We start from the raw sequence: 144,179 nt of genomic DNA, 5'->3' as shown, positions 1-144,179 counted from the left end.
TAGATATTTGTTGAAAATGTAAATTAAAATATGAAGTCCATATTTTAATTAATTTTCAGTACCTTTCCTTCTAATAAAATAATCCCAATTCTTGTACAAGTCTACAATACCATATCTGCAATTAAGAAATTCCAAAATCTTTTACAACAGAAATTTAAAAAATAACATATTTGGTAGCAAATCTTAACCTCACATAAACTCACTTTTTTGGTGGCATACTTTGATCTAAACTAACACGAGAGTATTTATAGCCTTTATTGCCCTTGTTATGCATAGTCATATAATTTTGTTGTAAAAATATTAATATAATGTTGCCCCTTACCATCCTGTGGTGTTACATAACATAAGGTATATGTACTTTTTCTCCCCCACATACCTCTCTGAAGTTCTATACATAATCACATCCAGCCTCAAAGGCTTTGAGTAAGACATTGTGGAACTAAATTACTATTATCTCATCTTTTCAGTTATTTTAGACATCTGTTTGTAAGTTTCCTATATAACTCTCTACCAAGATATCCATCATTTGTCACATATCAACATTAACATCTTTTGTTTTCCTAATAATAAAAGTTCATTCCAAACTTTTTCTAAGGTCTCCACATCTCTGCTCTTCAACCCAGAGGAACCACTTAGAAGAAAGGGCAATTCAGCTTCTATTAACCTCCAGTTTTGACCTCTCTTTCGAGAGTGCTAACAAGGATGCCAATTAGTGTCAGTTGTGATAGCAAAGTTTTATGATTTTGATAGGGTCTTATTTTTAAGAAATAGAGTGTCCTACCTACTCACTTCACATATAATTGTGATGAGGAAGCTGTAAGGTAATGATTTTGTATGTACCTCCTATCTAGACAAACCAAACTAATGATCTTAAACTCAAAAATCTCTAAGTTCTGTATCTGATGTTTTGATTTATTGTTATTGGTCACTAAATACTTTTTAAATGTAGATACACCTCTCTAATAAGTACTTATTATTATAATACTTGGGAAAACAAATAGCATATTTATAAAATTAAAATTGCTTTAATTCCAAATAGGATGGTAAGACCAGAGGCTATGTAGAAAATATATACAAAATTAGAGTAGAAAAGCAATTTACGCAACTGTAAATTCAGTGAAAGTTTCTATATATATATTTGAATTGAGCAGCCTTACATGTAGACAAAATAGTTTATTTTTTAAAAATGGCTACTTCTCTAAAAAATACACATATTTTACACACAAACACACACATACACACAGAAATAATTTTAAAATATAGAGTTCTCCACTTACTAACTGTATAAACTTGCATGAGTCAGCTGAAATCTTTGGCTTCCTTATTTGTAAAATGAAGATGATAACAGTACCTGCAGTTGCAGCAACATTTAATGTTTAGTAGGAACATAATAAACATTAAATGATGGGAAATAAAATAATAATGATAATAATAGTTACCTGGACTTCCATTATACTGAAATTATTACAAAGTAAAATTTTCTATGAGGGCAATTTTAGACTATTAAGTTATTTACTCCTCAGTCTGTATCTCTGATTCCTCAGATATTTTTTTTTTAATTTTTATTTTATACTGGAGTTTAGTTGATTAGCAATGTTGTGTTAGTTTCAGGTATATAGCAAAGTGATTCAGTTATACATGTACATATATCAATCCTCTTTTCAAATCGTTTTCCCATTTAGGTTAGTACAAAATATTGAGCAGAGTTCCCTGTGCTATACAGCATGTCCTTGTTGGTTATCTATTTTAAATGTAGCAGTGTGATATGGGTATGAATAGACCAGTTGAATTGAAGAACACTGGGTGTCTGAGGAGAAAATTAGAGGGCTAGAATACTGCAGGTGGGAGAAAGGAGAAACCATGGAGCAGGTGGGTGCACTAAAGAAAAACTTACCCACTAAATGTTATCAACTTTAGTTATGCTATTATTGCCACATAATAAGGATATTATTAAAATTACTATTATTTTCTTATTTTTATTACTAATTAATTTTCATAAATGATATTTGCTAACATTTGAATGTCCACAGTCTTAAGGGCATAATTGAAATCCTTTTCAAAAATTTCTTTGACTCATAAAACCTGTTTGGTTCAAATGTTAATAATGGTCTGCTCAATAGTGTATTAGAATAAAATAATGCAAACATTTGTCTAAATATAATTTTTTCCTCATAAACAGAAATTCTCATTGTATTAATTTTACCCAAATCAGAGACTGCTACATATCAGCTTCTTTTTAGCCCACACTGTCCTATGATTTTTGTACACAGCCCTTTTAAAAAAACCAACATCTACACAACACATAACATAAATGCCATGAAATATATTTTAAGATATAAAGAGTAATTCATTTAGAAAAGCTCTGAAAATTGAAATTAGGTGTTAAAATTAATATTGAAAATATTGCAAAGGGGATGAACTTTTCATTACATTCTATCACTCTTTGGAAACACTGATTTTGGTTGAGATGGTTCTCCAATTTTAAACACACACCAACACACACACACACACAAGTACACACATACCCACATACACATACATCTCTAGCTGCTTTGTTTCTCTGACCATGTAAGAATGGTACATTCTTCCTTTTGGGCAAAGCTATCAAACAGCTGAGAGACATCCTCTCTTGAACAAATAAAGCAGATGGAATTGTATGCACAACAGTCAAAACAGGCTTTAGTGTAATATAGACTTGATTATGAGCCGTGGCTCATTTCTTACTAATCTAGGCACATCACTTAACTGTGTTAAGACTGAGTGGCCTTACCTCTAAAATGGGGAAGCTAATTTTGCATCAGAGAGTTGTTATGAAAATTACACCCATCAATACTATCATATCTAAAGTTCTTAGTACAAATTAAGAAATACATATATTTTACCTTGTCTTGAATAGTCAGATGGCCACTAGACATAGAATAAAAATCATAAGAGGGTACACTAAGAAACGCTCAGAACCCAGGCTGAGATATGAGATAAGGAAGTTAATGGACAGAGCACCGTGAAAGGGGATTTTAAGGAATATCAAACTCCTGAGTACTTCAGAGCAGCCCCTAGTGGGCAATGATGGTATATCTGGCCATGTTGAGAAGCACACAAATCAAGGACAATTGGCCACAGTCCTCAGCATCTTAGCCCCAGGTCCACAGTCTTTCTATCTTTCCTGAACCACATTAGCAGCCCAAGTGATTTCAGTCTCCACACCGAGGATATTAGGATGAAGATTTCTACATCACCACTCCCATCTCCATTCCCTCAACCCCATGCTCAACTAACTATTAGTAACACCTCATTATTATCTTAATTTGTTCCACCTCCACATAGATTCTGAAAAGTGTTTCGCTCAATGCAGAAAAAACCTTTACAAAAGAAAGAGATTCAAGTTGATTTCTGATAAAGTGGGACTTAAATATGCAGAAATTTCCAGGTGAAAGGAGAGAGGTTTTCTTCTTTTGGGAGTCCTGGAGTGTTATACTGAAAATGTTCTGTAAATATGTACACATGGTTGCTCTTCCTCAGGAGAGGAAACAATGAAGCTAGGCTACAGCCCTAATTCTAAATGGCTAAGCAGCCACTTACAGTAATGCTGACCATTCTGACCCAGGGCTTCAGTTCCAGCTACCAGTGAGAAGCAATGGGTAACTGTTTTGATCTTTGTTCTTGAACATGGTTTATGGCCCCAGGAGGAGTGCTTCCCGGGGTGTCACATTAACAAAAATGATATTGAGCAGAGTCATTAACGTGTTATTCTGCTTTGGGAAAGGAATACACTGGACATTTTCATTCGTATAAAGTACAGCATTATGGTTAACCTTATTTCCCTCAATACTTAGGATAGTCCTTTGGCACATTTTGTATTTCCATTCCAATTATTGATTTCTCCTTTGTTTTTTGTTTGTCTCTGGTGCATAAATCATCATGCATTCACACTATTAAGCTGATGAGTACTCTTGTCACCATGGATCCAAAGTTATGTTCTTTGGAATTGTTTTTATAAACTGAAACTTTGCCCCAGTGACTAGGAAAAGATGTTAGTGATTTAGGGAGGTATGTGTAAATATAAAATTCACAGACTTTCTTTCTGAGCAGAACTGTGTGACAGTCAATGGTAAACAAAGTTTCTCTTCACTAAGCTTCTCATTACAGAAGACTGATAACAGTCCCATGTGACAAGAATGTGAAGACACTGAAAGTAACAATGACAATTTGGTCCTTTAAAGTCATATAATATGCAGTTAACAGCAGACTATTTCTGCTTAAGTGTGAGTCAGAATAACAAACAACTCAAACAACTTCCAAAATGAGATTGCCACAACTCCAGGATTATTCTTTATGCCAGGGTAAATTGAATTAATAATATATAGAAAAGGCATAAGAATTATTAGTGGGTTGGGGGACTTCCCTGGTGATGGAGTGGTTAGGAATCTGCCTGCCAATGCAGAGGACATGGGTTCCAGCACTGGTCCAGGAGGATCCCACATGCCGCGGCACAACTAAGCCCATGTGCCACAACTACTGAGCCTGCGCTCTAGAGCCCGCGAACCACAACTGCTGAGCCCACGTGCCACAACTACTGATGCCTGCGCGCCTAGAGCCCATGCTCCGCAAGAAGAGAAGTCACCACAAGGAGAAGTCTGCACACCGCAACCAAGAGTAACCCCTGCTCGCGGCAACTGGAGAAAGCCTGTGCGCAGCAACGAAGACTCAATGAAGCCAAAAATAAATAAATAAATAGATTTAAAGGCACTTCCACAATGTTAAAAAAATAAATAAATATTTTTTAAAAAGAAAAAGAATTATTAGTCAATTGGAATTCCTCTGAAGTACACTGAATCCTGTTTTGGAAGGCTTTGAAAGGACTTAATTATTTTTACAAATTACACAATACTCTCAATCTCTTGACATAAATATAAATTATTTTTACTTCTTATTTCATATTATTATTCACATAAGTTATCTTATTGGCATGTAGACTGTTAGTGAATTTATTTTTACTCTAAGAGATCTTTAAAATTCATTTTTAAAATAGTAGTATTTTCTCCATACTAATTTATACAAATCTTTAAAAATTCCCCAAATTAAACAAATACTTTGTAGGTCAGCTTGAGTATGAATTGTGGGAATACTGATTAAAATACCTTTTGGCTAACAAACCCTTATTCAAAATGACACAAATCCTTAGTGGGATACCTAAAAATAGACAAAGAGAACAAGATGAGAATATACTCTAATACTAAATTCTATGAAACACAGTCAATTTACTTTTAGGCTCTGGGAGGAATACTCACTAATACAAAATCCATGGAACAACATTTAGAAAAGTAAAAGTAAAAAGGGTACATATCAATAATTTTTTTTCACATAGAGCAGAAAAACATGGCCCATCTGACAACAGATTTTCAGATGCTTCATTGGTTTAGATGAGGAAATAGTTCATCTCAGACCAGCAGAGTATTGATACATAAAAATCTAATAAACACTAGAAATCAGATTAAAATTCATATACATCGATCCACTGGCTGTAGATTTAAGATGGCGTTTTAACTAGTCCCTAAATAGACAAATATGTAGGGAAAGAGCCAGCCTTGCCTACTGTATTTTGTCAACTTTCAGATTTTACTAGATATCTCATGAGGCCTTTGGGGAAATTACCATAGTTGAAAGGAGAGGAAATTATTCTGAAGACTCAGAGGAAATACATATAAATCTCTAAAATGATTTATTATAACTGGAAAAATATTTTAGAAAAAGGATATGCCCTTTATGATACAGGAGAGAGACCAGGCCATCTGACAATATAACTAGGTAAGTTTCAAGGACTATTTGTTGATATTAAAAGTGATCTTATTAAGACTTAGAAAGTAATATTAGGATATTTAATTTTCAATTATAGAGTTAAAGTGTGTCCTGGTTTAAACAAAGAGCAAAAACAATGTCAAAATTTAATTAGTAATGGGGGAGATGAACTTTCCTTGAATGTAAAATATAAGAACTAAAGAGACAAGATGCTGATAAATATGGAGGAAAGAGAATGAAGAGATAACCTAGCATGGATAAGTGATACTAAGAGAGGAAACACCTTGGAGCCAGTTTCTATCCATTCTTTTCTAAAGTTTTCAGTTCATTCTGATCAACCCACCATTCTCTGCTTAACCATCTGTGCATAGGCCTCCCTCATTATTATTCTACTGAATCTACTGGAACTAAGGCCATAGCTATTTCTTTAGGCTAAAGTTAGTGGTCACTTTGTAGACTTTATTTAAGTCTACTTATCAGTACCTTCCTTCTTGAAAGTCTTCCTTCTCTTTACTTCCATAACACAACACTTCTGAATATTCTACTTTTCTAGCTGCTTTTTCTCAGTCTTCTTTGATGTCTCCTCCTTTGTTCAATTATCAAATACTGAAATGTGCAGTGCAGTCAGGATGACCTCCTTTCTCTACTATTACATGACCATCTCCCTAGTGATCTCACTAATTTCAATTGAAAAATTTAGATCTCTGATTCATAATTTTTTTTGATATGATTCTTTGACTAGGAAATCAAATAAACTCTCAAATTTGACATGAAACACACACCTCCAAATTCTGTATTCCTCTGTACACACTTCCCCCCAAATTGTTCTCATTTTAATAAATTTTCCCACATGCCTTGCAATTACTCAATTTAGGGAACCTAGAACCTTGTCTTTCTTTTACTGGCCTCCTCCCCCTGCCCAGGCAAAACATTACTCCCATCCTGGTCTAAGTCACTATCTTCTTTTTTTGCCTTTTCAAACATTTCTCTGCTTCCTATTGTTCGTCACTGATAACCCATTTGCTAACTAAGAGCCAGAGTAATTTTCTAACAAAGATAAATCAGATCATGTCACTCCATTGCTAAAAACTTTCAATTCTTTTTCATTGCACTAAGAATAATATCCAATTATAATGACACAGAAAGATTAGTAATAAAGGGCAAATGAAACAAAAGGGCCCAGAGTAAAACTATTAATTTCAAGCAAAGTGAAAATCAAGACAATCAAATCAGTGACTAAAGGTTAATTTTAAATTGATAAAATGAAACATAAAATGAAAGTTATAAAATTCATAAACCTTTACATGCAAAGTATAATGAAAATATATAATGGCAATAGCTATAATTCAAATGTTTAACATATGTCAGGCATTATGGAAACTTCATTATTTCATTTCATTTTCAGAAAACATTGATTATCAAGGTCTTTTCACCGAGTAAAAAACTGAGGACTCTAGTTATACAGATCACAAGGGATGGAGCAATAGTACGAAGAGAGTTCTGAGTGTTTCCACAGACTATGCCTATTATAGCAAACAAGACAATGACACTGAAAAATATAGAACAAATTGAACACAATTTGGTGGAAAACTTCAACTCTGCTTTGACAACTTTGACAGATCAAGTAGATAAAAACAAGTAAAGGTACAGAAAAATCTGCATTTTGTAATTGTTATGGGAGAACCTCAGGACAATCTCCCAAATTGGACCTGATTTTGTTTCCTTTTTATAGGGAGAAAATACATGTAATTGGTTGAAGGTTTTAATTTTAAACAAAATATGTTAAGGCCTATGTATCCATTCCAAGAAATAAGTTGTATATTTTAGTGAAAGTAGTCTCCTTTAGAGAAAGGAGACAAGCATTTTTTGGAAGTCTTTTCTTGAGAAATTTTGTTTGTTTTATAATCATGTTTCTAAAAGTTCGTTGTTAAGTGTACTTCAATGGAGAATTATGTCAACTCATTGTGTGTATATATATATATATATATGTATATACATGTAAGATTGTATGTATGTATACACATATATACGATTATGTATATATACACAATATGTATAAAACATATATACCTATATATATAAATAAAACACATATTATATATCACATGTTTTATATATATATCTATAGGATGTTAGGATGTTTATTTCATGGTATTGGCTGCTGTATGCTGATAACACCCTCAAATTTTTACCCTCTTTTTTGAATCTTCTAATTTGCACTAGTTCAGTGCATACTTTTATATGGTTGAGGATGAAGATTTTGATACATTTGAGGATGAACTTCAGTGTAGATGTTATCTACTATTGTAATTTACAAGGTAAAATGTAAAGACTGGCTCTCTTTAACAACTTAAATTTCTCAATGTCTTATAGTTTAGGGCTTCTTTCTTTTTAATGGCTATACCTACTTCACAGGAAAACTTGAAACATGAAGACAATAAATAGTGAGTTGGACCCAGATGTGTAAAGACGTTACAGGTACAGTCAGTAGGAAGACTTAGGTTGAAAGGTAGGCAGCAGATGTAAGCAAGCCCAGGAGCCATAGCCCTTTTGGTAGACATGAGAATATCACAGTTTGAGAGTTCATAGTGGATAAAGATGGGCTCAGCCCTAACTTACAGCAGGCAGGTTTATAAAGGTTTTCTTTGCCTTTGACTTGGCTAAGCCTTTGTTCTTGATCTAAAGTCTAGCTTTTCAAGGGTTGTTTCCTTTCAAGACAAAAAGATATTAATCCTTTGGGAAAGAGAGGGTGCCTTCCCAGATTTGTGATTAAAATCTTACTAATCTATGGGCAAAGTGACACACACATTTAGATATGTGACAATTTGTGGTGGGGTGTTGGAAGACCTTGGTCAGAGCCTTTGAGCACCAGTCATGGTTCCAATTGGGACCTCCTGTTACTGTTCTCATTTTAATAACATGTGCTGTTGAAGCAGGTGCACTGTCCTTGCTTCAGCCTGTAGCAACCTATCTTGGATTTTTACATAAAAAGGTTGGAGGGGTAAATGTATGAATAAAAAAGTGAGAGCTATGCAAAATTTATGGATTAGAAATAAACAAACTTTGGCTTTCTTTATGCTGGGCTCATCCAACTTGAAATAAGTTAAACTGCTAAAATTGAAACAAATATTAATAATCAATTTAGCATATGTTTTCTTTACTCTGTAGCCCATCACATTTGGACCAGAATAAGGACTTTAACTTTGTCTGTTGTAAATTAGACACTTCAATGATATAAATGATTAACCCCATTTCTCTCACTACCCTAAGTAAGTAATAAAGGAAAATATCTAGATATATGTTTATCTGAACTTGGGACAGGTTTGTAATTCTTATTGATTAATGGATTAATTAACTAATTGCTACTTTTAATCTCGACCTGTCCTTATTCCAAGTAGCAGTTTGAGTAAAAAAAAAAATTATTAGCTAATATTGATATCCAATATTCCATGGCTTTTTCCTGCTTACCGATTCCTGGGGCTGGATTTGTCTAATAGTAGTTTCTTACCAGGTGGGTGAACTTGTTCTATGGACTCTCTTCAGTTCAGAGAAATCGATCTCTATGTAAAACAAGTGAACGTTGCCACGATTGATCTCAAAAAAGTTAAACCAACCACAGATGGGTGTTTTGCTTTGTATCTTGCTTAGAAAGAAAGAACAACCACATGAAGACCACAGATTCTAAGTAGCAATTTTACTACAAAGAATACGAATAGTTTGTTTTATGGGCTTCCCTGGTGGCGCAGTGGTTGAGAATCCGCCTGCCGATGCAGGGTACACGGGTTCGTGCCCTGTTCCGCGAAGACCCCACATGCCGCGGAGCAGCTGGGCCCGTGAGCCACGGCCGCTGAGCCTGCGCATCCGGAGCCTGTGCTCCGCAACGGGAGAGGCCACAACAGTGAGAGGCCCGCCTAGCACACACACACAAAAAAGTTTGTTTTTCTTATTACTGCAAATTAACAATATGAAGTGAGAGAATACATGTGGATTTCAGAAATAAACTGATTCTTCTTTTTCCTACATTTTTTCCCATATAATTGTTTGAGCTATAAACAACTGTAGAAACTGTGTATTTTCCTGCTCTTTAAAAAAATATTGAAAAAACTGAATCCCAGTCTTGTTTTCTAATTTAGAAATTCTTGACAATTTTTAAAGATGTGACATTTTTCTTTTCTACCTATTCCTTACATTAGATTCTTGTCTATATTAATGTATACATTTATATAGTCATCCATCAATTAATTAATTATCTGTAGTAGAAGATCTCTTAATAAACCTCTTTTTAATCATTTTAACAGATGGATTAAATTTTCCATAGAACATATTCTATCTAATGCCCTTGGCATGCTGAAAATTTATTGCTCATAGGATATACTCTATTTTGCCATGGAATATTTATTTCTACCTTGGATTGAAGACTTGCTGCAATCACAAAAGTTTAAATAACTATAATATAAAGTGATGAAATATCTAAGGAAAAAGCTATTGCAATGAAATAGAAAATGAATGCTTTGGAAAGACTTGATATATGTAAATGACTAAAAATTATGTGATGATTTTAAAAGACTGAAGAAACATAGTAAAAATTGGAAAGATCTGACACTCATATTGCTTTAAAAATGTGTCTAAGTTCTACTTTTACTTTAAAGACATTGACACTGGATATTGGAGATGATGCATTAGAGATGGTTTATGCAATCAACCAAGATGGTCAATATTCCAGTTTATCTCTGGCCAATATCAAACTGGTGAATGGGTGTTTATGTTTTAAGTCAAAATAGAATATACAGTGTTTTTCATCTATTTATTTCCTTTATGTATCCACATCCTATATTTTTAAGATTTGCTACTGAAATGAACTCTTTTTTTTTTTGCCTTCTCATCCTTTTATTTCCTTTTGATCTTCTTTTTAAAATTAAAGTATAGTTGATTTACAATGTTTCAGGTGTACAGCAGAGTGATTCAGTTATACATATGTATATATGTATGTGTGTATATATAAATATTCTTTTTCATACTGTTTTAATTCAACCTGTAATGAAACGAACTCTTTTGACTTACCTACACACTATGACGGCAACTCTTGTGCAATAAAATGACTTATAATATATCTGTGTATCTATTGTAGCCTTTTTCCATAAAGAATTAAAGATGTGTGATCAAAGTCATTATCACAATATTATCTATAATTAAACCAGACATTATAATAACACATCTTTATTATTTAATTCTTTTAATTACACAAGTAACCAACTCCAAATAATATTCACTGAGTTTTAATTCTAGAATTTCTATTCTTTATCATCAAAGAAATGGAAATACTCATAAAATATGAGTAATAAATGAATAAAAAGTTTGTCCTTTCTCTTTGTAGTCAAGTTCTAGGTGTCCATTTCTGTGTCTCTTGCTACGTTAGATCACTGGGCTGACTGGAGACCATTTTTGTACCAACATTATTATAACAGTAAAAGAAGCTTCCTTGTTTGTAACTACTTACAATTTAGATTTTAAATTTTAAATTAGATTTTAAATTTAAATCTAAATCAACAGCATTTTGATAGCATTTTGCTTCTTCCTGAAATTGTGAAGAATACCTATTCATTATCACATGGCTTCTCTACCTTTGTCTTGGGGCTATAACTTTTCTCCATCTCTTGATTATAGTCTGATCTGTATTTCTGCATCTGGGCAAAAGCCTATTATAGCTCTGTCTTACATTGACTTCTTTTAATCTGTCTGTGCATTATTTGATCAATTGGTTCTATTGTCCTAGTCAGGAGTTTTCATTTATTCATTTGTGGGTAGAGAATGACTTCCAATTTGAATCAGAGTATAAAATAATCCTATTAGACAGAATCATAGAAAGGTATGTCCTTCATTATAGAATTAAACATGCCCTCTGGCTGTAGCATCTTGAAGTTTTACTATTTATTCTTTTCATGCTCACTGTTGTATAGACCATAAGAACATCTCCATACTTTCACTTTCAGTGTCTGGTAAGCTTAGATAGTTAAAAATTGAAATTAAATATTTATCTACCTTATCTATTTTTTTATTTGTATCTATATATTTATAAGTATTATTATTTTACAAATATATGTATGTATGTGTGTATATGTATGTCTGTATATATATTTCCTATATGTAGCATGGAAGGGATATGACTGGCCACTTCTCACAGAAAACAAAACAGGTGGTTTGATAAATAAAGGATAACAATATGTATCTTTCCTCTAAACATGATCTGAATTTGCTATTTATTTTATAGAGACATCAAAATGAGCAACAACTCCTGAATATACTATGAAATGCTCATTATGATCCTACAAAAAAAGTTCTGTGTATGTTCAAATAATAGGTTGTCATAATAGAGTGATATTTATGTAGTTCATCAGTCTGTGGTAGCAGTTTTCAGCCTATCTTCCTTTGCTACTGATATTATTTTTATTTTTTCTGAAGATAGAAGTAAATACATAAGTCCTCAGGATGAAAAATATCTCTTTTCTATCAAGCTCAAACAATATCACACAATTGTGAATCCCACAACTATCCCATATTAAACCTAGGGATTTACTACAAAGAGTATTACTTTAAAAAGAATTCTGACAAAATTCTAGGAAAAACCTATGTGAGAAAGATAAAGCTATTTTCTATTGCTTAAAAATTTTTTTTCTACTTCTATTTAATTTTTAAAAAGGCCTTATAACTTCTTCATATCAGATAAAATTCTGCATTATCTTCTTTATATGTGGTACAATTCTTGGTGTACAGCTGGCCCTCCTGAAACTTTAAGGTGTGACACAAACTCAGAGGTTTTTGATTTTTACCTTTAGAGGATCTGTTCTTGAAAGAGCAATGCAAAGTTTTTGTTAAGGAAAATATACTCTATGTATCATAATTATTATTAGGAGAAATGTATAGTTAGCTATTTCTGAAAGGGAAATGGGAAGGTTTTGAATCATCTTCCAGCTGCTTCTTGTTTCTGGAACCATGGATGCTTCTGCATCATGGTTTTAGAATGAGCTATGCAAAATTAATATTGCTCTTTATTTTAGCAACAGCTTCAGGTCCAAATTCCTACCAAAATCCATCCCTTGCCCCATAATCTTAAAGCCTGTCAAGCTAAGGCTTTTTTTTTCACCCTGGGCCCCATTCTCGTCCTGCTTGCATTACAAGGGCAAGGGTGTTTTCCAAAACTGGTGTGGAAAGAATGACACTTCTTGAAGAGCAAGGTCCTTGGCCCTGTTTGGCTGTATTTCAATGTGTACCTGATAGACTGACTTTCCTTTCTCAGTGTTTTATGCTGCATTCTATTTTATTTGACTATTGCATTTTAGAATGCTACCCTTTGTCATTGAAACCTTTTTATACACTCTCTCTAGATGACTCCATTGAGTTTCATGGGTATAAATGATATGTGTGTTGATAATTCTCAAATATATAGCTATATCCCTGATCTTCCCAGGAACTCCAGATTCACATACTCTGCCTACTACTTGATATATCCACATGGATAACCACTAGGCATATCAAACTTATTATGATCCAAATAGAACTCTTGATTTTTATTCCAAGTCTGCTTTTCCCTTACTCTTGCTCATTTCAGTAAATGGCACTACCATTCACTCATTTGTTCCAGCGAAGCTTCTAGAGTTGTGCTGTCCAGTATAGTAGTCACCGCTGGCATGTGGTTATTTAAATTCAAATTCATTAAAATTAAACAAAACAAAAAATTACATGTCTCAGTTGCAGTAGTCACATTTTGAGTGCTCAATAGCCACATATGGCTAGTGGCTACCATATTAGACAATACAGATATAGAACATTTCCATCATTGCAGAAAATTTTATTGAATAGTGCTGGTCTAAAGTCATGATTTATATGTCTCTCTCTCACCATACATATCAGGTCCTATCTGCTTTATCAAAAGTATGTGGTTTATTTAATGGAAAGTATATGCTAAATTTGTTTATATGGATCCTAAATTAGTCCAAAGCCAATGATGGCTTTGACTATGGTGGTAATTCCAAGATTAAATGAAATGGACTAGTTTCATTTAACGGACTAATTACATTTAATGAAATGGACTAATTTCATACATCAAGTAGTAGGCATAGTATGTGAATCTGGATAGACTTTCTTTAGTAGTCCCCTAATTTGTCTTTCAGGTTGTCCTCTTATCAACTGCTTCTTTGAGGAGCAGCTAGCAGAATTTATTTAAAATGTAAATTAGGTCATGCCACTCTTTTGCTTTAAACCCAAATTCTCAATGACTTCCATTGGTCATAGAACAAAGTTCAAACTTCTTATCCTGTTTTACAAGTTCTATATAACTTGGCTTCTACTTATCTCCTGACCTTGTTTCACATATTTCTCCTCATCCACTATGTTTAATCACTCTAACTCCTTTTATTTTTCTAACAGAACAGAACAATCTTACTCTGAGTATTTTTTCAGGCTATCCTCTCTAAGGTGCTCTGCTTTTGGTCACACCATGGTTGACTCTACCTGGACGTTGATATCTCAGCACAGAACTACCTCTCTTCACCAGCCAAATCAAGAGTAATGTCCGGACTCCCTTTGGATCTCAGCTATATGTTTCTTAATTATCTGCATAGCTTTCACTGTCAATTCCCTTCTTGCTTACCTAGAATTTATTTAGTTCTCTATTTCTCTAGTGAGAATTTAATTTCTTTGAGAACCAAAATATTATTTATCTTCTCTGTCACTTTCTCTCCAGTTCCAAAGACATGCCTAGCACATAGTGGAGCATTGATAAGAATTTTCTCTATGAATTGATGTGAAATGAAAGAACTATAAAAAGAAAGATAATTTTGACTTTCAAGATATTCCCATCTTTCTTGTTTTTACCCATGATCCATGAAATTGAAGTAAGATATGGGCAAGAGTGGGAGTTTTAATCTCTGCACTTAAGATTAGAGAATGTAACAATAGTTGATACAATTGAAAGGAGACTTTTGGAAAAATTCATTTGTTCATTCATTCACTCAAAATTTCCTGAGTCATAGGGCACTACGCTAGTTTTTCCCTTTGAATTAAAACAAAAATGCCTCTAAGATTCACCATAGCATCGCTGAAAACTATGCTGACTGAGTTCTTCAAATATATAATTTGACATCACATAAAAGGAAAAACAAAATTAATAAGAAATCCCTAGTGATGAAATTCAATATTATTTCCCTTTTCATTTTGAAAAACATAATTTACATTTACTAGACATATAAATAAGTGAATTTAAAATTTATGCTTATGCCTTTATTGCAATGTATATTCTTAATAACTTTATATGTTTTACTCTTAATTATAAAATTTGTATAAAATGTGGGTAAATGCATACTTTTAAATTTCATTGTTTTCATCCTTAAAATTTCAGCTGCTCTTTTCTATCCTTTCTGCATCAAAATTTTACAGCACATTATATTCACATTTTATGGAATGGGATGAACTAAAAAATAAAGTCAGTGAAGAACATAAAAATGTGTTAATCACTGTTCTTGGGCAATAAATTTTAATGTCAAGGGCATCATCTTTAGGTCATCTAAAGCAGCATTTCTCCCTGGATAATCCTCTGACTACCAGTATCAGACTCAACTGGGTCTTTGTGAAAACTGAGATTCCTGAAACTCATACCTGTAAAATTAAGTCTCTGGGGATGGGGCATAGAAATCTGTATTTAAAAAACTAAGGGTGGGCAGGGGAGCGAGAAGATGGCAGAAGAGTAAGACGCGGGGATCACCTTCCTCCTCACAGATACATCGGAAATACATCTACACGTGGAACTTCTCCTACAGAACACCCACCGAACGCTGGCAGAAGACCTCAGACCTCCCAAAACGCAAGAAACTCCCCACGTACCTGGGTAGGGCAAAAGAAAAAAGAATAAACAGAGACAAAAGAATAGGGACGGGACCTGCACCAGTGGGAGGGAGCCGTGAAGGAGGAAAGGTTCCTACACACGAGGAGCCCCTTCGCGGGCGGAGACTGCGGGTGGCGGAGGGGGAAGCTTCGGAGCCGCGGAGGAGAGCGCAGCAACAGGGTGCGGAGGGCAAAGTGGAGAGATTCCCGCACGGAGGATCGGTGCCGATCAGCACTCACCAGCCCGAGAGGCTTGTCTGCTCAACCGCCGCGGCGGGCGGGGCTGGGAACTAAGCCTCGGGCAGATCCCAGGGAAAGGTCTGGAGTTGACAGAGTGAAAACGGCCTGAAGGGGTTAGTGCACGACGGCTGGCGGGGAGGGAGTCCAGTTGAAGTCTGGAGCTGCCAAAGAGGCAAGAGACCTTATCTTCCCTCTTTGCCTCCTGGTGCACGAGGAGAGGGGTTTAAGCGCGCCGCTTAAAGGAGCTCCAGAAACGGGTGCGGAGCTACCTAAGAGACAAGAGACTTTTTCTTACCTCTTTGCTTCCTGGGGCGCGAGGAGAGGGGATTAAGGGCACCTCGTAAAGGAGCTCCAGAAACGGGCGCGAGCCGCGGCTATCGGCACGGACAACAGAGACGGGTGTGGGACGCTAGGGTTGCTACTGCCGCCACCAAGAGGCCTGTGTGCGAGCACAGGTCACTCTCCACACCGCCCCTCCCGGGAACATGTGCAGCCCGCCACTGCCGGGATCCCGGGATCCACGGACAGCTTCCCCGGGAAAACGCACGGTGCGCCTCGGGCTGGTGCAGCGTCACGCCGGCCTCTGACGTCACAGGCTCGCCCCGCATCCGTGCCCCTCCCTCCCCCTGGCCTGAGTGAGCCAGAGCCCACCAATCAGCTGCTGCTCCTTTAACCCCGTCCTGTCTGAGCGAAGGGCAGACGTCCTCGGACGACCTACGCGTAGAGGCAGGGCCAAGTCCAAAGCTGAACCCCAGGAGCTGTGCGAACAAAGAGGCAGGGGGGGGTCTCTCCCAGCAGCCTCAGAAGCAGCGGATTAAAGCTCCACAGTCAACTTGAAGTGCCCTGCATCTGTGGAAAACCTGAATAGACAGCGAAATATCCTAAGTTGAGGAGGTGGACTTTGGGAGCAAGATATACTATTATTTTCCCCTTTTTTCTTTTTGTGAGTGTGTATGTGGGTGCTGCTGTGTGAGATTTTGTCTGTATAGCTTTGTTTTCACCATTTGTCCTAGGGTTAGACCGACCCATTTTGGGTTTTTTTTTTTTTTTTTTTTCTTTAATAGAAATTTTTCTCCTTAATAATTTTTTTATTTTAATAACTATATTTTATCCTACTTTATTTTGTCTTCTCCCTTTCTTTCTTCCTTTCTTCCCTCCTTTCTTTCCCACTTCCCCCCTTCCTTCCTTCCTTCCTCCCTTCCTTCCTTTCTTCCTTCCTCCTTTCCTTTCTTGCTCCCTCCCTTCCTTTCTTCCTTCCTTCCCTCCCTTCCTCCTTCCTTCCTTCCTTCCTATTTTTTTCTCCCTTTTATTTTGAGCCGTGTGGATTAAAGGCTCTTGCCACTCCAGCCAGGTGTCAAGGCTGTGTGTCTGAGGTGCGAGAACCAACCTCAGGACACTGGTCCACAAGAGACCTCCCAGCTCCATGTAATATCAAACGGCGAAAATCTCCCAGAGACCTCCATCTCAACAACAAGACACAACATCACTCAAGGACCAGCAACGAACAGTGCAGGACACCCTATGCCCAACAAAGAGCAAGACAGGTCTACAGCACCTTACATTAGCAGAGAGGCTGCCTAAAATCATAATAAGGCTACCAACATCCCCATACACACCACCAGACGTGGACCTGCCCACCAGAAAGACAAGATCCAGCCTCATCCACCAGAACAGAGGCACTAGTCCCCCCAACCAGGAAACCTGCTCAACCCACTGAACCAACCTCAGCCACTGGGGACAGCCACCAGAAACAGAGGGAACTACGAACCTGCACCCTGCAAAAAGGAGATCCCAAACACAGTAAGATAAGCAAAATGAGAAGACAGAAAAACACACAGCAGATGAAGGAACAAGACAAAAACACACCAGACCTAACAAATGAAGAGGTAATAGCCAGTCTACCTGAAAAAGAAGTCAGAATAATGATAGTAAAGATGATTCAAAATCTTGGAAATAGAATAGACAAATTGCAAGAAACAGTTAACAAGGACCTAGAAGAAATAAAGAGGAAGCAAGCAATGATGAGCAATACAATAAATGAAATGAAAAATACTCTAGATGGGATCACTAGCAGAATAACTGAGGCAGAAGGACGGATAAGTCACCTGGAAGATAAAATAGTGGAAATAACTACTGCAGAGCAGAAGAAAGAAAAAAGAATGAAAAGAACTGAGGACAGTCTCAGAGACCTCTGGGACAACATTAAACGCACCAACATTCGAATTATAGGGGTCCCAGAAGAAGAAGAGAAAAAGAAAGGGATTGAGAAAATATTTGAAGAGATTATAGTTGAAAACGTCCCTAATGTAGGAAAGGAAATAGTCAATCAAGTCCAGGAAGCACAGAGAGTCCCATACAGGATAAATCCAAGGATAAACACGCCAAGACATATAATAATCAAACTGTCAAAAATTAAATACAAAGAAAACATATTAAAAGCAGCAAGGGAAAAACAACAAATAACACACAAGGGAATCCCCATAAGGTTAACATCTGATCTTTCAGCAGAAACTCTACAAGCCAGAAGGGAGTGGCAGGACATATTTAAAGTGATGAAGGAAAAAAGCCTACAACCAAGATTACTCTACCCAGCAAGGATCTCATTCAGATTTGATGGAGAAATTAAAACCTTTACAGACAAGCAAACTAGAGTTCAGCACCACCAAACCAGCTTTACAACAAATGCTAAAGGAACTTCTCTAGGCATGAAACACAAGAGAAGGAAAAGACCTACAAGAACAACCCGAAACAATTAAGTAAATGGTAATAGGAACATACATATCAATAATTACCTTAAATGTAAATGGATTAAATGCTCCCACCAAAAGACACAGACTGGCTGAATGGATACAAAAACAGGACCCATATATATGCTGTCTACAAGAGACCCACTTCAGACCTAGGGACACTTACAGACTGAAAGTGAGGGGATGGAAAAAGATATTCCATGCAAATGGAAATCAGAAGAAAGCTGGAGTAGCAATTCTCATATCAGACAAAATAGACTTTAAAATAAAAACTATTATAAGAGACAAAGAAGGACACTACAAAATGATCAAGGGATCGATCCATGAAGAAGTTATAACAATTGTAAATATTTATGCACCCAACATAGGAGCACCTCAATACATAAGGCAAATGCAGCCATAAAAGGGGAAATCAACAGTAACACAATCATAGTAGGGGACTTTAACACCCCACTGTCACTGATGGACAGATCATCCAAAATGAAAATAAATAAGGAAACACAAGCTTTAAATGATACATTGCAAAACATGGATTTACTTGATATTTATAGGACATTCCATCCAAAAACAACAGAATACACATTTTTCTCAAGTGCTCATGGAACATTCTCCAGGATAGATCATATCTTGGGTCAGAAATCTAGCCTTGGCAAATTTAAGAAAATTGAAATCGTATCAAGTATGTTTTCTGACCACAATGCTATGAGACTAGATATCAATTACAGGAAAAGATCTGTAAAAAATACAAACACATGGAGGCTAAACAATACACTACTTAATAACGAAGTGATCACTGAAGAAATTAAAGAGGAAATCAAAAAGTACTTAGAAATAAATGACAATGCAGACACGATGACTCAAAACCTATGGGATACAGCAAAAGCAGTTCTAAGAAACATACCTTAAGAAACAGGAAACACCTCGAATAAACAACCTAACTTTACACCTAAAGCAATTAGAGAAGGAAGAACAAAAAAACCCCCCAAATTTAGCAGAAGGAAAGAAATCATAAAGATCAGATCAGAAATAAATGAAAAAGAAATGAAGGAAACAATAGCAAAGATCAATAAAAGTAAAAGCTGGTTCTTTGAGAAGATAAATAAAATTGATAAACCATTAGCCAGACTCATCAAGAAAAAAAGGGAGAAGACTCAAATCAATAGAATAAGAAATGAAAAAGGAGATGTAACAACTGACACTGCAGAAATACAAAAGATTATTAGAGATTACTACAAGCAACTCTATGCCAATAAAATGGACAACCTGGAAGAAATGGACAAATTCTTAGAAATGCCCAAGCTGCCAAAACTGAACCAGGAAGACATAGAAAATATGAACAGACCAATCACAAACACTGAAATTGAAACTGTGATTAAAAATCTTCCAACAAACAAAAGCCCAGGACCAGATGGCTTCACAGGTGAATTTTATCAAACATTTAGAGAAGAGCTAACACCTATCCTTCTCAAACTCTTCCAAAAGATAGCAGAGGGAGGAACACTCTCAAACTCATTCTATGAGGCCACCATCACCCTGATACCAAAAACAGCCAAAGATGTCACAAAGAAAGAAAACTACAGGCCAATATCACTGATGAACATAGATGCAAAAATCCTCAACAAAATACTAGCAAAAAGAAACGAATAGCACATTAAAAGGCTCATACACCATGATCAAGTGGGGTTTATTCCAGGAATGCAAGGATTCCTCAATATACGCAAATCAATCAATGTGATACACCATATCAACAAACTGAAGGAGAAAAACCATATGATCATCTCAATAGATGCAGAGAAAGCTTTTGACAAAATTCAACACCCATTTATGATAAAAACCCTGCAGAAAGTAGGCATAGAGGGAACTTTCCTCAACATAATAAAGGCCATATATGACAAACCCACAGTCAACATTGTTCCCAATGGTGAAAAACTGAAACCATTTCCACTAAGATCAGGAACAAGACAAGGTTGCCCACTCTCACCACTCTTATTCAACCTAGTTTTGGAAGTTCTAGCCACAGCAATCAGAGAAAATAAAGAAATAAAAGGAATCCACATAGGAAAAGAAGAAGTAAAGCTGGCACTGTTTGCCGATGACATGATAGTATACATAGATAAGGATGCTACCAGAAAAGTACTAGAACTAATCAATGAATTTGGTAAAGTAGCAGGATACAAAATCAATGCACAGAAATCTCTGGCATTCTTATACACTAATGATGAAAAATCTGAGAGTGAAATTAAGAAAACACTCCCATTTACCATTGCAACAACAAGAATAAAATATCTAGGAATAAACCTACCTAAGGAGACAAAAGACTTGTATGCAGAAAACTATAAGACACTGATGAAAGAAATTAAAGATGATACAAATAGGTGGAGAGATATACCATGTTCTTGGATTGGGAGAATCAACATCATGAAAATGACTCTATTACCCAAAGCAATCTACAGATTCAATGCAATCCCTATCAAATTACCACTGGCATTTTTTCAGAACTAGAACAAAAAATTTCACAATTTATATGGAAACACAAAAGACCCCGAAGAGCCAAAGCAATCTTGAGAACGAAAAATGGAGCTTTAGGAATCAGGCTCCCTGACTTCAGACTATACTACAAGGCCACAGTAATCAAGACAGTATGGTACTGGCACAGAAACAGAAATATAGATCAATGGAACAGGATAGAAAGCCCAGAGATAAATCCACACACATATGGTCAACTTATCTTTGATAAAGCAGGGAAGGATATACAGTGGAGAAAAGACAGCCTCTTCAATAGGTGGTGCTGGGAAAACTGGACAGCTACCTGTAAAAGTATGAAATTAGAACACTCCCTAACACCACACACAAAAATAAACTCAAAATGGGTTAAAGACCTAAGTGTAAGGCCAGAGACTATCAAAGTCTTAGAGGAAAACATAGGCAGAACGTTCTATGACATAAATCACAGCAAGATCCTTTTTGACCCATCTCCTAGAGAAATAGAAATAAAAACAAAAATAAACAAATGGGATCTAATGAAACTTAAAAGCTTTTGCACAGCAAAGGATACCATAAACAAGACCAAAAGACAACCCTCAGAATGGGAGAAAGTATTTGCAAATGAAGCAACTGACAAAGGATTAATATCCAAAATTTATAAGCAACTCATGCAGCTCAATAACAAAAAAACAAACAACCCAATCCAAAAATGGGCAGAAGAACTAAATAGACATTTCTCCAAAGAAGATATGCAGATTGCCAACAAACACATGAAAGAATGCTCAACATCACTAATCATTAGAGAAATGCAATTCAAAACTGCAATGAGATATCATCTCACACCGGTCAGATTGGCCATCATCAAAAACTCTAGAAACAATAAATGCTGAAGAGGGTGTGGAGAAAAGGGAACACTCTTGCAATGCTGGTGGGAATGTAAATTGATACAGCCACTATGAAGAACAGTATGGAGGTTCCTTAAAAAACTACAAATACAACTACCATATGACCGTGCAATCCCACTACTAGGCATATACCCCGAGAAAACCATAATTCAAAAAGAGTCGTGTACCAAAATGTTTATTGCAGCTCTATTAACGATAGCCAGGACATGGAAGCAACCTAAATGTCCATCAACAGATGAATGGATAAAGAAGATATGACACATATATACAATGGAATATTACTCAGCCATAAAAAGAAATGAAACTGAGTTATTTGTAATGAGGTGGATAGACCTGGAGTCTGTCATACAGAGTGAAGTAAGTCAGAAGGAGAAAAACAAATACCGTATGCTAACACACATATATGGAATCTAAGAAAATAAATGTCATGAAGAGATTAGTGGTAGGGTGGGAATAAAACACAGACCTACTAGAGTATGGACTTGAGGATATGGGGAGGGGGAAGGGTAAGCGGTGACGATGTGAGAGAGTGGCAGGGACATATACACACTACCAAATGTAAATTAGATAGCTAGTGGGAAGCTACCGCATAGCACAGGGAGTTCACCTCTGTGCTTTGTGACCACCTAGAGGGGTGGGATAGGGAGGGTGGGAGGGAGGGTGATGCAAGAGGGAAGAGATATGGGAACATATGTATATATATAACTGATTCACTTTGTTGTAAAGGAGAAACTAACACACTATTGTAAAACAGTTATACTCAAATAAAGATGTTAAAAAAAAAACTATGGGTGATTTTTTTTTTATATATGCTAAAGTTTGAAAATCATTAATTAATGTTTGTAATGAAATTTAATGGGCTCATCTAAAGCAGACTTTAATAGTCTTTGTGTAAATAATCGTACAGTATTTAAAGTATAGTTTTATTTAAAATAAATAGTAGCAGCTTTACCTGAAGGAAAGTAAGCAACATTATGAGATAGGGTGTCATTTTTATTTATTTATTTATTTATTTATTTATTTATTTATTTATTTTGCGGTATGCGGGCCTCTCGCTGTTGTGGCCTCTCCCGCTGCGGAGCGCAGGCTCCGGACGCACAGGCTCAGCGGCCATGGCTCACGGGCTTAGCCGCTCCGCGGCATGTGGGATCTTCCCGGACCAGGGCACGAACCCGTGTCTCCTGCATCGGCAGGCGGACTCTCAACCACTGCGCCACCAGGGAAGCCCAGGGTGTCATTTTTAATGCCAATGTCTCTCCCATTGACCCTATTTTTGGACTTGGATATCCTTTTCTTTCAATATTTTAGGCTTAGTAAAATCAAGATTGAATTAAAATGAAAATGCCTATTTAAGAAAGGAAAAATTTATAGCTATTCACACTTTGTCATGAATTATTTTATTAGACTAATTTCTGTAACATAGCAGGACCCGAATGATTGAATCAGAAATAGTTGAGTGTTACCTGTGGAGAGAGTTCAGAGCACAAGGAATCTCACTTAAGCACAGATTGAGTAATCCATCCGTTCAATTCACAAAGGATTCTTGAAATTGTAATAGATGTTATGGGAAAGCACAGAGATAAACTTTGTCTCCCACATGGGATTTAAAATATATAAAAGAGGTAAGCCATGTACCAATATATTCCATCATATTAGGTGTACATTGCCACAGAAATGTATGAAGAGTACAGAAGAGGCAGAGATTCCTCAGCTGAAACAACTCATAAGGTTCCTTGGAGGACCTAACATTTAATCCTGACCTTTAAAGTGGAAAGAATTTGGATATATGGAAACTCCAGAGGAGAATCTGGTACCACTGGATATGGGTGTTAGAGGAGCTGAGAGTCCCCTGAGGGAGAACAAAAGCCTAGAATAGGGAACTAAATGAACACTGATAACAAAATATACATTTCTTTCTTCATACCAAGGTTTAAAAAAAATCAAATACATGGTTCTGTTTATGATGTGAGAAATGAAATGAGAAATTGAAATCCATGGTTTTAATCTAGTCAAAAGCTCCGCTATAAAGTAACTTAACTAAGGCAGCCATTACTGTAGTAGGCAGGCATATGTTCTGGGAGCATATGTTAAAAGTTGTTATTATCTCTTCCTTGTTTTACATCCTAAAATATTATTATTTTTGCTTCTTTACCAAAACATTGCCTTTCCTAGAGCCAGACCTCTATAGATATGAGAGAAAATTAGAACCTGACCCTTATGCCAGAAAGGATATTCAAATTGCCCATGATTATATTCCAAGCAGAGGGACATTTCCGAAGAAGTTCCAACTTGTTCACCAATGCCAATGACAAAATAGAAGATAAAAAACTACAGCTGTTATATATCTATCCTTCATGAAATGGCAGCATGCTGAGGCTTTGAGAATAATAACACTCCAAAACCAGCATCAAGCACAGTTTTGAAAAATTTTCTTCAGTATTAGAAAATTCAGTAAAATCTGAGAAAATGAGATCGTAATATAATCTAAACTTTAAAATTTTGGGGTTTTATTTTATTACCTAAAGATGATCAAAGTTGATTTTTCAAGGAGTTAGGATTGGAAATATACAAGGTTTATGGATAGAATTCAGAAAATATTTAAAAGTAACAAAACAGAAAAAACAGTGATTAATACAGTATTTTGACCTTCCTTGAAGAATTACGGATTTAGCGATTTTAATTTAAAATTTATTACTTATGCAGAATGTTTATGTTTGAAAATTTTATTCATATAGCTATTATATGAAAAATCAGATAAACAGGCATTGTGAATGAAAACTCATCAACCAAAATTAGATATATGAACACATTTAGAAGACTGACTTTGTAGGCAATAAAATCTAAAGGAGGAAATAGAAAATCTATGTCATGACCTGCAAAAAATGAAAGAGATAGTAGATTATGATATCAGAAATGCAAAAAGAAAGAAAAAAGAAAAAGTAAACAGCGTCAACACTGAAATAAACACACTAATTTTGAGGTATAGGGAGAGGGTAACAAAATGGCCCCACAATGTGGAACATCTGGTCATTGAATTAGAAATGGACTTTAATTGAAAACAGACAGATGGCATAAACACTATTAGCACAGAGAAAGATGCTGCACAGACATAGAGATCTGGGATATTGACTTTGGCAGTACTGTCTTTATTTTGCATTGCCAATGATATTCAAGTTAAATGGAATATCAGGGAAGGTTGGCCTCTTTGCCTAACGTTCCTTCAGGCCCATTCTTGCTCTTTTAAATAGGTAGACAAGTACATGCTCTCAGGTAATTTAACAAATAGGTAGCACATCTCTACTTCTGATATTATGCACACACACATACATACATACATTGCAAGAAAGAATATTGTCACATTGACATTTTGCTTTATTTTGGCAATATTAGTTTAAAATCAGAATTTTTCTAGCTATATTTTTATTACTAGGAGGCTAAAAAGACATCATTCTTAGAACTGAAAATAAGGATTTAGGAATAATTATCTAAATCTTTTTATAGTGCATACCAAAACAAGATAAGAAAGTCAAACATGATGAGATAACCAGGTGACAGAAATATTTTCATCTATCTTGGTTTATCAGATATGATTTTAAAAGTTGTTAGATATTTAATCACTACATTCACTTGGTCATTTTTCAAATCTAATCTACAAATTCATTTTAAATAGGCTTTGTCACAAAGCATTTAGTTAAAAAATGCCTGCAGATAAATGTTTTTAAATAAAACCCTTTAAAGAAGTATCTTATTTCATACACTGGCTTTATCTTCTAGCTTTTTGTGCATCAAAGAAAGTATTATTTAAATCAGTGATTCAGACTCCAGTATTGATTTGTTTGAGAATCTGATGAAAATGAAGGATATTCTTCCCTGGAAAAATGCACATGCACACAATTTTTAAAAAAATATAATTTCAAGGTTTATCCTTTGAAGCCCTATACTTGGTGTCCATAGATCTCAGGTAGAGAACCTCTGATTTCAAGTAAATTTATACATAATGTTAGCAATCCTTTTTTTTAACATGAATAAATATGGTAGAATCTGGATGTGATGATAGAACTCACTTTTCCAATTCCTACTTTAACCACTGCTCATGTATTTAAAGATCCCTAATACTTGATTATCTAGCTCTACTTTCTGTTTTAGTTATCTGAAATTTCTACTTTAAAAATAATAAAATTTGCCCCCCTCTAACTTCCATGAATTACTTCTGATTTTGTTCTCTGGAATAGTCTAGAACAACTCTTTTCCCTATTTTAGATCATAGACATTTAAGTTTTTCTGAGACTCTTAGAACTTTAGAGAGGAAGAAGAGATCTTATTAATCATTTTAGGTTAAAACTTTCCATTTACAGATGACAAAATTGAGGCTCAAAATAATTAATGACATGTATTACTTCTATCAACAGTCTTTTATCAGCATGCCCTATGTGCTGTTAACCTTCCTTCAAAACATGTTCTCCAGTGGTTTCTTATCCATCCTTCCTCCCCATTGCTTTTCTCAAGGCTCTTCATTAGTGTGGCACCAGGAATCTGTCACAGGATTTATTTGGGGCTTGAGCAGTAGGTAGTAGAATTTGTGCTAGCTTTACAATGGTCAGTTTTATTTAACAAAGTGGTTTTTTAAAAAATATTTTAAGCAGCTGTATTTTTAGGATTTTTATAAGAACACCTGTCAATTGATCAGTTTGCAATTTAATTTTCCCTTTAATGGAATTTGTAAAATGTCAGACTTAAAAAAGATAAGAAAAATTAGAAAAATTAAAGCACTCAGTAATAGTTGGTCACATTTATTGATCACTTACCATATGTCAGCAACAGGACTGAGTGCATTAAATGGACTATTTCCTGCAGTCTTCCCAGAGACCTCATGCAATAGACACTATATGGTACTATTATTAATCTGCATTTTATTGATGAGGAAAGCGAAGTTCACACATATGACAGCCACATAGTATGAAGGATAAGAACTAAGCTTTAGGCTCAGAAATCTCCCCAGGGCTCAAGAGTTTAACCATTATATTGCAATACCTCATTCAACTGATGATAATATCACAGATACGTACGTCAGTTCTAAAATATTCTATTATAAAATTAAAACAAGAAATTTTATTTATTTATTATTTATTGAATTTTATTTTATTTATTTTTTTGTACAGCAGGTTCTTACTAGTTATCCATTTTATACATATTAATGTATACATGTCAATACCAATCTCACAATTCATCCCAACCCCACCCCCGCAGCCGCTTTCCCTCTTGGTGTCCATATGTTTGTTGAAGGTGGCTACACTAAACAACAGATTTTCAATATCGACAAAACAGCCTTCTATTGGAAGAAAATGTCACCTTCTTTGATACCTAGAAAGGAGAAATCAATGCCTGGCTTCAAATCTTCAGAGACAGGCTGACTCTCTTGTTAGGAGTTAATGCAGCTGGTGCCTTTAAGTTGAATATATTCCCTTTACTGCGGTGGTCTAGAACTGAGCCCACTTTGTCTCCGGTATGTCTGTGGTCATATGTATACATTCTAACCCCACAGCTACTCTTCCCACCACCAAGGTCTGAATCTGACTCTTCCACTATTAGAGTTTTATTATTACAATCGTCTCTTCTCTTCCTGTCTCTGCAGCCACACACCAGGATTGAGATCTGTTTTCCCTTCTACACAATCTTCCCCCACCTAAGAAGTAAATAAAAGGTAATTTTAAAAAATGGTTATGGGTTAAGGCAAATATGGCTTTGAGTTTAATCTGATTACTTTCTAATTGGGTGAAATTGAGCAGTATATGTAAGCCCCTGAACCTGTTTCTTTAAAATGTGATAAAGCTGAGAACTACTTGGAAGTGGTGGTGTGTGAATTACATAGCTAACAAATGTAAAGAATATGGCCCAGGCTCTGACACATAGTTATTGCTCAATAATTTGTAACTGATGGTATTATCCTTGCCTCAGTCTACTTCCTTTATCTTTAGCTATCCCAGGTCTGGAGAGCTAGAGTCTCTGTGGATCTGATGCTTGGATAGCCAGCTTTCCTGGCTGTGCAGAGCCAGGATTGTGGCAATCCAGAGATTCTGACTGTGGTCTGGGTACTGGACCCAGTTTGCACAAAATTATGGGAGAACAAAGATAACGTTTTACACCAGGGAAAAGAAGGCTGGTGAAGGAAAGTTGAGGGTTCTAAAGAATGATGTCACCAATGAAATGGAAATGTTGGTGATTAGAGTAGATCTAGTTATAGGGGTTCAGAAACAGTAGACATGCATGTGGGTGACTGTATATGCATTTTCCACCTCGCAACAATTTCTAGAAATAATATCATGGTAGCTGCAGCTAGGTCATTTCCAGAATCATTACTTTTACTATCAAAATGCTCCTCTAAAATAAATAAATTAGGGTTAAACTTCAAACAAGTCATAGAAGTGGTCATAATATTTCAAGGACAACAAGGAAAAATTACTACCTACTTGGTTCTCTGAAGGAGAGAAAGTGTTCATCTTGTAGTACTTTTATGCCTAGGCATACCATGCAGATAACTAGGATTGATAATACAACGAAGCCCATTCACACTTAAGTATATTTAATAAATCAGCAGGCATAATGAGTAAACTCAAACCATTTCTCACTTTTGCTAGTGGTAAAGGATTAGAAAGCACAACGGCTCTGTAGGTGTTCTAACCTGGGTCCTTAGGGAGGTGTATATTATCAAAGAAAGGGGAACAGGTGCAAAAAACAGAATACTGGCCCTCCGATGACTGACTTTGAAGGTCTCTAAATTTTTCCCAGGCTGTGCTTCTTATCTTAAAAAAAAAATTAAGAGTTATGTTTTCCTGTCTATGGTGTAGTTTAGGAAAACATTGCTCATAATTATGCTGTAGTGGAGGAATGATATATAGAGAGCTAGAGGTGGTAATGAGAGTGATAATACTTATTTGGATTTTACAGTGCTTTAGGTACAGGGAAACTGACTCATGATTAGCTGAAATAAATAAGCAGACAATTCAAGAAGCTTTTATAACTTTACTTGTTTTACCATAAGTCAGTAAGGAATAATCAACCAAAGTGCATTTTAATTATCAAGGCATGATAGACTGTAACTAAGTAAATTCTGTATTAAAAAGTTGCTGGTGATAAATCAATATAATTGAAGCCATACGTGTGCTAATTCCTAATTGATGATTGCATGCATTTGTTGTCAGAGCAGCACAAGAAGAATAATTACATACCGTCACTCTAGCTCTTAGGAAATTGAGGGCCCAGGTCAAAAGAGAGAGCTCTAATTCAGGGATTTGCTAAGTCTTATGATCAAATTTCCAAGAGAACTATTGGGAACACATTCTAGCTTCATAGGAATTTTCTTATTTATTTGAACTGGAAAGTAAAAACCTATATTTAATCAACTGGAGCTAGATCATTTCACTGAAAATATAGCCTTCGTTATGTTATCAAACTATTCTGGCTTGGATGGTCTTGAAAAGTTAGACCTCTTTTATTTGATAGGATAACATTAACTGAATATAAATAAGTTATTTTAGGGATTTTTTAATCAAATCTATAGTAATAGAAAAATATGGCTCCAACTTTCAGTGCACTAAATGCCATTTATATGATAGCAATCTTTAGCTACAGTTTTGGTATGAAGAATAGGCTTGTCTAGAAAAACACTGGACCAGAAAATTTAACTAAACTTATTACTAAAATAATATATAGTTCTACACATGCATGAATTCATTACTTCATTTCAAAAGCAATTGTTGGCTGTATTCCAGACTTATTTTAGGTAGAAGTGGTACATAAAATGTGGAATCCATTTTTAAGGAGCTCACAGTCTAGAGGGTAAAATGGATGTGAAAATACTTGCTATGAAATATGATAAACACATCATAATATGTATGTGTAAGTAATAATAATGGATAAGAAGAGCTAGTAATGAACTATTCAAAAGAGAGTTTGGGTAGGTGAGGGAAGCTTCAGTAGATTGACAAGAACATTTCAGGCATACAAAGCACTGAATAGAGAATACATCACATACATTTAGTTCATCTTAGTGAAATAGAACAGCAACAACAATAAGTAACAGCAACAAAATGAGAGGGTAGAGTGGAAGGGGAAATACTGAGGGTGATGCATGTAGAGAAGTAAGCAGTGTGTATAGTACAGTATGTCAGAAAATACAATACTAATGTGTTTGAAATAATTTAAGCAGGCAAGTAACATAATTATATTTAAGAAATGTATTAATTTTAGAATTATTTTAAAAAGACTGCTATGGAAGTAGATGTTGACATTCTCCTTTCCTGAGGGATTGGACAGGCTGGCAATAATTGGTTAGTGTTCAATTAGGTAAGAGTTAGGTCAGGTTGATGTTATCACAGATAAAGTTGGTGAGCTTGTGATTATGTTTCGCAAAGAAAGTACTTGAGGAAGCACCATTTTATTAAACTTGTAAACTTTCCAACCTTTTAAGAATATGTGCAAATAGAGGTATGAATACCTCTATTCAAATTTTGACCCCAATAGCTGCAGGTCTATTGCCTCTTCACAACCCCAATTCTCAAAGTCCTGGCTGAAAACACTCAGATTTCACCCTCTATTTACTACTTAATATTTATCAATCTAACAAACCATTTTCACTATTGATGCCATTCTTCGTGAAAGCATCTTACTCTATGTAACTGGTGATTTTTTCATCCGTTTCTCACTAGGGCACTCTGTGACATTTGAAAACCCAAAATTCTACCTTGGCACTGGTGCCATTATCTATCTAACCTTGTTCCCCTCCTGTTATTCTAGATCTCGTTCTCCTCACAAAATCATCTTCTTCCACCCATTTCTTAAATACTGGTTTTCTTTGAAATAGCTTCTTTGCCCTCTCTCCTATGGTCCACACTCATAGTCAATACTTTGCTAGATGTCAAACTTCTGAAACCTTTCTATAGAACTGATCATATATTTTAGTGTGTTAACATGAATTTATCATAGCAGTTGTAACACAAAAGTGATAGAAACAGAACACCATATGAAGACAAAAACAGAGATCAGGGTGATGCCTTAGAATACAAGAAATGCCAAAGATTGCTAGCAAACCACCAGATCTAGGAGAGACTTGGAACAGATCCTTTCTCACAGCCTTCAAAAGAGACCACTTTTGCAGACACATTGATCTTGGACTTCCAGACTCTAGAACTTGAGACAATAAATTTCTGTTGTTTAAGCCATTTGGTTGTAGTATTTTGTTATGGAAGTCCTAATGAACTAATACATTGTGTCTGACTACCTGGTAGACACAAAACTATACAGGAGTTGAATGTATTCCTGACCAACAATTACTGGTTATGTATATTAATAATTGTCATTAGTGTTTAATAGGTATTTCTATACTTTTTTTTTCTGGTTTCCTAACTAGTTTGTTGTTCTTCTAGGAATATAAATTATGTTTTATACTACATTTGTAATATTCTGTAATTTTTAATATATTTTAATGTTTAAATAGTCTTAAAGAGTCAGTTGCTTTATCATATGCAACAATTATGCCACCATTAGGTAAAAATAAATTTTCCAATCAGGTATCAATAAGTCCTATTTACTGTTTACTTATTTCATATACTGTGGAAGAAATACATTACTGAAGATATCTATTGACAAATGGGATAGCTATGAAGGATTGATTCCACTCAATGATAATGTGAATAAGTTCAGAGACAAAGATGTCAAATAATCCATATTCTCTCAGGCTTTATTTCCTACTGTCCAATCAGTAATTTTGGTGTCTACTACTAAAATCATCTCCGGGCTTCCCTGGTGGCGTAGTGGTTAAGAATCCACCTGCCAATGCAGGGGACACGGGTTCGAGCCCTGGTCTGGGAAGTTCCCAGATGCCACGGGGCAACTGGGCCCGTGAACCACAGCTACTGAGCCTGCCCGTCTGGAGCCTGTGCTCGGCAACAAGAGAGGCCGCGACAGTGAGAGGCCCGCGCACCGCGATGAAGAGTGGCCCTGGCTCGCCGCAGCTAGAGAAAGCCCTCGCACAGAAACGAAGACCCAACACAGCCAAAAATAAACAAATAAAAATAAATAAATTAATTAAAAAATTATCTCCATAGTCAAAATGATTCTTTTCAAAAGCTCTTACTAATTGCAAGTATGTTTTTTTGAAGACTAACATATTGATGTTCTAGCATAGATGAGGTATGATAACCAGACAGAGCTGTGAAACTGGAAACAGCAAAGCACAAGCCAAATCAGCTATGGGAACACTGACGAAGAGATTCAGGTCCCAGGACCCTGTCACAGGTGCTGTATTATGGTGATGCTCCAGCCTGTTGAGTCACCGCCCTCAGTGACTCTAAGGACCATAATTTAAATAAAAATGAGGGGAATATACAAAAGACAATATAGCATACTTCACAGTTTAGTTTGGGGTTCACTGTAAATCTACAAGTCCCAAATGATGCCCATAAGAACAATACATGAAGTTAAAAAATAAACGTTTTTTGTTGTTGTTTGTAAGGAAAGGAGGATAAAGTATTAAAGCAGACAGATAAATTCTTATTTTATAGTGCATTATAAAGAGGTGATGATTTCCACATTGTCTAGGTCAAGATTATTCCACCATTATCCTGAGATTTATTTTTTGTAGCTTCCTTCAATATAAAACATTTTCTAGTTCACATTATGAGACACTTTCATTATTCCTGAGCATGTTCTAGTTTTCTAATGCATTAAAATGTATTATACATTTAGTGGCTTAAACAAGTAATTATTTATTGTGTCAGAAATCCAGGCATGCTGTGGCTAACATCTCTACTTAGATTGAAATCAAGGTTTTGGCTGTGCTCCTTTCTAGAGACTGGGTGAAAATCAATTTCCAAGCTCATTCAATTCAGTTCCTTGTGACTGTAGAACTGTAGTTGTAGGACTTTTCTTCTGGCTATAGGTCTTACAGCCATCCACATTCATTGCTACATGGCTCTCTCAATCTTCAGACCCAGCAATGGTGAATCTCTGTAGAATCAAATCTCTCATATTTGAATCTTTCTTCAAGAATAGCACAGTCTCTTTCAAGGGTTCAAGACCTTAAAAGAGCACCTGGAGGTCAGCTCCACCAAAGATAATCTCTCATTTTTACAGTCAGCTGTGCCATATTATTATCTAATCACAGGAGTGACTATCCCATCCTATGCTCAAGCCCTGGGGACTATATAGAGCTTGTACACCAGAGGGCAGGAATCTTGGGGGCCATATTCTAGTTCTGCCTACTAAAGGGTGCTAATAGACAATTAATTTTTTTTATTGATAGTGACACATAGTGAGAGGTACATTCTCTTCAGTTTTCACATGTCACTTTCCTAACTCAAGCCCTCATTTTCTCTCCTTCAAACTCTTATAATAGCTTCTCAATAGAAGTCTCTATTTCTTGTATTTCTGCCTCCTAACTGTGACATTACCTTCAAGTACAATTATGATCACTTGGACTCTATTACTCAAAATCGTTTACTGTCTCCCTAGTGCCTCTTAAATAAGATGAAATTTACTTGTATAAAATGTCCATCATAATCTGCATTAAAGCCATCTTTCTCGAATTACGTTTTGCCACACTCTCTCATTAACTATAGGCTCCAGCAAAATTAACCTCTTGATCTTTCTCACATTTTTCTGCTTATGCACCCTTGTAAATAATTGTATTTCTATCTGGAGGTCCTTTTCCCTCATTTTTCCACAACTAAATTCTATCCATGTTTCCAGGGCTTTTTCAAGAGCAACTTCTTCATGAAGCATTTTGTGACTGCTCTCAGAACTCCTATAGCTGTACCAAATTTTGGCACTATTCACCTAAGTAGAAAGTTATAAACAGCATTCATTTTCAAATTTTATAGCCTTTGCTACGACTTTAAGTCCCTTGAGGATAGGTAGTGTTTTATCAATATTTGTATTCTCCACAGTACCATGCATATAGTTAGTAATGAATAAATAGTTGTTGAATAATTACTTAAAAGTGGTCACTCTTTACATTCCTGACCTCCTAATAAGTTTTCTTTCCCAACCCAATTTATTATGAGAAATTAATACTGTCAATTGGTTGGTTTTATTACCAATAATTATGATTGAAGTAAATTAAGAAGACTATTTCCAGTTAATCACTTTCTTTGTTACCTAATTTACCCTCTGACCCTGCTTGAAAATAATGTCTTAATCCTGAAGTCTTAATGAAGTTATTCACACTGAATACCCAGTTAGATTGTGTTTTATGAGATAAATTTTCTATTCTGTGTTCAACCTAATGATGCAGATTCCTGGGATGCTAAAAATTAAACTTTTACCTAAGAATGTTCCTTACTGCTGGACATACTTCATATATCTAGATTTTTATTATGTTAATACCAGAACTCTCTATATTACTGTAACTTATTATAGGTAGATGAATCTTAGAAAGAGTAACACATTAAAGATTACAACATTAAAAGACTGTAAAGAAATAATGCTGATTGAAAAATTCAGTTGTTTTCCATGCTAATGGAAAATACTTTAGAATATGTAAATAAAGTTAACAAATAATCAGAAACACTATTTGGCTTTAAAGATTGCAATTGCTTTCAGGATTAAATCCCTTTTTATTAACAATGTTTTCCATACTTGAGAAAGTATTACTATTTAGGATGGCAAATATGGTTATAAAAATGAAGAAGAAAAAATCTAGATATAAAAGAACTCAGAAACTCAACAATAAACTAGGAAATTAAAAAAAAATTGACTCCTTGGATTAAGATAGATAGGGTTTAAAAATAATTTTTAATCAGAATGGATAAATATTGCTCAGAGATCAGAATATATAGAGTACTGACATTAATTTCTCACCCATATACCTGACAGACATTACTAATCAATCATGCTATTCTTTCACTCTATGTGGAACATAGGCTCAGATTCACTCTTGAAATAGCATTGCTATTACTTATCAATGTAAACTAGAATAAAAGGTGAAGCCTAGTTACTCTCTGTAAAATAGATCTCTGTCTTTTCAAATGATACCAGCAAACCTTAAAAATCAAGGAGGCTGGCAAAATTCTGTTACACTCAAAGTATCTAGACATAACTCATTCTCAACAAAATCTTTCATATACATATCATGTTTCATCTTTTCTTTCTTTTTATCTGACTAATTCTTTACTGTACACCTTTCCCAGGTGTGGTGATATAAGCTGAGCTGGTAAACACAGTTTATTAAAAAAATTGATGGTGCTGAGTATACCTGCATAAATCATGCTGTCCTGGGCTACTAAGATGGCAAGAGAGTGAGACAGTTTTTATCTGTTTGTTTGAATTTCTTATATAACAGGAAGAATCTTTGAGATGATTTATCCTGAAAACTCATTTTACCAAATGGTGAAACTGGGGCTACAAGTGCCAGCTTTGTGAAATTGAGAGTAAATGGCAGAGATGAAAATAAGATACACATATTTAGGCCCAAGGAATTAACTTGGTTTAGATCTGCTTATGGTTTTGTCCCAAAGAATCATTATTGGGTTCATTGGCCCAAAAATTAGGGAAGAGGAAAAAGTCTTTGTTCTCTTTACAAAGACCTATTCCATTAGTCAGGCTTGAAGTTCTGTTCTTTCTCAACAACTCAATAAAATCTTATTTTTCTTAATTTACTTGTTTGCCATCCAAACCACACTAGCACAAAACAAAGCTTTTTCTTGACCCTGCTGGCTTTGGTATCTAATCGTATTTTATTGTTTCCTCAGTTGTCCAGGTTTTTATATAATTTCCCTTGCATAGTGGTGTAAATATTCTGATTAGTCTCTGCACCTTGTCTTTTCTTATTCTTTTCACCCACAAACCTTCATTAGACTAATTTTAAACACAAATGTCATTGAAGCCGTTTCCCATTTTTTATAGAAAAAAGTCAAATTTTCTTTGTACAGCTTTCCTAGACTTCCATAATCTGACTTTATCTTCTTCTCTTCCTACTCCTTAACTTTAAAAATTTCCTACTCTGGACTAATCTCGCTCTCTCCAGAAGTGCCATGCTCATTATCAAGTTCTTACTGTTTACTCAGAATGTTTTTCTGGGTTCCCCAATCCCACTCTTTGCTCAGGTATCAGTTTAAAACTCCATGGATTCTCCATCCAAGGACAATACTCCTCATTCTCTGAAATCCAGGAAAAGGTGTGTATGTGTTTCTTTTTATTATGGAGTAAAGCACAATGTTAGAGTGTAGGCTTTGGAAATATGCAGATGTGGATTTGAACCCTGTCTCCAATACTAAACCACGGGTGTGAATTTGTACTCTGAGGCAGTTTCCTCACTTGTAAATTGGGGATTACAGCATTTACCTCTAGTCTTTGTTTTCAGGATTAAATGAGGTTAGTGTCAAGTATCTAACACAGTGTCAGCCTGAGGAAGCCTGCCTAAATGGTAGCTGCCAATTCTCTCCCATTTATATTATTGCCCAGTTGAATTCTGTAGTGTATCTTATTTCTCACACTGGTATGTTATTACCCCCAGGATAGGGATCCTATCTTTTGTGTCCCTGCTCAGGTCTATGATTTTTTTATAGTGGAAAGAATATTAAAACTGTTATCAGATAATAAGGTATTGTCTCTTATGCGTTCATGTAAACAGCTGATCTTTTCAGCCTGTTTCTTCATCTGTAAAATGGAAACAAAAAGACCTCTTGGGCTATTAAAAGAATTAAGAAATGCAGCATTTACAAACAGGCTTCAAAATTATATATTTGTATACAATTTAAAGTCTCATTTTGGTAGTTAATTATATTTTACTAGTTAATAATAACAGAAAATAAATGTTTAAAGAATTCCAAAAAGAAGATGGAACCCAATGTTCAAGATTATATTGCTATTTTTGGGAGTCAAACAAATGACACTCAAGGAAAATATGAGGGCCTAAGTGTTAGCTAGGTGATTCTCACATAACATGGTAGCTCCTTGTAAATATTTCATAATTGTAGTAATCCTAAAGAATGCTAAGTTAATTACAATTTGAACTCATAAGGCAATGCACACAGATATCAAGTATTTACATAGAGTACATAGTGGAGCAATTCTCTACAAAACGTCTTCCTTTAACTCCAGTGTAATGATTGATGCTCTTCTTTTAGGATAATCCTCTACTGCTATAAGTCTGTGTTAAGAAATTTTTCAGAAATGATAAATGCTTCACTTTTGACATTCTGTATTGAGCTTTTCTGATTCATCTTGAACCCAGTGTTGACTGTTATATAGCATGTACAGAATAACCATAAAGAATATAACATATGGTCTGGGCCAATGATCTGATTTTTGCTGTGATGCTTTTTCAAGCTAAAACTTTCATATTTTTGAATAAGACAATAACACTTAAGACTATCAAAGAGCAGATTATATGGACATTCTGCTTTTTCCCAAATATTTTATGAGTTTTTACTAGGTGCTGGAAATTAAGTGATGAGCACCACAGAGTTCTTAGCCACATGGCACTATTCTAGTTAGGGGGATTCAAAATAAACAATTGAGCTAATAAATATAAAATTCTAAGTCAAATGTTCTGAAAAAAAAAAAATAAGGCAAGGGAAAGAGTCCAAAAGTGCTGAGAGCAAGAGTTTGGGTGCTCTTTTAGGCTGGGCTCTCAGGCAAGGCCTCCCAGAAAAGGTGACATTTGAAAACCATTCACAGTGAAGTGAGGGAAACCAGCCATGCACCACCTGGGAAGAGAGCACTGAAAGTAAAAGGGGTCAGAAATTTCAAAGTCCCCAAATGAGATTTTGGCATTTTTTGAAGAACATGTTATACTCATTAAATTCTTTCTTCTTGGAAACCAGAGTATATCTGTCTCCTACACTGAACCTGACTGCTTGCTTCACTGAGAGTGTGGTGATAAAAGATTTGATTCAGGATATATTTTGAGAGTTAGGCCAAAAGTCAGATGAGCTGTATCTGGGATGTGAGGGAAAGAGAGAAGCTAAGGATTACTTGTGGGTTTTCAGTCCTAGCAACTGGGTGAATGGCAGCATCATTTACTGGATGTTGAAACTAAGTAAGGAGGTTCCTTTTAAGTTTAAGCTTCTTTAATCCAAATGGAGATGTGGAGTATGCAGCAAAGCATATGAGTCTGGGGTTCACTAATGATTTTTGGAGCCTCTTAACTCTCTAATCTTTTAAGAATAAATAAACTTAATACAGAAAATTTCACCTGATTTTTTAGTAAGATTTTATGGGTTATGCCCTATGCCAACTTAGCAACAAGAAGAAACAAAATTAGAGGAGTGAATTATTGAAGGCAGCTGGATTTAAAGAACTGTGCCCGAAAGAGCATGGCTGGAAATATATTCAAAGCTTCTAGCAAACATTTTTTTAGAAATAATTTACTCTGATGTGGATCCAATCCTGCATTTACGTTGTACCTGCCTTTATAAGTAAATTGCAGAATATCCTTTCAGCTTGTAAATTGCCTCACATTCTCTAATTTCTTGAATTTTTGTAATTCAATAACTAGTTCTCAAGAGGAAATAGAATGGCCAGTGTATCAGTCAAGGTTCAGCTGAAGACAATAAAAAGTACTTTATCCAGTTTAAGCAAAAAGAGATTTAATACAGGGAATCAAATGCTTATGCAACTGTTGAAAGGGCTGGAGGTACAGGCTCTAGGCTGAGTTTATAAAATTATTCCCAGAAGAGCACTGCAATAAAAAACAGACGTATACTATATTCCATGGTGCAGAGATCATTCTACATTTTCTCATATATTAACTAGTTTAATCCTCACTAAATATTTTTACCTAGTGACTTATCCAACAACTAGTAAATGGCAGACCTTGTATTTGAATCCAGGCATTGTAGTTGCTAAATCTGTGCTCCTAACCATTGTGTTCTATTGCCTCTCTAGGTACTGACCTAGCATAAGTAAGTGGATATTTCTGCCAGGATCAAGAACTTAATGGAATTAGGAAGTAGCTGCCCAAATTGCTGGGTCCAGGGCCATACTGTTTCAACCCCATCCATGCCAGCAAAATGAAAAGCCCCATGACTCATAAAACCAGGGTACAGACATTGGGACTTCTGATACTGAAGCCAGTAGAAAACCAGTGAGTTTGAACCTCATGTCAATTGTTGTAGGAGAGAGTCTGCTTGGTGGAAGTTTGATGACTTGTAGATGTAGCCTTCAGGTTTGCAACCTCTGGATTTCAATAAAATTACAAAAAACATGAGTATTTTATCTACAGTGCATGCTACAGTCAGGCATAATACTGTGTGGATAAGGTGAGCCTAAAACTGAGGCCAGTAGATAGCACTGTTTAGAAGCAAAGCGTAAACTTTGCATTTACAAATGTACCACACTTACAAATGGTTCTACATTTTCTTTGATGCCAGAACAATTGATGACACTTGGGAAGGTCACACCTTCAAGTTATCATGATGCAATATGCAGAAACTTATTATTCTCTGAGTATTTCAATAGCCAGTGCTCTAAGAGTCTACTTCTATGCCTTGGTTCCTGTCTCCATTATCAGGGCAAAGGGAATTAGACAGTGTTACATGATGGAAACCTACTGATTAAAGGATAGAACTGTAGCGATACTTACAGGTTTTTTGATTCTTCTTTTCCTGGTTGCATTATGTATAAAATAAATCACTATCCTCATAGGCTACCCTTTCCTTCTCCTGGGATAATTGTGGCTTCTTCTGGTTTACAATAAAGGAACACAGGTATGGATGTGGGAAAGCGTCCATGTAAATCAGGATCTGCTTCATCTTCCATATTAAAATTCTAAAAAACATCTCAAGAAACTATAATTATGGAAAATCAAGTAAAATTGAAACAAACAATTTTAACGTTGCAAGTATAGTCCCTTCTGCAATTTTAATCCTAAATGACATGAGCTCCATGTCTTTCAAGCTAAACTTGAAAGTTTAGATATGGCTCTTGCACTTACCTGGCTTGCAATTTTAAATGTTACTTCTTTTATTTTTCTTAGCCTAAGTATCCTCAATCATGGAAGGAAAATAGCACCAGTCACCCCACAAGCTTATGAGATCCATAATATGTGCTGGATAGATGATTTTAGAAAATAGGGATTAGTGAGTTAGAATGGGACAGCTTGTATTTCAGACCCCTGCTCCAACACTTGTGAGCTCTATGACCTTAAGCAAGTCATTAAAGCTCTCTAAACCTATGTTTTCTCATTTGTCAAATGGCAAAACTATAAATAGGAATTTCAGTGGGTTCTTGTAAGATTAAATGAAACAATGTGAGTGATGTGCTGGATCTTATGACTTCTATGTATAAAGTACTAATTAAATATTAATTATTAATAGACACTAGTAAAGATACGCAGACTTTTGTTTCTTCACTGGAGTTCCAAAGTTTATAACCATGCATTATCTGAATAAAGTGCTTGTTTGAATGCCCTAACCTCATGACCTGCTTCCTGTTTGAGCACTGGGCTCCTCCTGATTTATGGCTCTATGTAGTTCGTGTTTTTTCCCCTGGTAATTTTTTTTTTTTTTTTGCGGTACGCGGGCCTCTCCCGTTGCAGAGGGCGGGCTCCGGACGCCCAGGCTCAGCGGCCTTGGCTCACGGGCCCAGCCGCTCCGCGGCATGTGGGATCTTCCTGAACCGGGAAACGAACCCGTGTCCCCTGCATCAGCAGGCGGACTCTCAACCACTGCGCCACCAGGGAAGCCCCCCTGGTAATCTTGAATTGGATCTAAATCCAGTTTATTTGTTTGGGTGGTTATTTGGTAATAACTATCAGAAAAAAATTGAAACACTGACATTTGTAGAATTATTTATATTGAAGAGACTTAACTATGAAGATAGAAAGAAAATGCAATTCTTTAGGTAGGAGAGAGAAGAGAAATACAATAATGAGGAAATGTCACTTTATGAAAAAAATTCTTTGGTGTTTGGTTTCTAACAGCAGAAATCATAAGGGAAAATCTTTTTTGAAATTATTTTGCTAATTAGGCCAGCATAGTCTCAAAAGCTTGACTTCAGCCTGCCTGATGCAGTGTGTATTTGGAATGCTGAACAGAATTTTCTTGGTTTACCCGTCTCATTGCAGCAAAGATGTGCCCTCAAGAGCATTAGATAATTTTCCAGTCTCTTTTTAAAAATAGAATTATATTACCCTTCTTTTTTATTTATTTTTTTTATATTTAAATTTTAATTTTTGGCTGCGTTGGGTCTTCGTTGCTGCATGCAGGCTTTCTCTAGTTGTGGTGCACGTGCTTCTCACTGCGGTGGCCTCTCTGTGTTGCGGAGCACAGGCTCTAGGTGCGCGGGCTCCAGTAGTTGCAGCACATGGGCTCTAGAGCGCAGGCTCAGTAGTTGTGGTGCACAAGCTTAGTTGCGCCACAGCATGTGGGATCTTCCTGGACCAGTAATCGAACCTGTGTCCCCTGCATTAGCAGGCGTATTCTTAACCACTGCGTCACCAGGGAAGTCCGATAATTCTCCAGTCTTAGTAATACCTAATTCAAAACTAGGACTAAATAATTTTTATATTTCCCCTGCTGGGAAGAAGGCAAATCAGTACAAGTATTGATAAGTTTGTTAGGTCTCAAATATCTCTAATTTTTTAGCATTACTCAGACTCTGGAACTGTTAACCTAACACACACACACACACACACACACACACACACAGACACACCCCGACATTTGATAAATGAAGCTAATATTCATGGAACCAAATTTTGACGCATCACTACAGATAAGGTGTTAGTGTTACATGGAGGTTGGCTTTCTGCTATTTATATTCATTTAAAAATAAAAATAAAGCATAGCAGATGTGTTAGAGATTAAAATAGATAATAGTATGCATCAAACTATAGGGAATATTATCAATATAGTATTAATCTCATTTAGTTATTTGTACCAGTAGATCCTGTCATCAGTTGAAAGATTCTTAATCAATCTATTAATATTGTCTTCATGATTTCATTTTCATATAGGTACTTGGAAGCTCTGAAAGCCTGGACTAAAAAATCTGAATAATTTCAAAGTATTGGGGCAGCTAATTCAATTTCAGAAGTCCTTAAGTTGTTCATTAATGCTGTAGCCAGAGACTAGAACATTTAATGTGTCACTTTTAATGGAAAATAAATTTCCCTCTCTATGGAACTGTATCATGGATACTACTGATGTACTACTGATGAAATATTTTAAAGGACAAAAAAGATATCCTGGATAAGTTATGGTGAGCAAAATTCTCTCTCTTCCTTTTTTCACTTAAGGGACAAAGGATAATAAGCTCAAAATGAGTGAACTGACATTCAGTCTCCCGGGAAAAAAATCAGTAATTTAATTTCCATTCCCTTGTTCTAGACTAGAAATGAACCTGCCATTTTGTGGTTTTTTTTTTTTTTTTTTTTTTTTGTGGTTCGCTGGCCTCTCACTGTTGTGGCCTCTCCCGCTGCGGAGCACAGGCTCCAGATGCGCAGGCTCAGCGGCCATGGCTCACGGGCCCAGCCGCTCCGCAGCATGTGGGTTCTTCCCGGACCGGGGCATGAACCCGTGTCCCCTGCATCGGCAGGTGGACTCTCAACCACTGCGCCACCAGGGAAGCCCCTTGTGGGATTTTTGAACATTTCTCATGTTAATGTATGAGAGGGATTTATAGTTTAAGACAAACTTCCTGACCGCACAAGGATAATAGAGAAACCATTTACCATCTATGTATGTTTCTACTGTAATTTAAGTGAGATCTGTAGAGTGAAGTCAATTAACACAGGGTGGTGTTTTCTATCTTAAAGGAGTTAATAAGCCATTGTGAACTCTTTTTGTTCAAAGTTTAACCTATTACTTTATGACTTTAATCCCATTTTAAGATTGTAATTAAATAGTCCCTAAACTATCTTCTTTTGCTGAAGACAATGGCATAATTTCAGGGCAAGTGTTTATCAGTTTAAGGCTGTGAATTGATTTGCTATAAATGAATATACCCTCTATCTTCCTTTAACACTCTTCCAACATCATAACGCAATGAATCAAACTAGAATGAGTGTTAAATATCTGAAAATGGCATCCCTGAAGAAGGCATCCCTGCCTTCTTCTCTTGTCCCTCTAGAAATTATTTGCCATAGAGCAGAACAAGTGATCTTTTTCACTTTTTAAATTAAAACCCTTCAAATATGTCTCATTGCATTTAGAATAAAATTCAATTTCCTTACTAAGTACTGAAAGTAAGTAGTACCTTTATGATATATCTCAGCTTTTCTATCTTAGCTTTTCTGTTTTGTCATCAGTGTCCCATTTGCTCAATATCTCTAGCAACACTATCTTCCTTCTATCCTTGGAACATGTGACTCTCTGTCCCTGACCCAGGATCTTTGCACATGCTATCCCATCTACGTTTTCCCACTCCTCACATGCTTAGGTCCTTCTTATCCTTCAGGCCTCAGTTGAAATATCACCTCCATTGATGAGATCCACCTGTCTTAGACTTCTTTTTGGTTTACTTTATGGCTTTAATCACAATTTATAAATATTTTATTTAATTGTCTGATGATTTCTTTATTGTCTGCTTCTACTCTTCCATGAAGTAGAAGTGCCAAGAATTCAGGAAGAAAATTGCCAATCTTTTTGCAGAGAACAGTGTCTACTTAGTACACAATCACCACCAAATCAAACCAGGTTTGTCCTCCTCAGTCCTAAACTTTTATGCTCCTTTCCATCATAAGTAATTCTTTCTGCAGGCATCCACTTTGGAGACTTTGGTTGTGCTATCATTGCCTGGGTATCGTACCTGAAATGACAAAATATTTGAGTGGTTCCAAACACGGGTTTATAACAAGCTTCACAGGGATCAGATAGTAGAACTCATTTAACTGCAGAGGGCAGTGCTGTCTCATGTGCCGAACAGCAATCCCCTGATTCACAAACAACACTTTATTTCATATTCGATGTCCTTTGATGGATGCTCTAAAATTCTTTCATTACAGTTTTAGCAATGTACTATGCAATTACACTTTAGAAATGACACATAAGAAATATCAGAGTTTTAGCTACGGATGCATCAGAGTGTTTCTTAAATTAACTGAATGACCCTTAAGAAATGATTTTTTGAAAAATTGCATATACTTGCATTTGGTCCTAACTTCTGACTTCACTTCCTTTAATCTCTCCTTTAAAAAATACTTTTGGAAAAAAAAATAAAAAATAAAAAAAAATAAAAAATGCTTTTGGGATTTAATCAGATTTAGTAGTAAGTTATGCAACTGCCAAGCAGCCTCATTAATTTTTAGAGAGTTAAAATAGATTTAGAATCTAAAATCGTTTTCTCTCATGCTCTCGCCTACAAATTTTCTGGCCTCTTGTCTTCCTCATCCTATCTACCTTCTACACACTGACAGATTAATCTCTAAAGCATATCTCTGATGGGTCACTCTTTTCTGAACAATCTTTACAGGTGCCTGATTGCTTAGTTAGCATTACTTAGTTTTCAAGACCCTCCAAATGTTACTTGATATCTGCTTTCCAATCTTATTTCCAATCTTATTCCAATAGCTACTCTAGCTATTTGAAAAAGCTCCAGACTTACCTAAAACTGCCCTTCTCATGTCTTTGCTTGTGCTCTTAGCAGCTAGCCAAACCTGCCTCAGGGAGAGATCCTCTAAAAACCTGGTAGAAAACTGAAAAGCCTGGATATCTGCCATTTTCTTGGCCTTAGTTTTACTTTATGAATATTGGGAAAGTCTGCTTTTACTTTCATGAACTATGCTATGAATAAATTCCCTGATATGAGGAAGAGGCTTCCTTTTCAGAGTGGTGATCAGACAAAGGTTTAAGATGCCGAGTGTGAGGGAAGGAAGGGACTAGCTATTAGGAAAGTGTTTTGTCTTTGGAACTATTTTCAGTACTTGACCTTCTTTATTTTACTCATTATTTTCTTTTCTAGCCCTCCCCTCCCCTTTAAAAGTATATAATGTGTCATGAACCTGTGTATGTTACATGTCATCTTCATATGAGATGTTTAGAAGATATTATGTTATCTCCTCAGGGTGTATTTATATTACATCTCCAGTGAAATTGGGAAAAACAAATATTTTCTTTACCAATAAGAGGCATAAAGTATTAATGACAAATTAAAAAGTTTTTTTTTCTTTCTGTCATTCTTTTCTTTTCTTCTTCCTTTATACAAGAAATATTTTTTCCCTATTGATGAATCACACCATTAAGCAGTCACAAATATGAAAGGAAGCCCAGAGTAGTAAAGGAGAAATTTAAATATATTATCTATCTAGCTATCTATCTTCATCATCACCATTATCTGTCATCTATCTATATATTAGAAAAGCAATGCATTTGTAAGACTAAAAATTATTAAATATATATAGCATAATCTCCTTTCTATCTGTGAATTTCAGCTACCCACTTTTTTCTCCTCCCCACTACAATTAGGTAACCATAGTTATTGCTTTCTTCTATATTCTCCCAAAGGATTTTATGCATACATTTAAAAATGTAAATATATTTAAAATTTTTTCTCTTCTTTATACACATGGTATTGTACTTGCATTTTTCATTTAATGGTATATCTTGGATATTTTTTCATAGTGGTATGAAAAGCTTTCTCATTCTTCTTCATAGCTGAGTAGTATTCCATAATATGGACATAGCACAGTTTATTTAAATATCTAGTTACAGCCATTTATATGCTTTTCTCTTTTACTGGAAGAGTAATAAGCAAGGCTTCAATGAAAAGCAATTTGCAAAAATTATTTAATATGTTTACAACTATATCTGTAGGTTAAATTTTCATTCTTAAATACTAGATAGCTGTATTAGTTTTCTATCACTTCTGTAGCAAGCTACCACAAGCTTAGCAGCTTAAAATAACACCACTAGATCTGCAAATTCCCTTTGACATGTAACATAGCATATTTATAGATTCTGGAGATCAGGGCATGGACTTCTCTGGAATGGGGAGCCATTCCAACTACCATACTAGCTTAGCACTTAATATGTGCAGTATTGAAAAGATTTTTAGTTTTGTCTTTCAATGTTTCTTATAGAATTATTTTAATAGCCAAACTTATTACTCTTTACTTTTAGGTTGGTAGATTTTTGGGTCACCATTAGAGTCAACTCTTCATTTGCAGGAAATGGAATTTTCTACCATGTTTTATTCCAGAATATTAAATGTCTCATTTTTATATTTAAAATTTTAATCCTCCAGGAATTTACTTTACTATAAGATGTAATATAGGTCCATTTTTTCTTTGTCCAGATGGCTAGTTAATTGTCCCTATACAGGGTTTCCTAATTTAGAGACTTACATGGCATCCATGCGTGTTTAGTGAACACCTAAAATTTCAGCAAACTTTTGCATGTATGTGCATTTTTCTCACTGGGACAGGAGACTAACAAAATCATTTCCTTATTGCAGAAAGAATACCAGGACCAGGTTTAGGGACCTGGCCTTCTGACTTTTGCTTAATGTAAGCTGAATCTCTGAGTCTGAGAAATTTCACTTCTAAAATGAAGAGGTGTGATTACCTGATTCTAAAATTCTTTCCAGTTTCAGAAATATGAACTAATTGATTTTAGTGTCAATTATTTAGAGCTTTAGAATAGATATTATCTTAAGCCAAATGAATATATGGAGAAATGGCATAAAAGATCATGCACATTGGAAAAGAATAAAGGACTCTCTAATTACAAACCAAGTTTTTTATAGTATTACATTTCGATAATTAAAACATTCAGTTTCAGCCAAAATATCTACAACTAGAAAAATGCATTCTTATAGTTGTTATTGAATTAACAAAATACACACAAAAATCCAACCAAAAACCTGCCATGGTTTTACTTCTTTATTTGTGATTATGAAGCAGTTTTAATATGATGATGATGTAGTATTATAAAGTTATCATGGAAAGCACTTTCATTTGTTTAAACTGTATCTGGCTATTTCCAAAGGAAAAGAAGTGTACTGAGCGTAGCTGGAAGCTTGACAAGAGCAGGTCACTTTAACAGTTGAACCCATTTCAGATTATCCTCATGGTGGCAAAATAGATTAAATTCAAGCCATTTGAATTAAAAAAAACCTGAGATGTATTCTATATTCTCAGGATTCTAGCTGTTTAATTTGAAGCTTGTGGGAGGTGGCTTTAGAATCTTTTTAGATTTCATATGGTGCTGGATTGAAAGCCAAACTTAAAAAATAATAAAAGTCAATGAAGTTTCTGATTTTTCAATACAGTAGTATACCTAGCACATTATTCGAACAGACAGTGCATTCAAAATGTGCCAGGTCATATTGCTCAGAAACCACATAAATATTTATTTAAGCCATGAATTTTAAAAAAGTCCATGTTATAAGCTAAGAGAAACAGTAAGATAATTGAAAATCTATATATACTTTTTGTAGCAACTTTTTTTTTATGTTTTGTAATTTTACATTAGTGTATTGTGTCATTGTCATGAATGAATTGTTTGTGGTGCTCATAAATTTGTGGAAACCTATAATAGAAAAGGAAAATTGTAATTAAAAAATTTACTTTCATCAGTTATTTGAATATGATTAACTAATGAAGGGAAAGTAGAATAACATAATGAAGACATAAAGAATGCACTCTGGAGGGTTTTTATTCTGGATAAGACAGAGTAAGTATAACCTATTGGGTCTCTCCCACTGACCAAAACATTCAGTCCCTAACAATAGCATTACCCAATCTGAACAATAGAGAGAAAAATTATTGAAAAAGTTAACAAAATTAACATGTGAGACAATAAAAGTCAAACACTTATGTCATTAAATGGAGACATAAGAAAAAAAAGTGTGCAGTGCTGAGTAAATATTTGAAGGAATAATTCCTGAAAACATTCCAAGTTTGGTAAAGGACACAAACCTACATATTCAAGAAGTTTAGCAAACTGCAAACAGAATAAATCCAAAGAAATTCATGTCCAGGAACCTCATAATCAAACTTAAATTTTAGCTTAAAACTAAAGAAAAGAAAATTGAAAGCAACAAGAGAAAACCAATGCATCACCTGTAGGGAGACAATGCTTGAATGAGGATTTCCTATCAGAAACCATGGAGACTGGGAAGAACTGCCACAACATTTCAAAGTGCTGAAAGAAAACAACTGTCAACCAGAATTCTATATCCAGTGAAAATATTAGGAATGAAGGCGACAAAGACATTCTCAGATAAAACAAAACTAAGAGAATTTATTTTTAGCTGACATGTTCTAAAAGATTTGTGAAAGGAAGTTCTTAAGCCAAAAGGAACTGATATCAGAAGGAAAGTTGGGACATCGGGAAAGAATTACAATGGAAATGATAACTATCTCAGCAAACATAATAAACTTCTCATCCTTTGAGTTCTTTAAAATATATTTGGAGGTTTTAAGTAAAAATTATAATATCATCTGATTTTCAATATAAGTAGATATAATATATAAGATAACTAAAATATAAGAAGGGGATATATAAGTACATATAAAATATAGAATATATGTTAATATAATATTAATATATATGTATAAGAGGGGGGCATCTGTAGTGGTAAGATTTGTACATTGTACTTGGAATAGTAAAATGTTGATACTCAGTAGACTATAAGATAAAGAAGTCAGGGGAGGGACAATAGAGATCCATAAAACAGTAGGGGCAAACTGAAAAACATATACTAAAGTAATAAAGGTAAATGTAAATATATCAACAATTACATAAAATGACATCAATTAAAAGACAGAGATAATCAGATTGGATAAAAATGACTCAGTTATATGTTGTCTAGAAGAAACTAACTTCAAATATAATGATGTAGATAGGTTAAAACTATAGTGAAAGATACACCATGCAAACAGTAATAAAAAAAAATTGTATGACTGTATTAATATCAGAAAAGTAGACTACAGAGCAAAGAAAATTAAGAGATAATAATAGACATTACATAATAAACAATGAACAGTTCACAAAGAATAAAATATTCCACCGTCTAACTAACATCAGATGTTCAAAATACGTGAAGTAAAACTGATATAGCCAAAAGGAGAAATAGACAAACATACAATTATGTTTGGAGACTTCAATGCTGCTCTGTCAGGAATATATGGGACTAGTATTCAAAATATCAGAAAGGATATAAAAGAAGTAAGCAACACCATCAATCAACTGAATCTACTGAATATTTATAGAAAACTCCACCCCCAGACAGCAGAATACATATTCTTTTCAAGTGTACATAGAACATTCACCAAGATAGACCATATCCTTGGTCATAAAATAAGCCTTTAAAAGAACTAAAATCATTTAAAATATATTCTCTGATTTATAATGGAATTCAACTAGAGGTCATTTTTTTTTAAAAGGTAACAGAAAAATACCCAAAACTTGGACTAACAATGCACTTCTTAGTGATTCATGGCTTAAAGAAGAAGTCTTAGAGAAATTAGAATATATTTTAAAATGAACAAAAATAAGAATATCAGATATCAAAACTAGTGAGATGTAGCTAAAATTGTGCCTAGAGAGAAATTTATAGCATTAAATACTTGGGATAGAAAGGTCTCATATCAATAACCTAAGCATCTATCTTAAGAAACTAGAAAAGGAAGAGCAAAATAAGACTAATGCAAACAGAAGTAAAATAATAATTAAAATTAAGAGCAGAAATCAGAAGCTGAAAACAGAAAAAATAGAGAAAATCAATGAAACCAAATACTGTTCCTTTGAAAACACTAATAACATTGATAAACCTCTAGCAAGTCTGACAAAGTAAAAGAGAATAGTGAAGACAAAAGTTATTAGAGAGCTTCCCTGGTGGCGCAGTGGTTGAGAATCCGCCTGCCGATGCAGGAGACACGGGTTCGTGCCCTGGTCCGGGAAGATCCCACATGCCGCGGAGCAACTAAGCCCGTGAGCCATGGCCGCTGGGCCTGTGCGTCCGGAGCCTGTGCTCCGCAACGGGAGAGGCCACAACAGTGAGAGGCCCGCATACCGCAAAAAAAAAAAAAAAAAAAAAAAAAAAGTTATTAGAAATAAAAGAACTACAGACCCTCTTGATGTTAAAAGGATTTATGTGCAAAGTATTGTTTGTAGTATAGCTATATATAGTATAACCATCAACAACACTTTGCAGATACATTCAGTAACTTTGATTAAATGAGTTAATTACTTGACAATCACACACTACCAAAACTCATCCAAGGTGATATAAATAACTTGAAAAGCCACACGACTATTAAATAAATGGAATCTATATTTTAAAATTTTCCCCCCAAAGAAATCTTCAGGCCTAGCTGGTTTTACTGCTGAATTCTACCAAATATTATAGAAGAAATACCATTAATTTTATGGATAACAGAAGAGACAGCCTTTCCCAACTAATTTTATGTGCAAAAATCTGATGTCAAAACTAGACAAATAGAATAATAAAGAAGAGTATTCCTCATGAACACAGATGTAAAAATCCTCCACACAATATTACCAAACTAAACCCAGCAATATATAAAAGAAATAATAGACCAAATCAAATGAGTTGTTTATTCCCCCAAAATCAAAGCTGGGTAAATATTCAATAATCAATTAATATAATCTACCAATTAACAATCTAAAGAGGAAAAACCACATGATATCAATTTGTGCAGAAAGTTTTTGACAAAATTCAACATTCATTCATGACAAAAACTTTCTATAATCTGGGAAGAAAGAAGACTTTTTCACCCATTGCAGGGTGGCTACAAAAATTTACAGATGACCTCATATGTAATGCTGCAAACCTGAATGCTTTTGGCCTAAGAATAAGAATAAGGTAAGTATGTGTGCTCCTAGTATTACTAATCAAGATTCTACTGGAAATTCTAACCAGTGCATTAAGGCATAAAAAGAACTAAAGTTCATAGAGATTGGAAAGAAAGAAACAAAATTATCCTTATTTACAGATGACATGATTGTCTATATAGAAAGTACAAGAGAACTCCCAGCTCCATGTAATATCAAACGGCAAAAGCTCTTGCAGAGATCTCCATCTTAATGCTAAGACACAGCTCCACTAAATGACCAGCAAGCTAGAGTGCTGGACATCCTATGCCAAACAACTAGAAAGACAGGAATACAATGCCACCCATTAGCAGAGAGGCCACCTGAAATCATAATAAGTTCACAGACACCCCAAAACACACCACTGGACACAGTCCTGCCCACCAGAAAGACAAGATCCAGCCTCATCTACCAGAACACAGGCACTAGTCCCCTCCACCAGGAAGCCTACACAACCCACTGAACCAACCTTAGCCACTGGAGGCAGACACCAAAAACAATGGGAACAATGAACTTGCAGCCTGCAAAAAGGAGACCCCAAACAGTAAGTTAAGTAAAATAAGAACACAGAAAAATACACAGCAGATGAAGGAGCAAGGTAAAAACCCACTAGACCAAACAAATGAAGAGGAAATAGGCAATCTACTTGAAAAAGAAATCAGAGTAATGATAGTAATCATGATCCTAAAACTTGGAAATAGAATCAAAAAAATACAAGAAATGTTTAACAGGACCTAGAAGAATGAAAGAGCAAACCAACAGTGATGAAAAACACAATAGATGAAATTAAAGTTCTCTAGAAGAAATCAATAGCAGAATAACTAAGGGGGAAGAATGGATAAGTGACCTGCTGGAAGATAAAATAGTGGAACTAACTACCGCAGACAGAGTAAAAAAAAAAAAGAATGAAAAGAATTGAGGACAGTCTCAGAGATCTCTGGGACAACATTAAATGCACCAACATGCGAATTGTAGGGGTCCCAGAAGAAGAAGAGAAAAAAAATGGACTGAGAAAATATTTGAAGAGATTATAGTTGAAAACTTCCTTAATATGGGAAAGGAAATAGTCAATCAAGTCCAAGAGTCCCATGCAGGATAAATCCAAGGAGAAACATGCCAAAACACATATTAATCAAACTATCAAAAATTAAATACAAAGAAAAAATATTAAAAGCATCAAGGGAAAAACAACAAATAACATAAAAGGGAATCCCCATAAGGTTAACAGCTGATCTTTTAGCAGAAACTCTACAAGCCAGAAGGGAGTGGCAGGACATATTTAAAGTGATGAAAGGGAAAAACCTACAACCAAGATTGCTCTACCCAGAAAGGATCTCATTCAGATTCGATGGAGAAATTAAAACCTTTACAGACAAGCAAAAGCTAAGAGAATTCAGTACCACCAAACCAGCTTTACAAGAAATGCTAAAGGAACTTCTCTAGGCAGGAAAAACAAGGGAAGAAAAAGACCTACAATAACAAACCCAGAACAATTAAGAAAATGGTAATAGGAACATACACATTGATAATTACCTTTATTGTAAATGGATTACATGCTCCAACCTAAAGACATAGCCTGGCTGAATGGATACAAAAACAAGGCCCGTGTATATGTTGTCTACAAGAGACCCACTTCAGACCTAGGGAAACATACAGACTGAAAGGCAGGGGATGGAAAAAGATATTCCATGCAAATGTAAATCAAAAGAAACCTGCAGTAACAATTCTCATATCAGACAAAATGGACTTTAACATAAAGACTATGACAAGAGATAAAGAAGGACATTACATAACTATCAATCCAAGAAGAAGATATAACAATTGTAGATATTTATGCACCCAACATAGGAACACCTCAATACATAAGGCAAGTGCTAACAGCCATAAAAGGGGAAATTGACAGTAACACAATCATAGTATAGGACTTTAACATCCCACTCTCACCAGTGGACATGTCATCCAAAATGAAAATAAAGAAACACAAGCTTTAAATGATACATTAAACAAGATGGACTTAATTGATATTTATAGGGCAATCCATCCAAAAACAACAGAATACAATTTATTCTGAAGTGCTCATGGAACATTCTCAAGGATAGATCATATCTTGGGTCACAAATCAAGCCCTGGTAAATTTAAGAAAATTGAAATAGCATCTAGTATCTTCTCTGACCACAATTCTATGAGACTAGATATCAATTATCAGAAAAAAAACTGTAAAAAATACAAGCACATAGAGGCTAAACAATACACTACTTAATAACCAAGAGATCACTGAAGAAATCAAAGAGGAAATTTAAAAAATACCTAGAAACAAATGACAATGAAAACACGACGACCCAAAACCAATGAGACTCAGCAAAAGTGGTTCTAAGAGGGAAGTTTATAGCAATATAATCCTACCTCAAGAAACAAAAAACATCTCAAATTAACAACCTAATCTTACACCTAAAGCAATTAGAGAAAGAAGAACAAAAAAACCCCAAATATAGCAGAAGGAAAGAAATCATAAAGATCAGAGAGAAATAAATGAATAAGAAGTGAAGGAAACAATAGCAAAGATCAATAAAACTAAAAGCTGGTTCTTTGAGAAGATAAACAAAATTGATAATCAATTAACCAGACTCATCAAGGAAAAAAGGGAGAAGACTCAAATCAATAGAGTTTGAAATGAAAAAGAAGTAACAACTGACACTGAAGAAATACAAAGGATCATGAGAGATTACTACAAGAAACTCTATGCCAATAAAATGAACAACCTGGAAGAAATTGAAAAACTCTTAGAAAAGCACAACCTTCTGTGACTGAACCAGTAAGAAATAGAAAATATAAACAGATAAATCACAAGCACTGAAATTGAGACTATGATTAAAAATCTTCCAACAAACAAAAGCCCAGGAATGGGTGGTTTCACAGGTAAATTCTGTCAAACATTTAGAGAAGAGCTTACACCTAACCTTCTCAAACTCTTCCAAAATATAGCTGAGGGAGGAACACTCTCAAACTCATTCTACGAAGCCTACATCACCCTGATACCAAAACCAGATAAAGATGTCACAAAGAAAGACAACTACAGGCTAATATCACTAATGAACATAGATGCAAAAATCCTCAACAAAATACTAGCAGACAGAATCCAACAGCACATTAAAAGGATCATACACCATGATCAAGTGGAGTTTACCCCAGGAATGCAAGGATTCTTCAATATAGGCAAATCATCAGTGTGATAAACCATATTCACAAGTTTAAGGAGAAAAAACACATGATCATGTCAATAGATGCAGAAAAAGCTTTCAACAAAAATCAACACTTATTTATCATAAAAACTCTCCAGAAGGTAGGCGTAGAGGGAACTTACCTCAGCATAATAAAAGCCATATATGACAAACCCACAGCCAACACCGTTCTCAATGGTGAAAAACTGAAATCATTTCCTCTAAGTTCAGGAACAAGATAAGGTTGTCCACTCTCACGACTATTATTCAACATAGTTTTGGAAGTTTTAGCCACAGCAATCAGAGAAGCAAAAGAAATAAAAGGAATCCAAATCAGAAAAGAAGAAGTAAAGCTGGCACTGTTTGCAAATGACATGATACTATACATAGAGAATCCTAAAGATGCTACCAGAAAGCTACTAGAGCTAATCCATGAATTTGGTAATGTAGCAGGATACAAAATTAATACACAGAAATATCTTATATTCCTATAAACTAATGAAGAGAAATCTGAAAGAGAAATTAAGAAACACTTCCATTTACCATTGCAACAAAAAAATTAAAATATGTAGGAACAAACCTACTTAAGGAGACAAAAGACCTGTGTGCAGAAAACTATAAGATACTGATGAAAGAAATTAAATGTGATACAAACAGATGGAGAAATATACCATGTTCTTGGATTGGAAGAATCAACATTGTGAAAATGACTATATTACCCAAAGCAATCTACGGATTCAGTGCAATCCCTCTCAAACTACCAATGGTATTTTTCACAGAACTAGAAAAAAAAAAATTCACAATTTGTATGGAAACACAAAAGATCCTGAATAGCCAAAGCAATCTTGAGAAAGAAAAATGGAGCTGGAGTAATCAGGCTCCCTGACTTCAGACTATACTACATAGATACAGTAATCAAGACAGTATGGTACTGGCACAAAAACAGAAACATAGATCAATGGAACAGGATAGGAAGCCCAGAGTTAAACCCACCCACATATGGTCACCTTATTTTTGATAAAGGAGGCAAGAATATACAATGTAGAAAAGACAACCTCTTCAATAAGTGGTGCTGGGAAAACTGGATGGCTACATGTAAAAGAATGAAATTAGAACACTCGCTAACACCATACACGAAAATAAACTCAAAATGGATTAAAGAGCTAAATGTAAGATGAGACACTATAAAACTCTTAGAGGAAAAGATAGGCAGAACACTCTGTGACATAAATCACAGCAAGATCCTTTTTGACCCACCTCCTAGAGAAATGGAAATAAAAACAAAAATAAACAAATGGGACCTAATGAAACTTAAAAGCTTTTGCACAGCAAAGGAAAACATAAACAGGAGAAAAAAACCAACCCCCAGAATGGGAGAAAATATTTGAAAATGAAGCTACTGACAGAGGATTAACCTCAACATTTACAACCAGCTCGTGTAGCTCACAAAAAAACCAAACAGCCCAATCCAAAACTGGGCAGAAGACCTAAATAGACATTTCTCCAAAGAAGATATACAGATTGCCAACAAACACATGAAAGGATGCTCAACATCACTAATTATTATAGAAATGTAAATCAAAACTACAATGAGGTATCACCTCACACCAGTCAGAATGGCTGTCATAAAAAAATCTACAAACAATAAATGCTGGAAAGGATGTGGAGAAAAGGGAACCCTCGTGCACTGTTGGTGAGAATGTAAATAGAAACAGCCACTATGTAGAACAGTATAGAGGTTCCTTAAAAAACTAAAAATAGAAACACCGTATGACCCAGCATTCCCATTAATGGGCATGTGCCCTGAATTAACCTTTATTCAAAAAGAGTCATGTACCACAATGTTTAGTGCAGCTGTATTTACAATAGCTAGGCCATGAAAGCAACCTAAGTGTCTATTGACAGAGGAATGTCTAAAGAAGATGTGGCATATATATACAATGCAATATCGCTCAGCCATAAGAAGAAACGAAATTGAGTTATTTGTAGGGAGGTGGATGGACCTAGAGTCTGTCATACAGAGTGAAGTAAGTCAGAAGGAGAAAAACAAATATCGTATGCTAAAACATAAATATGGAACCTAAAAAAAAAAGTTCTGAAGAACCTAGGGGCAGGATAAGAATAAAGATGCAGATGTCAGGAATGGACTTGAGGACATGAGGAGGGGGAAGGGCAAGTTAGGACGAAGTGAGAGAGTGGCATGGGCATATATACACTACCAAACATAAAATAGATAGCTAGTGGGAAGCAGCCACATAGCACAGGGAGATCAGCTCTTTGCTTTGTAACACCCTAGAGGGGTGGGATATGGAGGGTGGGAGGGAGATGCAAGAGAGAGGAGATTTGGGGATATATGTATATGTAGAGTTGATTCACTTTGTTATAAAGCAGAGACTAACACCATTTTAAAGCAATTATACTCCAATAAAGATGTTAAAAAAAACTAAGAATAATTTTTTTTAGTAGTAGCTAAACTTAGAATGAGATAATTTGCTTCTTTTGAAAATTGAGGTTACACTGAATATGAACAGTTTAAAAAAATTTTTTTTTGGCCTTTAAATCCTAAACCAAGGCTGAAATCTTAATTTGATACTTCAGTGAGGCTTTGGCAGGCTTTTTTCTTTAACAAGTAGAGAACTACACTCTCCAGCAGGCATCGCGAAAATATCACAAATTTGCTGGAAATTTCTCAGACTTCTTAAAGAATATTGCCTCTGAGGAAAAGGTCTCTGTTATTTGAATGTGCTTTGTGAATTCAGTCATCAGTTCCATCAACTTGAGGCTAATAAAGCTTTTCAGATGGAGGCCCTGACAAAAGCTGGTAAGACTTTAATTCAGTTTTGATTTTTTCACCTAAAGTTAAATATTTGCTGTCCACTGATCAATGAACAACTCTGCAATTTCTTGGTATTATTGTGCCAAGTCTTAAGGCAGACTGTAATTTACTGTGAAATATAGTTGTCTTGAGTTGGAACTACATATAATAAACCCAATATGAACACGGGAATAGAGGAGTGACTACAGGGTTTTTTCCTTTGTATTTTCCCCTTGCCAATACTCCTTCCCATTCCCAATAAAAATCATTTCTGTGCCTTTAAAGGACTTTTCTCTTCCAGTGCTTGTTATGCATTATTTTTATTTTATGGGTATAGATCAAAATCATGCTGTGGGGTAGCAAAGAGCAGAGAGCTGTTGCACTTGAATCATTTAAAATGTTACTGCCAGCACATTGGTGGAGTAAAGAAATGAAGAGATGTAAACCCAGCGGACAAATGAGAGTCCAGAAGTGCTTATGAAAAGAACAGTGGTATGTGTGACTAGAAAGCAAGTAGGAGAGGGAGGAAAAAAGTACCTATTATTAGCAAAATATTTAGATATTTGGCAATTAAAATTAATTCAATAAACACACACAGGAAAAAAAGATTAGGCAATGTATGTAAAGATGCCACCTAATACTGAGAATTTAATCATCACAGTTCTCCCCTCAAGATCAGGGCCTGTGCAGCATTTAAGTACATTTGGAATGGGAAACACATTAAATAGCTGTTTATCCATTTACCTAATAAAATCAATCTCTGCATATCCATCCAGTAGTGAAATTCTTCTAATAGCAGAAACATATAGTAGAGTAATCCTTCATGAAGTCCTATTATTATTAAGAGGGGTGAGAGAATATGAGCTAGTTTCTGTTTGATAATTTGGGTTTTTTTTTTTTTTGCTTTGTTTGCCCCACATAAGATCTCATATTACACACACACACACACACACACTAGGGAACTTCTCAATATGTGTAGTCTTAGTAGAGTTTTCTCCAATATCAAAAGCCAGAGAGTCAGATGCTCCATTCCTTGCTCCTAGGGAGAAAGAGTATTGGCATGTCATTTAAGTCCTGCCAATCATTTTCTCCAACTCAGGACCTGGAATGTTAATGGTCAGAATTCAGTTGTTTCAGTTTCCACCATAATAATGACTTGCAGCAGCAGTGTCCAGAACAGACTGCTTCTGCTAAAGATGGTAGTCTCATTTCCTGCTCCTTCATCCTTCAGAATTGTCTTGATGCCTCCTTGTTTTCCAAACCTGGCCCAATGGGCTTTATAGAATAAATTCCTTACAATCCATCCAACAAATTCCTTTTTTTGACCTGAGATCCAGAGTCAAATACTATTACTTGCTATCAAGAACCCTATCTGATTCAGCAGAATAAATCTTTCCTAGGAAGGGTGAGCCTTCCTAGCCATTAAAAATCTATTATATCAGTTAAGCTGTTCTTATTAAGAAAAATGTATCTACTTAAGTACAGAAAGAGGGAACTAATAAGAGATTGCTCCTCTAATAATGATTTCTTGTTGGTACAAGTCTTCTGTTTATCATATAAGTGATTTGTGTCTGTTTCAATTTCTATCATAAGGTGTGTTTATTTTCTTTGGATTAAAAATGAAGGAGGAAAATGGTATTTTCTAGGTTTTAGAGAGAAAGTTTTTGTATCGGCAATTCGTTTCTGAGAAATTTTTTAAAAAGAATTTAATTTGAACTTACATGCCTATGCTTTAAATTTGAGATACTTATACAAGTTAAAATATATGGATATTGTAAACAATTTTATGTTGAAATATTTATTTATATGCAGTTAATATATATAAACATGCAGAACAAAGTAGAAATTAAACCACCATTTTAAGTGACTCACTCTCTTTAATCCCCCTTTAAAGGAATTTAGAGTTTCTATCAGAGATATGATACTACTTTCCAGGGATTTGGAAAGCTGCAAAGTGTCTAAATTTCATGTGAGGAGTAGATACGTGTCCTCAGGTCTCTCCTTTTCAAGATAGGAAATTGAATTTAGTGCTAAAGGGCTACAGAACTTTCCTTTAGAAGATCAGGAAATACCACTGTACAAAGGATAAACTGTTCCCTTTTAATGTTATTAATCCAAGTTAATTCATTTTATCTTCTAGGTCAGTTCAATATAACAGTCTATTTTCAGCTCTCTAGCAAAATCATCTAAATGTGGGATATTCAGCTTAGGAAACATGACTTCAGATATATATATGTATATACACATACATACATATATACATATATATGTATATATATATATAATTATTAATTTTTTGGTATATCTGTGTCTGTGTGTATGTGTGTGTGTCTGTGTACATGTGATTTGTAACTTCTTAGTATTTATGCTGTGTATCACGTGACCTCATAATTCCAAAAACATACATCTTTAACACATATACCCATTTTACAGTTCTATACACATATTTTCTAGAGATATGTAACTGCTTTAAAAACACACTACTACCACCATAAAAGAGGAAATTAAAAATAACTATAATAATTTTGTTTACCAAATTAAACTCTTTGGATTCTTTATTGGTTAATTTTCTTGTGTATAGGTTAATAGTAAATTATGAATTTATGCAAAGATATACTGCCAAAAGAATGCCACAGTGTCATGTGTATTTTAGGCATCATAAAAGAGCTTAATCTCATTTTAATTCTTGTCAACAGAAATTATTTATGATTTAAAAATTATAATCCTCTTCTCTATGGTATCAATTTCCTTCATATTTTTATTTTCTAAGTTAAAAAATACTTCTCATGCATTAGTTACCAATTGTTACATAATAAATTACCCTCCAAATTTAGCAGCTTAAAACAACCAACAAATAAACCATCAGAAGTACTACACAATCCCTGATTAGTTAAACCCAAGAACGTGAAACCCTGGATACAGAGAACCAACTGTAAAGTTATACATTGATTTTCCACTGTGCGTAAGTTGGCGCCTCAAACCCTTGTGTTGTTCAAGGGTCAACTATATAGTGTAACCTTCCTTGTGTTGATTCTAGCTGTATGACTTAATACAAGCTACTTGTATTAAGTACTTGTATGAAGTACTCTCTCTGTGTTTCAATTTCCTAATTCATAAATGGGAATCAAATAGTACTCAATTCAGAGCACTGTTATGAAGATTAAATTAGTTAAATCTTTGAAGTGGCTAAATGACTAAGTGACTAAATTTTTAATGAGCCAAATCTTTAAAGTCAAGAAGAGTCCTCAACTCTTAATAGATACTTAATACTTTAGCTGTTTTTTTTGTTGTTGTTGTTTTTGTTGTTTTTAGCTGTTTTATTTCTTTTAAATAGCATCAACTTCCATTCAGTTGCCCAACCCCAACCTACTGTAGCATTTTTGGTATCTTCCTTTTTTCTCATGAGCTCAATCTCCATCAAATTCTATGGCTCTGTCTATAAACATATCCTGAATCTATCTTTCCATGTCTTCCCATCTCCACTTTCTCTCATTTGGTACATTCCAGACTATTCTCCTAGTTTCTGTTTTTGGCTTTTTATTAATTGACTCTCAATGGTAATCAAAATAAGTATAAAAAACTATATATATATTTATGTTATGTTATTCTCTGCATTCAAAACAAAGTGAAACAAAACAAACAAAAGAACAAAAATTTACCTTGGTTTCCCTTCATAGCTTCTCATTGTCTCTAAGTCTTCATCATGTGGTCTTTCTTTGGCTCTGACCTCATGTTGAGTTGAGTGTATATCCTGAGAATAGTGGAAATCAGCGTACAAGTCCCTCTATAATAGCGAAAACATCTCCCATTGAGAGCACATAGTGAAAGTGTACGGTTACATAGTAGGTATCATGAAGGACAATGTCTAATGACGAATTAGCTAGGACAATACCTGTCAGTCCGCTGAATGTGAAAAGGAAGATGAAACCTAAGGCTCACATCAGGGCTGGCAATCATTTAATATTGCCTCCGTGAAGTGTTGCCAGTTAGTTAAATACTTTTACTCCTGTAGGGATAGCAATAATTATAGTGGCTGATGTAAAGTATGCTCGCGTGTCAACGACCATACCCTCTGTGAATATATGGTGAGCTCATATGATAAAACCTAAGAACCCGATTGATACCATAGCTCATACTATACCTATATATCCAAAAGGTTCTTTTTTTCCCAAGTAATAAGTTACAATGTGTGAAATCACACATTGGGGACTACATTTTAGTGAACAGAAATACAGTGTACCATATCTCTTTCATTGACTGCTGTATCCCAAGGGATGAAAACACTTACTGGTGCATAGAAGATCCTGAATAAATATAGGTAGTAATTATTACCATCATCATTTTATGGACAAGGAAACTGAGGCACATGGAGGATAGAAAACTTGCCAAATTCTAGGAAGAGCAGAACTTGAACTGGACAGTATGACTTTAGAAAACAGATTCTTAACTACTTTTTTTTATTTTGCGGTACGCTGGCCTCTCACTGTTGTGGCCTCTTCCGTTGCGGAGTACAGGCTCCTGACGCGCAGGCTCAGCGGCCATGGCTCACAGGTCCAGCCGCTCCGCGGCATGTGGGATCTTCCCAGACCGGGGCACAAACCCGTTTCCCCTGCATCAACAGGCGGACTCTCAACCACTGCGCCACCAGGGAAGCCCTTAACTACTATACTGATAAGTTGGTAAAAGAGGTGTCATTGTCAATACTGAACTTATATTTCCTCTCTCAGTGTGAAGTATGCTCTAAATTTTCATCAAGGAATAGTAGCATAAACTCAGACGGAATTTGTACTTCATCTGGCATACCCCCACCACAGCTTTTGAAGTTTGACAACTTGAAGAAGATTAAGGAAGACACTTTGTCTAGATGCTAAGATGGATGTATAGGTTGTTATGTTGCCAAAGGTACCGAAGATTTATTCTGCCTAAATTAATTATTCACAAGACATGTATTTTTCATCAAATGTATGTTTGTATTGTGGAAATCTCAGGATGCAGGAGAATATGCTTTTAATAATTTAGAAAACTGGGAAATATAAGGCTTTCCTACATACCCTACATCTAAAAAAAAAAAACAGTCATAGGTAACATGCTAATGTTTTGTATTTTGTTGAGAAAATTCTTGAAAGAAAATATTTGAAGTAATAGATCAAAAAGTTTGGCTGTTAGGATGGAAAACAGAACTCCCATATATTTATAAGCCAAAAATATAAAAGGGTCTCAATGTTGAATAAGAAAGTTCTTGTTTGAGAGCAAAAGTGTTAGTTTCATAGTAGAAGCTGAGTGCACACTGAAGAAACTAATATTTAATTTTCATGTGTATTTTACCCAGAGGAAAGCAAATTATACGAAAATATTGTAGAGCATACTGGTTTCCAATTTAAAAGTACAAATATGATACCTAACATGGAACAAGTTTGCTAAAATCATTCATTTATCAAGCAAATATCCCTTAGGCATATACTGTATAGAAGAAGGGTAAGTGAAGGTATCATAGCAACCTATAATATCAACTGGGTATATTTTAAGCTCATCTTACTCTTTCTGATGTTTTTAAAAAATGATTTGGATTTTCCTAAGGAATTAGATTTGGACAATATGTATTTTGCTGAATTTCATTTGGCAATATGTACATATAGAGCAATACCTAAAATAAGGCATTATTATGAATCTTTGTAAATATTTTTAAGGATGGTTTGTCTTTGTTTATTTTGTTTGTTTATTACACCATTGCAAATTTAAATGGGGATCCTCTCTATTTCACTTTATCATGTAATCTTATTTTCTCTTTGAATATAAACTGACCATTTGCCTGTAGATATCTATCTATATGTAATTGCCAGTATTGTACTTATACTCTCATACATATAATCTCTTATAATATGCTATCTGAAAATTATATTTATATTATATTTTACATATTATATACAAAAATTTTATATCAACTATACTTTCCAGGAATTGAACAATTACAAAAACAATAGTCTACCTTTCTACCTTTTCTTGATGGGCATTCAATTTCATTAGAACAAGCCCAGCCTTTCAAAATTATTTCAATTGCTTTTACAAATTACCTAAGGCAATAAGATACGTAAGAAACATTCAGTAGCAGATAACAAATAGGAATCTTTCTTTCTCTTAATACATATGTCTAGAATTTTTTCCTATTTTAACATATTTTAAAGTCATTTAATTTTACCAAGTTATAAAATATAAATAAAATAAATCTAATATTACTAGGTAAGAATGTAATGATTTCAAGCAATTAATGTCTCCAAATTTTTTCTTGCTTTAGATTATGAGTGAATAAATAACAGCAGTTTGCTCATTTCCCTCCTTTAAACCTTGAGAAAGAGAGGGAATAATAGTAAGCACTAACATTTATTGAACATGTCCAATGTGCCAGGAATTTTGCTCAGTGTTGTTAAAAGACAAACTGAAGTATGTTAAAAATTTTAAGAGTTTATCTGAGCAAAAATCCATTTGAATGAGGCACTGGCAAACCAGAAGTGGGAAGTGGTTAGGAGCATTCCACGGACAGAAGTAGGGGGGTGGGTGGGGCCTTCTATAAACAAGAGGGAGGAGTAAAGAAATGATTTGATTGGCTATCGCTTAAGTGGTTGCATTATTTGGAAAAGATAAGTTGGTTCTTTGAGATTAGTTGTCCTTAGATTTTGATCCTTAAACTTGAGGCATTTATAGCCTTAGGATTTGCTTATTTTGGATGATAAGGTGTTAGAAACACCTCACTCTAATGGCCTCCTTGTTTAATTCAACAATGCTTTATATATATTATTTCATTTAAACATCACAACATCTACCACAAGGCATGCAGTATTATTACCCTTATTTTAAAAATGAGAAAACTCAGGCTGAGGGAGTTTGTTGCTTTCCCAAGGTCACTGAGCCAGGAAATGTAGAAATAGATCTATAAACTTAGGCAGCATGATGTCAGATTGAAATTTAACCTATTCACAATATTGCCTAACTCCCTCTGAGGGTGCAAGGGCACCTGCTAGGAACTGGGCAGTGTCAGGAGCACTTGATCTTACTTATTGTCCACACTAACTTTGCCTAGGGAGGTATTAATCCCCTTTTACGGATGAAAACTCACCATAAAAATAGATGAAATTACTCAGGCTCTCGGGGATAGATAAGTGTTGGGACCAGGATTCCAACCCTGGTTTGTCTGGGACCGACCATATTAGAATTGGTAATGCAGTGCCCCAAGCTGTAAATATGTTTTTCCTGAATGATTTTTTTTTTGGGGGGGTGGTATGCGGGCCTCTCACTGTCGTGGCCTCTCCCGCTGCGGAGCACAGGCTCCAGACGCGCAGGCTCAGCGGCCATGGGTCACAGGCCCAGCCGCTCCGCGGCATGTGGGATCTTCCCGGACCAGGGCACGAACCCGTCTCCCCTGAATCGGCAGGCGGATTCTCAACCACTGCGCCACCGGGGAAGCCCTTCCTGAATGATTTTTGAATGGCAAAACAAACATCAGTTTTTAATTTTCTTCCAAATGAATTGTACCTAATTAATCAAAGAGTAGAAAAAATGTAGAGCAAGCTCATTTAACATCTTCCCAACATCTATACATTTGTTAATTTGCTGTAAGAGATGGTGGCTGTGTGAGAAAAGCTTAACCCTGCTGCTCTTTTTCTAAGATGTTAGACTTATTTTGATTTTCAAGCTGCATATATACTAAAGCAAAGTATTAGGTAGTTATCATCTTGACGGAAATCTTCACACAACTTTCCGCCTTCATAAGACTTAATTCTAGACTCCTGTGGTTTTGACAATTATCAACAATAAAGAAATTGTTTACATACATATAATTTTGTGAAACAATTTACTGCCCAGTACAGAACCTCCAATATAATTTTAACTAAAGTTCACAAAATCTTTCTTTAATTGGGGGTTTAATTTACAGGGAACTATTTTAAGTAAGGCAAGGGCTGAATAGTATTAAATAAGGCAAAATCCTCAACCATAAAATAAACATACTTTCTGTTTAGTGAAATGAGAAAAGGATTTGGAAACAAGAAATATAAAATCAGAAGCACCTGGGAGATATCTGAAAGATGAACTTGTTGACTTTTTTCTACACAGTAATATTTTTTCTCAATGGGTAACTTCTTCAATTTGAGTAAGTATGAACTACCAAGGCATTAGTGTAAATAAACAGCTAATAGATCATGAATTTTATAGAATGATATGTAAACAAAAAGCAGCAATTAGGGTAAATTTAGTCATTATGTGCATATATTTTAGTTTAGCTGTGAAATCGTGCTTATAATTTTTGAATATTTTGCATCTTTTACTTTAAAAATGTTAAATTATTTTTAATCATTTTTTTCCATCCTTTCTTTCACTTTTCTTCTCTCCCTTCCTGCCAGCTATGTTTACATTATACTATGCCTAGTTGTGTCCCAGGCATTAAGCTAATTACAATGTTCTTTGCAGAGCTGGCTCACCACCTATGAGCTGTGCAGTCTTGAGAGTTTTACATAACATTTTTCTTCTTTTTAAAACTGAAGAAATTAAAAATGCTTCATAACATTACTGTGAGATGTAAATGTGTTATTAAACATGAAACTATTTCAGCGCCTGATATAAATGAATTCTCAACAAAAGTTTCTTGAATGAATGAACGTATGAATGTGTGTATGGTAGCCATGGCAGTGAGGATTTTAAATGTTTTTGTAATATACAATCTTTAAGAAGGTATGAAAGGGGCAAAGTATATTGCAAAAAAGACCATTTATAGGTTGATCTCTCTCATTAGTATGCATGCAGAAAGTTTTAAAAATCAAATCTCAAACAGAATCAAATCAAATTCTGTGAAATAGGAACAGGATAATACATCATACACAAGGAGATTTCTTTCAGAAATGTTTTGTTTTCCAGCTTTACTGAAATACGTTAATATATAATGTATTAGTTTAAGGGGCACAATGTGACAATTTGATATACATCGTGGAGTGATTACCACAATAATGTTAGTTAACACATGTGTCACCTCACATCATTACTGTTTCCTGTGTGTACGTGTGATAAGAACTATTAAGATTTACTGTCTTTGCAACTTTCAATACAATACAGTATTGTACAGAAACTATACAATGCAGTATTGATAACTATAGTCACCATGCTGTACATTAGATCACCAGAACTCATTCATATTATAACTGTATGTTTGTACCCATGGACCACATTCACACATTTTCCCCACTCTTTTGCCTCTGACAACCACCAATACTCATTATTTTTATGTGTTCAATTTCTTTTGGATTCCACATATAAGTGAGATCATACAGTATTTGCCTTTCTCTGTCTTATTTCCCTTAGTATAATACCCTAAAGTTTCATCTGTGTTGTTGCAAATGGAAGGATTTCTTTCTGTTTATGGTTTATAACATTCCTTTGTGTATGTGTATGTAGCACATTTTCTTTATCTATTCATCTCTAGGTATATCTTGGCTACTGTAAATAATGCTACAGTGAACATGAGAATATGGTAAGTCCTCAAGATAGTAATTTCATTTCCTTTGGATATATACCCAACAGTGGGATTGCTGGGTCATATGGTAATTCTGTTTTTAGTTTTTTTGAGGAGCCTCCATACTGTTTTCCATAGTCACTGAACCAATTTACATTCCCACCAACAGTGTACACGTTTTTGCTTTTCTCCATATCCTCTCCAATATTCATTATGTCTTGTCTTTTTGATAATAGCTACCCTAACAGGTATGAAATGATATCACATTGTGGTTTTGATTTGCATTTCCCTGATGATCGGTGATGTTGAGCATCTCTTCATATATCTGATGGCCATTTGCATATCATCTTTGCAAAATTATCTATTCAGGTCTTTGCCCATTTAAAAAAATTGGATTGTTTGGTTTTTTTTTTTTTTATTGAGTTGTATGAGTTCTTTATGTATTTTGGATATTAACTCCTTATCAGATAAATGGTTTGCAAGTATTTTCTCCCATTCTAAGTGTTGTCTTTTCATTTTTCTTGAATCACCTCTGGTTGGTGGGGTTGCAGACTGTGTTTTGTGGCGATGTAATGCCACTGGTTGGATTCTGTGATTGGATAATCTCTCCTGGTGGAGTGAGAACTGAGGCTGTGCTTCCCAGCCAGATGGTGCTGCTGGCTGGACTCTGTGTTCAGTTATGGCCACAGGCTGTGCCCTGAAGTTGGGCAGGGACATAGACTGGTTTTGTGATCAAGTAGGCCATTGACTGTGCTCTGCTTTGGGGTGAGGTCACAGCCAGTACACTCTGGTTTAATGGGGGCTTCAGCTGTGCTCACAGTTTGGTGGCTGGATTGCACTCAGTGGTTGGGCAGAGTCACTGTTCAACTTCCTGGCTAGGTAGGGCCATAGGATAGAATCTGCAATTGGCCTGGGTCATTGACTGGGCTCCTAACTGGGCAAGGCTGCAGGCTGTGTTCACCAAATGGGCTGGCTCTTGTTCTGGGCTCCTCTGTTAGGTGAGGCTGTAGGCTAGGCTCTGTGGCTGAGTGCTACCACAAACTGGGCTTCAAGTCTGCTCAGGGTCAATGTTCAAGCTCCCTGGTTATGTGGGTCCAGAGGCTAGGCTCAACAGTTGGTTAGAAATGCTGGTTTGCCTCCTTGTTCAGGCAGGCCATAGGTGTGTCCTGCAGCTGCAGGGTGTCTATGGCCTTGCTTCCTGGAGCAGTGGGACTGGAGGACTACACTGAGAAGTTGGGTAGGACTGTGCTTGCTTCCTGCATAGGTAGTGCCATGGAATGGTCTTCCTGGTGGCTAATATGGTCCACTGGTTGGGGATCTAAATCAGGCAGACTGCCAACTGAGCTCCCCAGCCAGACTGGGCCACTGACTTGGTTCTGTAGAAGGACAGAGTTGCTGGCTGGGATCTCTACTCAGTGGTACTGCTACAAGGTGAAACTCAGTAGGCCAAGATCTGAGCACTGGTTACTATAAGCCCAACCTCCCTTAACCTCTGATTCCCCCTGGTTGAGTACCGCAGGTTCCCACAGTAATCCCCATGAAGTGAGACTGGAGTGAGCTTCACAGGAAGTGTTCCACAATGCTGGCAAAGCTGGATGTCCAGTTGGGCTCTCTTTTTCCCACTGGAGAAACAGTAGGCTTTGGTGGGGGGAGCATCTCAGTGAGACACTGAGCTGGCCTGTGGGGAGTGGCAATGTGGTCAAAGTAAAACAACTCTTCTTATCTTTCTAATGCAGTTCTTCTCCATCTTCAGCTTCACCCCCCCCAGTTCTGGGATTTTTCACAATGGATCTTGTCTATAGATAGTTGCTAGTTGGTCTGCTTGTCTGAAGCTGGAAATTATCTGTGTTGCCATCTTGCTGACATCACTTTCCAGAATTCATGTTTAATTTAGCATTTGAATACCAATTAGTGTAGAAAAACCTTATGCTTATCTCAATAGATGCAGAAAAAGCTTTTAATATAATTCAGTACTCATTGATGAGAACACTCTTAGCAAATTAGATATAATAGGGAACTTTCTTAACTTAATAAAGAAGATATACAGAAATCTTATAGTAAATATTATACTTAATAGCAAAATATTAAAAGCTTGCTCATGAAGTCTGAGAGGAGGCAAGGATATTTGTTATCATTATTTCTTTTTAATCTTGTACAGAAGGTTTTATTAAGTAAAGTAATGCAAGAACAACAAATAGGAGTTATATGGAAGGAAGAAAATAATGGTTATTTTCAGATATTATTGTGTGCATATAAAAATCAAAGCAGTTTCTAAACAACATATTAGAATTCACAAGTAAAATTAGCAAGTTTGGTATAAATTCAAATATATTTAAAAAATCATAGGGCTTCCCTGGCGGCGCAGTGGTTTGAGAGTCCGCCTGCCAATGCAGGGGATACGGGTTCGTGCCCCGGTCCAGGAGGATCCCACATGCCGTGGAGCGGTTGGGCCCGTGAGCCACGGCCGCTGAGCCTGCGCGTCCGGAGCCTGTGCTCCGCAATGGGAGAGGCCACAGCAGTGAGAGGCCCGCGTACCGCAAAAAAAAAAAAAAAAAAAAAAAAAAATCATAGTATTTTATAGACAAAAAATTAAATTTAAGGAATATACTATTAACAATAGTTTTTGAAATATCAAATGCCTGGAAATAATTCTAAAAGATACAGCTGGGTAAGTCTTCTCTTAAAAGAAAAAAAAAGAAATATGAACATTTTGTGAAAAAAATTTCTTCTCACAGAAAACAACAGAACAGATTAAGATAAATTATAGAAACCTGATTAATTGGAGGGATATATTATGCCTATAGATTGGTAAACTAAATATTGTAAAGAGGTCAGTTTTTCACAAATTGATCTTCAGTTCAATGTAATACCAATCAAATTTCTAGCAAGTATTTTCTGTGAGTGCAAATTGACCAGGTGATGCTATAACTTATATGGAGATACAAAGGATCTAGAATAGCTAAGAGCATGTTGAAGAAGATGGATAAAGTTGAAGAATTTACATTATATTAGAATTTAATTATTATAATAATTTCATAAATAATTATAAATGTACAATACTTAGGACAGTGTGGTATTGGTGAAAGAATAAGCAAAGAGATGAAACAGAATAAGAAATTAAGAACCAGGTTTGCACATTTAGAATAATATAATTTATGATAGAAGTAACACTGTGAGGCAGGGATAAAAGATATCTTTTCGATAAATTGTTGTGAATCAATTGGATATTCTAATTAAAAATAAATGAGTCTAACCCCAACCTCACACCATATGCATGAATATACTTCGACAGAGTGTAAATTAAATGTTCAAAAGGGTGAATATTATTATTGTATTAACATTGTATATGCATATGGATATTTAAAAAATGGTTATAAAAAAATAAAGAACAAATATATTTAGAAGTGTACAAAAGAAAGAATATATATTTCATATAGTGAATGATCCAAAGTCCATTGAATTGGCTTCATAAGGACCTTGGAATATTGGCAGTTCTTACAATTAGTCATGGACTATTGCTCATGCACAGAACAAATTATCATTCTTTTTTACTAAGTCTTTGTTTATTTATTTTTTTTTTTTTTTGCGGTACGCGGGCCTCTCACTGTTGTGGCCTCTCCCGTTGAGGAGCACAGGCTCCGGAAGCACAGGCTCAGTGGCCATGGCTCACGGGCCCAGCCGCTCCGCGGCATGTGGGATCTTCCCGGACCGGGGCACGAACCCGCGTCCCCTGCATCGGGAGGCAGACTCGCAACCACTGCGCCACCAGGGAAGCCCCTAAGTCTTTGTTTAAAATAACATATGCAAAGATGAAGAAACACTGACAGAGTCCTTAATGCTGATCTATGGTTATGGCATCATGCATAAAATCTCGAAATTTCTAATATTCATCTTCTACTAAACATGAAAAATATCCATGAACTGAATTATTTTTAACATATCATTTCCTTGATACATTTTGATTTCCTTTGAGAAAAATGGCAGAGTTAAATTTTTCCTATTTTGAAAAATATGGAAAATCAGCTCCAAATAATCATAAAAGTATTTATCTTCACTATTTAGCTTCCTATTATTTATAACTTATTTTAATCCTTCTTTTCTAATTATGTGATATTTTTCTTAAATATGGCTTTCATAGTCTCTTATTATTTCAATTCAACAAAAAGTATGATATATTAATCTCACATTGATACATTTTAACGCATTTGGTGGTTGTTCCTTCAGAGGAAAGTATTCCTTTATGTACCTCCCTAGCAAACAGGTGGTATCACTTCTCCAATGTCAAAGTGACAGTCTCCCAATCACAATCATTTCCCAAATAGTATGCAGTGGAAAAGTAACATCTGTAGATTAACTTAAACCATCTTGATAAAATGAAACAGGTGCTCATATTAGCATTTCTAAAGCTAGAGAAATCCATCTGCAGAAACCTGATTTATAGTAATTTTAACCTGATTTATTCTTCATTATAAGTAAGTGCACTACCCAAGAGATGTGAATCATGGTACTTAGTGAAATAAACATATTTAGAAGATTATGATCTTGCAGAAAATCTGTTGTTACTCTCCTTGAACAGGCTATTTGGAAATCATTTGTTTCTTGCTTTAAGTGTAATGACATTTATCTGTAAGAAATAGTAATTTTTCTTTTCATAGATAAAAGAAGATAATGCAGTTCTGTAACTAAATACGTTTTTATACATGACATTCAATTTGGCTTTCTATTATGTACTTAGAAGACATTTTAAGAGAAGCAAGATATATACATGTATGTGCAAGTTATAATGAATAAACATATATTATTATATAACATGTATAAAATACATACTTAGATAGATTATGTAAGGTATATAAAACTCTATAAATATATTTAACATATTTTATGTATAGTTTTATACCTGAAAATGTGCTTATTGAATATATATATAAACAATATTGGAAATAATTTAGAAAACCATCAATAGAAGATTGAACAATTACTGTTCTTTAATAGAATGAAATAAGCAATTGTTAAAGCATAATTTAAAATAATGTATACATGGACTTGGAAAATTATCCTGAAGTACACATATCTGAATGTCAATCTGTTAATATCTTAGAGGTAGGAGGGTCTTTCATCTCTCACTTTATACACTGCTATATATTTGAATATTTTCTTATTGATTTTGCACTATTTTTTACTTCTTGAATATATAAGATATTTTAAAATTAAGGGGTAAACTGATTATTAATGATTAATAGGCTCTTCTTTAGTAGTATGTCTTCTTCCTTGTTAGTAATCATGAATTATGTAGGAAAATGATTCCTCATGTGCTGGAGATATTTCTCCTAAATTTTATAATTCACATATAAAGCCAATATTTTATATGGATTATTTGATTTTGATCATGTATGAAAATCTCTGTTTCATATGAAGTATCTAAAGTTAATTATATTATACGTTTCTTAGAAAATAAAATATTAGCTGCACCTAGGATGAATGCTATCACTTAAACATTACAACCAAGATCAATGGAACAGAATAGAGAGCCCAGAAATAAACCCACCTACTTATGGTAAATTAATCTATGACAAAGGAGGCAAGGACATACAATGGAGCAAAAAACATCTTTTCAATAAGTGGTGCTGTAAAAATAGGAAGCTACATATAAAAGAATGAAATTAGAACATTCTCTGATACCATATACAAAAATAATGTTAAAATGGATGAAAGACCTAAATGTAAAATCAGAAACCATCAAACTCCTAGAAGAAAACATAGGCAGAACACTCTTTGACATAAATCGTAGTAATCTTTTTTTAGATCTGTCTCCTGAAAAAAGAAAATGAAAGAAAAAAAATGAGACCTAATTAAATTTAAAAGCTTTTGTGCAGCAAAGGAAACCATTGACAAAACAAAAAGACAACCTACCAAATGGGATAAAATATTTGTAAATGATATGACTGATATGGGGTTAATATCCAACACATAAGCACCTTATACAACTCAACATCAAAAAAACCAATGACCCAGGTAAAAAATGGGCAAAAGACCAGAATAGATATTTTTCTGAAAAGGAAATACAGATGGCTAACAGGCACATGAAAAGATGCTCAACATTGCTAATCATCAGGGAAAATGCAATGAAAATCACACCTGTTAGAATGATTATTATCAAAATGAACACAAATAACAAATGTTGGCAAGGATATGGAGAAAAGGGACCCCTGGTACACTGTTGGTGGGAATATAAATTGGTGCAGACACTGTGGAAAACAGTATGGATATTCCTCAAAAAACTGAAAATGGAACTGTTATATGACCCAGCAATTCCACTCCTGGGTATATATCCAAAGAAGCAAAGACACTAATTCAAAAAGGTACATACACCCTAATGTTCACAGTATCATTTACAATTGCCAAGATATGGAAGCAATCTAAGTGTCCATCAACAGATGAATGAATAAAGAAAATGTGGTATTTATAGATAATAGAACACTACTAGGCCACAAAAAGGAATAAAATTTTGTCATTTGTAACAGCATGGATGTACTTGGAGGGTAGTACACTAAGTGAAATAAGTCAGACAGGGAAACACAAATACTGTATGATGTCACTTATATGTGGAATGTTATAAAAATCAAAAAAATAGTAAATGTAACAAAAAAGTAGACTCACAGATATAGAGAACAAACTAGTGGTTACCAGTGGGGGGGGGAGGGGCAATATAGGGGTAGGAGAGTAAGAGGTACAAAGTATTAGGTATAAAATAAACTACAAGGATATATTGTACAACATGGGGTGTATAGCCAATGGTTTATAATAAATATAAATGAAGTATAACCTTTAAAATTGTGAAGCAATTGTACACCTGTAACATAGAAGATAGCACATCAACTATACTTCAATTTTTTAAAAAATGTGAAACAAATATACATTGAGAACCCGATCATGAGTTATTTGTTTTGAGGGTTACATAATACAATGGTCTATCATGTCCAACTGGCCAATGGCTATTTACTGATTGCCAAGGCATTTATAGAACTAAAGTGATAAGTTGAAAGAGTAGGTAGGAGTAGCATTGAAGGATTCTGGCCTCTGATGTACTTACTGTGTTTTTAGAAGAAACTGTACATCTATCAGTGTATTCATTAGAATACTCAGGATCTGGATTTCTCCTGAGAGTGTCAGGGCAATGGATTGACCTTGTTACTCCTGGATAGTTTTTCTCTTTATTTGTCTCAAGCTACTTTTTGTAGGCCTGTAACAAATAAAGAATAATATCTATACAATAAACCAAGCTCATTAGAGATTTCTGCAGAAATGTGAGGAGATTCAGAGTCTGAAAAAAATCATGTTGTTTATCATACCCAGCTGTTTGCACCCCATCTTACACCACCTCAAATACTCAGTGGCCTCCAAAAATGTTAGTGAAATAAAGTTACATAAATAACATGAATCTTGAACTAAAGAGAAAATAAGAAGGGATTTCAAATATGGGATAAAGTGATATTGTAGAAATTGGGAATAGTGATCCCATTCAATATAGGCACTTCAGGACATTCAGTTAAATATATGTATGTGTTCCTTAGTTCCTTTCTGATGTACATAATTATTTTTATGAGACCCTGATAAACCACTAGATGCCTGATTTCTGCCACATTGCAGACTGCCTCACCTTGATTCATCTTTCCACAGGATCATGGTAGAACTCCAACCAAGTAAATCTTTAGCCATGTCAAATGCAACCCCTGGCTAAGTCCACATGCCTTCTCTTTCCTTTGCAGGCCCTACACATAGAGCCACATGACTTTTCATTTTTCTGGTTAAATCTCTGAATTGCCTTCTCTGGAATCTGATTTTCCCAATCTTTCTTCCCTCATTCTCAAATAAAGTTGAATACAAAGTATGGTATAATCTTTTCCCATATCTCCAATTTCTGACTGCTTGTTTCCAGTATTTTTTAAAAAACTAACATTTACCATAGGGAAACAGATCAGGACAAGGAAGGTAGGTGCAAAGAAAATAATACATAAGAGGAAATGTACAAAGTTACTAGAAATCAACCCAAATTTTTATAATCTCTCCCAAGTCAGGTTCTCTAAAAGCAGACACTGAGAAAAGCATTTGTTGCAAGACCTAGACCAAGGTCATTTTACCTAATGTACTTCTTTCCTGTCAATGCTATTTAATGTTAATTATCTGGTGCTTCTGGATTAAGAGTCAATGAAGAGGTTAATCTTAATCTTTTCACCATTCAATATTAGTGGCCTTTTGGCTGTCACTCCTATCCCAATTTGCTTTCTTAATTTGCTCTACAATATTTCTTTGTTGATTCTGTATTTACTTAATTGATTATTTTGCTTTATCTTTCACTCTTTTATATTAGGTCGCTGCAGAAGATACAAGTTTGTATTTAACATTGTATTTATTTCATATTTCTTTTTAAGTTTTTTTAGAAAAAACATTTAAAAGAAACAAAAGATGATTGTACTACATATGTAAGTAGAGTTATTTTCCACCAGGGATGAATGTTATATGTGAAGCATGAGTTATCTCCTTGTTTACAGCTCATCTGTTATATTTCAGTAGAAAGCCTGAATCCAGTTTCACTGTGGGTCTGCAGTTTATTTCTTATAATCATCATATTAGAATATACTGTACTTCTTGCTCTTGTGATTTTATCAGTTTAGAAAACATAACTGGATTCCCTTGCTGACTGCGTTTGTATTTTAAAGGAGCTGTATTTTTAGAAAAAAAAATTTTGTACTTTCTTTTAATATTTTATAAATCTATCTTTGTGAACACAACAGTTTTATCAATTAAAACTACTTTCCATCCTCTATTTTTCTCAATGTTTGTAAAATCTCTTTTGAAAAAGTTCTGGGCAAGATTTCATTATGGCAATGCCAGACAGAGGTCAGAGGTCTTCAACATGAAGTTGAGAAAGTGAGATGGGAAAGGAAAATTCCAGAGATAGTACAAAGTACAGAAAGACCTGGGAGTCTCAACTTAAATATATTGGCTCTCAGAGCACTGAAGGATCTAAGAGGTGTAGATAAGATTTATGTGGTTTCTGAAGGAAGTTATTTACTCCTTGACTAAGAACACCTTTCAGAAGAGCCAATTCCCATGAAAATGACAGAGGAGGAAAATATAATTCTGCAAAGGGAAACTATTAATACCTACATCTGCCCTTTGTTTTAAGACATATTTTTCCTAATATATTCAATAAAATGCTTAATATCGACTATTTTAAAGCGAATTAAGTAAGATTGTAAGTGATATTAATGGTACTTAAACATCAACTGGACCATAATTTAAACAAATATGACAAGGTTTATGCTTATATATTACTCTCCATTGTCATTTAAAAGATTAAATATTTGATACTTAACACTATTTGCAGAAAACTCATTCAACATGTCAAACAACATAAATTGAGCTTCTATAAATTAAAGTGGATCCAAGATCTCATAGTGAAGTGATAGTAGACTTCTGCATTTAGGACTTTTGACCAATATGCTAAAGGGTAGAAATCAATGTAGGATACAAGGAATAGGTGAGAGTGATACCTCTAGGTTCAAATTAAACACCTCAAACACAAATATTCTGTGCTTGAGATGTTAATGAGGTAGGAGACACTAAAAGAAAAAGGCAGAGGAAACCATAAACAAGATGAAAAGACAACCCTCAGAATGGGAGAAAATATTTACAAATGATGCAACTGACAATGGATTAATCTCCAAAATATGCAAGCAACTCATGCAGCTCACAATCAAAAAAACAAACAAACCAATCCAAAAATGGGCAGAAGACCTAAATAGACATTTCTCCAAAGAAGATATACAGCTTGCCAATAAACATATGAAAAGATGCTCAACATCACTAATTATTAGAGAAATGCAAATCAAAACTACAATGAGGTATCACCTCACACCTGTCAGAATGACCATCATTAAAAAATCTGCAGGGCTTCCCCGGTGGCACAGTGGTTGAGAGTCTGCCTGCTGATGTAGGGGACATGGGTTCGTGCCCCGGTCTGGGAAGATCCCACATGCCACAGAACGGCTGGGCTTGTGAGTCATGGCCATGGCTCACGGGCTTAGTTGCTCCGCGGCATGTGGGATCTTCCCGGACTAGGGCATGAACCCGTGTCTCCTACATCGGCAGGCGGATTCTCAACCACTGCGCCACCAGGGAAGCCCTCCCTTACTGCTTTTAATATTTTTTCTTTGTATTTAATTTTTGATAGTTCAATTAATATGTGTTTTGGTGTGTTTCACCTTGGATTTAACCTGTATGGGACTCTCTGTGCTTCCTGGACTTGATTGAATACTTCTTTTCCCATATTAGGGAACTTTTCAACTCTAATCTCTTCAAATATTTTCTCAGTTCCATTCTTTTTCTCTTCTTCTTCTGAGACCCCTATATTTCACATGTTGGTGAGTTTATTGTTGTCCTAGAGGTCTCTGAGATTGTCCTCAATTCTTTTAATTCTTTTTTCTTTATTCTGTTCTGCAGTAGTTATTTCCACTATTTTTAATTTCAGGTTGCTCATCCGTTCTTCTGCCTCAGTTATTCTGCTATTGATTTCTTCCCAAGAATTTTAAATTTCATTTATTGTGTTGTTCATCATTGCTTGTTTGCTCTTTAGTTCTTCTATGTCCTTTTTGAACATTATTTCTATTTTCTCCATTTTATTTCCAAGATTTTGGATCATCTCTACTATCATTACTCTGAATTCTTTTTTAGGTAGACTGCCTAGTTCCTCTTCATTTGTATGGTCTGATGGGTTTTTACCTTGCTCCTTCATCTATTGTGTGTTTCTTTGTCTTCTCATTTTGCTCAACTTACTGTGTTTGGGGTCTCCTTTTTACAGGCTGCTGGTTCATAGTTCCTGTTGTTTTTGGTGTCTGCCCCTAGTGGCTAAGGTTTGTCCAGTGGGTTGTGTAAGCTTCCTGGTAGAAGGGACTGGTGCCTGTATTCTGGTGGATGAGGCTGGATCTTGTCTTTCTGGTGGGCAGGACCATGTTTGGTGGTGTGTTTTGGGATGTCTGTGAACTTAGTATGATTTTAGGCAGCCTCCCTGCTGATGGGTGGGGTTGTGTTCTTCTCTTGTTAGTGTTTTGCCCTGTGGTGTCCAGCACTGGAGTGTGCTGGTCTTTGAGTGCAGCTGGGTGTTAGCATTGAGATGGATGTCTCTGGGAGAGCTCTAACTGATTTCTATTACATGGGGCTGGGAGGTCCTTAGTGGACAATTGTCATGAATTCGGCTCTCCCACTTCAGAGGCTCAGGCCTGACAGCCGGCCAGAGCACCAAGACCCTGTCAGCCACACAGCTGGAAAAGATGGGCTATGAACTGAGTGTCAGCCACTGCCATGTTGTAGCTTTGTCTCAGCTGTCTCCAAAGGTCACCCAGATACATTGTTTTATTCCACCATTCCTCAGAAGTTGCACATGCCAATTTGGCGTTTGTAGATGTCCTCCTGATACTCTTCACTGAAATGCTTTGCATTCTTGGTGTTGAGAGATATGTAATAGTGTTGGTTGTCTTCAGTTCAGAGACTGGGACAGTCAGAGCCTTCATGTGGCTAAGTCAGGACCATCTGACCGATGGTTCCAAAGTGATAACATTTCAGGTTACAAGAAGGCTTTCTGCAGTGCCCAAGCAGTAGTCCCAAGCAGCACCTCTGCTCAGCTGCAGCACTCTGACTAGGGAACTCAGTGGGACCCTCAAACGAGGATTTGTGCCAGCCCTAAAGCCTGACTTGCCCACCCAGGCAAGAAGCTGAGAAGAGCATCTCCCAGCCCCGTCTCACCAGAGGAGCAGACACGTGGCTCATTTCACTTCTTATTTGTCTTCTTCCACATTTTGAATTTTCTCAAGCCTTTCCTTCACATCACTTCTTTTATATAGAAATTTTTAGCAGTATCAATTCTTTCAGTTGCATGTAAATAATCTGTAATGATATCTTTGATTTAAGAACTGTAATTTAAAATCTATTTTAGCTTTATATTTCTGCTTTGTCTCTTATCTAACTTAATTTTTGCTAAGTGTTGTCATATTTCATATCTTTTTTGTAGACACATAGATGTGTCTGACATTTATTTCCATTTTCTGAAAAAAAATATTTTCATGCATTTTCTTCCTCTGTCTCTTTTGTTATATTCTTCATGAGTCATACAATAGTACCTTTGTAGTAATAATTTGGCCTTACTAAAAGAGAAGGTCTGGCCTTTGCCCTTAGCTTCTGGGCCATTAGAATTTTATGCATAATAGGAGTGTCCTTGTTTGTCTGGAGACCCAATGTGTGTGCTTCTGGGTGTGTGTGTATGTGTGTGTGTGTGCGTGTGTGTGTATGAATGATGAAACCACCATGCCGGGTACTTGGTACCTGTTGGGTTAGGCCTCTTCCTGATATTGATATGTCCCTGTGTCTTCAGCTCATCTTTGGTGTCTGACTTTGACATCAATTAATAAAAGCACAGCATAACTTTAGGAATCCACCCCTTTAGATCGCCCACCTATGGTGATTTGCTGCTATGATGTATTGGAACTTTCTCTGGTCCAGGTCTCTAGGCCTAGTGTCTTCAGGCTACAGTCCCTGAACTGAGAATCAACCTCGTAGAGATGTTACAGTTTCAAAAACTTGAGTGATAAACCTGGTTCTAACTGTTCCTTTGAATGTAAAGATTTTCAGTGACAAAAGGGATGACAAACGGAGATTTTTTTTTCTGTTGATTTTATCATCTATTCCCTCTTCTAGTCCCGTTGCTTGTCAACAGCGGTTCATGGCATGATATATGAAAATAATCAGAGATGTCTTTGAGTAGGTAAAATAGGGCTAAGATGAATGAACAGCCTAAATGTTGAGCTTAGTGTAGCAATGTGGCAAGAATACCAAATGCAGGAGTCTCAGGACCTGTATGTACTCCAGTCATAGATTTGCCTTAGCTATTCTTTCTATCCATGCTCAAGTTACTTAAACACTTTATAATTAGGTTTTCTCATCTGAAAAAGAAACCAATAATGTATTTTTGCTAGTAAATATAAACTGAAACAATATATATTGCTATATTTAAAACAACAAAGTGCATTATATGGATGGCAGGAGCTATTATTTGTTCACATATGAAAAGCATAATTTCTGAGCTGGGAAGTGATATGATGAAAATTACATCTTTAGAAGATGAAATTGGCACATGTGCAAGAAGAAACATAGGAATGTAACTGGGTGATACATTAAGTGATGAATCAAAAAAGAGAAGACGGTACCATCTTAGGGAAATTTAAATAATGAATCAATGGAACATGATAATTGGATATGATCTGATTGAGGGAAGCAGTCTAAGCTAGTCTCAGAGTCTCTAATTTTGTGAATCAAAGAATGCTCGTGTCATTTACATATACAAAGAATTTTGAAAAGAAAACTAGAGAAAGCAAAAAAAAAAAAAAAGCAGAGGCAAGGAGAAAAAGAAAGGAAAATAATAAGATCTATCTATTTATATATATGTATACATATATATAATATAGATATACATAACATAGACATAATATAGATATGCATATCTATAATATATATATACAATGTATAATATAGATATACATTGTAAATGTGAACTTGTTCATATTTACAATTAAAAAAATATATCTTCCAAAGCAGTAAATCTGTACATATACTCCCTAAGTCATTTTCTCCTTTCTCTGTAAAGTACTGCTCAAAGCCTATACGATTTACTAAAAAGTGAGTGCTATTATACTGGAAATAAGAAAAGAGCAGAATTCTGCTTAAAAAACTCACATTTAAAGATTTTGATCAAGGTGTTTCATTTTAAGCTAAAAGTGCTTTTCTATCTAAACAATAGCAGATTAGATATGCATGGAATAGATACGCTTATCTCATGCTTTCCTTTCCATTTTGAAAGGGCTGAATTTTAAAATATGTGAGTTGTTTTCTTTTAAGTAATCATTGAATAGGGAATATTCAAGAAACATAAAAATGTAAAATCTTTCAAGCAATGTATAAAATATTGTTAGGGACATTTATTTTCAATTACAATTATCCTTGTCTGAATAGTTTGTTATTCTCATTCATTACTGTAGGCAGAGATTATGGTGAGAGGGGAGTATAACAGGACCTACATAAAAGGTAATGGGAAAAATCTCACCTATTAATATAAAGTAGTCTTACTCTTTGAAACATGTAACACCCATTACACTAATGGAATAATAATAATGCACTGAATATAGTAGACTCCTCTAGCTTCAGATAGAATGTTTCATCTTTTGTCTTTAAAGTACTCCTAATAGAGCTTAATCACCTCAAGGTCTGAAGATGAATGTATGAGAACATTGGGAAGCTAGTTTTCCCATTAAATGCATTAGTGATAAACTTAGCTTTTTTCTTGGTGTTCTCAAAATAATCCAGCCTCATTATGTCTCAAATGGTGTTCCAAAGTTAATAGCATATGAGCATTAGCTTTCCACTGTAAAAGTAGGGTGAAAAATAACAGACATAGAAAAATTTCCAATATGCTTTGTTATTACATTCTAGAACTAAGCAATTTATTAGAGTAGCTGGTAAGTAACAAGCATGACTGATTCATACTTACCTCCATTAGCATATATATTATAAACATACACACATATGTATATACATATATATATAATATTCTGCATACACACATTCATATACACAGATGGAACTATACCTGAACCATGGAATTTGACAGAGTTGTCTTCTTTCACCTCCTTGTAAAAAAATTCTCAGTTCTTAGAGCATGTAGCACTGGAGTGCACTGCTTTCCTTCCTTTTTACCTCTCCTAGTACATAAATCTCTCTCATGGGCCTCTTTTACCCTCCCACCCTCATTGGAGGATACTGTGCTTTTCCTAGGGTGGGTTCTTTCCTCTCTGTACACTCTCTCCTTCTCTGATCTTATTCATTCCCTTATTTTTCACAATACTCTCTATTTAGATTAAAACAAACTTTTTACCTGGAGCACTTATTTGTGTCCTGAGGTTATATCTTTTATTTCCATCTATTTCTTAGACATTTAAAACTGGACCTGAAACCAGCTTTTATTTACAAATAGTCTCTCTGTTAATAGCAATAACATTTTCTTCTCATCAGCCTCTTTTACTCCTTGTTATCTCTCCACATTGAATCAGTATTCCATCTCAATCATTTTTTTCAGGTTGCTAATTTTTTCCATTTTTATATTACCCTACTGTCTTCAAATCTATCCTTCTTTAAGCTCTCATTATTGTCTCTGAATATTTATTCATCTTCAACAAAATTTTATTATGGATCTGTAGGAAACAGAAAGATGGAAAAAACTAAACCTATCCCTACACAGTTTGTAATCTAGAAGGATGGACAAGAAATGCCAAAAAAAAAATGATCATAAAAGATGATATTGTTCATATCTTAAGTGAAAGAAAACCTACATTACAACATGAATGATTGGGGAAGATGTCATTAAGAAGATAGCGTTTGAGGTGGAATGGTGGGTAAACTGAGGCCATGGCAATCCTAAGTGAGAACAATCGAAAAATCCAAGGTGGAAAAACAGAAAACCACAATCTGGATGGCACATAATAGATATATATGACAGCAATGGAAAAATAGGAGTCTAGTTATGGAGGGCTCTCTGTGCTGGCCAAACACATTGGGATATTATTCCCTGAGGGTCAAGAGCCATTGGACATGACTGATAGTGCTAATTTGGAGTCAGATAATCTACCTTTAAGGCCTAATTCTATTATGTTTTGTATAAATAACCTGGACTAAGATGTTTCAGTGTTCTATTGTAACTGTTCCCCCCCCTCCCTTTTTTTTTTTTTTTTTTTTCTGTACGCAGGCCTCTCACTGTTGTGGCCTCTCCCGCTGCGGAACACAGGCTTCGGACGCGGAGGCTCAGTGGCCATGGCTCACGGGCCCAGTCACTCCGCGGCATGTGGGATCTTCCTGGACCAGGGCACGAACCCGTGTCCCCTGCATTGGCAGGCGGACTCTCAACCACTGTGCCACCAGGGAAGCCCAACTGTTTCCCTTTTTGAAAGTAGAAATAACCATATTATTCCTGCTTATGTCACAGGGCTAAATAAATGTTTGAAAGGGAAGTACTTTAAAAATTATAAAATGACATGGAAATACCTGGCATTATACTTGTTATGCTCTTGAGTGAGGTTATTTGAACATAGGGATAATAGCTTCTGACAGATGCTCCTTAGAACTGGTATAATCTTTGTCTTGCCAGGAGATGAAAAACTACTCTCTGTGTTTTCCTTTCCTGTAATATGATGTAATCTAGTGAGCATTTCCTCCTGCACTATGTTCTATATATACCTAGTCAACGAATGAGTTAGAGGATTTTGGAATGAAAACTATAAGCAATTCTATAGCTAGCCATCATCTATATGAGCCAAAATATTTCAAGTATCGTTTAAGGAAACAATATGTTACATTCTATACACTAACAGGAGGCTATTGTAAAAATATGCAATACATTCACATGATTCTTTAAACATAAAACTGAATCAATGAAAAATTTTTTTCTCCTATCCACTTAAATGTTCTTTGTCTCTGTCCCAATAGTTAACCATTTCTAAGAGCCTTTCTGTGTATTACTTAATATTATGTATAGAATTGCCAGTAAATATGAATACATAGTTCTTCTTCTTTTTAAATTTATATAGAAAAAATAGAACAATGTATATTGTTCTGCTCCCTCCTTTTTATTTAATGAAATACCATGGTGATATTTCCATATATATTCTTATGGTAATAGTTCCATGGAATTCTAGTTTTCAAAACTTTCCATTATTTAAATAGTCACATACAGAGGGACATTTGGGTTATTTCTAGTTTTTTGCTATTACAAACAACCCTGCATTGAATACCTTGTTCATTCATTTCACAAATATGTTGGTTTATTCATAAGTTCCTAGAGTGCGCTTTCAGTCAATATGTAAGTTTTTTTGTAATGTTGCTATATGTTACTAAATTGCCCTTTGTGGATTTGTACCATTTCTTATTCCCTCCAGCTGTAGAAGAGAGTGGTTTTTTCCCTACAGCTACTGCAACAAAGTGTGTTAACATTGGATTTTTGCCAGCTTGATAGAGAAGAAATGATAACTCTGTACAGTTTTAATTTGAATTACTTTGATCAAAAATTAGGATCAACATCCTTATATTCATGAAGTACATTCCATACAATACTTTTTATTGTAATATTTTCTTTTTTGATTTCTAGGAATTTTATGTATTAGAAGTAGTATTCCTATTTTTCTATAACCAACCTTATCAAACCTTTTTCTTTGTTATTTATCTTTTGACTTTACTCTTTTTTTTTGCAATGAATGGATTTTTAAAAATGTAATTAAAATTATTCATCTTTCCTTTTATGGAAACTAGAATTTTGAGTCCCAACTCCATATTTATAAAGGCATTTTACCATGTTTTCTTCTAAGTTTTCATGGTTTCATTTTTGATATTTGATCTTTACACTGCTTTTAGTTTATTGTGTTATAAGTCTAATTTATAGATGGAATTTTATTTTTCTCCAAATGACTCCTCCTCAGTTTTCAAATACCATTGACTGAAAAGAAGAAGGAAAAAAAGAAAAAAGAAAAGTCTTAACTGCATTTGTTAGAATACTCTATTTATCATACAGAATTCCCCACTTTGTGTCCACTGTTGGCCTTTCCAAATTTCCATGGGCTTTTTATACATTAGTTGCACAATGCTCTAAGAGAGCCTAAATTATTTGAATAATGACTAATTATATATATTATATTTTATATACAGTTGTAATACTGTAAACAATTATTCTATTTCTAATTAAGAGGAAGACTATTTTCATTAAAATAAATTTGTCTTTACCCTTTGCAGCAGTTATAAAATCCTGCCCTCCCTGTCACTCTGATCTCTACTGTCCCCAGTCTCCCAATACACACTTTCTATTTTGATTGAATTTCAGTAGCTTGCTCAGATTCAGACACCTTTTATGGTCAGACCCTTGGCAAGGAGAATGACAAGCTTTGATATAACACTAGATGTGTTTTGCTGAGACTGTCACCTGGCTATGGGACATTTAATGGTTGAATGACATAGAAGCAGAATAATATTTACAAGGCAGGCATAATTTTGCAGGCTGCCATCTATCTGTCAGTTAAAGAAGTCAATAAAAATATCTTAAAGAAAGTCAACTGGAATTTCTTTCCAATAGTGTGAAAATAAATGTTTTTGTCTCTAAAAACAAATATTATAATAAAAATTGGCTCATTTATTCTTACTTTATGTTGTATTTAACTCTGAAAATTAGAAGACATTGTTTTCACATCAATCACATTATTACTGTCCTCTATCTGGTAGTAAATATTAACTCATTCTCAATAATATTGTGTTTTAACTTCAAATGAACAACTCCAGGCTTTTTAATATAAAAAAGTGGATAATCTCTTCATTTTTCTTTTCCTTTCTTTCATCAAGTAACACACATTGATGAAGTTACAATGTTCAAGGTGATATCAAGATAAATAAGGGGAATAAAACCTATTCAAAGTGTTTCGTGGAACTCAAGGAACTTACATTTTATCTATGTACAGAGGAAACATGCATATGAAAAGTTAGCTAAAATTAAAAGCCTGATCAGAATAAATGGGCTAAATGGATGAAGAGAAAATAGCTGCAGTCTGAATTCAAATGAGGGCAATGACATCCCTTGGGGAAAGGGGTAGCAATAGTCAATGGTTTCTGAAGAGATAGGCTTTGAGACTGACTATTTTTTTTTTTTTTTTTTTTTTTTTTTTTTTTTTTTTTTTTCGTTACGCAGGCCTCTCACTGTTGTGGCCTCTCCCGTTGCGGAGCACAGGCTCCGGATGCACAGGCCCAGCGTCCATGGCTCATGGGCCCAGCCGCTCCACGGCACGTGGGATCTTCCTGGACCGGGGCACGAACCCGTATCCCCTGCATCGGCAGGAGGACTCTCAACCACTGCGCCACCAGGGAAGCCCTGAGACTGACTTTTACGAGCAGATAATATTTAATAAATAAAAGAGAATGATTTTTTAAGGAACCTCCATACTGTTCTCCATAGTGGCTGTATCAATTTACATTCTCACCAACAGTGCAAGAGAAATCCCTTTTCTCTGCACCTTCTCCAGCATTTATTGTTTATAGATTTTTTAATGATGGCCATTCTGAACAGTATGAGATGATATCTCATTGCAGTTTTGATTTGTATTTCTCTAATAATTAGTGATGTTGAGCATCTTTTCATGTGTTTGTTGGCCATCAGTATGTCTTCTTTGGAGAAATGTCTATTTAGGTCTTCTGCCCATTTTTTGATTGGGTTGTTTGTTTTTTTGACATTGATCTCCATGAGCTGTTTGTGTATTTTGGAAATTAATCCTTTGTCAGTTTCTTTGTTTGCAAATATTTTCTCCCATTCTGAGGGTTGTCTTTTCATCTTGTTATGGTTTCCTTTGCTGTGCAAAAGATTTTAAGTTTAATTAGGTCTCATTTGTTTATTTTTGTTTTTACTTTCATTACTCTAGGAGGTGGGTCAAAAAAGAACTTGCTGCAATTTATGTCAGAGTGTTCTGCTTATGTTTTCCTCTAAGACTCTTATAGTGTCTGGCCTTACATTCAGGTCTTTAATCCATTTTGAGTTTAATTTTGATACAGCCACTATGGAGAACAGTATGGAGGTTCCTTAAAAAAACTGAAAATAGAAATATCATATGACCCTGCAATCCCACTACTGGGCATATACCCAGAGAAAACCATAATTCAAAAAGACACATGCACCCCAATGTTCATTGCAGCACTACTTACGATAGCCAGGCCATGGAAGCAACCTAAATGTCCATCGACAGATGAATGGATAAAGAAGATGTGGCACATATATGCAATGGAATATTATTCAGCCATAAAAAGGAACGAAATTGGGTCATTTGCAGAGATGTGGATGGACCTAGAGACTGTCATACAGAGTGAAGTAAGTCAGAAAGAGAAAAGCAAATATTATATATTAACACATATATGAAGAATCTAGAAAGATGGTATAGATGATCCTATTTGTAAAGCAGAAATAGAGACACAGACATAGAGAACAAATGTATGGACACCAGTGTGGGCAAGAGGGGTGGGATGAATTAGGAGGTTGGGTTTGACATATATACACTATCGATACTATATATAAAATAGATAACTAGTGAGAACCTACTGTATAGCTCAGGGAACACACCTCAGTGCTCTATGATGACCTCAATGGGAAGGAAATCCAAAAAAGAGGGAGATGTATGTATACATTTAACTGAATCACTTTGCTGTGCAATACAAACTAACACAACGTTGTAAAGAAATTTTACTCCAATAAAAATTAAATTTAAAATATTTTTTAAAAATAAATAAGGGACAATGAGAAAGTGAAAATGTTAAAAGTGTTTGGGTTAGTAAGCAGAAAAATACCACAGTTAATCTTTCTGAAGAGTCCTCTCCATTTGGGTTATAACAATTAATTGTTCTTGGTAATTAACCTTGTAGCCCAATGAAACATTTAAGCATTTTTGCCAAATGTTAAACCCTATTTTTCATCTCCTTTTGAGGAATTGTGCGTCATAGTGAGTGTTCTCTGGAACTTCCATTTAAGTATACACTAAGGTTTGTCTTTACTATGCTAAATTCTAGCATCATGTAGCATCACACTACTGTGGTAAATTTGGACCCATCCATCTTAGGTCCTCTTTGAATGAAGCATATTTTCCACAGTTGCTGTTCATGCTGTTGTATCTTCTTGTATGATTACAAATGACTTGTGGTCTAAATGCTTGAGATATCATACGTTTATTTTTGTAATTACACAAAAATAATGTTATTTTCAAAAGCCAGTCATATCAAGAACCTGCCATTATTAATGTAGTTTTTCACATGATGCATTTTTGAGAATTTAAAGAAAGATGAGCCATGTATATTCCTCTCTAATAGTTTATTTAATATTATGTTCAATTGTCTTATAGTGTGTAGTATTGCAAATGCAAACAACAGCAACAACAACACATAACAATAACAAAACTTCTGTACTTCTTCCTGTTTGCCAGGTACTTTTCAAGTGCCTCTATGTATAAACTTATATAATCATTATAACAGCCTTATTATCTCCACTTTACAGGAGAAAACTGAGGCACAGAGAGTTTAACATACCAAAGCCAGGAAGTTAGAAAATGGCAAAGCTAAGATTGAACCCAGAATAACTCTCTTTAGAGCCTTTTTATAACCACATAAAAATTTCAGGGCTTCCCTGGTGGCGCAGTGGTTGAGAGTCCGCCTGCCGATGCAGGGGACACGGGTTTGTGCCCCGGTCCGGGAAGATCCCACATGCCGCGGACCAGCTGGGCCCGTGAGCCGTGGCCACTGAGCCTGCGTGTCCGGAGCCTGTGTTCCGCAGCAGGAGAGGCCACTACAGCGAGAGGCCCACGTACCGAAAAAAAAAAAAAAAATATATATATATATATATATATTTCAATGTGATTTAGCTCTGCAACACATTTTTACTTATCATAATTTCTATGTTCATGAAATGACATTGTAAATCCTATTAATTTGAATTATAAGGGTCTTTTGGGGACTAGAAACTTAAAAGGCACTTTTTCTCCTTTGAATTTTAAAGATATTGATTTATTGACTTGTAATATCTTGTGTTTGTTTTAATTATTTTTAACCTCTATTGGAATATAATTGCTTTACAATGTTGAGTTAGTTTGTGCTGTATAACAAAGTGAATCAGCTATACGTATACATATATCCCCATATTCCCTCCCTCTTGCATCTCCCTCCCACCCTCCCTATCCCACCCTTCTAGGTGGTCACAAAGCACTGAGCTGATCTCCCTGTGCTATGCAGCTGCTTCCCACTAGCTATCTATTTTACATTTGTTAGTGTAAATATGTCAATGCTACTCTCGTACTTCACCCCAGATTAACCATCTCCCTCCCCATGTCCTCAAGTCCATTCTCTACATCTGCGTCTTTATTCCTGTCCTACCCTTAGATACATCAGAACCATTATTTTTTTTTTTTAGATTCCATATATATGTGTTAGCATATGGTATTAGGTTTTTCATTCTGACTTACTTTACTCTGTATGACAGACTCTAGGTCCATCCACCTCCCTACAAATAACTCAATTTTATTTCATTTTATGGCTGAGTAATATTCCATTGTATATATGTGCCACATTTTCTTTATCCATTCATCTGTCAATGGACACTTAGGTTGTTTCCAAGTCCTGACTATTGCAAATAGTGCTTCAATGAACATTGTGGTATACATGATTCTTTTTGAATTATGGTTTTCTCAGGGTATATGCCCAGAAGTGGGATTGCTGGGTGATATGGTAGTTCTATTTTTAGTTTTTTAAGGAACCTCCATACTGTTATCCACAGTGGCTGAATCAATTTACATTCCCACCAACAATGCAAGAAGGTTCCCTTTTATCTACACCCTCTCTGGCATTTATTGTTTGTAGATTTTTGATGATAGCCATTCTGAACAGTGTGAGGTGATTCATTGTAGTTTTGATTTACATTTCTCTAATGATTAGTGATGTTGAGCATCCTTTCATGTGTTTGTTGGCAATTTGTATATCTTCTTTGGGGAAATGTCTATTTATATCTTCTGCCTATTATGGATTGGGTTGTTTGTTTTTTGGATATTGAACTGCATGAGTTGTGTGTAAATTTTGGAGATTAATCCTTTGTCAGTTACTTCATTTGCAAATATATTCTCCCATTCTGAGGGTTGTCTTTTAGTCTTGTTTATGATTTCCTTTGCTGTGTAAAAGGTTTTAAGGTTCATTAGGTCCCATTTCTTTATTTTTGTTTCTTTTACTTTAGGAAGTGGGTCAAAAACGATCTTGCTGTGATTTATGTCATAGAGTGTTCTTCCTATGATTTCGTCTAAGAGCTTTATAGTGTTCTGACTTACATTGAGGTCTTTAATCCATTTTGAATTTATTGTATATGGTGTTAGGAAGTGTTCTAATTTCATTCTTTTACATGTAGTTGTCCAGTTTTCCCAGCACACTTATTGAAGAGGCTGTCTTTTCTCCATTGTATATTCTTGCCTCCTTTATCAAAGATATGGTGACCATGTGTGTGTGGGTTTATCTCTGGGCTTTCTATTCCGTTCCATTGATCTATATTTTCGTTTTTCTGCCAGTACCATAATGTCTTGATTATTGTAGATTTGTAGTATATTCTGAAGTCAGGGAGCCTGATTACTCCAGTTCCATTTTTCTTTCTCAAGCTTGCTTTGACTATTCGGTGTCTTTTGTGTTTCCAAACGAATTGTGAAAATTTTTGTTCTAGTTCTGTGAAAAATGCCATTGGTAGTTTGATAAGGATTACATTGAATCTGTAGATTGCTTTGGGTAGTAGAGTCATTTTCACAATGTTGATTCTTCCAATCCAAGATCATGGTATATTTCTCCATCTGTTTGTATCATCTTTAATTTCTTTCATCAGTGTCTTATAGTTTTCTGTATACAGGTCTGTTGTCTCCTTAGGTCGGTTTTTTCCTGGGTATTTTATTCTTTTTGTTGCAATGGAAAATGGGAGTGTTTCCTTAATTTCTCTTTCAGATTTTTCATCATTCCTATATAAGAATGCAAGAGATTTCTGTGCATCAATTTTGCATCCTGCTACTATACCAAATTCATTGATTAGCTCTAGTACCTTTCTAGTAGTATTTTAAGGATTCTCTGTGTATAGTATGATGTCACCTGCAAACAGTAACAGTTTTACTACACATATATATGGAATCTAAAAAGAAAAAAAAAAGGTTCTGAAGAACCTAGGGGCAGGACAGGAATAAAGATGCAGAAGTAGAGCATGTACTTGAGGACATGAGGAGGGGAAAGGGTAAGCTGGGACAAAGTGAGACAGTAGCATTGACATATATACACTACCAAATGTAAAATGATAACTAGTGGAAAGCAGCTGCATAGCATAGGGAGATCAGCTCGGTGCTTTGTGTCCACCTAGAGGGGTGGGATAGGGAGGGTGGGAGGGAGATGCAAGAGGGAGGAGAAATGGGGATAAATGTATATGTATAGCTAATTCACTTTGTTATACAGCAGATACTAGCACTTCGTTGTAAAGCAATTATCCTCCAATAAAGATGTTTAAAAAAATCATTACCTATAGACATAATAATTTTTCTTCACTGATGCAAAAAAAAAAATCATTATTTCTTCCTCATTGGGCATTTGTTGTCAGTACTGGTCTTTGGTTCTGTATGAGTTTTCAGCTTACTGCTTTAAAAAACAAAACTGATGATATTTCTAGGAAAGATGACAGAGAGAGAATATCTCTAGTTTTGGCTAATTTCAAAGGGAAGAGCAGTTACAGGTGTCCCATGAAATCTCCTTCTCATTCTGTCAGGCTTAAGGAGGAAGAAGGAAATAATTTAAACTTGACTCTACATAACATTGTGACTTTGTTTGTGGAATGGCAAAGGGCATTTCAGAATAGATGATTTTTAGAAAATATCTTTTTCATTTTAAGTTATATTATTCTCTCCTAATAATTTATATATTTCCTTATAATACTGTGAACATGCTGAACACAAAAGGGGTATCAACTAATAAAAACCCAAGTCTTCAAATTAAACTGGAGAGGAGACTAAGAGAGGAGTTCCTATCTAAAGGAACATATCATTCAGCACCTGGTCCCTTCCCAACATTTATCTTGTTCTTATGATGAAGCCTTTGAGTGTGCTAATTAGAATTTAAGCTACTCAGATTGAGGAAATGAACTAAAGAAGGAAGGGAAAGAATCCAGGCAGAAAAACTATTTTCTGTTGCAGATATTTCTAAACAGATGACTAGAGAATTGTAGAGAGAAATTTTCTAAAGGTGTTGCTTTTCAGGGTGCTAAGGAGCCTATTAAAGAAACCCAACTGATAGTGGGAATGAGTGGAAGAGAATAAAGAGATTTAAAGGGAAATTGTGAAGGGCTTGATTTTCTAAGTGACTGTTTTTGGATTAAGAAAAGTTTTATTTTAAGAACAGCTTTAAATTTTCCCTGTTAAATACCATATGCTAACACATATATATGGAATCAAAAAAAAAAAAAAAAAAATGGTCATGAAGAACCTAGGAGCAGGATGGGAATAAAGACTCAGACCTACTAGAGAATGAACTTGAGGACACAGGGAGGGGGAAGGGTAAGCTGAGACAAAGTGAGAGAGTGGCATGGACATATATACAATGCCAAATGTAAAATAGATAGCTAGTGGGAAGCAGCTGCATAGCACAGGGAGATCAGCTTGGTGCTCTGTGACCACCTAGAGGGGTGGAATAGGGAGGGTGGGAGGGAGGGAGTCACAAAAGGGAAGAGATATGGTTATATATGTATATGTATAGCTAATTCATTTTGTTATAAAGCAGAAACTAACCCACCATTGTAAAGCAATTATACTCCAATAAAGATGTTAAAAAATAAAAAAAAAAAATTCCCCATTATACTTTAATTAAAAATTTCCCCATGGTTTCAGTAAAACATTTCCTATATAACTGTAATTCTTGAGCACTGCCCTCAGGAAGAGTAAAGGAAGATGGTTTAAATAAACAGGACAGTCTGTCCCATCCCTATCTTTCTATTTCTATATGAGGTGAGGAAGCTAGATTTAACTGAATGGACTGTTTCCTGTAGTTCAGGCACAAGGTAATGATCCACCTACAGATTATAGGAAATATATTCTCTAACACAGGCAACTTTTGGTGAAGAGCATGTAAAATTGAGGGTCACTTTCACTTTTCTGTGGAAAGAAGTTCCCTGCAGGGAGAGGTTCTGAATCAAAATAATGGGAGCTCATGTTATAATCTCACAATAAAGAAGGTAGCCACCAAAATCTAGGGAGTGTATGTGTATGTTTGTGTGCTGCAATGACACACTATAATGTTCTCTATAATTGGGACCCATAGAGTCTAAAAAGAGATAGGGGATGGTAGATTGTATTATCTTATAGAAAATAATTTCTTTTTGAAAATTATGGCATACATAATATAGATTAATTGAGTACCATATTGGATACTTTGGTATCTCATGAATGGGTTGTAAATATAATTGTCCCTGGAGTACCACCTTCACTTTCTTGAGGGCTGTGCCTGACACTTGAGACATTTGATAGGTAAGAAAAATCATGACATTAACACACACCTGTTGTTTTCCTGCTTAACCTGATGGAGACTAATAAGTCTAAATGCCGTATCCAATATACCCACCAAATATTTATCCCTGGGTAGCATTTGTTTGGAAACTACCCAGGATGGTAAGGCACTTGAATGCATATGGAGAGATTGTCTTTGATGTGATCTTGGCTATATTCTTGGGAGTGATTAACATTTTTGTTTTCTCTCCTCAACAGAGACTAACAGTCACCAATCCATAGTCAGTCACTCTTTGAACAAAATGCTTTTCAAAATGTGTATTCCCTGTCAAATATTGACTCTCATCACAAAATAGATTTTAATAGTAGATTATCATATGACATGTTCTATGACTGCTATTCTGATTGGGTTCTTCAGTCAGAGAGTTTCATCAATTCTAATGAAATTATTAGAGACATGGTGCTCAGACTAAAGGGGCAGTAAATTCCACATGTGGAATTTCTAGTTCTTATGGCCAAGAATTACTCCACTGAGTTTCCTCTCCAGTTTTGGATGTTTGGACATAAGCTTCAATTAATCATTGATCTCTCCCTTGGGGTAGGAGATGAGAGTAGAAAATAGATTATGTTTTCCCAAAGCAGATAAACTAGAAGATAAATTTTCAGAGGCTTATCACTTGATTATAGTTTTAGTTTACAATAATAAGTTTAGACAAAAATATCTTTATCTAACTTAAGCACCATGTTAGGAACTTCAAGCTCCCGTTACAGGACTTAGGCGTGACTGATAAGCGTACAAATGCTATATATGTGAATTAAAGAGAAGAGAACTTTTTAGAATTCCATAGCTTCAACAAATTAGAAACTGGAGGGCTAGAGGTGAGAGCAAGCCATAGCCATTAGAGCTCAATTTACACAGATTTGTGCCTCCATATGATGAATATTTCTAATCCACTTTAACTATTCAGAACCTGAACTCCTTCCTAGGGATCGAGGAATTCCTCACATTATGAGTTTTGATGGGAGGCTGGAATATGAAATTGTCAAATACTTTCTTTTCCAGCCTCCCTTCAGCTTGGTTATAGGTACATGTCCGTGGATCCACCAATCAAATGGATCTACCCCAGAGTTTGATTCAGAAGCTAGGAACAAACAAGAGGAAACTAGAAATTTCCTCCTGATGGTGGAGTCTGTAAAACATTATTGAGTTTCTGGAGCAAGAGTAACAGCAGTGCCAGTTGTAGCACCCATTGTCAGCTGTCACTGTCGCATAGCAGTAATGCTAGTCTTAGCAATGGTCCTGCATTGGAACTGGTTGCATGGCAGCAGTTCTATGGCATTATCTTAAGCATCATCTTATGCTGTTTCCGAACCTGGTTCTCCAGTTCTCCTGTGATTGTCTGAGCTACTAATATCTTTTTAGTACATTCCTTTTCTGCCGAAATCAACTTGAATCTGTTTCTGTGGCTTACAACTAAAATGCCTGACTAAAACACAACAAATATTAGACATGAGCAGTGAACATTTTCCATTTATTATGGAAATCTGTAGGTTTTTGATCAATTTTCTTCCCTCATAAGGCAAAGAATCAGGCACAAAGACTGCAAATTTAAATGACACATTGTTTACCAAGACCTAACGCTTTCAAAGAACATATAAGTAATCACTAGAATATATAAAAATTTAAAGCAATGTCCTGAAAATGTTTTGCCAAATTCTAGTTCTTCAAGAGAGAAGGCCTGAAAAAGGTTCTCTAATTTTATAATTTTGAAAAATAGAGTAAATCATACTCTTCCTAATACATTGTCATACTTTGGGTTCTCAGCACAGCCGCTCCGCGGCATGTGGAATCCTCCCGGACCGGGGCACGAACCCACGTCCCCTGCATCAGCAGGCGGACTCTCAACCACTGCACCACCAGGGAAGCCCAAGAAACCATTTTTAATTTTGACTGAAACTTTCCAAATATATTGGATGCTACAATAATTTTCATGCAATACTTATTAGTATTCCTCAAACCAGGGTCCTGTGGAACATTCTTAGAAGACATAGAAATGTTTAGTTATTGAGTATCCATTGAGGATAAGTTACTATGCTATTCTTGATTAATACGAAAAATTTACACGTAGTTTTAGATTTTCCTTCTAAAAGTTTCAAAGAAATTGAAATTCTGGGCCTCAATCTCAATCTGTGAAATGGAAAAAAAAATAGTAGTACCTACATCATAAGATTGTTTCCATATTAAAAGAGATAATATGGCTAAAACCTTTAAAAAAGTACCTACTGAGTATTAGCTTATATAATTATGTCACTTAATTTATATGTGTACAAAAGTGACAACATTAATTCATTGTATCGAAGACAGTAATGATTTCTTTTATGATAAATTGATAGAATTACTCTACTCTCTCACTTCTCTCGTATAAAGCTCCCTTTGTGACTAAATAATATGCATTTTTGAAGATACCCATGGAATATTGTTTCTATAGTTTCAGATAGAGTAAGACTAAATAAATATAATGAAGATCATATTTGCTAAAAAATATGAATGGTGTTTTGTGAGAGGTGTCATTATTATAACATACAATAACAATACCTAAAATTTGTTTTCTTCCCAGTGTACATCTATTTATATAACATTGGTAAAGTTTTCAGGCCCTGTATTACCATTAGTAAAGCCACAATCTTTTTTCTGACAAGAAATGAAATTAATGAAAGTACATAATAGCCTGAGTAGCAACTGTGAAAAAGCCTTTATTTAAATGGAAGGATTAATGTGAAAATTTTATTTTTTAACTGCCGTTAAATAATTATTATGTTAATTAGTATTTCAACTTTCATAGAGATTAGATGAGAATTTATGAAGGGTAAAAAGTCTTTCCATTTTTAATCGGCTACTTTAGTATATTTCTCCATAGAAACCTTCTTATATTCTGATTTTTAGCTGTGCCACTTTTTATTGAAAAGTTGCAGAAACAGAATCCCTTGGTTACATGTCAGCTGTGTACCTGAAGACTTTTCAAATAATGTACAAAACATGCATAAAACTATTGAGAAAATAATGGATTTTGTGCAAGGCATGATCCCAGGTGGTATTTTGCAAATATAGCTTGTCTTGTAATGTTATATCAGGTGAACCTAAGAACAGAGGGCAAAATTGTTATCAAGAGTAAATGATTGGAATCCAATTTTTCTGTTAACTGAACTGAACCCATATGCACGTTTTAATATTCCTCAGATTTGATAGGCATATTATATTAGTAATTTTCTACTCACCACATATTGTAATTTGGTATTTAATTATTTGCATGAAATAACTCATCAGCTGAAACTTATTATATAAAAAAGCACAAAAATAAGCCCTTTTTTCACACACCAGTGCTTTGAAAAACTGGCTTGCCAAACTCAAAATGGCAAAATTAATAAAATGAGTAGCTAAGCATCCTATTTGCAAATGTACTCCTGGATGTATTTTTGAAGCATAATTGAAAAAATATATATATATTTATTGACATTTTGATAAGAAAATGTTTACTTTTTAAGATTTAGTAATTGTGGAAACAAATTGCCTGGATACATTTGAAACAAAGAAATCAAATTTGAGTCAATTGATTATAGATAAGTAATAAATTGATTGCAATTTTTTTCACAGTGTTTTATTTAATCATTAAAGTGATTGGAAAATATGTAGGCATTTAATCAAAATGTTAAAATATTCAGAAAACTCTTAGTATAGGGTACTGAAGGCTCAAGGGGTGATTTGAATGTTGTCTATGAAAACCTTGTTTGCACTGAAGAAAAATCAAGGCAAAGGATGAGCTCCTTGAGAGACTTGTTTATAAAGAAGAAAGATCTTCTTCACTGTATGCTTTTCAGGATACGAATTCTGAAAGAACTTTTCTGCTGTGGATCTAGAAACATCTTTCTCTGGGACAGTTTTAAAGTAGGAAAATGCCTGTTTTCAAAGGTTACTGGGTGGATACATCTGATATTTTAAGTTCCTGTCATGGATAAGATGGAAGCATATGATTTTTGACCTAGGTGAGAAATGCAGTAGTCCCCCATTTCTTTGTTCATAAGATTTTCCACAGGAAAAGCAACCAGGAGGTACAGTCCAAATTCTCCCTGATGGTAATTTTACTATTTTACATGTTTTTGTTGTTGATTTTCAGGAAACACATCTAACACACAAGCTACTTTCTCAGTTTATGGAAGGATGGCCAATCCATGAGAAAGCAAAAGAAGTACAGTATATTACCCTTTCCTTCACACTTGCATACCTGCGGGCATTTTTTCAGGCTTACATTGAGCCCCTGCTGATGTCAGGTGTGCAGAGCTGGTCTGGCCTTGCCTCTGTAGCTTGGTAATTCTATTCATTCCAATGGAGGGTAGTTTTTCACTCTTGTTCCGTGTCTTTCTCCTATTTCCACCTTTCTCATTCTTTCTTTGTCTCTTAGGCTCCATATAGCTCAGTTATTTTTACTGGGTAAGGTGACAGTGGGAGATTGGTGATGGATCGTTTGATATTAAATGCTATCTCATAGTGCTAACCTGTTCTAGTATCAGGGAATCCACTCATTTTTCTCTTCCTCGGAGACTAAGTTCCCTACATCATACATTGGGTCATCTCCCTTCACACTTCAAGATTTCGACTTGATTTTCTATGTTTTCAGTTAACTTTGCCTGTCCACAACCACAGAATCATTTTATCTTTATCCTCATTATGTCTGTGGAGTCTTCACCATAAAACAAAACCATGTTTGCTTTTATTAAAGGGGCAATTTTATTATCTTTAAAGTGAAGCACCAAGGTATTTACTAGTGTTAGTTCAATTTCAGTAAATTAATGTCTAGGTATTTTGTGCAGAATTAAGAGTTATTTCAGGAAATAGGGTCTTACATTATAGATGGGCCATTACTGCCTACATCACCTTATTTTTAGTCAAATGTTTTTGTTTAAGAGTATGCTGAGTAGTGAACAAAGGGAACAAAAAATATATTTGAAGGATTCTCTTTTAAAGCCACAGATTTCATTTAAAAAGAGGCATTCTATTTTAAGTTTATAGAATTCCTAGTGATCTGCACTTGTACCAGTAACAATGCAAAGCATTATTTAATTTTTCATAAAGTCCAAAAACTTTGCATTATAATGTTTATAGGATATGGTTACCAATGTTTAGTTTTTTCTACAGTGTAAGTTGTAGATTAGTTGGATGTTAATGAATGAATTATGGTTTGATATTAATTCAAAATTGAACTTGACCTAATTTCTTTCTTACCTTTTATAAAATTTTGATTATTTTTTCCTTTCTATTATAATACCTTATCTACCTCTTTTTAAAAATAATCAAAGTGTTAAAATGAACATGGTGATTACCATATTAAAATACATTAACTATAAATTACTCTTCTTTGGTATTAGAAATACTTTGTTGGTGTGGCCGTTGCATCCTGAGGTGCATCCATACCATTTTGATTTTGATGCATAGGAAAAGCTGCTCCAAAAATGGATCTTTTTCTAGTACATTTCCTATATCTCCCCTTTTTGATACATTTATTTAGTTTAACAAGCCAAGTCTCTTAAAGCACAGGTACTCCAGAAGGAATAATAAATAGAGATGCTTATTTATTAAATAATTTTTTAACTAGCCTGACAGCTGACTTAGAATAAAGCTGATGATGTCTAGATATCTAATGGAGCCAGAGGTCTCTAAGATGGTAGGTGTCTAACAGAGGTAGGTGTAGGAATCAGTAGGAGAGGGCTGAAAAAAACTTTTTTTTGTCGAGGGATGGTATCATATTTTAATTTTTTCCCCATTCTCACCTGTGACATCTACATTTTGGGTAATTTGTTGACTATGTATTGAAACATTTTTTTTGTTATGTGGTAAATTTATTCTATTATTATAAATTTAGATGGAGAATAATATAATAATATTGTAGAATTTCATGAGAAAGACTTGGATTTATACCTAAGATTTACATGAGTCAGAGAATAATAACCACTTTAAAAAATACCACTATATCCTGTGTTGACAGGTATTTCTATGTTGAATTCCTAATTTAAACATATTCTTTTGTAAAACAAATATGTGTCTTAACAGATGCTTTTATTTGAAAGCATAAAGTTCAGATTTTAGAGCATATTTTTGCATTTTATTTTAGTTTAGTTTTGTTTTTATTGAAGTATAGTTAATTTACAATGTTCTTTTAGTTTCAGGTGTGTAGCACAGTGATTCAATTATATTTTTGCATTTCAAAATCTGATATTTAAAACATTTTTAAATTAAAAAAAATAATTTTAGTGTTTTTTTTTTTTTTTTTTTTTTTTTCTCAGTCAGAGACATTGACTTTGCTGGAAGTGGAAATACAAAAGAGTAATGTACTGTTACTTTTTAAGTTTAAGTCTAAGTAAAGTTGAGGTGTTGTTTTCCTTTGAATTATTGAACCATATGAAGAAACATCATTTTGGTTATTAACTGTAGAAAGGAGACTGGGGAAAATTCATCAAATAGATAAGTTTTCCAGGATACATAATATAAAATATATGGAAAACATTAAATGTTGACACATATTTATCTCTTGTTCAGTCAATAAATAAAACTTTAATTTTAAAAATCTATTTATGTTTCTTAAAGTTCCTAATACCTTTCTCATTCACCAAATATTTGATAGATTAATGCATTAATTAACAAAAGAAATGACACATGGATTTAGGCTACATAATCATGCTTAATGCTTGTGTATGAGTTTTAAACCAACAAAGCCATGGGCTCAAATCTGTGTTTTACAAAGATAAGTATAGTGGCAGAAGGAAGAGTAGATCATACCTCAATTTTTAAATGTTTATGTGTCCAGGTACGTGCTAGGTCTTGTTACCAGTAAACAAATAAAAAACAATTAAAAGCATAAAATAAACATAAAATAACAAATATTAATAATTATAAAATAAAATGTATAATAAATAAAAATCTTAAATGCCATAACAAATATACTTCAGACAATAGTGAAAGTATAAACAAGGAAGTATTTTGATTTGGTTGAGAGAGTTAGTAAATTTGTCATCTAGAGGTGATATTTAAGTTGATCCTTGAGAGATGGTAGAATTTCAGAAAGCAATGACAATGAAAAGACATTCTAAGCGGAGGAAAAATGTGATTAGAGGCACAGAGTGGAGAGCAGAGTATTTTGAGTAATGTTGAACCAATTCTGTTTGCCAATCATGTAGACTACATAAACAAGGTAGTAGAATATGAGGCTAGATGGATATATTGAGGCCAGATTAAGGAAGGACTTGAAGGTCAGGCTTAAAAGTATGATGAGTTTTATTTAGGTAATGGGCAATGAAGAGAAATTATTGGAATGAGAACTAACATAATTAGAGCTGTGATTTTAAGATTTTTCTAAATATCATCACTATGCATCAAAATGGGTTAGAAAAAACTTAAATCATGGGTACTGGTTAGAAACCTACAAGAGTCATTGAAATGAGAAATGATATGCACCCAACTGAGATCTGCAGGTAGGCATGGAAAATAATTGAAGAGTTGCTATAGGCATTGAAAAGTTATATTTGATTGAGCTTAAATGTGCAGGAGAAGGAAGTATGAAGATCAAAAGAAAACATCAGATTGGGGGCAATTGTACAATAATGGTAGAAGAAGCAGTTTGGGGAGAGTTAAAAATCATGGGCCTAGCACCTGGGATAAAGGATAGGTCTTGCAACATAGATGTGAAAACATAAGGATAGTGCCAGGAACATACATAAGCACACTGTCCTCCAAACTTAAAACTTCTAATGAAGGGAACATTAAAACTAGTTTAATGTGTGGTATCAAAGATATGCTCTTAATAACTAGGTTTTATTGCATCATTGTATGGACCTGCATAGCTGTATCAAGGATTTCTTTCTATTGATTATGGGGAAATGTACCATTTCATTTGTTCTGTGAGTTAATGTCCCTCTGCAACTTATATCTCAGCCACACCAAACTATGCTGTTACCCAAAGTCACCACATTCACATTTCCATGCTTTTGTACATAATCTCCTCTAGCAAAAATAAAATTCCTTTATTCACCCATAAAACTCCCATGCATTAATTTTTTTCCCCATGCCTTCTTTTAAGATCCAATTTAAGCCTCTGTTTTGGTGAAGTCTTTCCTTTCTAATCTATGTATACATTAGACTTTATATATATCTAATGTATGTGTTGTATGCATGTGTGTGTATATATATGTATAATATACATATGCATGCATGTATAATATATACATACATATGCTTATAAAATTTACCTAACTTAGGTTTGTCCAGCTGAGCCTTTAAATTTGTTTAAGGGTATTTCCTAGCTCCTAGAGGGATGCTCATATTCAAGATTGTGCTTTGATGTGAAAGCGACATTGCTCAGTGGGGAGGCTGCTCAAATCTACTTTGTTACTGCATATAAGTGATTCAGAGCATATATAATAAAGGACAGTTTTCAGTGTCCCAACTCTTTTATCTATATGATGCCAAGATGTAAGATATTAGCAGACATTTGGATAATTAATTTTTCTACTTTTCATCTTAATGCTCTGGTGTCATTTAGACACAGACTCAGAAGACATGTCTTTAAGGATTAAATTTATAGAATTCTCCATAATGGATAACACCAAAGAGATCAGTTATTTTGAGCACTTAGAAATGTAAATATATTCCTGTTTAATTGTTTGGTCTTTGAACCTCATAAAGAACAGCTGGAGCTGGAATTCTGTAATTTCTAAGACTAATAAATTGATGTTGTGGGATGGCTCTATGCCTATAGAGGTGGTATTATGTCCTATGGAATTCAATAAGGTGTTTGTTTCTGTACATGGACAAAATTAATCCTGAATGCAAATGCTGATACAACAAGGTATTTGGCTTTATAGCCTGTCAACAGCATTCGGTGCTGTTAGCCATGGTGCTTAATTTTGTCATAAAATACCTGTCCAAACACATTAATGTTCTTAGGATTCTAAAGGTTTATTCTAATTTCAGGAAACAAGGGATTTGAAATAATTCTTTATCAGTTTCTAGGTTTATTCTAATTTCAGGAAACAAGGGATTTGAAATAATTCTTTATCAGTTTCTAGGTAAACTGTGATTATAACTTTTTTTAACTCCTTAAATAATTTCTATAGTGCTATAGAAATTTGAGAATGCAACAGAGCTGTTTTTCTAATCAGATATTATAAACACAACTTCATTTCACGCCTGAAAACAGCAAATCGTGTGCATGCTTGAAACCCGTTTTCCTGTGACTCATCACGTGACTATAACTTGGAGCCTGAAAATACTATTACCCAATTAATTCCAAGTTACTAAGTGCAGTAGCAAGATGCAAATAACAAAATATTAGAGTGTGAACTACTCAATTTCTTAAGTGATAGAGAAAAGCATAAGTAAAACAAATGTGCATATGCTTCTGCATTCAACCTTCTTTTATTCATTGAACAAATATTTATTATGTGCATATTGGGCCAACACCATTCAAAGCCCTGAGAATTATGCAGGTCTGAATAAAGCCAGGCTCTAAATGTAAGAAGATCACAGATGAGTAGATGAGACGGACACCTGCCTACAAATGTAAGAGAAATTTTCTTACAGAAATTCCACCTAATAGTTAATTGAATTGTAGATGTGAATTGGCTCTCTCATTCCTACAATAACACATAATTGATGGATGTCTGTGGTACACTGAAAGTTATGGTAATTTGGGGTGCATTTCTGCTTTCACTACCAATAGTGTTACATGCTTACCAAGAGAACTGGCTATTTTTCCCAATCATGTTTATGCCAATTGAATGTACTATTAATCTACTTTTTAAAAAATACACATATAATAGTATATACAATAGAGTGATACAACAAATAATAATGAAACATATGCCCATGTACCCGCAACCAACTTAATGAAAAATGTAATACTAGTACTTTGCAACTTTGTCTCTGTGAATTGTGCTTTTTATAATTTCATAATTTAATTAATGTTACATAAAAGGACATAAATTATATAAATGTGTATAAAAGAAAATTAATAGTAATTTATGTGAGTACTGAGAAAATGTTTTGGAAAAATTGATAAAAATTAGTCACTAAAATTATAATTGATTTAGAGTATGACTGAAAAGCCTGCAAAGGTTGAGAAAAAAAATCATGAAATACACCTTTCTTTAGAACTTTTTATCTTTGATTTCTCATTACACTTGAATGAGACCAATATGTGAATTGTATGAAAGATGATGTAAAATTTTAATCAGCAGATTCATACTCAAATAAAGGGCTTTGGCCCAATATCATGATACTGGCAAATGAAAGTACATTGATATGTTGTAGAATAAAATAAAATGCTTCTGATGTAAATGTATGACTTTTCAATTACCTGCTTTCAAAGCCATTTTTTTGTTTAAGTGAAAAACTACTCAATTCAAGGATAATGTATAAAAGAATTTCAACTTTAATTACAATATGGAAGTTTTGAAGAAGGTATCTACAAGGACAACTTATTCGAGTGTTTAAACACCACACCCTCAGTCAGGTGTTATCAGATAATCCTACCTAAACTAGCCCTTATTTAGCCTCTTTATTCTCCAACCCATACTTTATTTTCCTTTATGGTACCATTACTACCTGTCACCACATTTTATTTGCATTTATTTCTGCCTTCTTCACAAGAACATGAGTCGCATGAGAGCAGGGGCTTTGTTTTGTTTGCCACATTAGCTTCAGCATCCCAGGAAGACAGGTGCCGGTCAGTAAATATGTGCCAAAGGTTCACAGAGAGACTAAGGGGTAGCTTGACTCTGTGCTGTGCTAGTGGAATTAGTGTGGATCTGCAAGGCGTTTGGAGTTCTGAGGTTTAGTGCTAAGCCTTCAAGGACAATTAAGATTCTCTAGGAAAAGGCCCAGGAAAGAACAATCCCACAAACAAACTTTTTCTCAGAGTAAAGAGCACGTGCAAAATGTTGCATCTGTGAATCTAAGAGGCAAATGTTCAAAGAATTCACAGTGGTATACTGATGGATTCTTACGAGAGAGTGCACCTAAACAAAACAAGCTGGGGAAGAAACGTTTGGGCCAAATCATAAGGAACTAAAGATTTTGCACTTCATCTTGTAGGTGATGGAGTTTTTGCTGTATTTCAAGCACGTTCATTTTGAAACTAATTCAATTTAAAAGGTAGTATAGGTATAAATACTGAGAAACAAATAAGTTTTGAATGTACCAGAATCAGTGATGTCAAATCAGGCCAAAACCCAGACAAATAAATTATTAAGAATTTCATGAATTTATGTGTGACTAGGGAGATTTTGGTTGCTGTTGCTAAGCATGTACAAGACTACCTGGGACAGTTGAACTGAGGAGCATCAAATACTAGGGAAAAGGGAAGAAAAACAGTATTTTTTCTTCAAATACTCAATAAATTATGAATTTTGTTCATAGTTATGAGAGTAATCATGGGGCCACATTTTTTTTGTGTTATTTTGCATCCATGGTATGCTGGCTACAGAAGAAACAATGTGCTGTAAGTCACAGGAAATGTGGCTAATTTCAGAAATTTAGCAAATATTTCACTTAGAATGAGGATCTGCATTTGGAGGAGAGGTTATTTTTATCCTTAAAAATGTTTCATTCTGAAGGAGGGGAGAGAAATTCAGGGACAATGGAGGACTTTAAGGGAAGTGAGAACTTTCTGACATGTTATTATACTGCTACTAAGCCTCTTCTGCCAACTTTGCTGATTCACATGGAGCTACCCTGGGGCCACTCAAAGAGATGGAATAATTTAAAGAGACAATATTTTGGTCACTTTAAAATAATCCTGGCCAAACAGGTTGGTTGTACCTAGATGGAGGAAACAAATTCCTCTCTTTGTGGCAAGACAGCTGGGCATATTTTGTCTTTGTTAGCATTTTCAATATTAATCTACATAGATTTTTGTATTATTTAATGTTCTGAATTTCTCTATATTTCTCCCCTATGAGTCTATAATAATGACAGAAAAAGTAAGCACCAAAAATTGAAAAGAAAATTTTCTTTTGAAAACTCAGTTATTCAGTAATTTGTTTCCTCTTAGAATCACAAGTAAGTGATATTAGCTAAGCCAACCCAACTGACGGGTATAGAAAAAATAACAAAGTCTTTTAAAAAATCTTGAGTAAGTTACTATTCTTATATCATGTGTTTTATTTACCAGGTAGCTGAGGAGGACTCTTTAGGAATGGAGAAAAATTGCTGAATGAGAACTCTTAATTTAGAGACAATTTACATAGTAATTTTAATGACAATTTAAGAAATAAATATAAATTTTAAAGAGAGTGACCTTAAATATTTAAGATTATGGTATATGTATTAAATGCTACTTAAAATATATCCTCTGCAAATAAGATGTATTCAAAAGATTTCACTTATAATGAAGAAATATACAGAAAATTTGACTGCAATATGATGATTAAAACTGGAGATTTTTAAATGTACTCATCATTGTCGGTGGCTCAAAATGAGAAAATGTTTGGTGTGCTGGGGGTTTCAAATACTAGATAAAGTTACTTTTGGAAAACATATTAGCTTCCACTGGTCTTGGTAAAACCTCATCTTGGATAACTATTTAATCACATGGCGTCAGTGGATATGATCTTCATGTCTGTATCCACAGCTTAGATCTCTCTTCCATGCTACAGAAGCACATATCCAACTGCCTTCTGGATAACTCCACCTGTGTTCAACATAACTCAGTATGCACAGTATTGAGCTTATTACCTCCCTCTCTTATAAGTTTCATATCTAATGGCATCACTGTTTATTCTAAATCCACAGAAAAAAATCTGAGTGAAACCTTGGTTTTGCCCTCTCTCTCACTGGTCACATACAATCAAGTATCCATTCTTATTAGCGAGCATAGCGGTCTGTATATCTTTCCTAATTAGTGTTTTGTATTCTTTGATAAATACCCAGGAGTCAAATTTCTGGATCATATGGGAGTTCTATTTTTAGTTTTTTTGAGGTATATCCATACTGTTTTCTATAGTGGATGCAGCAATTTACATTCCCACCAATATTGCACAAGAGTTCCTTTTTCTCCACATCCTCACTAGCACTTGTTATTTGTTGTCTTTTTGATAATAACCATTGTGACAGGTGTGAGATGATATCTGTTAAACATTTCTTGCATCTTCTCGATCTTTGCCTCCATTCTTTTTCCGAGGTCCTGGATCATCTTCACTATCATTGTTCTGAATGCTTTTTCTAGAAGTTGCCTATCTCCACTTTATTTAGTTGTGTTTCTTGGGTTTTATCTTGTTCCTTCATCTGGTACAAATCCTCTCCCTTTTCATTTTGTCATTCTTTATGTGAATGTGGTATTCCTTCCACAGGCTGCAGAACTGTAGTTCTTCTTGCTTCTGCTCTCTGGCAATTTCTTTTTATTCTTTTTTCTTTTTTCTGTTCACCTTAAGTGATTTCCATTACTCTGTCTTCCAGCTTGCTGATCCATTCCTCTGTATCTAATCTACTGTTGATTCCTTCTATTGTCTTCTTTTGGTTAAATTCAGTTATTGTATTCTTCAGCTGTGTTTCTTTTTTTTTTTTTTCTAACCCTTTGTTAAAGTTCTCACTGTGTTCATCCACTCTTCTCCCAAGTTCTTTGATCATCTTTATGATCATTACCTTGAACTTTTTATTTGGTAGATTATTTATCTCCATTTCACTTAGTTCTTCTACTGGGGCTTTCTCTTTTTCCTTTGTTTGGAACATATTACTCTGTTGTCCCATTTTGCTAATTAGATGTTTTTACTCCTCTGAATTTGGTAGTTTATTTATGTTTCCCAAACTTGAAGCCATTCCTCTTTGTAGGAGATGTCTTATGTGTCCCAGCAGCACACTCTCTCAGTCACCAGATCTATTTGCTCTGAGAGTGACCCCGAAGTGTGCTGCATGGCCCTTTCTGTTGTGATGGGCTGACTACTGTGGACAGTCTTCTAGGTGTGGCTGGCCTCTGGTTCAGTTGGTTGCCAGGCCCTGTCTTGTATGGAGGCTGATGTCTACTATTGGGCAGGACAGTGTCACAAGGCAGCTGGCTGCAGAGCCCCATGAAGTCCCAGTGCTAATGCTTGCCCACTGGTGGGTAGATCTAGGCTCCGGGGTGGATGTTTCCTGGATCTAGTGTTGGCCTGCTGGTGGGTGGGGCTAGGGCTTAGGGATCCTGGGGCTGGTGCTGGTCTGCTGGTGGGTGGACTGGGTTCTGACAGAGAAGTCTGTGGAGCCCCAGAGATCTGGGGCCAGGATCTGCCTGATGGTGGGTAGAGCCATGTCCTGGTACCTCTGTCTGCAGGGGTCAGGAGTCCCAGAGATGGTTTTGGTCTGCCGGTGTGCAGGGCTGAGGACCAGGGCATCCTGGGGCTACTGCTGACTAACTGGTGGGTGGAGGTGGGTCCCAGGATCTCTGACTGTAGGGCTCTTTATGTCCTGGAGTTGGTTTGTTGAACTGCTGGTGAATGGGGCTGGGTTCTGGTCCCTTTGCTGGACAGGACTGAGTCCTGGGGTGGGTATGAGCTCAGGGGTCTGAAGGCAGCAAGCCTGCTGGTGGCTGGGGCTATGTCTCTGCCTACCTAGTTGCTTGGCCTGACGTTTTCCAGTAATGGTTCTGACAGGCTGGTGGGTAGGGCCATGTCCTGGTGCCAATAAGCTAGAGGCAGGGTTCCCAAATGGCACTCATCGTTCTCCTTGTTACTGTGGGATTATTATATCTTTTTTGTTCTCAGTCATTTGTAAAATGAATTATGTTTCAGTTTCAGAAAGATATGCAGCTTCAGTATATATTAATCTAGGTAAGAGGCACTATAGCATCTTATAAATATTAATGGTTTATTCTGAATTTGTAAGTTTGTGACTTATAAATTATGAATCCAACCAATCTCATGCTGGGTAATACTTTTTAAAGTTTCAAAGATGAAATATGCTTTCTAGGGGGCATCTGTTTTGAGAAAATGAATACAACAGAGTTATTATCCTTTGGATTTTAAAAACATATTGGCTTATCCTTGTGATTATTCATCATGACTCTAGAGGAGAAAAGTAAAACTTAAATCACATTCTATTTCTGTAGTTTAGGAGCAAAAAGTAAACAGGCAACAGTGAGGAAGGGTGGTGGTGGCAATATCACTATGTAGAGCACTAATGCTTTCACCTTGTCAGAACGAGAGCAACATGCTTTATGGAGACAGCCAATAAATTCCTTATGGGAGAAGAGAGAAAACTAGAATCTTCCATGTATCAGAATAAGGGGAAAAAAAAAAAAAAAAGAATCCACAAGAACCATGTTTCTGGCTGGAGAATTAAATTTGCTTTTGTACTGACTTGATTAAAATCCAGTCCTCAGATCTGGGTCATGTGTGTCATTTGAATACACACATTTATGTTTTCAAATCAAACATTATTGCTGTATTGCATGATTTACTAAAGTTTAAGATAAACTCCAATAAGTTCTAAATCATTTAATAATTTGGATATAGATATAAAAAGAACAAGTTTATTAAGAGACCCAAGCAATTGAGCTCCAGAACACAATTTTGCTTGAGGCTTATGTAGTGAAAATATCATGTTGGCACAATTTGACACCACAATGCAGGTTTTATTTTAAGACATGAATATTGGTCTTACAATAAAAAGCCAGAGGTGTATGGTACATTCTATAGGTACATGTGTGGATTATAACCTCGGAAAAATTGGAGAAATTTTATTTTGGATGTATTGAGATTAGAAGTAACAAAAGTGGTTAATCAGCTATTTAACAGTGTTCAAAAATACAAACTATCATAAGATCAAAGGAAGACAGAGTGAAGCAAGAGAGCAAGAGACAGATGAGAGAACAAAAAAAAAAAAAAAGGAAAAATTCTAGGAGTATATGTAATTAATGGAATAAATTCTGCATGTGAAAACCTGAAATAGTAAAACTGATTAACTAGAAGACTGGTGATTAATTTCAATAGAAACTATTCCTCACCTTATGAAAGGATTAACCTGAAGGACCCCTTAATAAGGTCTTAAATGTTTTACAAAATATTATCTACTTTGCCTTGAGAAAAAGAAATCTATAACTGAGGAATTAGAAGGAGAGCTAATAGAAAGTTAATTTTTAAAAAAACCCCAAACAGTAAACTAACTCTGAAACTAAAAGTAAGTCAGTGAAGAAAGATCTTCTATTTTAAAATTCAGATGCAAACTTAGGATTTCCTCAATGAATTGCAATATCAATGACCCAATCTTTTCTTTAGTTCCATATATTGACATAGCATTCTGCCTACCAACCTCAGTTGCAAAGATTGCCCAGGAAATAACAGGAAGTAGGGATGTTAAAAATCAGAATTTTATAGGAGTAAATAGTAATCAGTTAAGGAGAATCAAGACGCTTAAAATGTTTAAAATGTTTTAGGAATGGAGTATACTACATCATCTAATATTAGAGTAAAAAATTTACAAAGAATTGGATTTGGGCAGTATATTTTCCCCCTGAAAATTGCTGGAGTGGTTAAGAAACCTATGGAAGTTATATGCTCTTTGATATATTTGGATATTTAAGGCCGGCTCTGAGACAGAACTTCATCTGGAATGGTATTTTTGATGAAGATTCAATCTCAAAGTTAACTTGCTTTAAAACTCTTAATTTTCCCTCTCCATCTTCATGCCTCATCTAAATACAACCACTGCCCTTCTTGCTTCCTCCCTTGCCTTCCACATATAAATATCACATGTGCAGCACATATTTTAATCTGTTTTTATGAGGCAAGTTTCTGATTTTACCACATCATTCAAGTAGTTTCATGCCAGCATTTCTATTTTAACAATAAATATTATGCACCATTCATAAACTTCTGGCAACTCAATTTACCAAATCTTGTATCAGGGAGGTTAAATATGAAGGGATGGATTAAAAAAGAAATTACACTTTAAAATAAATGGAAGCATTTAGTTACTGAGATAAGTTTGAAGCAGATACTGATGGAAAAATATTTGTGAAGAGAACGTAGAATAAAGTATACTTATTCGTACATTGTACTCACTCATTGGAAATGAAACTATATTGATCTTTTATCATATCTTCAATTCAATATTGATCACTGTTTTATGTAAAGAAATAAATTATATGTAAAATGTTCATGACACTTGAACTATCAAGTAAATATTTTCTTCTAGGGATTATGATTCTATTTAAAAGTATAAATGAAATAATTTGCAGGAGCATGATTTCTCTGTTTGCATTGATTTGGATGAGTAAGTGTAGCATTGTTTATGCAGAACAAATGAAGGTAAGAACAAAGAAACCTAAATAAATATGAATCTAATTTTCATTTCAAAAATTTTAAATTATGCACATCTGTAGATGTCTAAGAAACACAATTAAGCAATTAATCACTGCATAAAGAAGCTAAAAGATTATGAAAACATTAGCATAGAATGTGATTGTTACTGAATCTTTTATTTATATATTTTTCTTTTCTTCAAAACAGAATAATTCAATGGCTTAAATACCTGCAAATGTGTCATTGATTCAATCAATGGCTAGAAATAGCCTTCATTAGAAATGAATCAAAATATGGCCTATTGCAATTGTTCCAAAACCTGGCTAAATAACATAATTCCCAGAAACGCTTTTCAAAAATACAGATGCTCAGCTTTCTTCTTGGAGATTTTGATTTAGTAAGAGGTGGGACTTAATTTTTTTTTTTTTTTTTTTTTTTTTTTTTTTGCCGTACGCGGGCCTCTCACTGCTGTGGCCTCTTCCATTGCGGAACACAGGCTCCGGAGGCACAGGCCCAGGGGCCATGGCTCACGGGCCCAGCCGCTCCACGGCATGTGGGATCTTCCCGGAACAGGTCACGAAACCGCGTCCCCTGCATTGGCAGGCGGACTCTCAACCACTGTGCCACCAGGGAAACCCTTAAATATTTTTAAGAGGCATCATTATAAGATATTATGTCCAATAATCTTTTCTACGAATCTTCCTCCATCACATTTCTCTGCCTACCAGTATTATTTTATACAAATATTTAATTGTGCTCTACTGTCATATTCTCAAGGGTATGCAGGTTCTCTAGGTTTTTAAATTTTGTGATCATATTTTGATGATAATTTATTGTATAATCTCACCTGTATGTTCAGAAAAAAGCAAATTCATAGAGACAGAAAGTAGATTAGTGGTTTCCATTGGCTGAGGGGAGAGGGAAAATGGGAGAGACTGCTAACAGGTATAGGATTTCTTTTTGGGGTGATGAAAATGTTCTGAAATAATTACTGGTGATGGTTGTATAACCTCATAAATATACTAAAAACAACTGGAGTATTGGTTAAAGGGGTGAATTTTATGCTATGTTAATTACATTTCATATTTAAAATGTGACAAAGCAAAACAATTTTTGATAATAATATAAAATTTGATATTAACATGTTCCAGACAATCTAGGTTACTGCTAAATAACCTAGTATTGTTTGGATACATTAGTGTCAAGTTGTATTACTTTATATTCAGAAGCAAATGAAAAATTTAAAAAGGAGAATTTAATGTATAAAGAATATATATGGACAAGTCAAAGCTAAATAGATTGCAGTTTTTCAGATAGGGAAAATTGATGTGAGAATTGAATTTTCATAGTATTTATACTAAATAGATGTTCCAAACTCAAAGATTGTGTGACATAATTTCAGCACCACATTCATGTTGTGATCAGCAATTTGGTTTCCACAAAGCAAAATCATCCTTGAAATGAAGTTGGTATGTACATGCCATTCGTATAAAGCTAATCTTCTTTTATTCATGTGGGACTATTTCCTTTATGGAAATTTTCCTTTCTTGGTTGTTGTTGCTGTGACAGACTGTCCTACCCTTGGATCCATCCCTTCCCCTTTTAAAACCTGTCTCTTTCTTTTTTCTATCTCATCTATACTTATAGTTTATTTTTTTAATGTACCTCAGAAATAAAAAAAGCACAGTCAAAACTATGAGACATTAAAGATAATCAAGTCATCTTTGTTTATGTTGTCTTTAATCACCCAGGGATTTTCTTAAGAATGTCATTACATGACTTTAAAGTGAAGCTTCACACAAAACAGAATGTATAAAATGACTGATTCTACGGTTTTCCACACACCACTCCACCCTATAAATATTTTTATTTTTCCAAATTCTTTTTGGGTGAAGACTTTTAATTGAAAAGTAATTTTTGGTGTTAGTAAGATTTTCATTTTTTAAAAAGTATACTTTCCACACAGTGTGGAAAGGCAAGAATTGAATTACCACCAAATATGGCAGTTAAGTTAATATTTTATTTTGTTATGAAACAACTATCCAAGAAACATATTCAAGACCCCAGTTTAGAATTACTATAAGTCTATTTTTCATCCTTTGTTTTGAGTTTCATAAAGTAGCCTATAACTTTACAACGTTATTGATAATATTCTTAAACTCTTTTCCATTTCAAAAGGATGATGGATTACTTAATTGGATAGTTGAAGATGTCTACAATGATCAGCTAACTGAAAGCTAATAAGTTTATTTGGAAAAAAAACTTCTTGGATAATAAGAATTTCCACTCACAAATTAGGTTTTCAATATGCTACTAAGTTGTACCTGATAATCTCATTTATTCTGTTTTGGATGGACGTTGTTTCCAAGTTTTACTTAAATTATGGTCACTTTAATTCAATTATGAAATAGAACTTTGGGTTTTGTTTCAAAATTAAAGAATTTAATTTTAGATATTTTGCTTCTTAATTGATTGACAACTACCCTGTTTTATTTTGTTTTTCCTAGATAGGTTATACTGTTCTGTGCCAACGCATTCCTTCTTTCTTTATTATTTTATTTCCTTTTGTTTCTTAGCAATGCAATGATAAATTAATGTTTATTGAAACACATTATCTCTGTTAACTTATCAGCATTAGCCATGAATCCATTTTCCTTTTCATCGCAATAAGAAATGCATTGCTTAATAAGAAAATATATCCCAGACAAGCAGTTTGAATGTTTTCTTGTTGGTATTCTCTGTAGGCATTCCTTCTAAGGAAGAAAATTTGTCTTCTGTAGGCAAATTGTTATTCTGCTCATTACTTTGCTCTCATTATAATGTCCTCATCTTAGCAGTGCACAATTTCTGCGCACAATACATCTTGTTGTGGTTGTGCTGGTTTTAGTGCTGAGATGCTGTCTTTGGCATGACAGGGGCTGCTGTCCTGATAGGTAGAAAAGAAATCTGTGAATTGAGTGATGGATTAATAGAAATAACAATCTGTATTTAGATATGTAAGATCATTGATCTACATATTGAGTCAACATTTTTCTTATCTTCCTTGAGCATATACTAGTATAAAATGGTTTGGAGAATGTGTAAAAGAATGAAAAACTGACTTTAAGTAGTTTGTAATCTATATCTAGTCATATTCTCCATATGCAGAACTTCTGATTCTATGAAGATGTGGTCAAGCGGTTGTAGAGCTAGAATAAATTATTTTCAAAAATTACCTTAACTATTTATCTCACTACAAACATGAACATATTCAGATCATCTCCCTAGTAAACATCATCTTTCAAGGAAGACCCTGGAATTTATGTCTCTACCTATAGCACATCTAACTTTGAAAGACTTCCTCTGTACCAGACACTGAGATAAGCTCTTTATGTGTCAAATATTATTTCTTTCAATAAATCTACCAGCCTCACATTAAAAATAGGAAATAAAGACTTCATGGTATAAGGAAACTAGGTTTGTCTGGTCTCAGAAGCAGAGCTGTTAATCACTGTATTCAGTGCATGCTCACATTTTACATAAATGCATTGCTCATCCATCAAACAAAATAAGTTCCAGAATCTATAAACAAATTCATTTTACACTTTTCTCAGTTTTTGCTTTTCCCTCATTTATGTCATTTGGTTTACTTTTAAATCTCAGAGGAAAATATATTAGTGAGTCAATTGTAAAAAAAATTATACATAATATTTACCTGGACTATATCTCACTTCAACTCACCCTCTTTCTTCATTGATATACCTTCTCATGGATGCAATTCCTCCTATGTCACTTTTCAATTGCACTACATTATACTTCAGAAGTTTATTGTTGTTCTTATTATTCTTTTTTTGAGTATATTCAGGCATTTTATTTTCTCAGTACAGAGTTCATTTTTCTTTCTTTTTTTTCGTTCTCTTTTTAAGAGGTTGCTCTCCATGTGACTCTAATTAACTACTGTATTTATATATAAGATGGTTTTCCTGTGACTTTATATTAGGTCCTTAACTAATAAGCAGACACTTGTACATTTCTAGGTTTCAAGGAGAAAGAATTTTTCATTCAGAAATTAGTCAAACTTCACACAGAACTTGAATGTCCTTAATATTTTTTACCAGGTCTAAATGATACTTTTAACCATACTATGACTCAAAACATTTCTTCTTCTTCATATGAACGTAAAGAACAGATAGAGTGCCATTTTGATTCACATGACAGTAAGACAGAAAAAATAAACAATCTTTAGAGTTGTGGTAGTTTTGGGAGATTGGAATAAGGGATTGAAAGAAGATTGAGAACATCATTTCAACACTTCTTTGGGAAAAATTAATCCAAATTATGTGAAACTGTTGTTCTAACGTTCAGGGCATTACACGTTTGATTGCATTTTGGGAACGTTTTATCCTATGCCCATACATAAATAGATGTTTTTGTTTTCAGAAGAAAATTTTAATTGACTTTGTAAAAATTAAGACTAGAGAGAGGGGGGATGAGAGAGAGAGAGAGAATTATTAGACAATTTAGAAGAATAGAACTAAAATGTATATTAATTGTTGTTACTAAGTATATTATTTACAGTAGAATCCAGAATATATCCTGTAACATAATATAAATGTGTTAAGATATGATAGAAATGTGCAAAGTAACCTAAGTAAAAACTGAATATGGATTTCTAGTATTCAAGAATTTGGGGAAAAATTTAATAAAAATATATTCTTCTCGTAGGTCTAAGTAAAGGACCAGGAGAAACCAAAATATCACCTTAGTTTGGATTTATTTCTTTCACCTGAATATGAGACACTGATGTTTTGAAAGTTAATTTAGAATCATGCAACATGCAATGGACACACAGATGTCAACAAGGGTAAGTGAGGGTCATCATCAAGCTTTACTGGGAATTGTTAAAATGCTATGAGGGTGTGACTTGCAATAAGATAGGCATTTCACAGTTTGCTTCCTACACACCTTAATCATTGTGAATCTAAGAGAGAGAGTTAATAAGGACGGGTTTTGCAATGAGATTTTTTTTTTTCCAGTGAAATAAGATTGTAGCACTTTTAATATTTCATATGGAATCTGTCTATGCTCTCACAGCATAGACAGATCTGTCTCTATTGCTCTCACAGGATTCTCTCTCAAGAGGGATATAGTCTTTGTAAGTCACAAAGGAAGTAAAAGTAAATGATACAAAATAAAAGTTGTCTTCACTCTGTTCTACAGTATATCTGAACTCAGAAGATCCCTTCCTCATTTCTAATGCTGCACTTCACCCCAACCAAAATATGTGTCATCTAGGAAAAGGCATGAAATTCTAGCATAGGATTATGGTGCCTTAATCCAAGGAGGCTGTACAAAGACGAGTATTTCAAATTGACATTTTGTTTCGTTCTCTGGCAGGTTTTATCCTCCTTTAGGTAATAATACCCTCAAGTACACTTTATTTATACCGTAATAAAATTCTAGTTGAGTGAGATGTATGTCACTCTTTTGTAAAGTAGAAACAGTGCTATTATGAATATGGACATGAGAAGGTCAAAGGCCTGGCACCTCACTTTCAGAAAGAGGACATATAGAATATGAGGACACAGAATTGATTTTGTTAAAACTATCTGTTGCTTACATGAACTACTGGGACACATGTACTTCTGCTTGAAGTCCACTGATTTCAACAATTTTTAAGGTAATACTTCAGTCTTTTTGGGGGGGTAAAAAAAAAGAGTTCAGTCTCAAGTTGTTCTCTGCTTTGAAGCCTGTTTCACTAGGATAGCATCTGGGGGTGGAAAGTGGAGAATGATATATGGTTATATGTCCAGTGGCTTTTTGGGAACTGTTGTTTTTCCCATCTTCCCTCCTTTCTTCCATTCCGTCACTGAATGCACGATGGTATTTGATGGTCTCTGAAGCTATATGCCTCTCCCACTCAAACATTGTGCACTCTGCAAGTCTCTGATACTAAAGTCTGAAGAGAGTGTAACTTGTGATGTGTTTTATATGTTTAGGCAAAGTTTGGGTGGATGAGGCTTTTATCCACATTCCATTCATTGCATCTAAAAGTTCAAGTTAAGATCTTCTGAATCGTACAACACAAATTACATACTCATTCTTATTCATTCATTCCATCAATATTTATTAAGCATCCACTATGTTCCAGACACTATGCTTAGTTTTAAGAAAAATAAGATGTGATCTCAATCTTGGATGAACTCCAGACTTCGGGCTTTGGGAAAATGATAAGCAAGATTTTAAAATAATCACTATGTGAAAAGAATTGTAACTGAGATGTGCACTAAGTATCCTTGCAGCACCAGGGAGAAAGTGACTAATTCTCTCCTGGGGAGGTTAGGAAGTCGTTAGGGAGAAGGTAACATTTGAGCAGGATAGGTACTTAAAACAATCAATTTCAGCTAGAGGCAGAAGATACACTACTGCTATATAAGGGACAATGTTTCCCATAGAGTTCTTTGCCCTCTACATATAAAATTTCTAAGAAAACTTAGAAATATCAGAACTGCAATAGAAGCTTAACTTATTAGTTACTGAAAGGGCTGAGAGTATTGAAATGACCTGCATCTGCTTCTAGAAGGTGTACTTCATTTGATATATTTCTTGCCTGCTTTGATTGTATAATATGGCATATCATAATTATCTCACTTTAAGATCCAAAATAATGTACTATATTTTTCTTATTCTTTCAGTTTTATCATTGTCTCCTGCAATAAATAGATTTTAAAATTAACATCTGTCTTAGTTTGTTCAGGCTGCTATAACAGAATACAATAAACTGGGTAGCTTATAAACAACAAAAATTTATTTCTCATAGATCTGGAGACAGGGGAATCCATGATCAAAGCACTGGCAGATTTTCTGTCTGGTGAGGACTTGTTTTCTCATTCACAGACAGCTGTCGTTTTGCTAACCTCATGTGGTAGAAGAGGGCAGGGAGCTCTCTAGGGCCTCCTTTAGGAGGGCACTCATTCATGAGGGCTCATTCTTAAGACCTAATCACCTCTGGAAGGCCCCACCTCCAAACACCATCCAATGGGGATTAGGCTTCAACATATACAATCCAGGAGACACAAACGTGCAGTCTATAGTAACACTTACCTAGGGATTCTTTATCCTGGCACTATTAACACTTAAGCCAGTAATTTTTTTGTAATGTTGAAGTTATTTTGTGTTTTGTAGGATGTTTAGCAGCACCTCTGGCCTTTACTTACTAGATGCAAGTAGAACCCCCTAACTGTGACAACCAAATTGTCTCCAGACATTACCAAATGTCCCCAGGGGGCAAAATCACCTCAGTTGAGAATTACTGATTTACTTTAATTCCAATGTTTTTCATTTTTAAAAATCAGATACTGTCCTAGAATCATTCTTGTCCTTTAGCAAAATATTACTATTACTATCATTATTATTTTGTGTTTGGACAGTCACAATATAATTTATAAGGAGAGAGAAGTATTATTTTTGATCACATCCAGGATTTTCTTAAGTAATTGGGTCCAGCTTGGATGTATCACTTAGTGATACACATCACCTTTTTCTTCCCTCAGAGAAATAGATACTTTAGATGATTTTAAATAGAATCATAGAAAAGCACAGGCCCAAGGTGTGCTGCTACCCCTGCCTATCTAGGGTCATGTCTCATGTATATGTTTTTGCAATTCAACACAATACAGCCAGAAATTCCTTTGTGAGTATATAGGTTATAAACATTCCTCTGGCTGGCCAGAGGTGGGGAGGGGGACATGGAGAACAGTAAGAAAATGGATGGGAGGAAGCATAGATCCTCCTTCAATCTGAACTACCTGTGAGTGCCTGCTACTCCCATCTAATAGAGGTAGCAAATCATGAGAAAATGGAAAAAATAGTTATTGTTCAGAGAATTCTCTGAGATGCTTTCCAGTTTAAAACTAGGGGCAGGCAGGCCAGGATATAATACTAAGAACAGAAATAAAACCGTATATTTACCACTTCAGTGTTACTTCCTGATATGAGGAAAAAACTTCTCTTTGCTTACCCTCTGCACTCTTGAGGTTTCTTTATTAAATTGTCAAAAGTTCCATTCAGCATCACAGAAATTGAGTTTCTTTTTTTCTGAGCAAAAGGGAGAATGTTGAATAAATGGTAAACAAACAATGGTGCTTTAAAGAAAACTAAGTTCAGTGATCATGTTATAAAATGCAGGATATTCAAATACAGAAAGAATCATTCTAAAGTCTGTCTCATTTTTCTAGTTTAATATTTAATGTATGTGAGAATACATGGTAAACATTTTAAACTAGTTCTCTTCTTAAAGAGAAATGTTTGGAAATTGAAAAACTTAGCTAATCAAAATGTACAATATTCCAATCGCCAGAGAATGCTAGTTTGAAATTCTACTATAGAATGTCTTTTCTAACATCTATTAAATACAGCTCTGCTGAGGTTCTGGGTAAAAAAAGCTGCACAAATACTTTTTGTTTTCCTAAGAGCTTCTAATTTAAGACACTGAAAAACTACATATGTATATATAGTATAAGTGATAGGAGAATGAGTGGAGAGATTATTATTTTTTTAAATCCTAACATTTAAATTAATAAGATATATACTATTTAGTTAAAGGAAACTTTTCTGCAGCTGTTAGAGGACAAGATCTTGTTGAACTTAACATATAATGATAAACTTATATATAATGATGAAATACTAGGGTCCATCATTATACAAAGTCTAGAGTAAAAACTAAAATGATGAATGCTAGTCAAAAAATCTGATTTTTATTTTATTTTGTTATTAATGTATGCATGCATGCATACATTTTAACAAGTTGCACAGTGCTGTAAGATTTATGAGGACAAGGAAATTCCCTCCTGTCTCTTCCCACTGACCTTCGATATAGTCTATTCTGCAGAAAAACAACTTTGCAATTCCTATAGATATTTATTTATTGAATTTAACTCCATATTTCCATATTCTACCCTAAAGTTGATATTTCTATTATTTTTTATTTTTATGGTTGTAGAATTTTTTTAACTTGTATTCTATTTTATTTTATTTTAAAATTAATTTTTATTGGATTATAGTTGATTTACAACGTTGTTTTTGTTTCTTCTGTAGAGCAAAAGGAATCTATTATACATATACATATATTCACTCTTTTATACATTCTATTCTCATTAAAGGTCATTAGAGAGTATTGAGTGCACTTCCCTGTGCTATGCAGTAGGTTATTATCAGTTATTTATTTTATATATAGTAAAAAGTGTATGTCAATCCCAATCTCCCAATTTGCTATTTCTTAATTTATGGATTTTGGTAATAATTTATTGACTTCCTATTATGATAGATGAGTGTGCTAGGTCACATGTAACACCCAGTTGGACATCCAATTACTTCAATAAGAAGAAGGTGGAAATGGCTCGGTGGGAGCATGAGGGGTGGAAACTCGGAAGCTCCAGTATCATGACGAGTTGCAGCAGGGATAGGGGAGGATGGGGGCATCAGCTGATCCTTCTAGATGCTAGGGAATACAGCTGGACCTGGATACAAAGCAGGCTCTCCATATTGACCAGGACCAGAGGACAACACCCAGCTGAAGGACCAAGTGGATCATAGAAGGCCGGCCACCCTGTGCCTTTGGATTGGAGACTTTAACTCATTTACATGTAAGCTGTGTGGCTGACAGGGTCTTGGTGCTCTGGCCTGGTGTCAGGCCTGAGCCTCTGAGGTGGGAGAGCTGAGTTCAGGACATTGGACCAACAGAGATTTCCGGCCCCATGGAATATCAATCGGCCAGAGCTCTCCCAGAGATCTCCATCTCAACGAAGACCCAGCTCCACTCAACGACCAGCACACTACAATGCTGTACACCCCATGCCAAACACCTAGCAACAGAGGAACACAACCCCACCCATTAGTAGAGAGGCTGCCAAAACTTCATTTAACAGACTGTAGTTTCTTTTACAAGTATCAAAAACATAATCTTTGGAATGCATTTGGGATGGGGTAGGAAGACAGGCTCTACCAACTGCAGAGTAGAAGTGTACTGACTTCTGATATGCAACAGTAAACTATTTGGTCCAATTGTTCTGCTTGGGATGAATACCATGTGATGACTGAGATTATAAAGATAGGGAAAATGGAAGAAAAAATTCAGAATATTGGGTACTGCTTACTGTTTCTGAGTCTTACAAGAAAGAATAGAGCTAGAAATGGAGAGCAATAATTCTGTCCTAAGAGTTGCTCTCTACTTGTGACCTGCAATCAAAATTAACTAAGATTTCCACAATTTGTAGTTTCCAGAGTTAAACAGACTACAAATTATAATGGTTATTTTGGTGGCTTTGAAGCTGCAGCCTTAACAGGAAGTAATAAGTGAGTGATATGCCTTTCCCAGGTCCTTTCCTTTAAGTGTTATCCACTAAACAAGAGTAGGAGCCCACAACCAACGGCCTATTATTCCAAATTCTTTGAAGGCAGCAGTGGGCAAAGCCAAACAGCTTTAAGACCCTTAAACTAAGGGCCAAGGGATGAAAAGCACACAGAGGCCAGTAAAAAAAAAAAAAAAAAAAAGAGTCTTCAGCCTTAAAGATGGTACATAAAGAAGATCTTTGCCTGTGGTTATATAAAGTTTAGCAGAAACATACAGTTCTTTCTTGTAGGTTTATAAATCCTCATTCTGGTAAACTCATGTTTTTCCCAATAAAACAGTTGTGGGAAGAAGGTACATATGTCATTATAAGGCATAGCCAGTATGTATGGTTCATAATCTTTCCTTTCCTTCCACTTCAAGAACTACAATGCTCTAGATAGAGCCTGAGTCTTGGAATGAAGTCAATATGGAGCAGAGCTGTGGCTAACAAGAGACTCGTGGTTGAAATACGTAAACCTCTGTCATTGTCAAATCCAAAATTTTGAAATCCTTTATTAGCACAGCATATCCTAAACTGATTATACATAAAGCCTTATTCTCTGTGGAAGCCAAGAGAATATTCAGAAGAAGATAGTAATTGACTTACTGTCTCACTTTATTATACATGCATCTTCAGTGTGGAAACAAATTTGTACCATCCAAAAAGAAAGATAGCATAAAGGGAGATATGAAAGTCTGGGAGTGGGGAAGAATTGATAACAGTCTCAAAAAGGTGGAATTAGGGGGCTTCCCTGGTGGCGCAGTGGTTGAGAATCCGCCTGCCGATGCAGGAAACACGGGTTCGTGCCCTGGTCCGGGAAGATCCCACATGCCGCGGAGCAACTAAGCCCGTGAGCCATGGCCACTAGGCCTGTGCGTCCGGAGCCTGTGCTCCGCAACGGGAGAGGCCACAACAGTGAGAGGCCCGCATACCGGAAAAAAAAAAAAAAAAAAAAAAAAAAAAAAAGGTGGAATTATTCCCATAGATTTTGAAGAATTGGATAGATACTGAGAAAATGAACTAGACTCCACTAAGGAGTTGGCAGCCCTCTGAGGTTAATTTTATATGTCTACATGGCTAAGCTATCATTCCAAACACCAGTCTAGATGCTGCTAGGAAGTTATTTTTCAGGTGTGATTAATTTTTAAATCAGTAGACTTTGAGTAAAATATATTACCCTCCATAATATGGGTGGGTTTCCTCCAATCAGCTGAAAGTCTTAAGAGAGAAGATATCCCTCGAAAAGGATGGAATTCTGCTTCCAGACTGCCTTTGGACTCAAGACTGCAGCATCAACTCTTTTTGGAACTTCTAGGCTGCCATCCTGCCAGCTCTGTTTCTTTGGAGAACCCTGACAAATCCAACATTTAAAAGAGCTCTTGGCCTCTAGTCTCTAGGTCTTAAAGTGTCAAGACATTTATTTTATGTATCCTAGTCTAATGTAAATTAAATCTAGTTAGAGGAGTTTGACTTAGGATGGAACATATAAATAGGAGGGTGAATATAACCCTTAATGTACTATGATATGTAGGAATAGTTATTTCTACAAACTAGGTCAAATTCAGATTTTACAAACTAGTAGTCTTTGGTTACTACTGCTGTCACTGGAAATAAACAGTAAATGGAAAAAGATCATTTCTAATGGATAAGAGTGGAGCATGTTACTATAATTTTTAAAAAATAGACAATTTTTTAGAGCAGTTTTAGGTTCACAGCAGAATTGAGCAGAAAGTACAGAGGTTTCTTATATATGTATATACACCTGCCTCCCCACATGCATAACTTCCCCATTACCAACATCTCCCACCAGACTGCTACATTTGTTACAACTGATGAACCTACATAGACACATCATTATGACTGAGTCCTGAGTTTACATTAGGGCTCACTCTTAGTGTTGTATATTCTATGGGTTTGAACAAATGTATACTGACATGTATCTACAATTATAGTATCATACATAGTAGTTTCACTGCCCTAAAAATTATCTGCACTCTGCCTGTTTACCCGCCCCACACTCCCTTAACCCCTGCAACTACTGATCTTTCTCTGTCTCCACAGTTTTGTATTTTCCAGGTTGAGAAAACTGACATACCATCATGAAGTCTTACCATGGGTGAAGAAGAGAGGGAATGTGAGACGGAAGAGTTACAGATGGCCTTGCAGCATATGGAAAGTTTGGCAAGACAAATATAGAGTCATTAAACTAAAGTCAGCCAACAAAGGACTCATGTTTCCAAGGAATTGTCTGTCTTAATGCCATTGGTTCCAGCATGACCTCAGTGCAAAAACAGAAGTGAATTTAAAAGTGCAGCAGCTAGAGTTCTTGGTAAATTATGTTACCTATAGTAGGAGTTTGGGAGTAAAAATTAAGGTAGATATAAATCATGAAATATTCTACTTAGTGGACTAAAATCAGATAAATAACTTTATTTTATTCTTTACTCTCAATCATTTTATTTTACTTTTTTTTCCTATTCTATTTCTTTTTATTAATCCATGGACTAAGTCAATAATGGCTTGTCCCTCAAAGTTATACTTCTACCCTCTTTCACTTTTTTTTTCAATTATTTTCCTTTTCTTATTGTCTTCTTTCTTAAGGACAAGTTTTCCTAAGAATGGGATGTCAGAAGGAGGTCTTAGATAGTGGTCACTTAGTCCTGGTCAGAAGGCCCTTGAGCTCTTTGCAGAGGTAAGCTTTTGCTAGTCCCTGTGGAAACAGACACTAACAATGACATATTCAACTGAATTCACACCTGCACAAGTCAATTGTTTCCTGACCATTTCACCACACCTATGCATTCCCTTCTACCCTATCTTCACATAACAGTAAATCTTAGGTAGTAAATGTTAATCCCAACAAAATTATAAAACTCAACTCATTTTTGTAGTCTGTTTATAATTAAGTCAAAAAGCCTTACATTTAATACCTTGAACAATAAAAGATAAAATTCTATGGTTTAATAGACAAGCCCTTTACTACTGATAAGGATATTAACAGTAGAAACCCTCACACGTATTATGTGCAAGCTGGTCTAATAAAAGGCTTAACTTGAATTCTGTTGTACCCATTGTTTTTCTAAAAAAAAATTTATTGGAGTGGAGTTGATTTACAATGTTGTGTTAGTTTCTGCTGTACAGCTAAGTGAATCAGTTATACATATACATATATCCACTCTTGTTTTTTTAGATTCTCTTCCCATATAGGTTATTACAGAGTATTGAGTAGAGTTCCCTGTGCTATACAGTATGTCCTTATTAGTTATATATTTTATATAAGATGTAGAAAATAATCTTATGGTTACCAGGGGGGAAAGGGGGTGAGGGATAAATTGGGAGATTGGGGTTGACATATACACACTACTATATATATATAAAATAGAACCCACTGTTTTCAAATTTGCTAGTGCTATGGACTGAATGTTTGTGAGCCTTGCAAAATTGATATGATGAAAACGTAATCCCCGATATGATTTGGAGGTGGGTCCTTTGGGAGGTAATTAGGGTTAGATGAGGTCATAAGGGTAGGGCCCTCATGATGTGATTAATGTTCTCATTAAAAAAAGTAAGATAAGTGGCATCGCTGTGTGCATGCACCAAGGGAAAACCATGTGAGGACATAACCAGCAAGAAGGCCCTCACCAATAACTCGACCATGCAGGCACCCTGATCTTGGACTTCCAGCCTCTGGAACCATGAGAAATAAATGTTTGTTGCTTAAGCCATCCAGTCTATGACAATTTGTTACAGCAATCCAAACTGACTGAGATGATTGATTAAATTCAAATCTATCACGTTCTTAATGCAACGTTAAAAATAAACAACGAACACAGAATTTAATTTGATCTTTAGTCTCTTCTTCCCTGCCTGGCCATCCTTCCTCAGTAAAGTGAATTACAATTCTTTCTGGCAAATAACAAGTATTTTATATATTCTAGATCTAACTGGATCTTCATAGGCAGCTTCTGGTCTCACTCAGGACACACTTTGAAGCAAAGGATTTCATCACATTCTGAAAAGAGATCACTGAACTTTTCAACAGCTTTTGTGTGTACTTGGAGAAAAAAAATTATGTTGCACACCATATCACATAACTTCACCATCCATCTAAGCCTCTTAATATTTTCCTAAATTCCATTTTTCTTCTGGAGGCCTCATCTCCCTTGTCTTCCATTACCCAATCTCTTAAATCTTCTCAGCTATCTCAAATAATTCATCCTTATACATACCACTGAGCTAAACAAAACCTCTTCAGTGAGGTGAACTTACTCTTCTCATGAATCAATTCAGAATCCGCTGAGTAAAACTAACAAAAACTCACATAAGTAGGATTGTCAGATTTAGCAAATAAAAGCACAAGATGCTCAGTTAAATTTAAAGTTCAGATAAATTACAAATAGTTGCAATATTTGGGACATACTGATATTTAACTGAGCCTCCCGCATTTTATCTGGCAAACCTACCTGAAGAGCTGATCCCTACACTCTAACACAATACTGCTAATAAAAGTTAAGTGTTTTGGATTGAAATCTTAACTCTTCCATGTGAAAACTATATGATAAATTGAGTTTTAATATCCTTATCTATAAAATGGGGATTAGGATAAAATTTACTCAAAAGATTGATATGAGTAATAAATAAAATGATGCAAGTAAAATATTATGCATGGTACTTGATGCATATGCATGGTACTTGATATAACATAAAAGCTTAACATACTTTAGCTATTATTCTAGAAGGTAAGGGTAACATTAGACAGGCTGCTCATTTAATCCAGGATATTGGAAGGGGCCAAATGAACCATTATTTATTTTTACATTTGTCAAAGTATTCTCCTTTAACCTAAGTTTGGTTATTATCATTATCTGCTCAAATGATTTCAGGAGTTAACTAAGGGTCCCATAACATTTCTTCAGATCTCATTAAGCATACTGATAATTTTTTTCACTGTGTGGTCACTTGGGACCAAAGTAGGGTCAAAAGTATACACAGGGGGCAGTTTTGGCTGGACAGGTCCCAACAGTAATAATATATTCAATATTTATATAATGATGATTATGAACAAGTGACATGAAAGAAATGATGAATTAAACAATGCTCCATGGGATTATATGTTTATTTAATGACTTTTAGATATTAAACCAATGGGCTCAGTTAAAATCAAAATACACAGGGTTTCAACATTTGAAAGAAATGTCTTCTGAGCATTTGCTCGATATTTTTCTCATAGAAACAGTTGTATAGAACCATTATATTAGTTATTATTATAGCTAAAATTTATAGAGCACTTTTTATGTGCCAATTTATTTACATGGACTGTTTTAATTGGACCTAACAATAGACCTATGAGGAAGGATGTTATAATTATCTCTCCATTTACAAGATGAGCAAACTAAGGTTCTGTAAGGTTAGGAAGCTCAAAGAAGGAAATCCAAATGGAAGACTATGTAGCCTAGCTGTGAACCCATGCATTTCTAGTTTTTACCTATTTCACCAAGTTTCTTCTATATTTATCTTCAGTAAGATTCTTAGATTTACCCGCAAAATCCTGTTTAACCTACAATAGACAAAGAGAAACTTTGGCTGACTTAACTTCATTCATTTTATTTTTTCAAAGTACTAATTTTGAAAGGCCAGGACTGTACCTTAAGCTCTAAGGGCTTTAGGCAATGGCTCATGTGGGAGAAGCAGATAGAATAGTTCCTAGCTCATTCTTTAATTTGCATACAGGAAGAACTAGTGCTGTCATTGAATCACTTTCCAAGAGTTCAGGATTAGCTAACAAAGTCATGTTGCCTCTTCATACCTGGCACTGGAGTGAGATTTGCCAACATAGTTAAAATCGTTTGTAAATATCCTTTTTCAGAGCACCTCTGATTTCAGAGAGGTGAGGATTTCTCTTTGCTTGCTTTTTGTGTGTGTGTGTGTTTTGCTTGTCTATGTTTAGTAGCGATAACTGACATAGTATAACACTGAATGATAAATATACAAAAGGAAATTATAAAATTTGCATAATATAAAACTTATATAAAATACAAATTATAAGTGCAAAAGAAGGTATTTCTTTTTCCTACTATAATTCCCAGGCATTCTGAAGATGAACAGTCATTATTTAATCTTTGATTTATGAGCTGTGACAAAGAACCAATATATTTTATATTTAAGAAGAAAAGGGAGAAAAAAAGATTCTCAGTCACTGAATTTCCATTTACCTCACAAATTTGGGCTGCTATAGTTGAGTAAACATATACTTAGTGTATTTTGGAAGAAAATCGCATGTAAGATTTATTAAATTTGCAGTTTTCTCTGTGTTCAGATGTAGTTTCCCTAAATCATTTTTCCCTGCAGCACGGTACACAAGTGCTTTCCTTTTCTACATGACAGGGCAAATGCGGTAAAAATTTTTGGTGTTTTTTATTTTTTAACATCTTTATTGGAGTATAATTGCTTTACAGTGGTGTGTTAGTTTTCGCTTTATAACAGAGTGAATCAGCTATACATATACATATACATATATCCCCATATCCCCTCCTTCTTGCGTTTCCCTCCCACCCTCCCTATCCCATCCTTCTAGGTGGTCACAAAACACTGAGCGGATCTCCTTGTGCTATGCGGCTGCTTCCCACTAGTTATCTATTTACATTTGGTAGTATATATAAGTCCATGCCACTCTCTCACTTCATCCCAGCTTACCCTTCCCCCTATCCGGGTCCTCAAGTCCATTCTCTACATCTGCATCTTTATTCCTGTCGTGCCCCTAGGTTCTTCAGAACATTTTTTTTTTTTTTTTTTAGATTTCATATATATATGTGTTAGCATATGGTATTTATTTTTCTCTTTCTGACTTAGTTCTCTCTGTATGACAGTCTCTATGTCCATCCACCTCACTACAAATAACTCAATTTTGTTTCTTTTTATGGCTGAGTAATATTCCATTGCATACATGTGCCACATCTTCTTTATCCATTCATCTGTCGATGGAAACTTAGGTTACTTCCATGCCCTGGCTATTGTAAATAGAGCTGCAATGAACATTGTGGTACATGACTCTTTTTGAATTATGGGTTTCTTGGGTATATGCCCAGTAGTGGGATGGCTGGGTCGTATGGTAGTTCTATTTTTAATTTTTTAGGAACCTCCATACTGTTCTCCATAGTGGCTGTATCAATTTACATTCCCACCAACAGAGCAAGAGGGTTCTCTTTTCTCCACACCCTCTCCAGCATTTATTGTTTGTAGATTTTTTGATGATGGCCATTCTGACTGGTATGAGGTGATACCTCATTGTAGTTTTGATTTGCATTTCTCTAATGATTAGTGATGTTGAGCAGCCTTTCATGTGTTTGTTGGCAATCTATATATCTTCTTTACAAAAATGTCTATTTAGGTCTTCTGCCCAGTTTTGGATTGTTTTTTTTTTTTTTTTTTTTTTTATGTTGAGTTGCATGAGCTGCTTGTATATATTGGAGATTAATCCGTTGTAAGTTGCTTCATTTGCAAATATTTTCTCCCATTCTGAGGTCTGTCTTTTTGCAAGAATATACAATAGAGAAAAGACAGTCTCTTCAATAAGTGGTGCTGGGAAAACTGGACAGCTACATGTAAAAGAATGAAGTTAGAACACTCCCTAACACCATACACAAAAATAAACTCAAAATGGATTAAAGACCTAAATGTAAGGCCAGACACTATAAAATTCTTAGAAGAAAACATAGGCAGAACACTGTATGACATAAATCACAGCAAGATCCTTTTTGATCCACCTCCTAGAGAAATGGAAATAAAAATGAAAGTAAGCAAATGGGACCTAATGAAACTTAAAAGCTTTTGAAAAGCAAAGGAAGCCATAAAAAACATGAAAAGACAACCCTCAGAATGGGAGAAAATATTTGCAAATTTTTGGTGTTTCGAATGGAACTTATTAATAGTATTTCTATATACCTTTAGTTATGGTATGATCTGAATACATTTTCTGTGAAGAGATATTATTTTATCCTTTATCAAGTAGATGACGACCAAGACACATCATTATTAAGATGCTTGTAGACAGTTAATTTGAATTTATGAAATTAAATAATAATATTAAATTAAACCATATATTTGTATATAATAGTTATAAATATATTTACATGAGGAAATATATTTATAATATTTTCTCATGGCAAAAATCTTCCTTTCTTATCTACAAAACAAAATGTAAATTCCTTTTTCTCTCTTTTTAAATCTATCTAGTGAATAGCAATCTTTCATATGTCTTTATCATGGAACTATTTTTTTATTATAGAAAAATAATTCTATGTCAAGAAAACAAAATTATTAGTTGACATATAAACTAGAATTTAAGACTCTATAAATCACCCCTTTCTCTTTGTCAATTAAATATTATATACTAAAGTTATTTACGAATTCTTTGTCAATGTAATTTAAAGTATGGGTTATATCTCTGAATCTTCAAATTCCTCTTCTAATATTTAAAATACATTCATTCATTAAACTTAACAGTAAGTACACAATATTTTACTGATATAATTAGGTATGTTGGTGTTATGGGTTGAATTTTTGTACCCCCACACCCACCAAAAGTTATGTGGAAGTCCTAATCCCACGTTTCCCAGAATTCCACCTTATTTGGAAATTGAGTTGTTGTAGATGTAATTAGTTAAGATGAGATCATACTGCAGTAGGGTGGGCCCTAACTCCAGTATGACTGGTGAACTTATAAGAAGGCTATCTGAAGACAGAGATAAAGGGAAAATGCTGGCTACAAGGAAGACAAAGTTTGAAGTTAAGCAGCTGAAAGACAGGGAACAGTGAAGATTGCTGGCAAACCACCTGAAGCTAGGAAAGGACAAAGAAGAATTCCTCTGAAAGATTTGGAGGGAGGTTAGATCTGCCAGTATCTTGATTTTGGACTTCTAGAGAAAATAAATTTCTGTTGTGTTAAATCATCCTCTTTTTGGTACTTTGTTATTATGGCTAGATTCAAATATCAATTCTTGAATCTAGATAAAAGCAATTATTTTCTTAGAGCTTAGAAATAATATTTTATAATTTGTCATGAATAATTAATTACTAAATAACTATCTCATTGCCTATAATTTCCTTGAATAAAAAGGAATAGGGTATAATGGACAGAGTGCTCATGCAAGAATCAAGAAACTGAGTCTATGGAATTTACTCTGTTCATTACTTGTGGAAAGACCTTTCTTCTCCCTGGGCTGATGTTTCTCCATTTTCCAAATAAGGACAATGTATCTCTGTACTTTAAATAAGTCAATTTGAATATTAAACAGGGCCATATTTGCCAATTATTCAAAAATTAAAAGCACATGCCAGCTTAAGGAAACACCTTTATATATGCTTCCACTCTGCATAAGCATGTTAGTGTTCAGATATTGTGCTATTTAATTATTCTTGCTTCAGGGCTAAATTCATTAAACATGAGTCAAAAGAGATTTAGTACCATTTATGATCTTTTGTACTCCATTAATTGTGAATCCTGCTCATTACTTATATTTCTTTAACTTTCTACTGCTAAAACATTTCTTTCTCAAAAATGTAACAAAAATCTCAGATCTTGCTATATGAAACTCAGAATTTTCTCCCTAACTCTGAACCTCAAAATGTGTATATTTCATAGATTTCTCAGTAAATCATGTCCAAATTAAAATTTATAAATTTTTCTTTCAAATATTCTCTACCCCTCTAAGTTCAGAAGATGCCTCAACTATCTACCAGATTCTTAGAAACCTGGCTTTCAATTCTGAACTCTTTTCACTTGTTACTCAAATCTGTTTGCTTCCCCAGTGTCTAGCCCTATGAATCCCCACAATATTGCTCCAATCCATCTGCCTATCTTATCTCTCCTGTCATAATTTTGAGCTCATCATATCTTGACAATTTTCTCTTACAACGTCCGATAACATTTCTAATCCATCCTCCACATTGACACCAGAGCTCTTTAAAATTGCCAGTTTGGCTATATTGACACTTCTTGTTCTTTCGGTTGTATTTCTGGTTTCAGGCACAGTAATGAGCAGTTGCATGTAGGCTCCTCTTGCCTGCTCTGTGGCACTAGTAGTGCCTCTACATTTGTACTTCCTAAAAGTCATTTATTTTCTGCTATTAAAAAAAAAATAATGACCCTTTTGGGGATGTCTTCTAGACACTTCTATGTGTACAACCAAAAAATTAAGAAGATATTAATGCAAACTGGGGCATCCTCAATCAATGAGGGAGCAAGTAGATAAACAGCTGCTGATAAAGATAGAGAAATTCACCTTTAAACATACACACACACACGTGCATACACAATAATTCCTCAGGTAAGCCAATAAGAGTAGACTATTCAGTTTTCAAATAATATGTCATCTTGCACAAGGCTCTGTGGTGTTGGAGCAATGTTCCTCGCCATGATATTCTCCATTGTTTTTCTATCTATGCTCATCATTCAATGCATGCTCTGTTTTGGAGGATGAACCAAACTCTCCATTTTTCTCTACTTTCTAATACCTGAAGTATGACTATAAATAAGGGTGATTTTAAAATATTATATACTTTTACATTTTACATATATTGTTTTTATATTTTTAAATATTTATACTGTCCATCAATCATTATTTTCCTATTCTCACTGGATGTTCTCTTATCTCAAAAATCTGTACTCCTCAATTGGTTTCAGTAAATTTTGTTTAGAAACAAAAGTCTAGAAGGCCCATCACAAATCTTACATAAGGCAAGCAGAGCAGTACCTACAAGAAAAGAAATAACAGAAATGTAGGGAGGAATCATAAATGAATATCTCAAAAATTATCTTGCCATAAAAATATTCTCTTAGAAAGGGAATATTTCAATTCCCTTTTCTCTATTGAGTTATTTGTTATTTGAAAAATTCAACTTAGAGATGCAGAGTACGGTATGGAAGACAGATATCGTTAGGAAGATGAATGAATATAATCTTTTCTCTCTCCACTTCAAATCATTTGAAAACAAAAAGACATGCATCAGTTTAGATGTATAAGCCAAAAATGACCTCTGAAATTCACTTCTTTGCATAGGAGAATTGTCTACAAAGTCAAATACTAGTTAGGTTTAGAATCATAAGATTAAACTTAGAATACCTTAAAGTGAGTTTTAGCATTTGCTTTTGACATTTAATTTATTTCCTTAATTCAAATCCAACAACACATTCAGCACATTAAACTAATTGGTTTTCCCCCAATACACCTATATAATTCTTCTGTATAGTTTCTCATTAACTTTTAAAATAGAAATCTGATTTGTAGGTTTAATGAATTCAATTCTGATTTTATTATTAGTGTATGTCTGTTCTATGGTACACACTATACAAAAATAGCACATCCTTCTATATGTCTGGAAGTGTTTTTCTCTCTAATCAAAGATGTTTATAAGAGTGGCAGTGGAGTATATACATTCCTTCAAAATGATTGTACCATTCTTCACTGAAGTAAAAACTATCTCTGTGCCAATCTTCTTTGGTCTAAAAGACATAATTTTTAAAGCTCTTTTCTTTTAAACCCATTATGCTTTAAAGATTACAGTTGACCCTTGAGCAACACAGGGCGAGGGTGGGTTTAGGGGTTGCCAACCCAGTAAAAAATCCATCTATAACTTTATAGTCAGCCCTCAGAGTCTGAGGTTCTGCATGCACGGATTCAACCAACCATGTATTACATCGTACTGTATACCTGTTTATTGAAAAAAGAAAAAAATCCGTGTATAACCACCGGTTAAAACCTACAGGTCAACTGCCTTCAAAATTCATGAGGTGAAAAGCATAAGCGTTGCTGCCTTCTCTAGGCTTAATATTTCACACCCATTCAATTTTCCTCAAAAGACCACTCACTGCCCATATTGTAAAGATATGTTTTACTGTCTCATGTAAATAATTGAAAAATCTATACACCTTATTTAAATTTGGGGTATATGCAAATTACACTAAAAGCTTGCCCCCATCACTCTCTTATTTAACACTTATTGAATATCCTGTTATTTTCAAAATACTGAGGTATATTATTTTGGAGAAATAATGATAAATCAGACCCTGGACCATTGAAATGGTGCAGATAAAATAATATAGATGTTTATAGGGCTAACATGGGTGAACCAGAGAAATCTAGTTTTGAATTTGATCATTTGGAGGTGAGAAACAGAAGAACCTTTTACATGTAGTGGAACCTACAGAGCCAAGGACAAGAAGATAGAAAGAACCATACATGAAACAGTATGTTTTGGACAAGTGGAGGCTTTGTAGGGAGGGGTAGTGAAATATGACATTTAAAAAGAATATTAGGCTTAGACCATGGAATTACCCAAGGCCAGTTTTAGCAAAATAGTGACATGATCAGAATTAATAGGACTAACCTTAAGATGAATTAAGATAAGGAGATTCTGTGAGACAAATAAACTAGTCATTTGTCCAACATTCATTTAATACAAACTATCTACAAAGTACTGCTAAGCACCACAGAATTAAGATAATAGAAAAAATATATATCCTTGCTTCAAAATTTGCAAACAAGTTAACCATTAAAAATAAAACCATATGGGAATAAATAAAATTTAGAAATACTGAACGTTTGCTTTGGCTCTAGTGATTAATAAAATCAAAGTGTAGTTTTATGATAAAGAGCATGAATCCTGGAGTCAGGGAACCTGGGTGTGAAATGGCCCTACCATCTCCTAGCTGTGTGACTTTAGGCCATTTACTCTCTCTGTGACTAAGTATTTCATCTATTAAATGGGGAGAAGAGTAGCTAAAACCCATTTCATTAGTTAGATATGAGAATTAATTAGATAAATATATAAAACATTTAGTAAATTGTCTGGCATATTTTAAACACTCAAGACATGGTGGCAGAGAAGAAATCAGAGTTGACTTTCATGGTAACACCTGAGACTGGGAATGCTGAAGAAGAATAGTTAACTCATAATTATTTCAGGGTAGGATACAGCTCTAGGAAGACTTTATGAAGACATAGGATCTGTAACTTACATGAGTCAATCTAATACGTATAGACAAAGAAGAGAATGAGAATCCAGGCTAGGTTATATCAGTCTTACTTAATTCTGCAAGATACAAGACACTATTGCATCTGTTAAAAATGTGGAATGCCATGATTTCACTTATATTTGGAAAGAGATCCTCTGTGATGGATAATTTAAATAAATGATAGAGGAGCCATTAATTAAGTCAATAGGGTTGAAACTGCAAGATTCAGGTAGGGATAGTGGAAGTATGAAATAGGACAGTTTTCATGGGGTAGAAAATGCAGCTTAGACAGAGGGGATCTTCTAGAGCTAGAATCTTCAGTACATGATAATTGATTAATTGTGAAAACTGAGACAAAGAAGGAGGAGTAAGGAATAACTCCAAAGTTTTCAGCCAGTTGGTATGGATGAATTGAAAGACAAGAAATGTAGGATATACCTGTGGCACCAAATATTGAGGAAGAAAGATGAGCCTTTTAGGGTTGAACATACAGACAATAAAGCTCTGCCAGAGCATAAATTCATCAGGAATCAGCTGTATGCATTGAGTTGCTCAGTTTTGAAAATATATATTCCACCCAGGAGGAAGTTAACAGTGGTTGCTGCTCTGATGAGGTTTTAAAATGAACCAAGGATAATCAGAGTGGGCCAAGTACTAGGAAGTGGCCCTGTGAGAAGAGCACGTATAGACTATCAACTCTTCTCCTATCCATTGTCCACCAGCAACACCACAATCTTCAAATAAACTCCTGGAGATTTTCTATTTAATTGATCAAAAGAGGACTTTTGAATATATAATCTACAGTTTTTGTACACACACGCAATCACACACACACACACACACACACACAAACACACATATACAGTAATTCTATTATAACTAATTCCATGGTTTGATACAAAGTTTCATCCACTCACTCTTTTATTCTATTCAACAAATATTGAGCCCTTATTGGTACCAGGCTCCATGCTAGGTGCTGAGTTCATGGACATCAAATGTTAATGAGCACATCCACAGTAAGTTTGCATCTATGAAGCTTATAGTTTCACAGGAATTCAAATATTAAACTAATAATTATCTAAACAATGGATTAATTATGTTATTTTTTGGAGATAGTAGCAAGTCTTAACTCTAGTAATTAAATAAATAATTAATTAGTAATGTAACAATTGTGACGAATCCTATGAGGGAGAAGGACAGTGAGCGAAGAAAAGAAAAATTGAATGGATGGATTCTTTCTTCATTATTAAAAGGTTTGGTCTCTAACATGTAACTTCAAAAACATAATGTATTGGTTATTTTTATGCTTTTTCCTTGGCATTATGAATTTTTAATACTTTTCTAAAGAGATGCATAGTTAACATAGAATAAAAAACAAATATAACAATAATGTGAACATGCTGTATATTAAAGAAATTAGACTGGGCATACCTCAGGTTTAAGGACGATTGTAGATGTGTATGCTATAGTTTGACTTTGCACGAAAAGAAATTGTTAAAGAAATATAGTGTATAGACCTTTAGATAATCTTTCAATGGAGCAGAAGAAAACTTGATAAGTGGTAGCAAAAATAGAATCTGGTTTTACATTTAACTTTAAAACTTGGACAATATTTGTTTAAACCTAATTTTGAATTTTTTTTCCACATTCATCATGTGATCAGGAAAACTGAATCCTAGATATATGATAATCACTGAATGACTTCAGACAAACTAATTTTTAATCCGTTCAGCAAATGAAAACTCTTGACCATCCAGATAGTAAATGAGATTGGGGATAGAGTTTTCAAAGTGAATTTCTGCAGTTTGTTTTTGATTCAGACTTCAGTTTCCATTAAGAACAATCTGATCTTCTATACTTTTATTACGCTGAGGACTGGTACAAATCCTCTCATGCTCAGTCAGAAAGAAATTAATTTGACTCCGAGGTCCATTGAATAGTCAAGGTTCAAAAGCAGAGGAATAATGAATCTGAAAATATCAAGATACTGGTATGAAAACATTTGCATTGTTCTTAAGCAGTACAGTCAAGTGGAAATGCAACTGAGGCAGGCCAAGAGTTCTGCAAATTCTCATGCTTTCTGACACTTGGATGTCTAAGAAATACATGGAGACATTATGAACTTAATCAAAGCATTCCTAGAAAATAAGCCCTTAATTTTATTATGTTTAAAAAGAGGAAATGAATCATAGGATATTCATGCATTAGTTAAATTCATATTTAATAAATGATCTACTTTGATTCATGTATGTGGCTAATTACTAATTAATAATCCATTGCTAATGTTACCTCCTATGATGGTATTTTTGTTACTTGACTGTAAAGTTAGTGAGCAGTCCACCAGACTACACACACTTCTGATACCAACTGCAAGTTCAAGGGTTCCCAAGACCATCCTCAGTTATAATAATTTACTAAAAGTACTCACATAACTCACTGAAAGTTATTATACTTGTGGTTATAGTTTATTACAGTGAAAGGATACATATTAAAATCAGCCAAGGCAAGAAATGCATGGAACAGAGTCCAGAAAAGTTGTTTCCTGTTGTCCTTGTCCTGTGGAGTCTTGAATGTCTTCATGATTCTGTATGTTTTTAGGAACTTATCCAATTTTTCTAGGTTATCCAATTTGTTCGTGTATGACTATTCACAGTGATCTCTTATTATCCTTTATATTTGTGTGGTGTCAGTTGTAATATCTCCCTCTTTCATTTCTGATTTTATTTATTTATCTTCTCTATTTTTTTTCTTAATCAGCTATAAGTTTCTCTATTTTATTTATCTTAAAAAGAATAGTTCTTAGTTTTGTTGATCTTTTCTATTGTTTTTCTATTTTCTATTTCTATCATTTCTGTTCTCAATTAGTTTCTCCTTCCTCTCCTAACTTTAGATTTAGTTTGTTCATCTTTTTTAGTTCCTTGAGGTGTAAAGTTTGTTGTTCATTTGAGACCTTTCTTTTTTCTTAATGTAGGCATTTATTCCTAGAAACTTCCTTCTTGGAACCACTTTTGCTGCAACCCATATGTTTTGATATGTTGTGTTTCCATTTTTGCTTGTTTCAAGATATCTTATATTTTCCTTTTGATTTTTTCCTTGACCCTGATTATCCAGGGGTGTGTTGTTCAATTACCACATTTGTGAATTTTCCAGTTTTCTTCCTGTTATTGATTTCTAGTTTCACACCATTGTGGTCAGAAAAAAAGATTTCAATCTTTTTCAATTTGTTAAGATTTGTTTTGTGACCTAATATGCAATCTATCCTAGAGAATGTTCCATATAGCTTTGAGAAGAATGTATATTAATTATCCACACATCCTTTTCTTTGTGTAAGCATTCTGAAACATCATATTAGATTTTTCAGATCTTCAAATATTAGAAAATTAGCTAATATTCATCACTCAGTAGTAAGTAATATATATATATATTTGGAGTAATTTACTATATAATATAATTTCATTTGTGTCAATGTGGGGAAAAAATGAGCAGAAGTAAAAATTTGCAGAATTGATGAACTACATTTTTTGATGGGTTAAAAAAATTACACAATTACATCATGGATGATAGGTACTGAGCCTTAATCTTATCAGACTGTAAAGTTAGTAAGCAGTTCCACAAGACCACACACACTTCTGACACCAATTGTAAGTTTGGGGGTTCCCAATATCATCCTCAGTTGTAACAATTCACTAAAAGGGCTCACAGAACTCACTAAAAGTTATTATACTCATGGTACAGTTTATTACAGTGAAAGGTTACAGATTAAATTCTGCCAACGCAAGGGATGCATGGAACAGAGTACAGAAAAGTTCTGCTTCCACTTGTCCTTGTCCTGTGGAGTCATGAACAGTGCTAAATTTCCTGACAATGAAGTGAAACAATGTGTATGGAGTATTTGCAGTGGGACAAGCTGAGCCATGCCTTGGTGTCCAGAGTTTATTAGGGCTCAAGCATGTGGATATTGTTGGTTGCTTAAGTGGTTGACCTTTAGTCTCTAGTCCCTCTAAAGATAGATCAGATACCACATCAACAAAAACTCCCACAATAAGTCACATTTTTAGACTATGCTGTGTGGCCCCAATGCTCCTGGAAACGATACTCTTATGTAGGACATGTAGAGCCTAAAGCTGAGAACAAAGCCAGACCTTTCCATTAGAAAGGTTAAATTCTTTATTACACACACACACACACACACACACACACACACACACACACACACACACACACACACACAGCTTTCTTTGGAAAAGGAAATAAAATAACTCTTGTCCTTTTCTCATAGATGCAAATACCTATTATTTTTGAGACATAGAACAGGCTCCCATTTCTTTCTACTGGTATTTTATTCTGGAAAAAAAAAAAAAAAAGGACTGAGACAATGAGATAAATCTTTTCTGCCTTTTTTATGTAGTAAAAGAAGGAATGGGATTTATACTAATGTCAAACTTGTATTCAGAAAAAAATTAAACATTCTTTAAATAAAAGCCTGGGGTGATGCACAATTCAACTTCTGAGATTTGTATTTCAGCTTTAAATTTATAGTGTGTGGAATGAAACAGACTGTATAAGGCATGTACCATATACAGCAAATAAAAATGTTATGAAGTTCAGACTTACAGTAACTATAGTTCTATTGGTTACAAATGTGACAGGAAAGAGAATATATTGCTTGCCAGATTATAGTTTTTCAACTTCATAGCTCTCCATCTTGCAAACTGAGAAATATATTTTGCCATTTTTGATTTAATCACAGTTGATGGAACTAAGGAATAGCTCCGTTCCCCCACAGTGAAAGTAATGATTTATTTAATGTACTTTTCTTCTGGTTGACTAAGTGGATTTGAGGAATGAATGGTAATTTGTATGATGCATTCTTTAAAAAATATAGTTCCTGACACTAAAATGAAACTGAAGAAATAATATTTGTTTCATAAATGCACATAACAACAATGTAATAATTTGCAATATTTTGTTCTTGATTAATAAACAGGACATATATATTTCTACAAATATATTCAAACTCAGCTGAAATTTTTCAGCAGCAGAAATGACTTAAAACTGTTAATTTATTGAGGAATTACTATGTTTAAACAGTGGAGAAAAAAGGGTGTATTGGTTACATAGAGTGTATAAAAACTTCAGTCTTTACAAACCAAAGAGCCAATTGAAAAAAAAAAGTGTCTACCAAATGATTGTTTGATAAACAACATCAAATATAAAGTGTGCAGATTATTTTTTCTAGTAAATTTCTTCACAACACACAGAAAACTTGGGACAAATGCTTGGCATAATATTTTTAAAGTTTTGTATAAAATAGACAGGGTAGCTATATTGACACTTTTAATCTGATTTATTTTTAAGTAGGTATATCATATTTGTGGACAAAAACAGAAAATATAGATAATGAAACAAATCAGCATCCAGGGATAAACAATGCTACCAATTTAGTCTTTTAAATGTTTATATTCCTATGTGTGTGTGTCTAATGGAATATAATTTTAATTTTGTTTGGCAAAATATTTTTGTCACTATTATGTAATATGACAACTTTCTATATTATTAAATATATTTCTGTATTGAATTTTAATATCCCCATATTGACATCATTTATTTAATCAATCTCCCATTTAAAGTATTGCAAAGTTAGTTGCTAATATGAAAAATGCTTCAATAAGTACATTTACATATTATCTTTATTCACTTTCTTTTGTGTGTAGATTGTTCATGTATTTGCATACTGTTCTTTTAAACTTGTATCAATTCTTTATTATTAAAAATTTTAATACAATTTCATGCCTCTTACAAATGTTTTTTTCCTCAATTTAGTTTGTTTTTAATCTTGTATATGATGGTTTTTACTACATTAAAACGTTGTATTTTCATTTAGATAAATTTACCAATATCTTGTTTATGGTGTTGTGTTTGTTCTCATTATTAGAAATAACTCAATTTTATGTTTATATTAAAATTTTTTCACTTATCTAGTTATTTTGTGTAGAAGAACAATTTATTGGAGAAATTAATTTTGAAAATTTAAGTTTCTTTTTCTTTTCAGTTGAGAGTTAGGAAGGGGAGAAGTTAATGTACTAGTTACCTTGGTCTTGGATTCTCACAGTAAGAGTAACTTTATGGGTTACACTTTCACTGGGAAAGATTGCCTATGGACACTTCTTCCACTTCTGATACAGCTTTTTTGTCCTTGGGCTTCTTTCTTATGTCCCCTGCCTTATTCCCCACTTACCTTCTTCTTTTTCCCTCCTCCATCCAAACAGTTCTCTTTGTCAATTTTTGTATTCAAAAAATTCAAACCCAGTTTTGGATAAACATAATGTAATATTTCTTACAGAATAAATCTTGCTTCTTTAACTTTAAGTATATCCCAGTTTCTCTGAAATGTTGTTGATACTCACTTGTGTTCAATTGAAGTTCATGACTGGAAGTGAATGGATGCACTCTGATTTTAAATGAGCTGTCCCACTTATTACAAGTGGGAGTCAGCTACAGATTTTCTGAGATTATCTTTTCAGAAAGCATATCTCAAAAAATTAAGAAAAATAATTACCTTATTAGGTTTGGCACATCCTAAGGAAGGATGCAGATGAGGAGCATTTGTCTGTCTCCTGTTTGATTATTTTGGGACTTGATCACAAAGAGATAGATTTTATTTTTTAAAGTTCATTACAAATTTTCTATGCAAATATTAAATTATTAATATAACATAAGGACTTCTAAATGCAATGGTTCCTGATCTAATCTCCACACACAGCCCTCTAATCAATAGCATCCATATGAAATCATTTAGTACTTTGGTTCTCTAGTCCTTACTTTCCTAATACTAAATAAAAGGCCTAGACTCTCTTCTGATGTAATACTTTACACATGCACTTGTGACTCTGCACTTGTCCACTAAAAGATGTCAGATGTCTCTCTACCAACATCTGATATTTGTAAACTATACTTTACAATATTATAACTTTATTATTTTATGTTCTATTAAATATGTTTGTAATTTTAAACTTTTATTACTTGTTCCCTTAAATTTTGACAGTAAGTCACTATTTCCTCACTACATGAATTAAAGTTATTACTATTCCTTCACTTCTCTTTTCCTTTTATTTCTGTAAACTATCCTTTGGTTTATACAGTTTCTAAATGGATACGTTTTATATTTTGTACTTTATAGGTTGATTCTAATAGTTGAAAATATCTTATTAATATATTAAATGTAATACACAAAGTGTACTAAAATTTCCTTTTTTCCTCCATTATCAGGTTGATATCACAAAGTTTGTGTCACTTAACAAGCATTTATTTTTAGAATAAAAGTTAGGTAAATTATCTTTCTTTGAATTGGATATACTGTTCAAAACCTTGCTTCATTTTAGTATGCACCTTTTATTTATTTACATCTTTATAAATACTGATATTACATTTTAACCTTCTAACAGTCTTTCTTAGATATGTTAAATTCCATTATTTACATGAATGGGATATATTGTTAAATTAATTTTCTAACTGGGTTTTAATGGAATATAGGACAGCATTTCATGTCCCCTTTGTAGCTTTTCATGTCTCCTTTGTAACCCTTTAAGAATAATTAAATGTTCTTATTATTTATAATAATCTCCTTCCTCCAAACCCCACTAGTATACTCTCATAGATTTTCCATAAAGAGAATATCATCTTATAAATAATGATAATTTTCATCCTCTTTCCTTTTAGTTTTATATCTTAATGCATTTTCTTGTCTTTTAACACTTCCCCAAATAAGATTCAAGTTTCCTGAGTGTGAAGAATGTCTATACTTGTTCATCTTGGTATCATCAGCAAAGAAATAATCTTTCTGCAAGTATTATTGGTTGAATTAATACATGTGTTTAAATGATAGTTGTGTGTGGATTCTTTATATTCTTCCTCATATTATTATAACTTCTTTCCATGTTTCACCCACTTGGACTTAGAACTGCAATGAATCAGTTCCTTTTTGCCTTCCATTTTTCTCCCTTTTTTGAACTAGAATGTCAATATTCATTACTGGCACTCCTTTCAGTTCTTTAAATTTATTAACTTATAATTTTCAAAATTGCCATATGAGGAAGATTTTACTATCATCCCCATTTTTAGATGAGTAAACTGAACATATGTAACTTAGTCAAAGATCACACATCTAATAAGAGGTAGGTCTAATATCTGAAATCTTGCAAGCAGGCTACAGAATTTATGTACTTAATCCTTATACTACACTGGTTCACATTTACCTTTCTAACTAAAATAATTGAAAATTTGACCTTTTCTTTCATCTTAGACTCATTCAAAAAAGTGTTTTGTTTAATTATACTAATTAATCGTTATATTATTTATTATTGTTATTTCAGTAACATATTAAAAGAAAATCATCTTTAATGAGGTATAATTTACATGCTATAAAGTTGACTCATTTTATGTGTAAAGTTTGCTAAATATTAGTAAATTTATACAGTTGTGCTTTCACCACTACAATCCAGTTTTAGAGCATTTCTCTTATCCAAACAATGGTTCTGATGCTCATTTTCAGTCCATCTTACCCCTACACCTGGTTCCAGGCAGCTCCTGATATGCCTTCTCTCTGTATAGTTTTGCTTATTCAATAAATTTTACATACATACAATGTGTAGTCTTTTTGCTCTGTCTTCCTTCATTTAGCATGATGTTTTTGAGATTCATCCATGTTATTACATGTAACGATACTTGCAGAGATTAACTTCCGTAAGATAGGATGAGGAACTCTGCTATCCCACTCTTCAGTGAATCTGGTGAAAATTTTATACATATGGCTGTGGTGATGGTTACATATATCTGTGAGTATATTAAAAACCATTGACTTGTACACTTTAAATGGATGAATTGTATGGTATGTCAATTATGTCTCGATGGTTAGCTGTTTAAAAGAGAACAAAAAGTAACTCTTTGTTTCTTTTTATTATGGACATGTATTATGTTATACAGATATCTCACAATTTTGTTTATCCATTCACCAGTTGATGGACATTTGCTTGTTTCTACTTCAAGACTATTATGAATAATGCTTCTATGAATATTAACTCAAGTCTTTGAGTGGATATAAATTTTCTTTTCTTTTGGGTAAATACCTAAAGGTCAGATCTCTGGGATATATGACCGTCAAATTGTTTTCTAAAGTATCTATATTCACCAGCAAGGTATGAGGCTTTCAGTTATTTCACATCCTTGCCAGACTTGGTATATTCAGTTTTATTTTTAATTTTAGCCACTCTAGAGGATGTGTAGTAATATATCGTTGTTTTAATTTGCATTTCTTTCTATATTAAGCATTTGTATATAATCCTTATTTCTTCAAACATTTTGTCTATTTAAAAATTAGGTTAATTTTTTCTCTTTGTTGCATTTTAAGAGTACTTTCTATATTCTGAACACAAGATCTTTATCAGATGTATGTTTGTCATCTTGTCCCAATCAGTGGCTTATCTTCATTTCTTAATGGTATCATCACAGAGCAAAAGTTTTTAATTGTGATGATTCATAGGGACTTTGGAGGATGGAAGGTGAATACATGGGCTAATAATTAATATAATAAATTAATGTAATTATTATAATTAATATAATAAATTAATATAATTATTATAATTAATATAATAAATGAAAATCTATAATTTTAATAATATTCTGAGTATATTAAGTAAACAGATTCTTTGGTTGTAATATACCTATAAGAGACTGGAGAGAAAATCCCTGAATCTGCTAATTGTTAGTATTTATGAGATCATGGTCATTGAAATTTCTCTCTACAGCCAACTGCTTAACAAGTCTTCAACTGCTAAGTGGATGTAAAAAGCACAAACAGAATTTGAAAATTTCTGAAAATTAAGAATATTTGATCAGCTTTGATTATCTGAAAACATCTCTACCATGTTGGATGACTGAAATGGAAAGAATATCAGAAAATATCTCTGTCTTAAAATACTGAAATGTCAACCCCTTAGTTATTAAGCATCAGTCTTAACCCATCATATTCCTTGAATGAATATTTCAAATTTGAGAAGATGAATAAGTAGATGAATGAATGGTGGTCATTTAAAGTAACACACAAAATCTGAAGTACTTAATACTTCTACTGAACCACTTGAATGAGATACGCATGAAAATAAAATCAGGTACATAGTTGAGTCTTACTTTTCATATTTTATAAAAGTACTATTCAGTGGGTTTCTCTTTAAATGCCAACTCTATTCCTGGTTTTGTGTATGATTAGTTTTGACATTTTCTCAGTTGCAGCTGCTTTTTAAGAGTCACAAAGAGCTATTAGAGAACTGAAAAAACAATGAGACACTGGTTCTTCAAGAAGGATGAAAAAGGGAGTAATTGATGCAATTATCCTTAGCAAGTTGGATTTCATCTGCAAAATGATATTATGGAAATAATATTATATTCTCTAAGTAGGCAAAGAGCCATTATTTTGAAGTCATATACATAAAACTCTTTCATAGTATTGATTTTCCCCAAGCCAATGCTGTGAAATATAAAGGTCACTAATTCTATATTAACATTTAATTATTTGAATCAGAATATACCAATGATACTGAGAATTTGTAATAATTACATCAACATTAATTCTTTAAATGTGGTTTCTTACAGAACTATGTGATGAAGTTGAAAGTTATCATCCATTCATAATGTCCTAAACATTGATATCACTTAACATGAACTGGATTTATGTATTAAACTACCCTTCTTACTGATTTATTCTAATAAAAAGCAGAGAGGAAATAAACAAAATAGAAAATTTTAAAACAACGGAAAATATTATTAAAACCAAGAGCTTTTTTTTTTTTTTGGACAAGATAAACAAAATCGTCAAACCTCTAGCTAGGCTCACTTATGTTTTCTCATTTCATAAGAAATGAAAGAGGAAACATAACAACAAATACTGCAGAAATACCAAAAAATCATAA

This window comes from Kogia breviceps, chromosome 4, assembly GCF_026419965.1.
Source record: "Kogia breviceps isolate mKogBre1 chromosome 4, mKogBre1 haplotype 1, whole genome shotgun sequence".
In the NCBI taxonomy this organism is placed as follows: domain Eukaryota; kingdom Metazoa; phylum Chordata; class Mammalia; order Artiodactyla; family Physeteridae; genus Kogia; species Kogia breviceps.
The sequence above is the reverse complement of the archived record's forward strand: the minus strand, read 5'-3'. Positions refer to the sequence as shown.